General features: G+C 37.1%; 2 protein-coding genes across 2 annotated transcripts in view; both read left to right on the top strand.

Annotated features, from left to right (window-relative positions):
* Nucleotides 1–14,978: 14,978 nt before the first annotated feature.
* On the top strand, nt 14,979–105,326 carry LOC142354299 (piwi-like protein 1). The gene is made up of 16 exons (XM_075406562.1): nt 14,979–15,313; nt 17,404–17,610; nt 20,319–20,523; nt 20,829–21,036; nt 34,533–34,769; nt 41,835–41,915; nt 42,213–42,326; nt 43,602–43,869; nt 44,553–44,633; nt 59,910–60,059; nt 71,824–71,992; nt 73,028–73,164; nt 80,562–80,780; nt 83,628–83,825; nt 102,300–102,688; nt 104,799–105,326. The coding sequence occupies exons 1-16, from the start codon at nt 15,263–15,265 to the stop codon at nt 104,953–104,955; spliced, it is 2,871 nt and encodes a 956-aa protein (XP_075262677.1). The 5' UTR covers nt 14,979–15,262; the 3' UTR covers nt 104,956–105,326.
* A 15,812-nt stretch (nt 105,327–121,138) lies between these two features.
* Nucleotides 121,139–136,649, top strand: part of LOC142354164 (serine protease SSP1-like) — a 17,658-nt gene continuing 2,147 nt past the window's right edge. Inside the window, exons 1-2 of the mRNA XM_075406427.1 lie at nt 121,139–121,453; nt 133,835–133,931. Coding sequence (XP_075262542.1) covers nt 121,174–121,453; nt 133,835–133,931 — 377 coding nt within the window. The 5' untranslated portion in view covers nt 121,139–121,173. The remainder of the gene's footprint in view (nt 121,454–133,834; nt 133,932–136,649) is intronic.

The following is a 136,649-nucleotide window of genomic DNA, read 5'->3' as shown; positions in this document are numbered from 1 at the left end:
TAAGAGTTGGGCTGCCAAGGGGGGTAAAATGGTGAAAGAGTGAGGGGTTAATTTGTCCAGAGGGCGTAAAATGTTGTAAGAATTCGGCTGCCAAGGGGGGTAAAATGGTGTAGGAGTGAGGGGTTAATTTGTCCAGAGGGGTTAAAATGATGTAAGAATTGGGCTGCCAAGGGGGGTAAAATGGTGTAAGAGTGAGGGGGTAATTTGTCCAGAGGGGTAAAATGATGTAAGTGTTGGGCTGCCAAGGGGGGTAAAATGGTGTAAGAGTGAGGGGGTAATTTGATCAGAGGGGGTAAAATGATGTAAGAATTGGGCTGCCCAGGGGGGTAAAATGGTGTCAGAGTGAGGGGGTAATTTGTCCAGAGGGGGTAAAATGATGTAAGAGTTGGGCTGCCAAGGGGGGTAAAATGGTGTAAGAGTGAGGGGGTAAATTTTCCAGAGGGGGTAAAATGATGTAAGAGTTGGGCTGCCAAGGGGGGTAAAATGATGTAAGAGTGAGGGGGTAATTTGATCAGAGGGGGTAAAATGATGTAAGAGTTGGGCTGCAAAGGGGGGTAAAATGGTGTAAGAGTGAGGGGGTAATTTGATCAGAGGGGGTAAAATGATGTAAGAATTGGGCTGCCAAGGGGGGTAAAATGGTGTAAGAGTGAGGGGGGTAATTTGTCCAGAGGGGGTAAAATGATGTAAGAATTGGGCTGCCAAGGGGGGGTAAAATGGTGTAAGAGTGAGGGGGTAATTTGTCCAGAGAGGGTAAAATGATGTAAGAATTGGGCTGCCAAGGGGGGTAAAATGGTGTAAGAGTGAGGGGTTAATTTGTCCAGAGGGGGTGAAATGATGTAAGAATTGGGCTGCCAAGGGTGGTAAAATGGTGTAATAGTGAGGGGGTTATTTGTCCAGAGGGGGTAAAATGATGTAAGAGTTGGGCTGCCAAGGGGGGAAAATGGTGTAAGAGTGAGGGGGTAATTTGATCAGAGGGGGTAAAATGATGTAAGAATTGGGCTGCCAAGGGGGGTAAAATGGTGTAAGAGTGAGGGGGTAATTTGTCCAGAGGGGGTAAAATGATGTAAGAGTTGGGCTGCCAAGGGGGGTAAAATGGTGTAAGAGTGAGGGGGTAATTTGATCAGAGGGGGTAAAATGATGTAAGAGTTGGGCTGCCAAGGGGGGAAAATGGTGTAAGAGTGAGGGGGTAATTTGATCAGAGGGGGTAAAATGATGTAAGAATTGGGCTGCCAAGGGGGGTAAAATGGTGTAAGAGTGAGGGGGTAATTTGTCCAGAGGGGGTAAAATGATGTAAGAGTTGGGCTGCCAAGGGGGGAAAATGGTGTAAGAGTGAGGGGGTAATTTGATCAGAGGGGGTAAAATGATGTAAGAATTGGGCTGCCAAGGGGGGTAAAATGGTGTAAGAGTGAGGGGGTAATTTGTCCAGAGGGGGTAAAATGATGTAAGAGTTGGGCTGCCAAGGGGGTAAAATGGTGTAAGAGTGAGGGGGTAATTTGATCAGAGGTGGTAAAATGATGTAAGAGTTGGGCTGCCAAGGGGGGTAAAATGGTGTAAGAGTGAGGGGGTAATTTGATAAGAGGAGGTAAAATGATGTAAGAATTGGGCTGCCAAGGGGGGTAAAATGGTGTGGGAGTGAGGGGGTAATTTGTCCAGAGGGGGTAAAATGATGTAAGAATTGGGCTGCCAAGGGGGGTAAAATGGTGTAAGAGTGAGGGGTTAATTTGTCCAGAGGGCGTAAAATGTTGTAAGAATTGGGCTGCCAAGGGGGGTAAAATGGTGTAGGAGTGAGGGGTTAATTTGTCCAGAGGGGTTAAAATGATGTAAGAATTGGGCTGCCAAGGGGGGTAAAATGGTGTAAGAGTGAGGGGGTAATTTGTCCAGAGGGGTAAAATGATGTAAGAGTTGGGCTGCCAAGGGGGGTAAAATGGTGTAAGAGTGAGGGGGTAATTTGATCAGAGGAGGTAAAATGATGTAAGAATTGGGCTGCCAAGGGGGGTAAAATGGTGTGGGAGTGAGGGGGTAATTTGTCCAGAGGGGGTAAAATGATGTAAGAATTGGGCTGCCAAGGGGGGTAAAATGGTGTAAGAGTGAGGGGTTAATTTGTCCAGAGGGCGTAAAATGATGTAAGAATTGGGCTGCCAAGGGGGGTAAAATGGTGTAAGAGTGAGGGGTTAATTTGTCCAGAGGGGGTGAAATGATGTAAGAATTGGGCTGCCAAGGGGGGTAAAATGGTGTAAGAGTGAGGGGGTTATTTGTCCAGAGGGGGTAAAATGATGTAAGAGTTGGGCTGCCAAGGGGGGAAAATGGTGTAAGAGTGAGGGGGTAATTTGATCAGAGGGGGTAAAATGATGTAAGAATTGGGCTGCCAAGGGGGGTAAAATGGTGTAAGAGTGAGGGGGTAATTTGTCCAGAGGGGGTAAAACGATGTAAGAGTTGGGCTGCCAAGGGGGGTAAAATGGTGTAAGAGTGAGGGGGTAATTTGTCCAGAGGGGGTAAAATGATGTAAGAGTTGGGCTGCCAAGGGGGTAAAATGGTGTAAGAGTGAGGGGGTAATTTGATCAGAGGTGGTAAAATGATGTAAGAATTGGGCTGCCAAGGGGGGTAAAATGGTGTAAGAGTGAGGGGTTAATTTGTCCAGAGGGGGTGAAATGATGTAAGAATTGGGCTGCCAAGGGGGGTAAAATGGTGTAAGAGTGAGGGGGTTATTTGTCCAGAGGGGGTAAAATGATGTAAGAGTTGGGCTGCCAAGGGGGGAAAATGGTGTAAGAGTGAGGGGGTAATTTGATCAGAGGGGGTAAAATGATGTAAGAATTGGGCTGCCAAGGGGGGTAAAATGGTGTAAGAGTGAGGGGGTAATTTGATCAGAGGGGGTAAAATGATGTAAGAATTGGGCTGCCAAGGGGGGTAAAATGGTGTAAGAGTGAGGGGGTAATTTGTCCAGAGGGGGTAAAATGATGTAAGAGTTGGGCTGCCAAGGGGGGTAAAATGGTGTAAGAGTGAGGGGGTAATTTGTCCAGAGGGGGTAAAATGATGTAAGAGTTGGGCTGCCAAGGGGGTAAAATGGTGTAAGAGTGAGGGGGTAATTTGATCAGAGGTGGTAAAATGATGTAAGAGTTGGGCTGCCAAGGGGGGTAAAATGGTGTAAGAGTGAGGGGGTAATTTGATCAGAGGAGGTAAAATGATGTAAGAATTGGGCTGCCAAGGGGGGTAAAATGGTGTAAGAGTGAGGGGGTAATTTGATCAGAGGGGGTAAAATGATGTAAGAATTGGGCTGCCAAGGGGGGTAAAATGGTGTAAGAGTGAGGGGGTTATTTGTCCAGAGGGGGTAAAATGATGTAAGAGTTGGGCTGCCAAGGGGGGAAAATGGTGTAAGAGTGAGGGGGTAATTTGATCAGAGGGGGTAAAATGATGTAAGAATTGGGCTGCCAAGGGGGGTAAAATGGTGTAAGAGTGAGGGGGTAATTTGTCCAGATGGGGTAAAATGATGTAAGAGTTGGGCTGCCAAGGGGGGTAAAATGGTGTAAGAGTGAGGGGGTAATTTGTCCAGAGGGGGTAAAATGATGTAAGAGTTGGGCTGCCAAGGGGGTAAAATGGTGTAAGAGTGAGGGGGTAATTTGATCAGAGGTGGTAAAATGATGTAAGAGTTGGGCTGCCAAGGGGGGTAAAATGGTGTAAGAGTGAGGGGGTAATTTGATCAGAGGAGGTAAAATGATGTAAGAATTGGGCTGCCAAGGGGGGTAAAATGGTGTAAGAGTGAGGGGGTAATTTGTCCAGAGGGGGTAAAATGATGTAAGAATTGGGCTGCCAAGGGGGGTAAAATGGTGTAAGAGTGAGGGGGTAATTTGTGCAGAGAGGGTAAAATGAGTTAAGAGTCGGGCTGCAAGGGGGTTAAGATGATGTGAGTGTGCGGCTGCAATGGGAGGACTTTTTAGGAAAATGCAGCTCAAAACTCTTACGTCTTTTTTGGCTGCCTTGGGCTTCCAAGGGGGGTAAAATGGTGTAAGAGTGAGGGGGTAAAAGACAAATTAACCCCCCACTCTTACATCTTTTTGGGCTTCCAAGGGGGGTAAAATTGTGTAAGAGTGAGGGGGTAAAAGACAAATTACCCCCCAACTCTTTCATCGTTTTACCCCCCTTGGCAGACCAAAAAAGATGTAAGAATGGGGGTTTAATTTGTCTTTTACCCCCTCACTCTTACACCATTTTACCCCCCTTTGAAGCCCAATGCAGCCCAAAAAGACGTAAGAGTTTTGAGCTGCATTTTTCTAAAAAGTCCTCCCATTGCAGCCGAGCGCGTGTATACAGGAGTCTTAGGTGCCTCAAAGCTATTTGAAATCATTGAAAACCTCCCCCTCAGTAGTCCCTTGGACACTATGCATCAAAGCTTGAAAGGAGTTGCCAAGGACATGTTAGAGTTCATCTGTTCTGTTGTAGGAGACACGACTTTTATTGATATCTCAACAAGTCGTCTTCGTCTGCCAGATGTTTTCAAAAGAAGTGTGCGGTCTCTTAGGCTTTTACATCTTTTCAAGGCAAACGAACTGAAATTTTTCCTGCCCTATTTGTCTCCAATTGTGTGTTCTAGCCGCCTACTCGAAGATTCGAATGGTGCTTTTATTTTGCGAAACCTCCAATACCCTGTATTCTCGCTCAGATGTCTCGACGACTCAAGTCGTTACCCAGAAATATGTGGACTGCTGTTGGAGTCGTTTTGTCTAAATATGTCAAAAAAAAACGCTTTGAGAAAATTTGATTCAATAAACTTTCACTTATTGCGTCACCTGTCATGGTAAACCGAGTTCTTTGGCCCTCTGTGGTGTACGTCAGCTTCGATGTTTGAATCTGCAAATCACCATTTTGTTCAACCGGTTACAGGCACTGTCAATACATGCAAGCTATTAGCACAAAGATACGTACGTAATAAAGAAATTTTGGCAAGCAAAATTGTAGATAATCCTCTTCTTGAAATGATAGAGGAAACGAAATTGAATTCAATGCCTAAAAATTTCGATTACAGTGCCAGGTGTAATAATGAGTATTCGAGGCTGATTTTGGAATCGTATCCAGGATCTCATGTATACGCGCACTCGGCTGAACATTTTTTTCTGCAATCAGCCTCTTACGGTTGATCACAGGCCAACAGTTTTGTTCAGCTGAATGACGAAGATAACTTTTTAGTGGGCCAAATTATGATGTTCTTTGAAACTGAAGAAACAAAGTATTGTCTTCTGCAATTGTACGAAATCCTTGAGAAAGTAGAGTTGGACTTAAGTAATACTCCTTTTTCTGATTATCAAACTTGTTTTGAGCCAATTGGATACATTGTGGAACAAAGTTCCCAATTTTTGTTCAAGCGTCTTGATACTATAAGTGCTAAACTCATCTATTTTGAATTTGGTGACTTGATCTACCTATTGACACTGATGGTCCATTTCGAACATGGTTAAAGGGGCATGTTTGTTGTTTTTGTTTCAGTCCTTAAATTTAGAACTTAAATTTACCATTTAATGTCTTTTCTTGCAACTGAATGAATTTTTATACTCCAAATGGGGGTAAACTCATCTATTTTGAATTTGGTGACTTGATCTACCTATTGACACTGATGGTGCATTTCGAACATGATTAAAGGGTTATGTTTGTTGTTTTTGTTTCAGTCCTTAAATTTAGAACTTAAATTTACCATTTAACGTCTTTTCTTGCAACTGAATGAATTTTTATACTCCAAATGGGGGTAAACTCATCTATTTTGAATTTGGTGACTTGATCTACCTATTGACACTGATGGTCCATTTCGAACATGATTAAAGGGTCATGTTTGTTGTTTTTGTTTCACTCCCTAAATTTAAAACTTAAATTTACAATTTAATGTCTTTTCTTGCAACTGAATGAATTTTTATACTCCAAATGGGGGTAAACTCATCTATTTTGAATTTGGTGACTTGATCTACCTTTTGACACTGATGGTTCATTTCGAACATGATTAAAGGGGCATGTTTGTTGTTTTTGTTTCAGTCCCTAAATTTAGAACTTAAATTTACCATTTAATGTCTTTTCTTGCAACTGAATGAATTTTTATACTCCAAATGGGGCTAAACTCATCTATTTTGAATTTGGTGACTTGATCTACCTATTGACACTGATGGTCCATTTCGAACATGATTAAAGGGTCATGTTTGTTGTTTTTGTTTCACTCCCTAAATTTAGAACTTAAATTTACCATTTAATGTCTTTTCTTGCAACTGAATGAATTTTTATACTCCAAATGGGGGTAAACTCATCTATTTTGAATTTGGTGACTTGATCTACCTTTTGACACTGATGGTCCATTTCGAACATGGTTAAAGGGGCATGTTTGTTGTTTTTGTTTCAGTCCTTAAATTTAGAACTTAAATTTACCATTTAATGTCTTTTCTTGCAACTGAATGAATTTTTATACTCCAAATGGGGGTAAACTCATCTATTTTGAAATTGGTGACTTGATCTACCTTTTGACACTGATGGTCCATTTCGAACATGGTTAAAGGGGCATGTTTGTTGTTTTTGTTTCAGTCCTTAAATTTAGAACTTAAATTTACCATTTAATGTCTTTTCTTGCAACTGAATGAATTTTTATACTCCAAGAACGAGAAAAGCCTATGAATTGATACATTCGTGGTACTTTCAGGTGTTTGATTTATTTAAAAATATTCAAGCAACAATACTATCTAAACCTCAGTTTGAAAATGTTCCAGTCAACACTTGTTTTGAACGGTCGTCGGTTGATTTGTAAACTTGTGAAACCTGAACCTACAGATCAGGTGAAACCCTCAGACGATTATTCAAAGCTGAAAAATGAAATTGATCTTCTCAAAGCGGAAATTGCGGCATTGCGCGCTCGCGTGAACACACTTGAACAAACTGGGGCGTTCACCATTGAAGAGAATCCTTTCAATGACGATTCATTTACGACGACGGCGTCAATAAGTTCCTCTGAGCAGAGTGATGGATTGTTGACTGATCCGCTTATTCTATATGGGATAAAAAATGGCCATTAAGAGCTATGCTACGTTGAGGTCACAGCAGTTTATTTACAACAATGGAACTGCACTGAGAACATAGTATATGGTGATTTGTTAAAGTTGTAGAACAAAGTTAGATATTTTCTTTGCTGTGATTTACACTTGTTTGCCGTTTTTTTCAAATGGCATTTTTATTTTGGAAACTTGTTCTCTGACAGAAGCATTTATACACTATCAGATTCTTATTCTTAGAAGCATTTATACACTATCAGATAGAGATAATTTAGACTTTCTTTTATAACCTTTCTTTTGCGTTTTGCAGCTTGTTTTTGTCTTTAAGAAAACTTTTTGATGCTTTCAACCAAAATAGAACTTTGAAATATTAAAACTTAAACCCGCAAATATAAAATTTGCAGGCTAAAAATGATCTTCTAGTTTTGTCTTATATTTTTTTTTATTTTTTAAAATTAAATGTCGGATTTGCGGGTTGATTGCCTGCATCGCATAGGGATCATTTTTAGTAAAATAAGGTAGGGCAAATCTAAAAAAAATCATTTTTTAGTCTGCAAAAATTAAATTTATAAATTGTAGATTGTTTTAATTAGGTTTTTTCCGAAGTTTGCAGGCTAATACCAACTTTAAGATTTGTCTTATCTTATTTTATTCCAGTGAGGGGGCAATTTGTGCAGAGGGGGTAAAATGAGGTAAGAGTTGGGCTGCTAAGGGGGGTGAACTGGTGTAAGACTGAGGGGGTAATTTGTTCAGAGGGGGTAAAATGATGTAAGAGTTGGGCTGCCAAGGGGGGTAAAATGGTGTAAGAGTGAGGGGGTAATTTGTTCAGAGGGGGTAAAATGATGTAAGAATTGGGCTGCCAAGGGGGGGGGGGGTAAAATGGTGTAAGAGTGAGGGGGTAATTTGTCCAGAGGGGGTAAAATGATGTAAGAGTCGGGCTGCCAAGGGGGGTAAAATGGTGTAAGAGTGAGGGGGTAATTTGTCCAGAGGGGGTAAAATGATGTAAGAATTGGGCTGCCAAGGGGGTAAAATGGTGTAAGAGTGAGGGGTTAATTTGTCCAGAGGGGGTAAAATGATGTAAGAATTGGGCTGCCAAGGGGTGTAAAATGTTGTAAGAGTGAGGGGTTAATTTGTCCAGAGGGGGTAAAATGATGTAAGAATTGGGCTGCCAAGGGGGGTAAAATGGTGTATGAGTGAGGGGGTAATTTGTACAGAGGGGGTAAAATGATGTAAGAATTGGGCTGCCAAGGGGGGTAAAATGGTGTAAGAGTGAGGGGTTAATTTGTCCAGAGGGGGTAAAATGATGTAAGAATTGGGCTGCCAAGGGGGGTAAAATGGTGTAAGAGTGAGGGGGTAATTTGTCCAGAAGGGGTAAAAGGATGTAAGAGTTGGGCTGCCAAGGGGGGTAAAATGGTGTAAGAGTGAGGGGGTAATTTGATCAGAGGGGGTAAAATGATGTGAGAATTGGGCTGCCAAGGGGGGTAAAATGGTGTAAGAGTGAGGGGGTAATTTGTCCAGAGGGGGTAAAATGATGTAAGAGTTGGGCTGCCAAGGGGGGTAAAATGGTGTAAGAGTGAGGGGGTAATTTGTCCAGAGGGGGTAAAATGATAAAAGAGTTGGGCTGACAAGGGGGGTAAAATGGTGTAAGAGTGAGGGGGTAATTTGATCAGAGGTGGTAAAATGATGTAAGAGTTGGGCTGCCAAGGGGGGTAAAATGGTGTAAGAGTGAGGGGGTAATTTGATCAGAGGGGGTAAAATGATGTAAGAATTGGGCTGCCAAGGGGGGTAAAATGGTGTAAGAGTGAGGGGGTAATTTGTCCAGAGGGGGTAATATGATAAAAGAGTTGGGCTGCCAGGGGGGGTAAAATGGTGTAAGAGTGAGGGGGTAATTTGATCAGAGGGGGTAAAATGATGTAAGAATTGGGCTGCCAAGGGGGGTAAAATGGTGTAAGAGTGAGGGGGTAATTTGTCCAGAGGGGGTAAAATGATGTAAGAGTTGGGCTGCCAAGGGGGGTAAAACTGTGTAAGAGTGAGGGGGTAATTTGTGCAGAGGGGGTAAAATGAGGTAAGAGTCGGGCTGCAAGGGGGGTAAAATGATGTAAGAGTGGGGCTGCATTGGGAGGACTTTTTAGGTAAATGCAGCTCAAAACTCTTACGTCTTTTTGGGCTGCATTGGGCTTCCAAGGGGGGTAAAATGGTGTAAGAGTGAGGGGGTAAAAGACAAATTAACCCCCCACTCTTACATCTTTTTGGGCTTCCAAGGGGGGTAAAATGGTGTAAGAGTGAGGGGGTAAAAGACAAATTACCCCCCAACTCTTACATCGTTTTACCCCCCTTGGCAGACCAAAAAAGATGTAAGAGTGGGGGTTTAATTTGTCTTTTACCCCCTCACTCTTACACCATTTTACCCCCCTTGGAAGCCCAATGCAGCCCAAAAAGACGTAAGAGTTTTGAGCTGCATTTTCCTAAAAAGTCCTCCCATTGCAGCCCCACTCTTACATCATTTTGGGCGGAAAAATTCAACCCGGGAAGTGCTATGTTTCATTTTCTTTTAGAATATTCCACTGTGAATGAGTACATCGATGAACTGCAGTCGCGTTTTGTCAACTTGTAGTTCAATCTAATCCCTGAATTGAAATTAGTGATCACATCAGTGTCACTCTCATCTTCGCAAAACGTAATTCAGCACCACTGGATGCACCTTCATCCTTGAACATAAACTTTCAGCTCTCTACAATATTCATTTTTACAATAAATTTTAAAACAGCACTCAGATTTTACAATAAACATTTCAATGCACTCTATTCCAATATATTACTTCTTATAGCAACTCGCTTGTCACAGGGCCACTGTTTTTGCTATGTTTCAACTCTGCTTTTTAAAAATCAATTCTGAGATTCATTTAATTCTGATTTTCTAATGATTTTTCTTACAGCTTTAGAGTTACAGCTTAGAGTACAACCTTCAAGTTCTTGTTTTTTTCTTTTCCTTCTCTGACCAGATGAGGCTCTTCCGATTCTTTGATCTGAATGGCTATCTTGCCGTAAACTGTTATCAAAAATCTCTGTCCAGTTAATGCAAGTTTTGATTCAAATGTGTTTGAAATCTGGACCTCAAATCTGAACATTACGTTGCTTCAAATCGAAATGCCAAGTTGCTTACAATTGATTACCATATCAGAACGTCAAGTTGCTTATATCGAAAACTATTTGAGGCTGAATAAGGCTCGTGGTTTCTAAGAGAGCTTTCGTCAATGAAGACACTCCTCTTTGCTTAGTAAGTATCAAAGGCAGCCTCTCTTGAATCCATATCAAAAATTGTTGGAATGAAAAAGTTCAATTGTTTCACGTTAGATTTGTATGTTTTGTATTATCTTGAATTCGTGGTCGCATCAACAGAAATTGCTTTTATTGAACAGAAATTGCATCTTCTCTCAGAGAATGGTTCCGCATTAATCTACAATCTGCTTTCTAATCAATTGCTCTTTGCTTCGCAGTAGTTCAAGAGTTGGGGTAATGTATACTGAAGCATGGAACAAGCGCAGCATTGAAGAATTTTTGGTTGAATAGCGGAACAACCAGAAAATCTGCCCAACCGAGGCACTTCACTTAGGAAGTGCCTCGGTTGGAGAAATTTTCCGGTTGCTCCGCTTTTCAACCAAAGGTTCTTCAATGCTGCGTTTGTTCCATGCTTCAGTATAAATTACCAACTCTTGAACTATTTATAGTAAAACGGAAACACTGTCACATATACTTTGCCTCCTCGAGCTATAAGCCCCTTGATTGACAGTCAGAAAACTCTCAAGGCTCTTGATTTCAAAATTAATTCGATATGAACTAATTTTGAAATCATTATAGCTCGAGCCAAATATGAGGTTCAGAGATTGAACTTCTGGTACAGAACGGGGTTCCGAGTGAACGTCATCCAGAAAGTGATGGACTTCTTCTGTGAGCAGCAACTGAAGAGGAAACTCATGGAATACATGTGGAGCTATTTGGAAAGGAACTGGAATGAGCAGAATCCTTGCACATGGACATTCATTTGTATCTGTGAAAACTGTCGTGCACATCCTAGAACCTAACAGAGCCCAACCCAGTGGCATATCCACGAAGTCATAATAATAATAATAATAATGAACTACTGGCTTTAAGGGATATATGACCAGTGGTACAGCAATTTTTGGGCTTGGCACGTCGTTCACAAGTCATCAATAACATAAGCGGATGCTTGGCAATGCTCCTTACATTTCATTAGATATAACTTTTTTATTGTGGGACTTTTCCCAATTTCCATGGCCGCCATCAGCTAGAGAACTGCAATCACATTGCATGTTTTTTGTTTGAACTTGCCTAATTTAGAAAAAAAACTATTTCTTTGATCGACTTGAACTCTGTAGCAAACAGTTCAATTTGCAATATCTTGGAAACGCATTTCTTAAAAGTTTTCTGTTTGTCGAGGACAACAATGCTCGGTTCACATACTCCGTTGTTTTAAATACTTCTTAGAGGTTGCGAAAGCATTCCCAATGAAAACATTTATCCTTCTACAGCTTGCAATTTGTTCACTGAAAAAGGAATGTTTGCTTCGTCTAAGACAAATATTACTTTGGTTTGCTCAGGTGCTTTATTTTGTTTGTATTTTAAACGAGTTTGTCAGTTTGAATTTAGTTCTGATATTTAAAAGAAACGTTTTCGATTTTTATTTTCATCATTGAGCTAAAATTTATTTACAAATTGTTAAAGGATAAAATGAATTTGTATTTACATTTTTCTGAGATTACAATTTGAACATTTCTAGGAACTATCTTGGAAGTTGAATCAAAAAATTTTCAATCTTACAATATTTAGCCATTTAAAACACATTTACTGTTGTTATGAATTTTTTTTATTTTTCCTAATCCAGTTTTTTTTATTGAGGCCATGCTTTTAGAGTTTTGTAGGTTCGTTTCAATTTTGCACTAACCCTGAGTATCCCTCTAATGGAGGTTTTGCAAATTTCCTTTTGTCAGGCACAAATTATTTTTGTCCTTCCACGTTTTAAATATCAGAATTTAATTCTGATATTTAAAACAAACGTTTTCGATTTTTATTTTCAGCATTGGGCTAAAATTTATTCACAAATTGTTAAAGGATAAAATGAATTTGTTTATACATTTTTCTGAGATCACAATCTAAACATTTCTAGGAACTATCTTGAAAGTTAAATAAAAATTTTTCAATCTTACAATGTTTAGCCTATTTAAAACACATTTACTGTTGTTATCAATTTCTTTTAAAACTTTCCTAATCCAGTTTCTTTATTGAAGCCATGCTCTTAGAGTTTTGTAGGTTAGTTTCAATTTTTCCCTAACCCTAAGTATCCCTCTAATGGAGGTTTTGCAAATTTCGTTTTGTCAGGCACAATATTTTTGCCCTATTCTTTCCGAAGTCAAAATAATGATTTGAAATATTTTAGCCTGAGTTCCCGTACCCTGTATTCATCGCGTGTTTAGTCGCGGCTTCAACTTGCTGTCGTATATAGCTTCGATGGTAATGCGTTTCTCTACTGTTGGACCAACATCCAGAATGTTGTTCGTGGAGCCACTACATTCAACAATATGTCGACCCACCTGTGAATCCTCCTTTTGATGTTCTGTTATCCTTGTGATGACATGCCGGCTTGTCTGTACAACATAGATGGATCCGCATCCATTACTTTTTATCTCAATTAACACGTAGGATTTAAGGTCTCTATCGAAAGTTGATATTAGGGTGGGGAGGCATGAGTTTAATTTTCGCGTTATGAATACCACTTGCAAGTCGCATAGTATCTTTAATTTGCTTGCGAAGTTTTGATTGGGTGTTTTAATTTGGTGCCAATGCTCACTAGTTGATTGATAGTTCTCACTTGATTTAAATTTGAAACGTCGGTGTTTTCCGGTATCCTTTAAAAACTGTTGTTGTTTGCTTTGAGTGCTATGTTTCGTTCCTCATAATATTCTACTCTTAATGAGTTCGTCGATGAACTGAAGCCGCTTTTTGTCAAGTTGTAGCTCAATCTATTCAGGGAATTGAAACTTGTTGTCACATCGATGTCACTCTCATTTTCGCAAAAGGTAAACCAGCACCGCTGGATGCACCATCAGCCGTGAAAATAAACAGGAAGCTCTTTAAACTTTTTTCAAATAAAACGACATTCACCTTCAAGATAAGTTCAAATAAAGCGACATGCAACTTCAAGCGCACTTCATCTTTGGATGTAGACCTTCGTTTTATGACATCTTTTCTGTAGTCGGATCTGTCCTTGCCTGTATTTCAACTAAGTTTAGCGTAACAGTGGTACTCTTAAGTTTACATTTTCTTATTCAAGCTTTGATGAATAAAAAAGATTGTGGATTGACTATAATTTCAGTTTGTTATCAACTGTCTTAATTCAGAGAAGAACTTGCTTAAAAAAAGATTGAAACCTATTCTTAATATGTATGCGTGAGTACCCTCTTCGACTTGTTGATATTAGTAAAACAATTGTGTGATAACTGGTATTTGCATTGGTACCGCAATCTTGAACCTTGCACGTCATTCAAAAGCGAGAATTAACAAAACTAACGATAACTTTTTAGGAGATCGAAATTGCTCTTCAACTACGTTTCTAGAGTTGCGAATGATTATGGAAAGACCCTAAACAAAATTACCTTACAGAAAATATAGTGGAATTTTTTCACAAATCATCATGTGGAAGAGAATAAATGCACATGGAGAGTGATTTGCAGATGTGGAAACTGCAACATACTAAAGAAGATAAAACTGATCTGAACTGTAAATTGGGTGGAAACCCAAGAGTCTTACTCTAAATCCTGCACTAGTACTACTACTACTACAAGACATCAATAACATAAGCGGATGCTTGGCACTGCTGCTTACCTTTCACTGGATCCCACTTTTTTAATTATGGATTTTTCAGAATACTATGACTGCCATCATCCAGTGGACAGCAATCACGTTTCGTTTCAATCGCGTTCAGCAATGTTTCGTTTCTTTTTGTTTGAACTTGCACTAACTACAAATATTGACAATTGTTTATCTATGTGCGTTTGACTTATTCGTAGCGTTCACACTTGAAAGCTTGGAACTCCTATTACAACTTAAATTTCAAATATTTTAGAGAGATCATTCTTCATCCCTAATGTCAACATATAAACGCTATTTCATTTTGAGAACTTTCTGCAAAATTCTATCAAGGCCTTTTACAAATTTGAACATGACTGGAGACTACCAACATGCTTTTCACTTTTTAAGAACGTACTTTTAAAATGATATAATAAGTAAACAAATACGCAAGCTTCACGAATTGTGTGGGTCATCTTGACTTGCCATTGGAAGTTTTCATTTGCACATCTAAAATAAGATGAGTTATACTGAACATTTTTTCCTATAATGTTCCAGGCAGAACGTTAAAAGTGTCAAGAAACCGCATTCCTAATGTAGCAGGTTTTGCGGTGCCTGTTTTTATGTGCTTCAAATTGCTCATTTTTGTTGAATCGAGAATCAGACGTTTATCCACTATTACAACGAACATGCCATTCACGAAGATGTAGCAGATTTCCTTCAAAATTGTTCAACATCAACTTCGTAAACTGCTGTTGCTTTGGTGTCCAGTTTTAAAGTGCATACAACCTCTAGGAGAATGAGCTAGGTTTTCAAATCTCGTTGAATCATCGCAAGTGGTTTGGTACAATGATTAATGAATATATAATTCCCTTCGAAGCTGACGTCGAAGCAATGTTTCGGTTGAGTTGTTTGTGTTACTTAAAGCTGTTGGCGCTTTCCGGCTCATGTTGTTTTTGGGGATTCATTTTAAAAAAAGGGTTATTTTAGAGAAAGATGAAATAAAATCTCTATAATGAAGCCGAATAATAAAAAGGTTGCTTGCGCCAAGGCGACGGGGTCTTCAATAAGAGTTTCTGATTATCGATTCACAATTTGGCAGTTTCTCTTCCCATTTCAAATACGATGATGTTTGAAGCGGAAATTTTTCTTTCGTTTCTAATATGTGACCTGTTAAAATTACACAAAAGCAGTTTGCGTGTCTGCACTAATCCTTTGCATACGTTGTGAACTTTGCTCCAGCTATCCCTATAAAAAAACGTAGCCTTTCTCGTGTTGACAAATGGGGTCTCATTTTTGTGTCGTTCTAGTCCTTTAAATAGATTTGAACGTAAATCGTAGTTCCCCCGAGTCTAACCCCACCACCTGTATTTTTTCAGATGATTTGTAATGCTTTCAAGAACGGAGAAGTTAAAACAAAGATTAGCGGAAAATGCAAGTGTAAGTGTCTTTGTGATCTCGTTAGTCTGAGACAATGACAGCTGAATAGCGATGCGAAGTATCAGGATGATTGAGAAACCAAAAGATGAAATATAACAGTTGATGAATGTAAAGTGACAGGAAACATGGAAAAATAAAATTAAATGGATGGTACGAGCATTAAACCAGTACATGATTTTTGATTTTATACTGATTAGCGATGCGAAGTATCAGGATGATTGCGAAACCAAAAGATGAAATATAACAGTTGATGAATGTAAAGTGACAGGAAACATGGAAACATAAAATTTAAGGGATGGTACGAGCATTAACCAAGTACATGATTTTTGATTTTATAGCGATGCGAAGTATCAGGATGATTGAGAAACCAAAAGATGAAATGTAACAGTTGATGAATGTAAAGTGACAGGAAAAATGGAAAAATAAAATTAAATGGATGGTACGAGCATTAACCAAGTACATGGTTTTTGATTTTATGGCGATGCGAAGTATCAGGATGATTGCGAAACCAAAAGATGAAATATAACAGTTGATGACTGTAAAGTGACAGGAAACATGGAAAAATGAAATAAATGGATGGTACGAGCATTAACCAAGTACATGATTTTTGATTTTATAGCGATGCGAAGTATCAGGATGATTGAGAAACCAAAAGATGAAATATAACAGTTGATGAATGTAAAGTGACAGGAAACATGGAAAAATAAAATAAATGGATGGTACGAGCATTAACCAAGTACATGATTTTTGATTTTATAGCGATGCGAAGTATCAGGATGATTGAGAAACCAAAAGATGAATTGTAACAGTTGATGAATGTAAAGTGACAGGAAAAATGGAAAAATAAAATTAAATGGATGGTACGAGCATTAACCCTGTACATGATTTTTGATTTTATACTGATTAGCGATGCGAAGTATCAGGATGATTGCGAAACCAAAAGATGAAATATAACAGTTGACGAATTTCAAGTGACAGGAAACATGGAAAAATAAAATTTAATGGATGGTACGAGCATTAACCAAGTACATGATTTTTGATTTTATAGCGATGCGAAGTATCAGGATGATTGCGAAACCAATAGATGAAATATAACAGTTGATGAATGTAAAGTGACGGGAAACATGGAAAAATAAAATTAAATGGATGGTACGAGCATTAACCAAGTACATGATTTTTGATTTTATACTGATTAGCGATGCGAAGTATCAGGATGATTGCGAAACCAGAAGATGAAATATAACTGTTGATGAATGTAAAATGACAGGAAATATGGAAAAATAAAATTAAATGGATGGTACGAGCATTAACCCTGTACATGATTTTTAATTTTATACTGATTAGTGATGCGAAGTATCAGGATGATTGCGAAACCAAAAGATGAAATATAATAGTTGATGAATGTAAAGTGGCAGGAAACATGGAAAAATAAAATTTAATGAATGGTACGAACATTAACTAAGTACATGATTTTTGATTTAATAGCGATGCGAAGTATCAGGATGATTGAGAAACCTAAAGATGAAATATAACAGTTGATGGATGTAAAGTGACAGGAACCATGGGAAAATATAAAATCAAATGAATGGTACGAACATCAACCCTGTACATGATTTTTGATTTTAACGAGCGGGGAATTAATGTGCAACGTGCCAGAACACTTGGAGCCTACGAAACATGGGGAGAAATCCGTCCAGCTATTGCTGGTAATTCTCAACAACAACAAATATAAGACAACATACTGAAGATTGTTCCAAAAATGTTTTTTTTTCGCCGTCGACTTTATTATTCGCATTGATATTTTTGTGAATGTTAATTTTGCCTGTAAACATAATTTTAAAACTTCGTGATGGCTAAGAGCTGATCCAAATGCGTTTTATTGTCCGGCAAGTGTTATAGTTAGTCCTATAAAATTGCAAGCCAACGTTCGAAATGGACAACAGTATGCTGATATCTGCATGTTTTAAAATTGAACTTCGATCTTTGAAACGAGTGATAGCGTTTCAACTTTATGGCATTAACTGTATCAGGATCTAGAACTTAATGAACTAAGTTAATTGGGAAATGCTAATATCGAGCCTTCATTATAGAGAGTTAATACAGCCGCTCCGGCTGCGGCCGAAGTTTCGCAAGGGGCAACATCCTCAGTAACTCCTTCAGAGGCCGGAAGTGACGTGAAAACTGGCCGAGCTGCAGGCTTACGCGCAAAATTGAAAGCGAGAAAGGAAGCTGGCGTGGGACCAGGCACGGGCAGTGGCTCCGTCACCGAGCATGTCGCACAGGCCGACGCAACTTCAGTAAGTTAAATACGATTCATTGCTCTCAAACGGAACTTTGTTGCAATTATTTGAGCCATGTTGCTAGTTTATTCAGGGGCTTGCATTAATGATGTGAAGGACTACTTTGAGAGGTTATGCTAGGCATTTTCAGAGCTAGTCAGACCAATTTTTTGGTCATACCAGATGATAATGGATTTTAAACACGAAAAAATTGTGAAAGTCCCCACGCTTTTCCAGAATCCTACCCCCCCCCCCTCCCCTCCCCTCCCCGCACAAGCTTAGTAGTGATCAGAAAACCCATAGCCCCCAATATTGGTTATTATACCGTAATTGGGGAGCTTTAATGAAAAAGACCCGCAATTTCCTCCCCAACTGCTTGCGGGTATTTTTCAAAAGCAAATATCAAACAAGTTTAAATATCGTTCAATTTCTTTAACGAGATTTCAATATTTTTCCAACGAAGTTTTTGCAATTATATTAGTCCTGCTGGGCGTTTTAATGCATTTTTTCGTACTAACAAACTTTTTTTTCTGATTGTTTTTTTTCGTCTTTGATTTTGCAGGATTAGAAACAAGTCAACGTGGTAGTAGTAATAGTGTTGTTCTGTTTTCACGATTCTTTTGGAATTTCCCTCCGGATCTTTTACCCGTCAGTTCTCTTCAAATATCTCGAAACCCTTAAGCATTTTAATACAAAAAAACAAAATCTGCTATTTTTGACTTTTGCTATTTTTGCTGTTTTAAATTAATTAATAATGATAGATAATATATTAAAGCAAGCTGATTTCGCATTGTGCCTGCTTAAGTTTGGAACCAGATCGGAATACCTTGGAAAATTTATTGGAAAAAAAAATTAAACGCATACACCGGATACGTTGTCACAATCGCTGTATGCTTCTCAGACTTGGTTACGAAACAAAGGAATTTTTCCACAATTTGAACAGGTGGAACTCCATGCAACAAAATAGATAATCGGTTCGGAATTAGACTATCGAAATTGGTTATAGGCATTACACATCCTACCTTTAAGCATATATGTTGAAATGCATGATCTCTTAATGTTTTTAGCCATTAAAAGAGGAAATTTTGACGTAGAGAATTTAACAGAAATTGGGAGCAATCGCTCAGTGAAACTACTCGACAACACATCTGAAGCGAACTTCAGTTATCGAAACCTTGATTAAATAAAACAAACGAAAACTTCTTTCGAAGAACGAAACTACTGTACAACTATACTCTTCAAGTATATGAAAGTTTTCAAGTTTGAAACTATTCTCAATAAAGCGACTACTCAATGATTTACTGGAGTTTCTTCCTCAAACGTTACTCCGAAGAAAACAAATGTACCTGGAGATTGATAAAGAGATCTTTCAACTGTAACCCTCTGAATAGGATAAAACTGAACTGAAGAACTGCAGGTTGAAAACCCTTGATATCACCTCAAAATCCTTTTTTTAATATAAATAATGTTAGGATTCTATGTTTCAGAGTTTTCTCTAGCTAGCGATTTGTTATGCACGGTTTTTATAATATGGGTTATAATTATTCTCGAAGTAAAAAACAACCATGTTCTAAATTTTTGCTGAAAAACTCAATTAGCGAAAAATTTGGTAATCTTTTCGTTCTGATTTCTTGACATGCTTATAGCTTGGCAACTAGTGGAGTTTTTAGTTTCGTTATATATATATTTACAATTAAGATTTTAAAAGCTATGGTTTTTACACAAAATCTTGCGATTATCAGTTTTGATAAGTTATGACAGACATTTTAGGGGCCCTGCTCTGTATCCACCACACTACGTTTTCTTGTTGTTCTTTGTACGATTAGCCGTAAGGATCTGAAACATAAGACGTTGTGAAGGTTTTCCGGCCGAAAGTTATTGCTCAACGCAGGTGCACCTGGTAAATCTTAGTGGATTATAAACCAAGGTCTCAAGTTTTTTCCGCAGCTATTGTCCAACAATCTGCTTGCTATGCGTGTGTGTTTCAATGAAAAGCACAATTCACTAGAATTAATTGTATTTAAACAAAAGGAATATGATGAACCAATTTTTTAAGATAACGCATAAAATTGCGGATACTAGTGACTGTTTGATGAAAATCGGTCCTTTTCATTACATTATCTGTCAGTTTAGTTCTACTAAATTTCTATTTTTGATTGCTCTTAAACGAGTGTGCATTAATTCAAAAGAGCAATTATATTAGTCCTACTCCTACTGGTCCTTTATGCTATTTTTAGCAATGAGATTTTTCGTCTGACCACTGATTTTTTTTTTCGTGTTGTGAATGGTTTATTTTGGGATTTAAGCACCCCCCCCCCCCCCCCCCCCACTTCCGACTTAATCACCTATCCACTTTTCCTCCCCAGTAAACGATGCCGAATCAGGCCGGTAGTTTAAGTGCAGTCGTATATTGGGATACATAAGTTGAAGCATATAGAGTAAAATCTTCGAGGTCAGTGTGACAATCAGTTTATCGTTGAGGGGCATAGTTATACAAGCGCGTTGTAAAGCAGCGACTACATAACTGAGCAGCTACAGTTAATGACATGAGACTAGACCTTTCAACGTTGATTTACACAAATCGGTTGTTTCCGATAACAATAAACAGCTGAAAACAACTGATTTATGAGAATAAACGATTGTTGCTAATACATTAATTGTACTGGATGAATTATGAACGTATTCAGTGAGAAAACTTTCACACTCCGATCTCCTAACATTATTAGGGAACGCAAGGGCCATCGTCAACAACATCTGCTTCGGCAGGTCCAGATGGGACTCGCGATTCTGCTTTGGGGAGCAGTAGGTATCCCGAGGCCGAGGCATCAAGTTCTAAGGCAGTCAGCAGTCGAAAGATGGACAGAAGTGCATTAGGAAATTCCAGTACCAGTGGAAGTCAGGGCAATCGACCCAGAACGTCACCTGGTGGAGGTAAGCTTATCTCTTAGTCAGTCAATTTTTCTTTTGAAATTATTTTCTTTCCAATAAAAATTAAATATCCCGTCTAGGCCAAAATAAAAGCTTTCAATTGGAGTGATAGCTTCTACTAATTTAGTTTCTTTGTCATCAATTGGAAATAATATTCTGCATTTTTATTGCATATGTAATTGTAATAGCTGGTGCCAGTTCTTTTAGTCTATGCGATGCGTTACTTGTAGAGAAACTCTAAAGAGATTAGAAGTGTCAAAATTTAAAGGTCAATAATTAAAACCCTATTACTGTTAAAAGTTTTGCAGCCTCCACAAGCAAGGACAACCCAACGACCAGTCACTCGCCAGCCAGTTCTGGATCTCCAATTCCAGAAATGGAAACCTTATCTCTCGTTCCCACAGTCCCACCAGAGGAAAAAATGGGAAGAGCCGGTTCAAACATAAACGTAATGGTGAATTATCTGAAGATCGAGACCCAAGCTAACAGCTTCTTTCAATACTCTATCGAATTCAGGTGAGTACAGAAGTAAACAAAAACTGTGATAATGTTTGTCTTCCCGTTTTAACCCTCCTAATTAGTGAGGCTAGTATTTACAGCCCCCCTCCCACCGCCACCCCAATTACATGTGTTGCGGTGAAGCATTTATTTTGTGTGAAATAAATTTGAGTTAAGCGTCTTAAAAAGACTTAAATTCTTTATGCTTAAGAAGAACTCAAGCTCAAAAGGTAACAAGTGTTCGTGATAAAATCAGATGAAATTATGATTTCTTAGTTCAAATCACGTGGTAATTTTTTAATAGCCGCACAGCGATAGCTGGGGCTATTATTGGCCTTCTCTTGGTTTTTTTTACAATTCAAAGAGTTTGAATTGTATTGGGGCGCTGTCTTTTTACGACTCGAAGAGGAGTATTGGAGAAGTCCTTTTTTTAAATCAATTTTATTGGAGTGAATTTTGAAGCGGGAAATGAAACACGTAAAAAAAATTTGGAGTGATTTTGTTGCTGAACAAAACGAAGAGCGGAGCGAAAAGAGAGTGGTTTTTTGTTCAAATCGCTGTTTTCTAGAGAGCGAGAAATCACGTGCGGCATTTTAAGGCAGCTTTTTTCTCAATTTTTTTTGTTTAAGAGGTTTGGTTATGATCTGCTTTTATTTTTAGGCTGGGTTTGGTAGTGGTTTGAAGGTTTCTGGAAATCTATATGAATTTTATGATAATTCGGATGTTTTTCATGTATTTTGCTGATTTTTGGGCTAATTTTTACGATGTTTTTTACTATTCTTTTGTTTTACTGCCTCAAATGGGTATTGAAGATACTCCTATTACTTGAGCAATTTTTAGTTAACACGTGGTTACAGTTTTGTTGACATGAAGCCTTTTTTTGTTGAGAAATATGACGAAAAATGTCAAAATTGGAACTAATGTTCTTAATTTTTTGCAGTTTTTCGTTTTTTTTTCTCTTTTTAGACAAAATTCTTAACCTATTGTGACTTGCCTAATATTTTGCGAGTATTTGGGTACCCTATTGGCTGAAAAGAATTTTTGTTTAGATATATGTGCTTTTGTAGTATTAAAAAATATTAAATTTTTCCAGTTTTTTGTCAAAGTTGTTTGTAAGAGCTTATTTTTTCATGATTTGGCTTCAATTATATTTTTAAAAAATCTTATAAGTGGCTTTATTAGTTACTAGTTGTATTGATGAAGTAATTGTGGCAGTGATAATTTGTTGGGGTATCAATTTATGACCGAATTTTATCAGATTTTCAATCATATTTTAATGGATTTGATCTTTTTTTACTTTTTTGTTTTATGGTTTTATTTCAAGATAAAGGTAAATTATTGGAGGCACGTTTTGTCTGATAAGTAGTTGGAAGGCATTTAAGTGGATTTCCACTTCGAGTCGTTTCCGGAATTCTTCCGGCTATGTTTTAAAGATCTTCACACATTTTCATGATTTTTGAAGTCGAATTGGAGTAGGTGATTTTGGTCACGCCGAAACAGGAAGTGGAGCGCAAAAGCGAGTGGTTTTGCGGCGTGAAATTTTTTCGCTCTAAATTTAAAGTAGAGTGAGAGAACGGTGTTTGAACAAAATTTCGCTTTCTCGCTAGTGGGTTTTTGTTCACATGCGGCAATTTCACTTTGACTTTTACAGTGTTTTCGATTTTATGGATCGGATTTTTTTGAAATGGTTTTTGCAATCCATTCATAGTCCGTTCCAGGTCTAGTTTTTTGTTTAGTCAATGAAAATTCTCTGAATTGTACGTCAGGACTTGTCCTGCTATGTTTTTTTTAATTCGTCGTCATGATTTTTACGACCATATGACGTCACAGCCACTTTTTGTTCAGTCGTTCATGCAATTTCAACTGAATTGCATATGTGACGTCATTTTTCGCTCTTAGTGGAGCGAGTTTTTTTGTTCATGCTCGTGATTAAGTTTTTGGTCACACTTGACTTACCTCACTCTCAAAAAAGACTTCCTCACTTTGAAATTGACTTTTAATTACTTTAATTCAAAGAGATAAGGTCAAATGCGTGGGTACCACTCTCTCTAAATGAAGGTTATTTGAGATCAGCTAATAGAGGCAGCAATAACAGCTTTCCTATTTTAAATCAAAATATAACAGATCAGCTTTCAATGAAAAGACGAATTTTTTTGGTCTGTCTTTTTTGCTGATTTTTTTAGACTGCCGATCTACGAATCTATTGCGGCTATTTTCTGGCAATCTGCTAGCTATGTTTGTTACATTTGTTGAAGACGTCATCTGAAATGGTGGCTGTAAGCTTGTTTACTTCAACACCATAAAAACACCAAGTTAGGATGGAAATAGCTTGTGGGACCCGAGTGAGTCTCATTTTCTTTCATACAGGAGGGCGAAACAAAATATTTAATTACTCTCAAGCAAAGTTTATAGCAATTATATCAGTCCTGTGCTCTTTTTAAACCGGTTTTTGGTCTGACGCACTGACCCCTTCGACGTTTCGTCCTGAAAAAGAGATGAACAGGTAGCATTTGGAGGGCATTAAGTTTTCTAAGAGCCTGTGTCTTACAATATTCTCGGTTCTTAATCTGAAGATGGATCCCCCAGTCACGCCCCGGTCAACCCCCCGTCCACCCTCCTTTCTGGAGATTTGAAGAAGTCATCTGAAATGGTGGCTGGTTAAGCTTATCTACTTCAGCATATCACGGCCTCCTTGAAGGGGTTCAAAAGAAGTCGATGTTTTAGTTGCACTTTCCTTTGGTCATGAATAAAATTTATTGTTGTCCAGAACAAATGAAATGATTGCCATCGTCGTCGTCATCGTCGTGATTGCCATCGACGTCGTGATTGCTCTTGCTGCGGTCATGGAGGTGAAAGTATGAAAAAGCTAAAAATCTTGATTGAGGATGTATTTGCATATCGCGTTCTTTTTCAGGGTGATTTGTGATTCCTTTGATTTCACTTCTTGTCACTCCTCGTCCATGGAGTCATCTGTTATCTTGGATTCCTTCATTTGATTGTCTTGTCCCTCCTTTTGTAATTAAAGAAGTCTGCTATCCGGTCGAATGTAGAGACCTGTTTCGGTCTTGACCTGAACAACTCGTACTATTTGGTCATTTCCGTTAAATATTTTAGTTGTCCTTCCAAGTGGCCGAAGCAATGGTGGCGTTTTGTCATTCATGATGATAACAAGGTCTTTGACGGCATATTGGTCGCTGTTGAAGTGTTGCCAAGTAGTCCACGGACCACTTCCAGAATTGTCTGACAATACTTTTGATAACCTTGAACTTACTGCTGAGTGTCTTGTCGTCCTGCTGAGATGGCTCCGGCAATGCTGTTAAAGGGCGTCCAATGCGGAAATGAGCTGGTGTGAGCGCTGAAGGGTCATTGCAATCGGAAAAAGAAACTGTCATTTGGCGGGAATACAAAATGGCCTCAATCTGGTTGATCACTGTGTTGAGATTCTCAAGAGACATTTTAGTTTTTCCAACGGTCCTATAAAAGTGTCTGTTCTTGGATTTTTTAGCTGCCTCCCAAAGGCCTCCAAAATGAATTGACCGTGGGGGAATGGTCAACCAGTTGGCTTATGTCCCGTAGTGAAGTCTTCTACTAATTACTTGAAGTCCCGATCCATTAACAATCTCTGAAACTCAACTTTTCCTCTAGTTGCAGTGAAAGTTTTTGAGTTGTCACTGTAAATGTTTTGTGGCATTCCACGTCGAGCTGTAAATTGTTTATCACCGTCCAAGCAATCGTCTTTTGTCAATGTTTTCACTGTTCCCTTATCAACAGCCTTTTTGCTGAAGCATATGAAAAGGGCAACCTGGGTCTTTTGCAAGGTTTGCCTGCTGTCCTTTGTGTTCAATGGTGCACAGTAGTCGAAACCAGTCTGGCTGAATGCAAAAGACGGGATCACACATGCTGTGGGAAGATCCCCCATTTGTGGCTGTGGAATCCTGGCGCCGTTTCGAATGTAGGGTTTCCACTTGTAGGTAACCTTTTTCACAACTGAAAGGCCTCCGGGAATCCCAACAGTTTGACGAAGTTGGAACAATGTCAGTTGTGGTCCTCCATTGAAGTTCTTTGAATACGCTTCTCTGGTTAGAAGTTTGGTGATTGGTGAATTTCTCAGAATCAGGATTGGAAACATCTTGTCAATGTTGTATGGGGAATTTGCTAGTCCTCCACCCACGCGAACACCCTTGTTCTCTGTCATAGAAAGGAGAAAGTTTGAAAAGATGTCCCTTTTTTCGTAAAAGTTTCCTTTTGCGTCGATTGTTCTTCACCTTTCCATTTTTACCTAATTTTTGCGATGTTTCGAAGAATTTTTGGGTATCCATCTTATTTACCTTAGCCCTACCAACCTCAACCTTACCTACCTGAACCTTACCTACCTCAAATTTATCAGATTTATCTACCTTAAGTTAACCATCATTATCCATTTCAGCCTTATCAGACCCACCTATCTTAATCCTGCTAACCCTACCTACTTTATCTTCCTTACCAACCATGCTTACCTCATTTTTACCAATTTGTACCTTACAAAGCCGTTCCCTGTCCAGCCGATTGATCCCTGCAACTTCGAGGCGTTCTGTACTTTCCAAATTGCTGTTGTTGTCACTTCCATTTTCTAACGGCACAAACGATTGACTAACAATTTTGTCGAACTCGTCCAGGAAGTGGCGTTGAATCAGACTGTACAAGGCGATTCGTCCTTGATGGAGATCCGTAGATCTGAGCAGATGAGGTAAATGAAGGTTGTTTCCTAATCCGGGCGAAGTATTTGTGATCTTCTGCTGCTGCTCTTTCTTTGATGTGTTATCAGTAGATCCCTTGTAATTTTCTTCCGATTATTTTGGCTGTGTTTTTCTAGTAAACACTATCTGTTTCTTCTTTTGTTGGTCCAAAAAAAAATTCTTACCAGTTTTCCAAATGATGATGTCCATTGAATCAGGTGAACTATTGAATTGTTCTCGTGAGTTATCAAGATTAATAACTTCTCCGTTTCAGCTTGCTCTATTTCCTCTTCTTCGCTAATTGCTGGCTGCTGTTCCTTGGTTGATCTGATTGTTGGCCATTGATCCACAGTTTTCTGTAACAATTGAGGTCCATACCACTAGACTGTTTTCAGGTTTGTGGTTGATATCTCTCGTATCGCGCAGTCGGCTGGGTTCTCCTCTGTCGGCACAAAGTTCCAATTGCTGGCTGGAGTGATATTTTGACTTTTTGCAACACATTTGGCAACAAAAGTTTTCACCTTCGCGGAAGTTCTTGTAGCCAGGCAAGCAGAAATTCTTGTAGCCAGGCAAGTGTTGCTGTTGAATCCATCCAAGCGTACACCTTTGGTTTCCGAAAGCGCTGATCGTTCAGAGCTGATATCACTGCTTCCACTAAGTTATCTCCAAGAAGAGATGCGCATAGCTCGAATCGGGGTAAACACAAGCTCTTTATTGGGGCAACTCTTGTCTTTGCTGTCAGCGTCTTTGTTTGAACGGAGTCGTTTCGACTTTGGCGTAAATAACAACTGCGGCGTAGGCTGTTGTTGATGCGTCGCAAAACACGTGAAGTTCCATGTCAGATAATGCTGGTGAAGCTGATAAAATTTTTCTGGATAATGTATTATCTTCCTTGAGTTCAAGTCTGAGCAGGCTGCACTGCTGCTGACGACTTTGTCCCAACCTAGTCGATCCACCCAAAGCAATTGCTCAAACGATTTAAATTGTACAGTTGCATAAGAAACCCAACCCGATGGGTCAAAAAGACGGGTGACTTCTGACAGTATTTCCCGTTGGGTCGATGGCTTCTTTTCGTCAAATTTTGCTAAAAAGCTAAAGTGATCCTGATTTTGGCTCCACTTGACCCCCAATGTCTTTATGCTGTAGTTCTCGCTTTTAATTGTCACCTCATCGGCTGTTTCTTGATAATTTGCAGACAGTCGTTCCACGAGTTCGGCGTTACTAGACGTCCATTTCCGAACGTTGAATCTGGCCTGTCAAAGAATTAATATGACTTTGCCCTGCAGTTGCAAAGCACGTAATATGTCGGCTGCTGCTGTCAACAAGTCGTCAAAGTACATGTCCGAAAAATTGTTAGCTGCGTTTTTTTGTCATCAACTTCTGCTAAAACTTGTAATGGTCGAATTGAATGACAAGCTGATGATGCTATGCCATAGGTTACGTGTCATTCTATAAGTTTTGACATCTTGTGAATTGGGTTCCCTCCAGTGAATCCGATGGTAGTCTTTGTCTTCGGCATCCAACTCCACTTGTCTGTACATCGTTGCAATGTCTGCTGACAAGGCCACAGGATGAAATCTAAAGCGTATGAAGATGCCGATCAGGTGCTTTTGAAGCTTGGGTCCTACCATCAGGCGATCGTTCAAAGATATTCCGCTCGTAGTGTTCGCTGAACCATCAAAGACAACTCGAAACTTGATGGTTGCAATTGAATCTTTGAACACGCAATGGTGACTAAAATAGTTGCTTGTTTCCACTGTCAATAACATCTCCTTTGCTGGTATCTCTTCCATGTGTCCAAGACTGATAAACTCGTTTATGAAATTGCTATATCTCTTGTATAGTTCTGGATGCTTTTGAAGTCTGTGTAGAAGATTTCGGAGTCTTCGTTGTGCTTTCTGTTGTGAATCTCCCAAGGCTACAACTTCCTCCTTGAATGGTAATTTTTCAACTGAAGAAGTAAAAAAGCTTTGCAAAATGGAGCTACAGGATTGCTGCAAGTTTTCGTGTCAGATTACTAACCAACCAAATACTGATACAGTCGGTAAGTAACAGAGACATTAGGTTCCTTAAGTCGTTCGTTACCAACCATTAAATCCTCTTAGTGTCCAGCTCGTATGATAAGATCAACTTGAGATGGCTTGTTCAAGTCAGGATCTGCTAGCTGTAACTTTAACTGTCTCCCAACTGTCTGTGTTTACATGTCGAGAGGATCAACGTATGCGCGATTAGTTGACACTTCATTTCCTCTCAGACCAAAAACTCGAGTGTTGCTTCTTTCCGCTTTAGCTGATGTCTTTGTACTGCAGCTTCTGTAAAAAGATTCTTCTGTGATTCTGAGTCCAGAATAGCTTGCAGATGTACAGTTTCTCCCTGACATTTAGCGGTACAGTAGCTATCTGAAGGAAGATTTCCCGCGTCTTGTCTTCATGGGTGAGAGCTGCTGTTATCTTGTGATTTGCTGTCAGTTGTTCGGTGTTGTTACTTGAGGTGTCTGCGGATACCTTCTTCTGTTCTTTGATATTGGCTCTGCGGCTGTTTCCAGCCGGCGTGTTAGCTTGGGCGTTGCTTTGATGTTTTGATGTGTCTTTATGTTACAATGTGTGATGCTGTCGTCCACATTGTCGGCATCGAACCATCGCAATTTTCTGATCGGTGTCCTTTGACTTCGATCAGCTGGGCTCGCTCTTTGACACCTAAATTTTTGAACTTTCCAGATTTTAATATGCGGTATTCTCAACATTCGCACTTTTGATCCATGGTTCTCATATGTGGGTGAAGCTGCCTTTGTGGATGATTTTGATGCTGATTTCATCGTTTATCGTTAATTGCTAGTGCGTTGAGCGAGTTCTTGTAGGAAAACCTTTAACTCGTTGTATGTCTGCAGTTCCTTACCTTTAGAAGAAAGCTCCCAGTATTTTCGGGTTTCTAGTTTCTCTGCAAAAGTAGACAAAGAACGGCTGCTGGTGCTCCTCCGGCTGTGCCATGTTGCGAAGAGAACGTAGATGTTCTTCCATCGTGTCGATAATTTTTTCAGTTCTCTCGTATTTTCTGTAGCTCGCGTTCCATGAATATTAGCTCTAAGTATAGTATCAACCTCTTGTTGTCGTATCGGTTCTGCTAAATATCCATTTCAACACTGAAGTTGTCTGTGACAGTAATTGATGTCAACATCTTCGATGCTTCTCTTTTAACGGCTGACTTCAAGTTCTGCAATCTTAAGCTGTCAACTGATCCTTGTCAATTACTACTCCCTTGAAACAATCGTAGGAGATCCAGTGCATGTAGCTTCCAGAAAAACTCGGCAGATCGAGCTTCGGGAGTTTGATGTTCTGCAGGCTTCTCGAAGTCGTGATGCTTCCAGTAGACAGCGGGGTGTCCAGTAATGAGATTCTTGTCTTCCTCTGAACAAAAGGATGAACTAAGTCTATGATTTGGCAGATCTTGTCATCATACTCCTCTGTCTCAACAATTTCTTCATCCAAACAGTTTGTCCTCGAACAGAGACTGAATATTCTGGTTCTGCTCGGATAGGAATGATTGCTTCTTCCTTAAAAGTTCCACTATCTGCTGCAGTCTGATAAGGTTGTTTTCAAAGGGAATCATAGAACTTTCGAAGAAGCTCAAGGTTCTCGGGCATAATGTTAAGCTGCTGTTATACCTTGCTGCTCTTTGTGTTGGTCTTGATTATGTTCTTTGGCTGCTTTGTTGTCTTTATCTGTAGCTGTGTTGTTTCGTGGGTTTCTTGTTGCTAAAAGCTTAAAAACTAGAACGCACGGAAAAGATTGTAATGTAGGGTTTTACTTATCCCCCTGTGAAAAGCGGCCAACTTCACCGCCCGAATTTAGTCTTAGTACTTCAGGTAAAAAACTCTTCGAATAAAAACCAAGTTCTCGATGAGAACTACAGAGAGATTGACTTCCCCTGAAGTTTTTACCTAAAAAATTTTGCGTCTAGTTTCCCCCACTTGATATCCAGTACCTGGTCCCTCGGTTAGGTTAATCAAATTTGTTATTCAATTTGATCAACTTGAATAACATGTGGGGGATGATAGTATCTAGTGGGGGTCGGCTGTAATGTTCCTCTTCTAAGTTTCCCCCTTTTTGATTATTAGCAAAAGTAGCGAGAGAGAATGCTTTGGTGCTTAATGCTTTTACTGTTTTATCCTTAACCTATTTTTCGGCGGACCATTAAATGTTTCGGTGCAGCACTTATTTTGTGTGAAATGAATTGGCTTTAAACGCCGTAAAAAGACTGAATTGCTTTCTGCTAAAGAATAAATCAAGCTCAAAAGGTAACAGGTGTTCGTGATAAACTCAGATGAAATTATGATTTGTTAGTTCAAATCACGTGGTAATTTATTGTAACATTTGTTGATGAAGTCATCTGAAATTGTGGCTGGCTAATCTTGTTTACTTCAACAACATCAAGAACACCAAATTAAGATGGAAATAGTTTGCGGGTCTAGAACCCGAGTGAGTCTTATTTTCTTTCACACAGGAGGGCGAAACAAAATATTTAATTACTCTCAAGCAAAGTTTGTAGCAATTATATCAGTCCTGTGCTCTTTTTAAACCGATTTTTGGTCTGACGTATTGACCCCTTTGACGTTTCGTCCTGAAAAACGAGATGAACAGGTAGCATTTGGAGGGCATTAAGTTTTCTAAGAGCCTGTGTCTTCTTTAAGAATGCGATCCAATGAAACTGTTTTGAGGAGACAATTTTTAGGTACGAAGGGCGGTTTTTAATCTAAAGTTCGATCCCCCAGTCAACCCAACCCCCCCCCCCCGGCAACCTAAAGCGCCCCCATCCACCCTCCTTTCTGGCGATTTGGAACCACCTCTCGTCCAGCTCTCCCTCAACCCTACCCCACCTCGCTTGACCCCCCCCCCCGCACATCGCTCACACCCCCTAATGCTAGCGTCCCTAAACCGTAGCTGGCTACTACAGTCAACGGCTCGCCCATCGTTTGAGAGCAACTCGCCCGCAGATTTTGCATAGATGATGACGGAAAAGAGAGGAACAAAGTGATCTGTTTGGCACATACCAATCAAATACTTTCTTAGTACAGTTCCAATTTTCAAGTTGGACGCCTTGCTATCAACGTGGTAGTTATTACTTGCACTCAAAAGAAGTTTGCACTCGCCATTAAGTTGGTTTTGCGTGATCTGAATTTCTCCCTCATTCACAGGTGTCAGCAGCTTAAATCAAGTGGCGGCAGACCACTACTAAAAGTCGATCATTTGAAGCCCTCTCTTGTAAATATAGTCCCCCCTCCCCGACTTACGCAGGCTGCAATTGGTTAGAGCTCCCACTAGTCGTTCGAGAGCATTTCTTCCGATGATAGTTGTTTATGTTTATGTTTATTAATTTAGCTTTGAAGCTTAGTCAACTTCAAATGCCTGAAGTTTTCCAAAGTTTCTATGTACATAAATAGTTAAAATTCCAAGAACTTCAGGCACTCGAAAACCTTAAAAATGCGTGCTTTAAGCCAGGTTACGTAAATATACAGGTTGCCTATAAAATTCTGGCTGAAGATCTGGAATCGCCACACAGTTCGCGATTAACGCCAAATTTTTATTTTAATTTTTCACAAAATCCTGATTTGGCAATGTTCAATGGAATATTTTAACTTTACTCATTAAATTTTATTACCTACGCAAGTTATGATCTGTAATAACTTACTAAATAGGAACTCAAGTGTTTTTCTCTGACTGGATAAAGACACGTTCAACTTTTAATTTGCCACATCGATGCAGTCCCAGATTTTCTTATATACCGTGCCATTTCAAACACAAGTTAGTTTTCCCTCAAAGCAGGCGAATCAGCTGAAGTTCAAAATTTAGCTTGAACGGCTACCTGATTCACAATTAGTGTTAGATTTTTTTAAGTGTTTTATTTTTCGTTTTATTAATTTCAACGTTTGTAGAACTTATATTAGTCCAGATGGCCTTTTTAATGCTATTCTTCGTTTTCCAGCTCCTGGTCTGATTGTTTTTTTTGTCTGACCATTTGACTCAAATGAAGTTTGTAGCAATCATATTAGTCCTGCTGTTCTCTTTCAATGAATTTGAAAATTTTTATCAACTTTTTCTTGCTGAGCAACGGGATAAACGGATCTATTCTGTTATGGCCCCCAGCTTAGTGGTCTTATATCTTTTACGCCCCCAGGCGCACGTTCTATTTTTTTAACATAAAAATGTGCTATGTAACATAACTTTTCTAACGGGGGGCGTAAAAAACGGGGGGGGGGTACAAAGCAGAATAGATCCGGATAAACAGGTGAAGCCCTAAGGCCAAACTGGTTACCACCGAAGCCAACCGCCCGCCAGTCGTTTGAGAGGATTTCGCCGGAAGTTAGTTGGTTATTAATTGCATTCAAACGCAGCTTTTAGTAATTATATTAGACCTGTTGGTCTGCTTTATGCTATTTTTCGTACTACCAATTTTTTCGTCTGACCCTTCCTACTTTGTCTACAACGAGATAATCAGGTAAAGCCAGGAGTCCTGTCCCCCCCCTTCGCTTGACACAACCCTAATGCTAACATACCTAAGCCCCTGCTGGCTGCTACCGAAGCCAACCACTCGAAAGTCGCCCGAAGTAAGTCTGTTATTAATAGCCGCACAGCGATAGCTGGGTCTTTTATTGGCCTTCTCTTGGTTTTTTTTTATTTCGTCGTTGCGTTTTTTGTTACGACCAACTATGACGTTACAACCACTTCAAATCTGCTTTTTGTTCAAACGTTCATGCAATTTCAACTGAATTGCGTGCGTGACGTCATTTTTCGCTTTTAGTGGAGCGAGTTTTTTGTTCATTCGCGTGATTAAATTTTTGGTTTCATTTGACTTAACTCACTCTCAAAAATGACTTCATCAATTTGAAATTGACTTTTATTTACTTTAATTCGAAGGGATAATGTCAAATGGGTATGTCACTCTAAATGATGGTTATTTGAGAGCAGCTAATAGAGGCAGCAAAAACTTATACAGATTTCAAAATATAACATCAGCCTTCAATGAAAAGACGAATTTTTCGGTCTGTCTTACTGCTTTTTGAGACTGCTGATCTACGAAGTTATTATTGCTGTTTTCTGGCAATATGCCAGCTATTTTCTCGAATATTATCATAAATTATTAATAATATTGTTATCACTGCTTTTTTTATGAATGTAAAGACTCAACATCAGAATCTTAATGACATGAGAATCATAAATCGAATATTCCAAAAAGCTATCAGATCGTCATAAAGACTGGAATCTAAATTTTTTGAACTTTATTTTTACCGGATGCCAACTGTGTCATCAGGTGTTAGTAAAACAAAGTTTTTAAGTTATAAATGGCCTTTTTAAGCTGGCTGACTGTCAACAGATTTGAATTTCTTGAACAGTTTTTGACCATAAGAAAATTTTGCAACCTCTTCTTTAGGGGAAAATTATCCCAATTTTTGAGTGCCGGAAGTTATAATTTTATCTTCTAAATTCAATTACATTCTTCCCTCGAATATTGAAATTACACTTACGAAGTATCTCTCAGAAAACTTTCTAGTACGTAAACATCTAACTGCAGAAGTTTCATTACCTTGTTCTCAATGAAAGTGTCATCAATGTTTGCTCTGTGGTTTGTGTAAAATGAGCCGATCATTTTTTGACAAACCGATATTGCACTTAGGTTGGATATAAAATTGATAGTAATCAGTTAAAACATTTCTTAAACTTCACGCCTCAATTTCCATATTGTTCTTAACGCTTCTAATAACATAGGATTAACATTAGATATATGAGCCTTAAAATTACAGTTTCTATGATTAATAGCCGCCATCAACGGCTATTATTTAGGCGCTCTCCTTTTTTAAAATTCGCTATACCTTTTGATTACGTTCTTCGTTGTACATAAGTCACGATTATCACGTTTGACATCTGACTTACTTCACCCACTGTTTCAACTGAATGGATTTTAAGTTCTTTCATGCATTGAATTACGCAATATAGTGAATACGGTCAAAGTCAAAAGAGCAAAATCAAAAGAGACGGTATACGCCGATAAAGCCCGTTCATTAAGTCATTGATGCTTAGGTCATCAAAGTTCATTAGAGTGTTTTTTTGGCTGCCTTTGGTATTAAGCTTATTAGCTTTCAGTTTAGAAGCTGAGGTAAGTATAGTTTTTGAATTTAACAGAAACTGCACGCCAAATTAGAACGCTTTTTGACACTAAAAAACTCAGTCAATTTGTCTCTTCTTTTTCTGTTTCAGTCCCGATGTGTATCAAGCGCGTCATTGGCGGCTATTTTCCGGCAATCTGTTGGCTATGTTTAACTTTTCCTAAGCATCTGATATTTTGCATTCCGAAATTCTTCGTTCACAAAGATAACATTTGTATTTTTTTGTTGTTCTTCGACGTAAGACATTGTGTTTTATTAGTATTCAAACAGAGACCGTTTAAACTAAGCCATCTTTTTATCCCGTTTATTTGAATTTTTTTAATTAAATTAAGATTGTCGTGATCCAAGTTGATAGTTGATGTACATGATGAAAAGGGACCTAAAATTGACCCTGTGGAACACCTGTCAGAATAATACCTTGAGTTGAGAAAGTATAATTTAGGAGTACACTTGACTTCGATCGCTTAGGTATGGCTGAAACTACTTTAAAGCATTATAAAATATATACAAAAATTTTTATTTCTTCGTTAGAGACGATTATGGTATCAAAATGTAATCAAAAATTTTGGAAATGATTTTCAAATGACTGAAGTGACTTCATATGGTTCACTTGACCTATACTTTGTGTGACTTTATTCCAGGCCAAACATTGACAACCTAAACCTGCGGAAGCGGATGGTGAGAAGCCAAGAAGAATTGAGGTGCTCAAATTACGATGGTGGAACCACACTGTACACGATCAAGTCAATTGGGAAAACGGATTACAGTTATACGCTGCCCAGGGATAACGAGGTGGTCAAATTTCGCATAACACCTGTACGAAAGATTGGTCCTTCTGACAGACAAAGTTGCGTTCTGCTCAATATGATGTTCAACAAGTAAGCTGTTTTTGCCCAAGTTAGCTTTTTCTTTAAAAAAATAGTTTGTCAGGTTTTTAAAACAATCAACACTTAAATTAAATCAACAATCAATACTTAGATTTAAATTTAAGCTGATCTTGGCAGGGTTCTCGAGGCTTAGTCATGCATTGGTGTGTGATTTATCGTGCTGCCTACACTATATTTTGACATTAATCTGCCCTGGAGACTAGAAAGCAATGTGAGTATTAGAACGAACTTATGCAGGCTCCCAGTTCCTCAGGTGTTAATGATCAGTTTTTTTGGAAGCTTTAAGTGAGTGTCAATACTACCTGACAATCCTGTTTAATTGTCAATGCTGGTAAATATAAAGAAATAGTTTGAAATTGAAATGCTGGAAGGATAATTGAGAGCCTTGCCAACCATTTTCCCTCAATCTGTTTTTTTCGCATTTAAATCTTAGCGAAAAGTGATTCAAACGATTTATCATTGGTGAAATAGTGAACCAGTCAGAGAAGTCGTTTCATGTATAAAAAAATTGAGCAATTTTTGGCGAATCTCTTGGAATTAATGAATATTATCACACGGTTGTTATCGCCACCGAGAAGTTATCAAACTCCGAGGCGAAGCCGTGGTGTTATGATAACTTCGAGGGCGATAACAACCGTGTGATAATTTTTTTAATCGACACCTGCTGCGATCATTTCAAAATTGAACAAAGTTTCATTGGTTTCTCATTTTTATTTTTGTGGACAATTACACTTTCAAAGGTAAGTGATATTTCTTTGGATCTGTTATTCGTTTTGCCCTCATGCACTCCACCCCCCCCCCCCCCCCTCTCCCACACACACACACACACGCGCGCGCACAAACACACACACACGCACACACAGAGAGACACACGCACGCTCACGCACGCACACACGTACACATGCACACATGCACCCAAGTACACACAAGCACGCACACACACACACGCACGCACTCACACACACACTTACACACACACACAAACACACACACTTACAAACATAGACACACGCGCACGTTCACGCACGCAAACACGTACAAACGCACACACACACACAGACATACACACACACTTACACTTACACACACACACAGACACACGCACGCTCGCGCACTCACACACGTACGCACGCACCCACACACACACACACACAGACACACACGCACACAAACACACACAAGCACGCACACACACACACCCAAACACACACACACACACTTACACACCACAGATAACACACCACACACTCACCAGCACACCACACTCACAAAACACACACACACCACACAAACACTCCCACTTACACGCACACACGCACGCATACACACACACACCACAGATAACACACTCACCAGCACACACACCACACACACACACCATGCACACCACACACACACACACACACCGCACATACGCCTTCCACGCCACACACACAACACGCACCACATACACCACACACGTTTTTTTAGACTACAAGTTTATCAAACTGTTTCCATCATTAGACTACGAGTTTCTCACACTCTTTTCTCGCCACTGTTTACTTAGTAACAGTGACGAGAAAAGAGTGTAAGAAACTCGTAGTCTAATGCTGAAGTGTTTTTCCAGTGTCGATCGGGCATTAACTTTTATTACACTGGCAGTTTTTTTAACTGCTGTTATCGCAACAGGTGTTGATTAAAAAAATGTAAGCGTCTATGCAAAATTTCTGTTTTATAGGATATTCGTTCACCCGATGGATTGTTTAATGGCATCTTGCCGAAAGAAATGTTATAACCTGATAAGGCCTGAGGGCATTAAGTATCTATGTAACTATCTATGCTCGAACTACGGTTAAACAAAGCTTCGAGGGAACGCCTATGTATGGTTTCCGGCATTCTAGCGGTTTGGTTTTGCATGCAAAATTTTTGGCTTTGCCCCTTTTCTAGAATACTTATTCGCTTGCATGGGCGATTTGACTTTCTGAACAATCAGGATTAAATTGTTAAATCTCGCTTGTATAAAGACATTGTGTAGCTCCAGAGCGCTAGTAGAAAGCGTATCCTCATTGTGTGATCGGCAATCTTTAATTGCTCTCAAACGAAGTTTACCAATTATATTAGTCCTGCGGTCTTGATGCAATGTTTCGCTTGACCGATTTACCGGCTGACCTTTCCGACACTTTTGCTCCTCAAAACGGGATAAAGAGGGAACGCCCCGAGGACATCAATTTCTCTTCGAACCTTTCGGCTTACTGGACGCCAATTATGGGGTTCACGATTCATCAAAACTGTTGTTTGGAGACATAAATTATTGCGACCTCCCCCCCCCCCCCCTCCACACCCCACTCCACTACCCCTCCTCAAATCAACACCCTTTGCGCCATGAAGCTAACCTCCGTAAACGGTAGCTAGCAACTGTTGAAGCCAGCCGTCAATAGTCGCTCATGTTTAATTTTGGTAGGTTTAGAGCCGCCGCCCACTCCTTTCTATCCATTGGGGTTGGCCTCCATAACCTTAAGCTAGCTACAACCGAACGCAACACAGTGGGTTATAATTTTAATAGCTATTTAAGAGTGTTTTTTTACACCAGTGGCTATCTCCAAAAATGCACATGTATTGACTACAATGAAATTGAAAAGATTTTAATAATGGAATAAAGTGTAAAGTTATGATTGTAACAAAATTGTTCAGTTTTTCAGCTCTCAGACACTGTTAGGGCATTGAATGGTTTATTTTTAGTCATTCATCTATTGTTTTTGACTTTGTTGTTCCATTTTTGATGCTGTTGTCTGACCGACCTTGGCCTGATAGAGTAACACTTCATATAACTAAAAGAGCTACGCTGACACTACTTTCCTTAAAACTTGAGAGAAGCAACTTGAGACTTCAGCTCTTCCATTGAAAACTTATTTCAATGCGGATGACAATTTTTAATTGCTCTCAAATCATGGCTTTCTGATGCGATATTTCCCACGACTGATTTTTGGTCTACGAGTTTTTTTTAATCTTACCGTTTGAACATGCTCCTTAACGGTTAGTGTGAGGGCATCCAGTCTTACTGTTGTGTTAAAAAGCAGAGATCAAAAATTGCAGGATAGTCGAAATTAAATGCACAGGAGGCAGTTTTTGAAGTCTCGAGTTCACCCTTTCCGGAACCAACGTTATTGTCTTTGCCAATTCCTTTTTATCAGTTCGGAAGTATGTGACATTGACGTTAGAGAATTTTATATTAGCTGTCTTATTAATAGCCGCCCTCATCTTCTCAGCCGGCTATTATAGCGCTCCTATTTTTTTTTATTACAATTCAAAGAATTTGAATTGTATTGGGGCGCTGTCTTTTTTTTTAAGGTCTGTTCACACATTTTCATGATTTTTGAAGTCAAATTGGAGTAGTGATTTTGGTCACGCCGAAACAGGAAATGGAGCGAAAAAGCGAGTGGTTTTGCGGCGTGAAATTTTTTTGCTCTAATTTTAAAGTAGAGTGAGAATACGGTGTTTGAACAAAAATTCGCTTTATCGGTAGTGGTTTTTTGTTCACATGCGGCAATTTCACTTTGATTTTTACTGTTTTTTCGATTTTTTGGATCGGATTTTTTTCTAAATGGTTTTTCCAAGCCATTCATAGTCCGTTCTAGGTCTAGTTTTCTGTTTAGTCAATGAAAATTCTTTGAATTGTACGTCAGGACTTGTCCTGCTATGTTTTTTTTACTTCGTCGAATAAAAAAATGTTTCGCTTTACCTCATTTTGCCGCCTTTTCAACATTTTGCGTGAAATCTTTTTGACTTCTCTAGGCTAGTTTCTCTCTTCTCTCATTCTGCTAAAAGTGATTTTGAACATCAGTTGCTCAGCAAAGCAATTCAAAATGAACAGTCAGTATAAAAAATTGAAGTCAGAAATAGAAACGGGATAAACCCATAAAGCCCAATTTTAGATGCCCGCTATTTGAACGTCGGTCCTATAAGTATTAGTTACCTCTCTCTAATGCTGATTGTTATTGATAGTAGACCCTGTAGCCTCTCTCTAAGAAACAGAAGTATGTTCAACTACGAAATGCCATCAAAATAAATCGGACTTAAAAAAATGTTTTTGTACGAAAATCTTTTTTTTTCAATATCTTCTGTTATTTCAATCCCAGTCATGCTTATTGGAATCAACGGCGGCTATTTTCCGGCAATCTGCCGGGTATGTTTAAAATGGCATTTTCTGGAATTAGCTCTTGTTTTTCTGCCCTCAAGAGGTTCCAAGTATTACTACAATAAGGTATATGCAACAGAAGGGAAACTATCCATTTTTAATGACTTCTGTTGTGGATATGCAATTTGTTATTCTGTGAGACTTCGTTTTTTAACTTCTGTTGATTGGGGAAACTCAGCCTCAGCGCTCGATCTGATGAACAAATATTGATTGGTTTCTTAGTTGATGACGCTCTCCTGCAACAAATCAATAATAATGGGATGCATAACAGAAATAATATTCTTGATTTAGCCTTCATTTCTAAAGCGGAGGCTTGTGATTACGAGCAGCATGACTTCAATTTTTTCTCATGTTCTCTTTTCCCGCTGACTATTCGTTGACCAGTTTCGATAAGTGTGCTTTCGAGAAGTCTTTGGAAAGTGGTAGTAGGTGACCTGACTGTTCTTGGGACGAAGCGGGTCTCGTCAATAGGGTCTTTCTTTCGGTTTTTCTGGACTACTCGCATTTATCGATTTTAGTAAACACTGAACTTCACCAGACGTTTGCCAATAGAAATTGTTATTAGCGAGCTAGCGATATCTAAGCTACTTCTGGAAATTCAACGTACGCTCTAGCAGCTTGAGATTGTTTTGACATCTAAAGTTTATTTTTCAAATATGACGGCAACTTTTAACAAACGCTAATGTTTCGACTTTAGTAAAGCACTCGAAACCGCAGATCATGCTGTTTTTCTCGATAAGCTATCTATGTTACAACGCTGGTCACAGCGGGTTTGCGGAGATAGATATTCATCTGAGTTTGTTTATAGCTGCAAAGCTGTAAGCTGAGCGAAGCTATATTGCGGTGCTCTTGGTTTTTTACAATTCAAAGAATTTGAATTGTATTGGGGCGCTGTCTTTTTTTTAAGATCTGTTCACACATTTTCATGATTTTTGAAGTCAAATTGGAGTAGTGATTTTGGTCACGCCGAAACAGGAAGTGGAACGAAAAAGCGAGTGGTTTTGCGGCGTGAATTTTTTTCACTCTATTTTTAAAGTGGAGTGAGAAAATTGTGTTTGAACAAAAATTCGGTTTCTCGGTAGTGGTTTTTTGTTCACATGCGGCAATTTCACTCTAATTTTTACTGTTTTTTTTCGATTTTTTGGATTGGATTTTTTTCTAAATGGTTTTCCGAATCCATTCACAGCTCATTAGGCCTAGTTTTTTGTTTGAATTGAATTTTCATTTCTCGCTAGTGGTTTTTTTGTTCACATGCGGCATTTTGACATCGATTTTCTGTTTTTTTTTCTTATTTTTTATCTAATTTTTCTAAAAATGGTTTTCTCAATTCACTCATAGTCCATTCTTGGTCTAGTTTTCTTGTTTAGTCAATGAAAATTCTTTAAATTGTACGTCAGGACATGTCCTGCTATGTTTTTTTTTGCGTCGTCTGACGCTTTTTTTCGTTTTACATTTGTTCACACAGCAAAGCTGAAAAAGTCAAATTTTCTGAATGACTTCTTCCTCTCACTAACGGCTTTTGCGCGCGTGACGTCATTTCTCACTCGCTTTAGCAATAGTTTTTAGGTGATTTGCGTGATTAGATTTTGATCATACGTGACTTACCTTACTCAATAAAATGACTTTTGCACTTTAAAACTTAAGTTTAAATTGATTTTGTTTAAGGTCAAAGGAATTCATTTGTGCAGTAAAGGTCCCTAATAAGAGGCTTCTGTGGAATGAATTATAACAAGCTTTATTATTTTATCGCTGAATGTTTTTTACCCAGTTTTTTGAGCGGCGTCAATTTTTTTAGTTGAGATCTGTATCTGTTTCTATCTCTATTATATGGCACGCAGGTCTATTCTTTCGCAGCTATTCCGGCAATCTGTCGGCTATGTTATTAATTGCTCTTAAACGAAGTTCATAGCAATTATGGTAAACGTGTATGTCTTTTTTATGCAAAATTTTCGCTTGAAAATTTTGACTTTTCGAGGGACTTTTACGCCCTTGACTTTTGCGTTTGGCGTGATCTAAACTTCCCTCTCAATCACAATTTCAAGAAGCTGAACTCCATTGGTGGCAGTTTAATACTAAAAGTCAAATGAAAAGTGCGCCGAAACTGGTGCCATTTTTTACTTTAAATCTTAATAGTGGTATATGTTAACCATATGTTAACCTCTAATGTGGCTATTTGAAGCCCACTATTGAACTTCTTAGTCCCATCCTCCCCGACTGAAGCAGGCCGAAATTCATTAGAGCTTCCGCTAGTCGTTCGAGAGCAATTCTTCCGACGTTTAGTCGGTTATGTTTATACCAAGGGGTGTCTCGCAACGAATTGCACTTGCAGTTGGCGACGTACTCTGTTTTATCTACATCGACAACCTGCTCTCACTTCCGTCCAGTTGTACATGTTGCTGTTTGCGGACTGTCAGAAAGATCTCGATCTACCCTCTTCTAGGTTGAAATGTAACGGCTTGGATTTAGTTTTTTTGAACTTACGCGGTTTTTTAGCTCATTTTTTAAAACCGAGCACTTGAAGTCTAACGGTACATAATAAAATGCTGCAAATTACTCTCTGCTCGTTTCTTGGATTTGAGATGACTAGCAGTCTCAAATAGGATTTTCATATTCGCTCAAAAGTAAACAATGCTACACCGTAATACAAACTTTTAATCCAAATTAGGGCAAGGACAGTTTTTCGGACAGTGCCTGGGCTAGCATTTTCTAGTGCCTTCATTTTTCTGTGCCGTTGAATTGCAGTGAAAATCAGTTGGGTCATTTTTAACTGTTCTTCTTCAACTGAAAATGGTTTAACCAGATTTTTGGTGTTTTGAGGATTCTTTGCAAGGGCATCCTTTATTTTAAATATGATGTTTATGCCTCAATTGCGGCTTTTTCAGGCTAATGCGGATTCTCAACTACAAGGTGGAGAAGAAAGCCTCGTACAATACGTCGAGGACTATTGCGATCCCTCAACACAAGTATGTGGATTATTTTTCATAGAATTACTCTTTTTAAGTTAAAAATTTTATCTCGCCCAGAGATTTTTTGTCGCCCACAAAGGCAATACAATACTAGTTGAAGCCATGTAAACGTGAAGGAGGTCACTCAATTAAATGTTTGTTTTTAATTTTTCTTAAAAACAAACATTTAATTGATTGACCTCCTTCACGTTATACGTGTGTGATAAGCTAATATCTATTCAGGAAGCTGCAAGATTTCTACAGATACGAGTACTGATTGTTTATAGCGTAATGTTTTGTTGGATTATTTATTAGAATGGAGATCTGGCCGGGGTACGTCAATACTGTGACCCAAGTTGATGGAGGATTACTACTCATGTGTGACGTGTCTCACCGGGTGGTGAGGACACAAAATGTATATGACCTCATGTGAGTTGCAACAGTGCGTCTAATTGCTAACTAACCCCCTATCCAGTTTTAGAGCTCAGTTGTATGTGTATACAAACTAATGCGGATATCTTTTTCTCCATTGTAGTTTTTGAAACCTGATTAATTTCCGGCTCTATGAACTATTTAATTTTTTTCAGTACCGTTATAAAGGTGTACAGGTTGTTACACGAGATTTTGTATTCCAATTTCTAAGATCATTAATAGATGCCGTCAGTCTCTCTACGGCAATTTTTTCGGCGTGGAAATTATCTTGTTTTTTTTACATTTCAAGAATTGGGTTGTATTGGTGCTCTGTCTTTTTTTTATAAGTTTTCACACATTTTTCATGACTTTGATCTTTCAAAGTTGGATAAACAGGTTAAGCCCAGTGGGTATTAAGTTTCATTAGAGGCTCAAAGCCGGCTTTAGTAGTCCTTCAGTTGCTAGGATGATGCAGCTGCTGGGAATGCCCTAATTCAACGTTAAAATGTCATTTTTAAGGAGTTTCTGAGCTCAAAATGGTTTTTTGTTCGATCAGTTTTGAATTGACAAAATTGATAAAGGTCTTTTGCAATATAAAATTGCTTTCTTGAGCATTTTATCTATATATTTTGGTACTGGAAACATAATCACGAAAAATTATACTGATTTTTGCAGTTTTTATAAAATTTCCAGTTTTTAAAATAAAATGGTGATTTTTTGAGTTTTTCTAGCGCCAGGGTCTCAGTAGCCTCCCCTAGGTTTTAATAATAGATTACTGCCTAGTTTCTAGTGGCAATGGAATGGTTCTCAAGATTTTAATATCACGATTTTCTTTGAAAATTATTCTCCTCTTCCCACTTTATCGATCTTTATAAACCGGTGAAACTTTTTAGGCTTGAAATTGGGTTGCTGGATAGTTTACTAAAACAATAATCTGGTTCTGAAGATATTAATATCACGATTTTTAACCTCATTTCATTAAAATAGTATAGCATTAGTGTTTTACTTAATAGCCTCCAGTTTAGAGGCTGAATTAAGTGTAATTTTAGAATCTAACCGAATATGCTGAATTTACGCACCAAATAAAAACACTTAAGAAATTTTTGTCAATTTCTGTCTCTTAATTTTCTGTTTTGTTTCAATCCCAATGTCCGTCAAGCGGGCCAACGGCGGATATTTTCCGGCAATTTGCCGGCTTTGTTTGGTATTTTGAGACTACAGGTCTACAACGCTATCGCTTCTATTTTCCGACGATCTACCAGCTATGTTTTATAACAGTAGATTGTTTTCCAGGAAAGAGATTGAGCGAACTACAAGGGGCAACTTTCAAAGAGATCTAACGACCGAAATTTGTGGCCAAGTTGTAATGACACGCTACAATAAGAAAACCTATAGAGTGGACGATATAGACTGGGATATGAATCCGTTGAAGAGCTTTGATCGGGCCGATGGAACCTCAATGACGTTCATTGATTATTACGAGCAAAATTATGATCTGCGAATAGCTGATGGTCGCCAGCCTCTGATTCTACATCGGGCGAAGAATAAGAGAAATCCCGATGTAAGTTTTCAATGATTGTTATTCATTTTCTGGGGAAATTTTCCCATGAACAAACTAGGTTCTCATAAGAATTAATGAACAATTTTTGGATTTTTTGCTCTAATAATGGATAAAAATGCTCAAAAGAGTTAGAGCTGGGAATTAAGAGAAACAATCTCATTAAGGATGTAAATTATCGATTATAGATTATCCATAATCACATGAGGGGAAAGAAATAGAACCATTTTCATGTTTATATCCAGTTTTGGCACTTTCTAAAGGCATATTATTGCCCCCTTGGGACACCACTTAAAACGTCTCCTGATGATCAAAGTACAAGAGACCCCATTCTAATAGTTTTTCTACAAAATATATTTACATGAATTTTAATTTAGTTTCAAAATAGTTGCTGTAAATAAATCAGTTGGCAAATCTATGCTTTGGCAATGACAGAAACATTCTGGCCTTCAAATTGACAAATAAGTAAATAATTTCCATCAAGAAACGCAATAATTGAACAACGGCGATGCATCGAGAAAACAATCACGAGAAACAACCTTGTTTTTTAATCGTAACAGAAGATTAAGTTTACTTAAGGTTCAAAATTCTAAGACGTTTTTTAAATTGATAATATGGGAGAGAGCCCACTAGTTTTTTCTCTCATTATCCTATTATCTAGTAAACTATTTTGTTTTTGGTTTTAGATGCCACCGCAGATGATATACTTGGTGCCGGAGTTATGCTATATGACTGGACTGAGCGAGAACGTGCGAAATAATTATCAAGTAAGAAAAATTGTAGCACTGCAACGCAAAAAAAATCACGTTTAAAAAGTTTAGTACATTGAACTATCGAGAGAATGCTGACAGTATCAATTAGCTTTATAGAAGAATAGCAAAGTTGTCATTCTGTGTATAAATTCAGATTCTAATTAATAGCCACCTCAGCTTCTCAGCCGGCTATTATAGCGCTCCTAATTTTTTTTACAATTAAAGAATTTGAATTGTATTGGGGCGCTGTCTTTTTTTACGACTCGAAGAGGAGTATTGGAGAAGTCCTCTTTTTAAATCACTTTAGTTGGAGCGAATTTTGAAGCAGGAAATGAAATGCGTGAAAAATTTTAGAGTGATTTTGGTCTTAAACAAAATTGAAGAGTGGAGCGAAAAGAGTGGTTTTTTGTTCATTCCGCTGTTTTTGAGAGAGCGAGAATTTGAGGTGTGAAAAGAATTCTTGTAAGCGAGAAAAATTTTGTGTTCACGTGCGGCTTTATAAAACCGTTTTTGTTTATTTTTCGGTTTAACAGTTTGATTATGATATTGTATTGTTTTTGGGGTTGTTTTGACAGTGGTTTGTAAATTTCTGGTCATTAATATGATATTTTTTTTACCATTTTGCAGGTTTTTCAGCTATTTTATTTAATTTTAAGCGCATTTTAGCAATTTTTTGCATTTTGTTTTATGCTGCTTCGTATGGGCTTTGAATAGAGGCATATTAATTATGGAGTCTTTAGACACCAAGTGATTACACTTTCATTCTTTTTAAACAATTGTTTAAAAAGAAAAATTACAAAAAACTGAGGAATTTTTTATTATTTAATTTTTTGCTGTTCGTTTTTTTTTTCAATTCGTAGAAAAGTTTCTATTTACTTGCCTATTTTACTTGCCTTTTGTTTTGGAAGAGTTTTAATACTCGATTTGCTCCAATGAAAGGTTTTTGGCTCTATGTGCTCTCGTGAAATCAAAAAAATGCATTTTAAGATTTTAAATGCTCTTTGTGTTCAAGTTTTTTGCATTTGGGCATACCTATGGTCCAATTTAGTTGATTTTGATGCGCATTGATGGTTTTGATATTAATTTTGAGTCTTTTTGGTAAAGATAATTGAGTGGTTTTTATGAGGATTTCTGCAATGTTTTGTGTTTTTGCTTATTTTTGCTGAAATCTTCTGATTGTGTGCTTTTTGCTACTTACTGTTCTAGCTTTTAATAGGCACATTTCTAGAGATGTTGTTTGAATTTATTGCACTTTTCAATGACAGGTATTACGAATTTCTAAATACCAATAGTATTAAACGTTCTTTAAATCTTTAAATTTATGATTGGGATTCAGAATAATGGCAGTTGATCCATAATTTGTGGCTAAATTTTGTTGCATTTTTTACACAGAATATTTCTGGTTTTATTCTTCATTTCCCTTTTCTTACCTCCGTTTTCTCTACTTGAAAATTTTGTGTTGGGTTTTTCTCAATTTGCAGTTGTTCAACGAAATAAAACTAAATGGGTTTTAGCCATTGGCATGGGTTTTAGCCAAAAGTTGCTGTTTTAAACTCAATGTGAAATTTTGACCACATGCTTTATCGTCTTTTCTGGTCAGATACTTCTTCATTGTTCTTTCTTTTTCTTGTTTCAAGATGCTTAGTGTTATTCAGTAGGATAAGCATTGTTAGTTAGTGTGGTCATTCAGTACAATAAGCTTTATGTTAGTTAGGGGCGTTTGTTTCTTTCGGCATTCTTCCTGCTATGTTTTAAGACCTGGTCACACATTTTCATGATTTTTGAAGTCAAATTGGAGTAGTGATTATGGTCGCGCTTAAACAGTAAAAGAGAGAATAAGCGAGTTGTTTTTGCGTGAATTTTTTCGCCCTAATTTTAAAGTAGAGTGAGAAAACGGTGTTCGAACAAAATTTCGCGCGAGTGATTTTTTGTTCACATGCGGCAATTTCACTTTGATTTTTGCTGTTTTTTTTCAATTTCTCGGATCGGATTTTTTTTCTAAATGGTTTTTCCAATCCATTCCAAGTTCATTATAGGCCTAATGTTTTGTTTGAAGTTTCCTTTTCTCGCTGTTGGTTTTTTGTTCACATGCGGCGTTTTGACATTGATTTTCTAGGTTTTTTTATTTTATTGATCTGATTTTTTTTGGAAATGTCTTTCCCAATTCACTCATAGTCCGTTCTAGGTCTAGCTTCTTGTTTAGTCAATGAAAAGTTCTTTGAATTGTACGTCAGGACTCGTCTTGCTATCTTTTTTTTACTTCGTCGAATAAAATTTTTTTGCTTTACATTAGTTCACAGCTTGTTCAACATTTTGCGTGAAATCTTTGACTTCTCTGGGCTAGTTTAACTCTTCTCTCATTCTGGTAAAAGTGTTTAGGCAGCAGTTGTTTAGTAAAGCAATTCAAAATGAACAGAGTCAGTATCAAAAAACGAAATGAAAAATAGAAACTCGATAAAGCCCAATTTTACTTTGTTCTTAGTTACCATCTGCAATGATTATTATAATTGATAATAGCCGCTGTGTCGTCTCTCTACGAAACAGGAGTATGTTCAGCTCCGAAATGACATCAAAGTAGTTTGCACTGTGAAATATTTCGTACAAAAATTATTTCACCAGTTTTTCTATTCTTTCAATCCCAATCTTGGTTGTGGGAGTCAACGTCGGCTATTTTCCGGCAATCTGCCGGTTATGTTTTTAGTGTTGAAGCTAATTGTAAATGGAAAAAATTTATGGCCTCCAAAAGGTCAAGTGAAGCGCACAGCAACGGACGCTGGATATCATAGCTCGAGGAACTGAAATAGAAAATCAAAAGTAAATAGCAAACAGCATTTCTTGAGCGCAGTTTGTACTATATCCAGTGGTTTTTAATTGATCTCGAACAAAGTTGAAGGCAATTGCTGTAGTTGTGTGTCTTTTTATGCAATTGTTTTGAATGAAAATTTTGAAGTTTTCAAAAAAACGGGTTTAACCGATGAAGCCCGGGGGCATTAAGTTGATGTCAGCAGCTCTTAGAGCCTTAATACGGCTCACCGGAACGCCCGGGGAACACTTGAGTCAAATTCATTGTTCTGCCGCGCTCCTTTTCACAATCCAAATTGAAATCGTATTGGTGCGCTCTTTTTAAGACATATTCACACTTTTCGACTTTTTCATGCCAGTTAGAAATCAAATTAGAGTGGTGATTTTAGTCATTTTTGAGTGGCAAAGGAAGTGAATAGGTTTTTAAGAATAATTATTTTTATAACTTTCCTTTAAAGTGGAGTGCGAAATTGGCATTTTAAAAAACAATTGAAAGCGAATTTCTACGCGCGGTTATTTGACTCCTGTTTTCAGAATTTCTGTTCAGCGCTATTAATAGTTGCATAAGTGTTCTAATTACACTTATTTGCAATTGCTTGATTTAATCAACGAGCAGCTAATGCTTTTTAAGACTTTGACTGTATTTGTCACAAAATTTCAGCGACTATTTGATTTTGTTATTACATTATTTCTGTTGTCCTATCACCTAGTATAATTAATGTCAGGTCCATTGGTCGTTATTGAGGCATAAATAATTACAATTTTTGGTTCGAGTTCTTGGCTAGAGGGTTTCATGACTTTGGCACTATTTGTTCTAAAAAAATTTTTTAGTGTTTTTGAGACTGTTTGCTGAACTTTGCTGTCTCATCAGTTAATCTCATTAGGATTTTATTCACGGGGAAGTTGGACTTCTATTTTTGCCTTTTCCCTCCTGAAATAATGTTGAATTGTCTGACTTCATTGTTATACTTTTTCATGATTTTGACTCGATTTGTTTTCAAAAACTATTAACAGTTTTTTTTAGTTTTGCTTCAATTTTTTGTTTCTGTCAAATCAATCCATTTTATCTTTTTAATCAAGAGGTCAATCCCCGATTGCTCTTGAAGCTAAAATAACTGAATTAATTGCTTCAGTTCATAGATTTTCTTTTCTATGCCATTAAAACAGTTTTTTCTCACTGTTAGTGTTTCTTCTGTTATATTGAAGTCCCAATAGTTACAATTGTTATCAAGTTGCTACTGAGGCATGAATGAATCTCGTTCATTTTAGTTGATTGAAGTAACTTTTATGATTTAAGCTGTTTCTTTCAAGAAATTATAGTGGAATTTTAGTTTTAACTGTTTTTGTTCCTCTTCTTCAGTTCTTAGCGCCTAGAAAAATTACTTATCTTTCGGGTTTGAACGCCGCGTAACTGTCTTCTGGTTTTTAACTTCTACTTTTAACTATGACTACCATTGACTTAGGTGCTATCTTTTATAAAAGGTTTTTGGTGGAATTTGAATCTTAACTTTATTTTGTGTTCTTCGGAACTAGCGAAACTGCCAATTGTTGATATATGACTTCTAATGATGTATGCTTTGCTGTGAATAACGATTCTAGTTCACACTTTAAGACGCCACGTTTTTCCTTCTTTGACTTCACTAATTTTGAAAGGACTCTGATTTTTGCTAAATCTGTTTTCGCCTTCACTTCTAACGACTCGTAGTGTTAGTTTTTATGTAGTGTTGTTTTAATTGCGCTCAAACGAAATTTGTAGCTATCTTTTTAGTCCTGTTTTCTTTTTAATGTGTGTTTTTTGCTTGAATGATTCTTTGTCTGACCCATCTGACTTTTTGTCCTCAAAAACGAGATAAACAGGCAGCGCGAGGAGGGAATTAAGTGGCTGAGCAGCTCTATTAGAGCCTTACACTTTACTGGTCTCTAAGTATGCGATTCACCAAAACTGTATTTGAGGTGACATACGTTTGTGATGTGAAGGGTGGTTCGTAAGAGTTTTTTATTAATAGCCGCCCTCAGCCTATCAGCAGCTATTTTTAGTGGCTCTTCCAGTTTATTTAATTCGCTTTACCTTTCGATGTTATTTTTTGTTTTATATGTCACAACTTTCGCGCTTGACTTCTGATTTAACCCACTCATTGTTTCAACTGAATGGTTTTCAATTCTTTCACTCATTGATTTACGCATTGTAATGAATATGGTCAATGTCAATGAGCAAAATTCGGGAGAAAGCGAGTTCTTTAATTCATGGTGCATTAGGTTATCAATGTTCATTAGAGCAAGTGCTAGCTGGTATTGTTTTTAAACTATTTAGCATTCTGTTTAAGAGCTTAATTAAGTATTGTTTTAGAAGCTGACTGGAACTCTGCACCATATCAGAACATATGGCACTTAGGAATTTTTTGCCAATTTTTATCTCTTCTCTTTCTGTTTCAATCCACATATGCATCAAGCGGGTTAGAGGCGGCTATTTTCCAGCAGTTTGCGCGCTGTTTTGAAGTGGCTATTAGTAGATGCTCTTCACATAAATATTTTTGGTGAGTGGCAGCAACAAAGCAGTGCAAATTTTGCAGAAAAAAATCTTGTCGAGATCTAAGGTCCTCCAAACGTTTTTATCTTTGATATGATATGCAGGTCTTTCGATAGGAAACGAGAAAAAAAACTTTACCTTGAAAATGGTAGAATGCTAACAATGCCTCACCTCTCGCTCCACGGTTTTGCAAATATAATTGCTAACAAAGTTCTGTTTTTTGTTTAATTGACGCGAAGCGATAGCTGAGGCTATTATTGTTTTCATTTTGTCGTCAAGATTTTTGTTACGACCATATGACGTCACAATCTTTTCAAGTCTGCTTTTTGTTCATTCGTTCAGCTGAGTTGCGTGTACGAGGTCATTTATCACTCTCAGTGGAAGGAGTTTTTTATCCTTCTCGTGATTAACTTTTTGGCCACACGTGACTTACCTCACTCACAAAAATTACTTCTTTACTCTGAAATAGACTTTTCTTTACTCTTAATTCAAAGAGATATGGTCACTCTAATTGAATGTGTCTCGCTTTAATTGAAGGTTATTTGGGAGCAGCTAATGGAGGCAGAAATAACTTATACATATTCTTAATCAAAATCTATCTTCTCAGCATTTGAGAAGAAATTTCTTCTTGTTTTTGTTTTTTTTTTGAGACTGCGGATCTACAAAGCTATTGCGGCTATTTTCTGGCAATCTGCCAGCTATATTTGTCTTCTACTCGGCAATAATTTGATGCAATCTCTATTCATCTGAGTTTCTGTTCCTACTGGTATTGAAAAAAATTACCAAAAGGTTGTCTATAAATTTTCATTAATACTGCCAAGCTTATTAATGAAATTTGGTCGTTTTTCTACTTAATATTTAATTTGATATTGTTATATCCCAAATTTTGTAGATTCCTTATTGTAACTCTTTTATCGTAATGTTGTTAACATTACAGTCGTGCAATTGATTTTTGTTTGCAATTGATTTCGTTTGAGATCAAGAAGCTGTTAGAAATAGTTCTGTTTATTTTCTGAAAGCGTCATCAGGCATGTTGTTTTTAATGTGTGTTTTGGATCGCAGACTGCTGAGTATTTCAGACTGGTTATATTGTTTCTATTATGAATCCAGTCAGTTTTATCTTAAAACTTTTGCTCATCTTTAAAGTTTGCGCTACTTTTCAACGTTACCAAATGTTAAATACAAATTTTGCAGGTTTGAAATTTTCAGCTAGTTTTTGCATAATTTTTGGTGTTAAGATCAAAATCTGCTCTTCTTCCTTGTATGCCTTTTTATTGACGTTGTATTGTTTTGGTTTGCTTGCTTCAATGATGTCAATTCTTAAGTTTTTCTCTTTACGAGGTTTAAGTTTTGGCAAATATTTAAGATAACTCTGGTTTGGCAAATATGAATTGTTTTGAGACAAAGGATAATGTTTTGGCGGGAACTACGGTTTTGTTTGGAAAGGTTCAACGCTTTGAGTTGCTTTCGGCATTTTTTGGCCGTTTTTACAATTCAAATAATTTGAATTGTATTGTGTCGCTGTCTATTTTTAAAGATCTGTTTACACATTTTCATGATTTTTGAAGTCAAATTGGAGTAATGATTTTGGTCACGCCGAAACAGGAAGTGGAGCGAAAAAGCGAGCGGGTTTGCGGCGTGAATTTTTTAACTCTAATTTTAAAGTAGAGTGAGAATACGGTGTTTGAACAAAAATTTGCTTTATCGGTAGTGGTTTTTTGTTCACATGCGGCAATTTCACTTGGATTTTTTAATGTCTTTTCGATTTTACGGATCGGATTTTTCCTAAATGGTTTTCCCAATCCATTCATAGTCCGTTCTATGTCTAGTTTTCTGTTTAGTCAATGAAAATTCTTTGAATTGTACGTCAGGACTTGTCCTGCTTTGTTTTTTAATTCGTCGTCTTCCCTATTTTGTTACGACCGTTTGATCATGCACAAACTAGGTGGTGCAAGTTTTTAGATGACTTTTACCATTCTGCAACTGAGTTTGTGTGCGCAAGGTCATTTTTTTGTATAGGTTTTTTGGCCAATAGTGTGATAGATGTCTAATCATACATGACTTACCTCACTCAAAATGACTTGTGCACTCTTTTTATTAAATCTAAATTTAGAATTTTTAACTTTGAATTGAAAGGAGATCACCCAAGCTTGTTAAATATGAAAGGTATATCACTTGAAAGACATCACATCAGTGCTTGAAATTCGATTTGGGAAAAAGGATAATTTGAAATCAAGGTCTTATCAACCGTAGTTTTTTTGGTCGTGGTGATTTTGTTTACGATAGGGGCTCTGCGGTCTACTTTGCAGCTACTGTGAGGCAATATGCCGCCTACGTTTAAACATGCAGCTGTTACCCTCGGTTATAAAATTGAATATCAGCTGGATTGAACTTTTTTGGGCGGACACACATCACCGATCCTCCTTGTTAATAACCGCACAGCGATAGCTGGGGCTATTATTGGCCTTCTCTTGGTTTTTTTACAATTCAAAGAATTTGAATTGTATTGGGGCGCTGTCTTTTTTTAAGATCTGTTCACACATTTTCATGATTTCTGAAGTCAAAGTGGAGTGGTGATTTTGGTCACGCCGAAACAGGAAATGGAGCAAAAAAGCGAGTGGTTTTGCGGCGTGAATTTTTTTCGCTCTAATTTTAAAATAGAGTGAGAAAACGGTGTTTGAACAAAAATTCGGTTTCTCGGTAGTGGTTTTTTGTTCACATGCGGCAATTTCACTCTGATTTTTACTGTTTTTTCGACTTTTTGGATCGGATTTTTTTCTAAATAGTTTTTCCAATCCATTCACAGCTCATCCATTCACAGGACCTAGTTTTTTGTTCGAATCAAAATTACATATCTCACTAGTGGTTTTTTATTCTCCCTAGGAGCATTTTGACATTGATTTTTTGACATTGGTTTCATCAGATTTTTTTTCAGAAATCATTTTCCCAATTCACTCATTGTCCGTTCTAGGTCTAGTTGTTTGTTAAGTCAATGAAAATTCTTTGAATTGTACGTCAGGACTTGTCCTGCTATGTTTTTTATTTCGCCGTCATGATTTTTGTTACGACCATATGACGTCACAGCCACTTTTTCATTCGTTCATGCAATTTCAACTGAATTGCATGTGTGACGTCATTTTTCGCTCTTAGTGGAGCGAGTTTTTTTTGTTCATGCGCGTGATTAAATTTTTGGTCACTCTTGACTTACCTAACTCTCAAAAATGACTTCCTCAATTTGAAATTGACTTTTATTTACTTTAATTCAAAGAGATAAGGTCAAATGGGTGTGTGTCACTCTAAATGAAGGTTATTTGAGATCAGCTAATAGAGGCAGCAATAACTTAAACAGATTTTTAATCAAAATATAACAGATCAGCCTTCAATGAAAAGACGAATTATTTTGGCCTGTCATTTTTACTGTTCTTTTTTAGACTGCCGATCTACGAATCTATTGCGGCTATTTTCTGGCAATCTGCCAGCTATGTCTGAATTTGTGTTACTTTTGTGGAGGAGTTTGTATTACTGTTGTCGGCCTTCAATCCCATATGCAGTAAGAATAAGAGCTGCTGGTTTTATTCGATTTTGAAAGGCCATTGATCTCACCACTCAGCGTGCATATTTTTCTGGAAATCAAGTGCGATTCTCGGAAATCTTACGTTTTGGTTTTCAACAGTTTTGTTTGGAGTAGTCAAAAGCATTCCGCGGCAGGCAAAAGAATAAGAGTCTACTGAATCCTTTCTTCAAGGCCGCTTGGAAATCTTTCAACATTCCATTTTCTAATTTTATAACCAATGTTTGTATTTCAGCGGGACCAGGTAGTTTTTCATTAGATTGGTTGTCGGGGCAGATGCGTTTGCTCTTTCTTATAGACTAGTTAATACTAGACCAAACTATGTTACTGATCGCTTGATGTGTCAACTTGATCATTATTCATTAGAATTGTATTGCATTTTTTGTAGTAATTGAACTGCTGTTCCTATTGATTCTATCAGCGGTAGTGGTCAAGAGTTATCGCGTTATTCGCTTGTTGCTGAAATCGCGATCGTTCATATAAGAAGCCATCAGAGGGTCCAAGCTTATTAGGGCTAATGTTTCCTATTTAGTTTGAGATTTTCTCACGCGTTTGACCTAAAAGAGAAAGCCTATGATTCACAGGGAAAATGCACCTGGTTTCATGGGATATCAATCCATTTAGAAGAACTTTTCGTCATCAAAAATTAGTTGATTAATAGCCGCCCTCATCTTCTCAGCCAGCTATTATAGCGCTCCTATTTTTACGACTCGAAGAGGAGTATTGGAGAAGTCCTTTTTTAAATCAATTTTGGAGTGATTTTTGAAGCGGCAAATGAAACGCGTGAAAAAATTTGGAGTGATTTTGGTGCTGAACAAAAGTGAAGATCGGAGCGAAAAGAGAGTGGTTTTTGTTCATACCGCTGTTTTTGAGAGAGCGAGAAATTGATGTGTGAAAAAGTTTTCTAAGCGAGCAAAATTTTTTTGTTCACGTGCGGCTTTTAAAATCAGTTTTCTGCAACTTTTGATGGTTATGCGGTTTGATTATGATATTGTATTAGCTTTAGGCTTGTTTTGATAGGAATTGAAGGTTTCCAGTAGTTCATTTGAGTTTAATGCTAATTTGGAGGTTTTTGATCAGTTTTGCTGATTTTTTGACGAAGTTTTTTGAGTTTTTGCCTGTTTTTTTTTAATGCTTTAAGTGGGATTTGAATAGAAGCTTGTTACTTAAGGAATATTCAGATACCAATTGACGAAAGTTTTCTTGGTATAAATCATTTTTTCCTGGGAAAATTGACAGAAAAACTGAGAAATTTTAAACCATTTTTCTTTTTTTGCAGTTTTTCTTTTTTTTCAATCTTAGACAAGTTTCTTAGCCTATTATGACTTGTCCATTGTTTTGCGAGCTTTTCATTGCTCTAATTTCTAACTAACTTTATTCGGCTTTATGTTTCCTTGTACTATTAAAAAAACTCATCAAGTTTTTCTAGTTTTTTTTTTTCGTTCAATTTGTTTTTGAATGCAGTTTCTATTCTTCCTTGAATTTTTTATGGCATTTGTGGAGGTTCAAGGTTCACATTAGTTGTTCTAGTTTATTAGTCATAAGTATGAGCAATTTTCTCCTTCGAGTCGTTTCCGGAATTCTTCCGGCTATGTTTTTTTTACTTCGTCGAACTTTTTTTCGCTTTACCCATTTTGCCGCTTTTTCGACATTTTGCGTGAAATCTTTTTGACTTCTCTAGGCTAGTTTCACTCTTCTGTCATTCTGCTCATAGTCCTTTTAAACAGCAGCTGCTCTTAAAACAAAACACTAAAAAAATACTGGGGGGGACAAAACAGAATAGATATAAAATTCGGATCTTTTCCGCTTGTGCCCCTCCCCCAGCTTAGTGAGTGGATCTTATTTGCTCTCACCAGACGCACGTGCCATATATTTACATAATGGTTTAATATTTAATGACACGTACTCCCTAACTGGGGGGTGTGCATAACGTAAAAAGCACTGAGAAACGCTAGAATTCATCCATTCATGGTACGTGGATCTGGCGGCTGCACCAAATAATATCCACCCACTACGCTTGGGGGGGGGGGGGGGGGGGGGGGGGGCACAAACGGAAAAGACCCAGATAATTTTTACTCACCTAAACGTACCCTCCTCCTCTCCATCTCCCTGTATGATTTCCCCGCTCTGTCTGCCCAAACTTCTCTCGCTTAAACCTTGCTTATTAGCGCGCCTTTTTTATTGGAAGTTTGAATGCATTTTCAAAAACTCACTCAAACGAAGTTTGTAACAGAAGTATTAGTTCTACTCCTTTTTATGCAATGTGTTGTGCAACCGAACTTTCGTCTGACAAAAGGCCTAATGGCATTAAGTTGCTAAACAGTACTCTATGTGTGCAAATTACCGAAGCTAGCGTGAAGACGTAAAATTTTGGTGTGAGGCAGTTTTTTTTGGTAGTTTAGACTTAAATAATAGCCGCCACCTCTAAACGGCTGTTATTGAGCTCGCTCCTTCTACAATTCAAAGATTTTGAATTGTATTGGCGCGCTGTCTAATTTTTGATATCTGACAATTTAATGATTTTTGAAGTCAAATTGAAACAATGATATGTTAAGCCGAACCAAGAAGTGGAGCGAAAAAGTGCGAGTGCTTTTGGGACGTGATTTTTTTCACGGCAATCTGACACGCAATCGTTTTGCGGCAATCTGACTTCTCCGGTTTTTTTTTAATTGCTCTCAAACGAAGTAGCAATTATATTCGTCCTGTCGGTCTTTTTTATGCGATTTTTCGCTTGACTGATTTTTTCGTCTGACCCATTTGACTTTTCGTCCTCAAAAACGGGATAAACAGGTACCGCCCAGCGGGCATTAAGTGCTCTTAGAGCCTTTCAGCTCTGTTTCAGCTCAAACTGTTTTGGAGACTTATACTAATGGTGTGAAGGGCGGTTCTTTGAGGTTGAAGACACCCCCACTGTTGACCCCCCGCTGCGCTGTTGCCCCCCCCCGTGGCTAGCTACTGACGAACAACCGCTCGCTAAAAACACGCAAATATATACAAATCTTCACAATTTTTTTCAAGCTTCGAAAATTTTTGTCATTTTTATCAGCCCTAGGTGTCAAGGAACCTCCTCTAGGGTTTGATAATAAGTTACTGCATAGTTTCTAGTGGTAGTGGAATGGTTTCAAAATTTTAGCATCACGATTTTTAGCATATTTGCAACAAAACGTGCAGTTTTCAATTTTTTTGATTATATGTCATTCACGTATTTCCAGACGCAGGGGCCAGAAAACTTCCTTAAGGTTACTGAAAAATTTTGCCATGGAAGTTTTGCAACTTCCTATTATCGCAAATTTTAGCAATTTTTTGAAAATTTTGTAGTTTTTTAGGTTTTTCCTGCGTCACGAGCCAAAGAGTCGCCTCAAGGGTTTTACAATAGGTTACTGTATAGTTTCTAGATGTAATGGCATCTTTCACAAGATATTAACATCACATTTTTTAGCTTTTTACAAATGTTGAAATTTTTGCAATTTTTCATTATTCAGTTTTTTCAGCCTCCGTGTCAGAAAACCTCCGTTAGGCTTTGATAGTAAGTTACTGGAATTTTTTTGGCCATCGATTAATTTTGAATTTCTTTTATCACAAGTTTTGCCATTTTATAAAACTTGCAATTTTTCTCAGGTTTTTGAAATTTTGAATTTTTTTGTCGTTTTTTAGGTTTCTTCAACCCCAAGAGCCACATAATCTCTTCTAGAGTTTGATAATAGCTTACTACATACTATTATCAAAAAAACATATGTTGGAATGTTTTTTTAACATGTTTTTTGCATCTGTTTGATTTTTCATTTTTTTTGGCACCAGGGTCCTAGGGACCCCCTCCAAGGTTTGATAATAAGCTGTTGCAGAGTTTGTAGAGGTATTGGATTGGTTTTCAATATTTTAATGATTCCAGCTTTAGCAATTTGAAAAAATTTGTTTTTTTTTCAATTTTTCGGAAAGCTAGCTTCACTAAACCGTGGCTAGCTACTGAAGAAGCCAACCGCTCTCCGGTCGTTTGAGAGCAGTCCGCCTGAGTTAGTCGGTTATATTTTTGTTTTTAATAGCCGCCCTCATCTTCTCAGCCGGCTATTATTGCGCTCGTATTTTTTTTTTACTTCGTCAAAATTTTTTTCGCTTTACCATTTTGCCGCTTTTTCGACATTTTGCGTGAAATCTTTTTGACTTCTCTAGGCTAGTTTCTCTCTTCTCTCATTCTGCTAAAAGTGGATTTGAACATCAGTTGCTAAGCAAAGCAATTCAAAATGAACAGAGTCGGTATAAAAAATTGAAGTCAGAAATAGAAACGGGATAAACCCATAAAGCCCAATTTTAGATGCCCGCTATTTGAACGTCGTTCCTATAAGTCTTAGTTACCACCTCTAATGCTTATTGGTGTTGATAGTAGCCCCTGTAGTCTCTCTCTAAGAAACAGAAGTATGTTCAACTACGAAATGCGATCAAAATAAATCGGACTTAAAAAATATTTTTGTACAAAAATTTTTTTTTCAATATTCTATTCGTTCAATCCCAATCATGCTTATTGGAATCAACGGCGGCTATTTTCCGGCAATCTGCCGGGTATGTTTTATGATCTGTTTTTTTCTAAATGGCTTTGCAAGCTCACTCCGAGTCCTTTCTATAATCAGTTTTTTGTTTAGTCATTAAAACTTCATTGAATTGTAGGCCAGGACTTGTCCTGTTATGTTTTTTTTTGAAATCGCGCTACCTATCGATCACGTTTTTAGTTTTACTTAAGTCACAACTTTCTTGTTAATTGCGCTTGAACGAAGTTCATAGCAATCATTGTAAACGAGTGGGCAGTGCTTCTGGTGAGGGATTGGGAGGTCCATGGTTCGAATCCCGGTGCGGTCATGTTTTTGCACCCATAAAGAAAAATTGATCTAAGTTACAACTCCCGAATTAAATTTCCTGGCCTGTCGTTCAAGAGCAATTCTTCCGGCATCAGTCGGTTGATGTTTTGTCTTCTGACTTACCTCAATCACAGTTCCAACTGAATTGAAATGAGGGTTTTCAGTAAATTTACTCGAGTACGTTCAGGGTCAAAAAGCAGAATCGAATAGCGGGATGAAACAAGAAGCCCGGGCACCAAAACTTTATTTAAAGACTTGCTGCGTTAATTTATCAAAGTTTCTTAGTGTATACTGAGAACCATTTTTAGTATTAAGTTGATTTTTCTCTATTATTCAGGCTGACTTAACAGTGTTTATCGAATCTAATGAACATACAGAAAAATTAGAAAACTTTTTGTCACTCAGAAGAATAATAGATTGTCATCAATTTTTTCCAAACTGTTTCAATCTGTAGTTCATTTGGAAGAGTAAAAACGAAATTCAGATGCTCAATCCAATTAAGACTTATTTCAAGGCTGCTTTTAAAAAGAATGCATGTTTAAATATAGTTAGAGTCAGGGAAACCTCAGATTTTTCAAATTTTTAGCTCTTCTTTATTGGTGTTTTGAGATTACAGGTACATAAAACAATCACAGCTATATTCTTGCAATTGAAGAAAGAAAGTTTTCTCAAATTCTATCTTTTGTTAATGGTTACCGAGTATTCGCCAGCTAAAAGAATTTTTTTGCTGAGTATCTTAATTTTTTTGTCTCAGAGCAAGGTCTGAGTTTAAAAAAGATAGTAGTTGATATTTGCTTGTTGAGAAGATTCAGTATTGCGAAAACTGGCGAAAACTTTTTTTATTTATTTGGTATCCCATTTCTTATAAGAGTAAACGAAAATTTATTTTTAGACGCGAAGTGTAAAAGCTTTGAAAAAATCTTGTTTTTTTTTCTGGTGGCGTTTTCAATAGGTAGTATGCTGAGCTGGAGAGATTTAAAAATTTTGTACTCTGCAAAATATTGGAATTTCTTTGATCTGGTTATCGTTTTCATAGCTGCGGTTTTGTGCATCTTTTTGGCCGTTCTTCAATTAAAGCTAGTTAAAACTTTGCATTCAAGTTTTGCTTATTGAGTCAAATGGAACTGCGGTGATTTAAATCACTCAAATGGTCCAAAGAATGAATCGAAAAAGGCTGATAGTTTTGTCGCGTAAAATTTTTTATCGCGTCAGATGAATTTGGCAATTTGACTTTTTTTCAGTATCAGTTTTTCGGTCAGCGTTCTTGTAAACCTTGACGTATAATTAAAACACTTCTCTCCACTTTTTGTCAAAAGCACTTGGAATTGATATCATCGGACATCTGACAATATCCTGTTCGTGTATGTCTATGCTTCAGATCTTTCAATTGGTAATCTTAGAAGTAATCTGAATTCTGGAACCAAAAGTTTTACGCTCAATCTAGCGATCAAATTTAATAAAATAAGACAATTTGATCGTCACGTATCTGAAATTAAGGTGCTAGTCACTGATAAAAGGGAAAAGTTAAACTTACTGTCTTTTAGATAATGAAAGAAATTTCGGAATATACGAAACCGACGCCTGTGAACCGAGTAGCAGCCTTGGAGAAATTTGTCCAAAGCATATATGCCGACGAAAGAGCACAGCAAGAGATGCACAACTGGGGTGTTGACTTAGCGCGGAACCCTATTATGGTAAGAATTCTTTTAATAATTCTGTTGCATAGGTCAATTTCGCTAAAGCACAAATCAAATAACGCAAAAAGTAACAAAACAGCACCAACGCAACAGAGTAGCCTATGGCGAAGATCCTTCGAAGCATATTTGTTCCAAAATTTTTCCTCGTCTCAATCGAAGTATCACTCATTTCTTGTTCTTTTTTAAATTATTTTGATTAAAGATAAATGAAATAATCAGCTCAACCCTCAGATCCATAGTGCAGAGAAAACTCGTTAGATGTTGCGCTTTTTGTTATTTGGACTAAATATATATGGACCAAGACCCTCTGCTAATTGCAATGTAAAGGTTGTGTTCAGAAATTTTGAGATAATTTATTCATGAAGGAACTTATGAGTTAAATCAATGCTTATCTAATTCTATTTCTGCGAAAGTCGGAAAATTTAATTTTAATGATTTGAGATTTGGCCTTCCTTATGTGTTCTTATTTGTTCCCTTCTAAATAAAGTCCTTTAGTGACGGGAGTAGGGAAATCTTATTCAAGTTTAGCTAATTACGGAAATCCAGAAGTGTTTAATGGTTTTTTTATTAACCAAATGTGAGCTTTTATGATTCTATCTTTTTCTGCAATCTTCCTGTTATGTTTTCTCTTTCGTCCTCGCTTCTCTTGTAGCTCTTTCTATCCTCCTTATTTATCCTTACATTATATTTTCCTGCTTTCTCTCTCTCGCTCGCTCGCGTTCTCTTATTCCCCCTACCTTTCTTAATTTCTTTCGTTCTTGACTTTTTCTTTTAAACTTTTTTCTCTATCCTTTCTCCCTCTTTCCCTTTGTTTTTAATTTGTTTCTCGTTCTTACTCTCTCTCTCTCTCTCTCTCTCTCTCTCTCTCCTATCTCTTTGTTTACTGCATTCCTTTTTCTCTCGCTCGCTCGCGTTCTCTTATTCCCCCTACCTTTCTTAATTTCTTTCGTTCTTGACTTTTTCTTTTAAAACTTTTTTCTCTATCCTTTCTCCCTCTTTCCCTTTGTTTTTAATTTGTTTCTCGTTCTTTCTCTCTCTCCCCCTATCTCTTTGTTTATTGCGTTCCTTTTTATCTGCGTGCTTCTCCTTCTGTTCTGTCTCCTACTTCAACTGTCCATTGAATTGCTCTCTAACGAAGTTTGCAGCAATTATATTAGTTCTATCAGTCTTTTTTAAAAAATCTCCTAAGGTTCTTGATTATAAGTTACTGACTAATTTTTTATTGGGCATGGAATAGTTTCTCAACTTGATGTCACAAATTATAGCGATTTTTTGATAAAACTTGTTTTTTCAAGTTTTTTGAAAATTTTTGATTTTTTAGGTTTTTTAAGCGTCAAAGAAACCTCCTCTAGGGTTTTAAAATAGGTTACTGTATAATTTCTAGATGTGATGGAATGTCTTGCAAGATTTTAATGTCACGAGTTTTAGCATTTTTTTAAATAAAATTTGCAATTTTTTTTAAAAATGTTTTTGAATTTTATTTGCCATTTTTAGGTTTCTCTAGCCTCAACAGGCAAGGAACCTCCTCTAGGGTTTGATAATATGTTGCTGCATATTTTTTTACTTAATGTTTTTCAAGATTTTGTTATCACGATTTCAATCAATTTTTTTCATGTTTTTGAATTTTTTTATTGAATTTTTTCCGGCACCAGGGGCCGTGGGACCTCCTTCAAGGTTTGATTATAAGCTGCTGCATAGTTTCTAGAGTTAATGGGATTGTGATCAATATTTTTTATTACTCCAGTTTTAGTAGTTTTTCGACAAAGTTTAAAGTTTCAAATTTTCGGAAAACTTTCATATTCCAAGTGTATGGAATTTTATAAGCCAGTGAAACTATTTCATGCTTGAAATAAAGATACTGGAGAGTCTCTTGAGAAAATGAAATGGTTCTTAAGAATTTAATATCGGGAATTAAAGCAATATTTATTAAAATTTGCAGTTAATTCCAAAATTTTTGGTTTATCCCTTTCTGGGTTTAACAACCGTTACTGGCCAACCAAACTTTTTAATTCTTGGAGATGGGTTACTTGACAGAAATTTTGAGACAAAAATTGGTTTTGAATTTTTTTACTGCGAAGTTTTTAATTTTACTTTTTTCAGTTTTTATATGATTTATTTACTAACAAGGCTAGAAAACTGAAAGAGTCGAATAACATCATCGAAAATATTCCTATCTCTTTCTCTCTATCGGTTAGGGTTTCTTTTATTCTGTTTCTCGCTCATGTTTTCTCTCTCACTCCATCTCTCTCTTTTTGTTGATGCCGCACTTAAGCTGCTGTAATGTGACGTAAGGTCATCATCTCTGATCCCCATTAATAATGAGTTATAGAGGAAATGTTTTTTATCATAATTGACTCAACAGGCACTCTTTAGAAAATCATTGTTAATTGCTCTCAAAAGCAATTTTTAGCAAATTTCTCCTGTATTTCTCTTTTATGCAGTTTTTCGCTTGGCCGATTTTTCGTCTGACCCATTTGACTTTCGTCTTCAGAAGCGGGATAAAGAGGTAGCTCCCAGTTTGCATAAAATTCTTAGAGCTGTTCAGCCCACTAGACTTCAAGTATCCATTAACAGAAACTGTTTTGGAGACCTATACTTTGGTGTGAAGGGAGGTTTTTAGAAATTGTTCCCGCACCCACCCACCGCTCCTACATCAACCCCACCCAATCCACTTTTGCACCCCCTCTGCGCTCATCTTACACCTCTTCCATTAACCTTAAACTAGCCTCACTAAGCCGTGGCTAGCTATGACAAAGCCAACCGCTCGCCGATTGTTTGAGAGCAATTCTCCCGAGGTTAGTCGGTTACGTTTCATTCTTTCAGTACTATCTACGTCTGATTTATCTTTCATGCAGTTTTTGTCTGATTTATCTTTCATGCAGTTTTTGACTGCCGATTTTTTTTTTAACTGACGGTTTTTTTTTACAAAATTTCTTCATTTTGGTTTCTTATTGGTTTCTTGTTTTTCCTTTCTCAATCTTTGTATCTTTTTGTATCTCCTTTTCTTTCAATTTTCTCCCACTCTCTATTGCTTCAACTCTTTTTTTTTTCGTCTTATATTCTTTTTCCCCTTCCGATTCTTATTTTTCTCTTAATGTCAACTGAGTTTAACAATAATTGAGAGTAATTTGTTCTTTTTTCGAACTAGAGGTCTTTTGGGCTAAGGCAGCTTTTTCGAACAATTTACCGGCTTTATTAAATATGTTCTCTCCATTTACATTTACATACGCAAATTAAAAATATCTATGCTATGTGACTTCTCCGTCGATGCGAGCTTTTTAATCACGTAAGATCTTACTCGGATTAAAGCGCGTGAGATCAACAAATTTTTTTGGTAAGCTGATTTTTTCCTTTCTTTTTTCCTCGTTCTTTTGCTTTCGAATCTTGATTCTCTGCCTTTTTGACCGTTTCTTCACTTCTATTTTTTCGTTGCTTAGTTCTCGCTGCTAGGCTAGGTAACTTTTCTCCGATTTTCATTTTTCCCTTTCGTATCCTCCCTCTCTCGCCCTCATATAATCATCATCTATCGTTTTTGTCTCGCCTTTTTCTGTCGGTATGTTGATTGCTTTCGTTCCGTTTGTGTCTCGTTCCCTCAACTCTATCTCTCTCTCTCTCTCTCTCTCTCTCTCTGCAATTGGTGCCTTTTCATTCTTTGTTAGTTGCCGCCGTCATCCTCAACGGCTATTTTCATTTTCAACGGCGCTCGTCTTTTTCATTTGCATTTCGTTTCAATCCCGTTTTTTGTTTTACATAAGTCACGATCTTAACGGTTGCCTTCTGCCCTAGCTCACTCACTGTTTCAACTCAATGGAATAGATTTTAATTTTTCAAGCATTGAATTACGCAATGTAGTGAATACGGTCAAATCGAAAGAGCAAAATCAAAAATTGGATAAGCATATCTACGTTTTTCTATCTTTCTCCGATTTTTTCTATCAGTCATCCTAACCACATTTTTTCTATTCATCTTTTAATGGCTCTCAAACAAAGTTTTGCCAATTTATTGTCTGGTTTATCTTTCATGCAGTTTTTGACTACGGATTTTTTTAACTGACGGTTTTTTCATTTTAGTTTCTTGTTGGTTTCTCGTTTTTCCTTTCTCAATCTTTGTATCTTTTTGTATCTCCTTTTCTTTCACTTTTCTCTCCCTCTCTCTGTCACTCTCTATTGTCTCAACTTCTTTTTTTACGTCTGATATTCTTATTTATTTCCCGTCCGATTCTTATGTTTTTATTTTTTCTCATTTACTTTTTTCATCCATTTTAGGCGAATTTGGTTTTGTTTTCAATTTTTTCTCTATCTTTTTCTGCTTTTGATCTTTTTTTTTGTTCTATATACTGTTTTTCGATCTTGTTTTACTATTGATCTTGTTTATCACTCTGTGTCTTGCTGTCATTCATTTCCATTCTCCTCTCTCTTTGTCACTATCACTTTCCTCTTCTACGGTTTACATTTTTTCTGTATTTTGTCGCTCTCTTCTTGTTTGCTTTCTTTCTCCTCTCTCTCTCTCTCCTCTGTTCTTTTCTCTCCCTTGTTGTATGGGTTTTTAAAGCCGGCTATCTTTCTTTTACCTCGCTTGTCTCCCTCCCCGTTGCCTATGTCTTCGAAAAAAAAAATCAAAACCACCATAGTGAGATATTGGCCTCCCTTTAGTATTTGTTTGTCAAGGTATGCCCTCATGCGCCAAAAATGCTTTTTTCAATAGTTTATTTAATATCGACTGAATTTCTTGCTTAACGTCCTTATCACTCATTTGTGGAGTAATTTTTTTTCTGTGAAGTGTATTTTTGTAAGCCTGTGAGTAAGTTTTTGGTTGCACGTGATATTCTTCACTCTCACAAATTACTATCCTTACTAATAATTTGCCTTTTGCTTGCTTCAATTGAAAGAAATAATGTCAACTGAGTATGAATAACGATAATTGAGAGTAATTTGTTTTTTTTCGAACTGGAGGTCTGTTGAGCTATGGCAGCTTTTTCGAGATATTTACCGGCTTTATTAAAGATGTTCTCTCCATTTACATTCACATACGCAAATTAAAAATATCTATGCTATGTGACTTCTCCGGCGATGCGAGAACTTTAATCGCGTAAGATCTTATTCGAATTAAAGCGCATGAGATCAACAAATTTTTTTGGTAAGCTGATTTCTTTTCCCTTTTCTTTCGTGTTTTTTTCTCGTCTTTCTCCTGCTTCTGAATCTATTTTTTGCTCTGTCTTTTGTTTCTCTGCCTTTCTTTCTGTTTCTTCTTTTCTGTTTTTTTGTTCTCGCTGCTAGGCTAGGTAAATTTTCTCCGATTTTTATTTTTCCCTCCTTTTGTATCCCCCCTCTCTAACTACCTCTTGTGATCATCATCTCCTATCGTTCTTTTCTCGCCTTTTTCTGTCGATATGTTGACTGCTTTCATTCCGTTTGTGTCTCGATCCCTCGCCTCTATCTATCTCTCTCTCTCTCTCTCTCTCTCTCTCTCTCTCTCTCTCTCTCTGCAATTGGTTTCTTTTCATTCTTTTAATTGCCGCCGTCACCCTCAAGGGCTTTTATGTTCATTCTCAACGGTGCTTGTTTTTCTCATTTGCATTACCTTTCAATCCCGTTTTTGTTTTATATAAGTCACGAACTTCACGTTTGCCTTCTGATTGAGCTCACTCACTCTTTCAATTCAATGGAATAGATTTTAAATTTTTCAAGCATTGAATTAAACATTGTAGATGATACGGTCAAGGCCAAAAACAAAATAAAAAATTGGATAATAATATAACGCCCGGGCATTAAGTAATAGTGCATTAGGGTATCAATTTTCTTTGAAACTGCTGCTAGCTAGCATTAGTATTACGACTATTAGCGTTCGGTTTAAAAGTTGAATTAAGTTTAATTTTTGAGTCTAACCAAATATGCAGAATTTAAGCATGAGATATGAACTATTCGACACTTTGAAAAATTCTGTCAATTTCTATCGGTTAGTCGTTTATTTTCATTCTTTCAGTACTATCTACGTTTTTCTATCTTTCTCCGACTTTCACAATAAGATGATCTTTCAATGGGTCTCATTCAAAAGTTTTGCCAATTTTTTGTCTGGTATATCTTTCATGGAATTTTTGACTACCGATTTTTTTAACTGACGGTTTTTTTCATTTTGGTTTCTTGTTGATTTTTCGTTTTTCCGTTCTCAATCTTTGTATCTTTTTGTATCTCCTTTTCTTTCACTTTTCTCTCCCTCTCTCTGTGTCACCTTCTATTGTCTCAACTACTTTTTTCACGTCTGATATTCCTAATTTTTTTTGTCCGATTCTTATTTTTATTCTTTTTCATTTACTTTTTTCATCCTTTTTCAGGCGAATTTGGTTTTGTTTTCAATTTTTTCTTTATCTTTTTCTGCTTTTGATTTTTTCTATATTCTGTTTTTTGCTTCCATTGATCTTTTATCGTTCTGTCTCTTGTTTTCACTCATTTCCGTTCTCCTATCTTTTTTTCATTATCACTTTCTTCTTCTACCGTTTACATTTTTCTGTCTTTTGTCGCTCTCTTCTTGTTTGCTTTTTCTCTTCTCTCTTTCTCCTTCTCTGTTGTTATTTCCCTCCCTTTTTCTAGTTTTTTAAAGCCGGCTATCCCTCGTTTACCTCGCTTTTCTCCCTCCCCGTTCTGTGTGTTTTTGAAAAAAAAACCGCCATAACGAGATATTGGCCTTCTCTTAGTTCTTTGTTTTGTTGTGAAGGTATGCCCTTATGCGCTTTTCAAAAGTGCTTTTTGTTCAATCATTTATATAATATTTACTGAATTTTTTGCGTAACGTCCTTTATCGCTCTTTTGTGGAGTAAGTTTTTTTCTGTCAAGTGTTTTTTTGTAAGCTTGTAATTAAGTTTTTGGTTGCACCTGATTTTCTTCACTCTCACAAATTACTATCCTTACTAATAATTTGCCTTTTGCTTGCTTCAATCGAAGGAAATAATGTCAACTGAGTTTAACAATAATTGAGAGTAATTTGTTCTTTTTTCGAACTAGAGGTCTTTTGGGCTAAGGCAGCTTTTTCGAACAATTTACCGGCTTTATTAAATATGTTCTCTCCATTTACATTTACATACGCAAATTAAAAATATCTATGCTATGTGACTTCTCCGGCGATGCGAGCTTTTTAATCACGTAAGATCTTACTCGGACTAAAGCGCGTGAGATCAACAATTTTTTTTGGTAAGCTGATTTTTTCCTTTCTTTTTTCCTCGTTCTTTTGCTTTCGAATCTTGATTCTCTGCCTTTTTGACCGTTTCTTGACTTCTATTTTTTAGTTGCTTAGTTCTCGCTGCTAGGCTAGGTAGCTTTTCTCCGATTTTCATTTTTCCTTTTCGTATCCTCCCTCTCTCGCCCTCTTGTGATCATCATCTTCTATCGTTTTTGTCTCGCCTTTTTCTGTCGGTATGTTGATTGCTTTCGTTCCGTTTGTGTCTCGTTCCCTCACCTCTATCTCTCTCTCTCTCTCTCTCTCTCTGCAATTGGTGCCTTTTCATTCTTTGTTAGTTGCCGCCGTCATCCTCAACGGCTATTTTCATTTTCAACGGCGCTCGTCTTTTTCATTTGCATTTCGTTTCAATCCCGTTTTTTGTTTTACATAAGTCAAGATCTTAACGGTTGCCTTCTGCCCTAGCTCACTCACTGTTTCAACTCAATGGAATAGATTTTAATTTTTCAAGCATTGAATTACGCAATGTAGTGAATACGGTCAAACCGAAAGAGCAAAATCAAAAATTGGATAAGCATATCTACGTTTTTCTATCTTTCTCCGATTTTTTCTATCAGTCATCCTAACCACATTTTTTCTATTCATCTTTTAATGGCTCTCAAACAAAGTTTTGCCAATTTATTGTCTGGTTTATCTTTCATGCAGTTTTTGACTACGGATTTTTTTAACTGACGGTTTTTTCATTTTAGTTTCTTGTTGGTTTCTCGTTTTTCCTTTCTCAATCTTTGTATCTTTTTGTATCTCCTTTTCTTTCACTTTTCTCTCCCTCTCTCTGTCACTCTCTATTGTCTCAACTTCTTTTTTTACGTCTGATATTCTTATTTATTTCCCGTCCGATTCTTATGTTTTTATTTTTTCTCATTTACTTTTTTCATCCATTTTAGGCGAATTTGGTTTTGTTTTCAATTTTTTCTCTTCTTTTTCTCTTTTTTCTGTTCTATATTCTGTTTTTCGCTTCTATTGATCTTGTTTATCACACTGTGTCTTGCTGTCATTCATTTCCATTCTCCTCTCTCTTTGTCACTATCACTTTCCTCTTCTACGGTTTACATTTTCTGTATTTTGTCGCTCTCTTCTTGTTTGCTTTCTTTCTCCTCTCTCGCTCTCTCTCCTCTGTTTTCTTTTCTCTCCCTTGTTGTATGGGTTTTTAAAGCCGGCTATCTTTCTTTTACCTCGCTTTTCTCCCTCCCCGTTGTCTATGTCTTCGAAAAAAAATCAAAACCGCCATAGTGAGATATTGGCCTCCCTTTAGTATTTGTTTGTCAAGGTATGCCCTCATGCGCCAAAAATGCTTTTTTTCAATGTCTTATTTAATATCGACTGAATTTCTTGCTTAACGTCCTTATCACTCTTTTGTGGAGTAAGTTTTTTTTTGTGAAGTGTATTTTTGTAAGCCTGGGATTAAGTTTTTGGTTGCACGTGATATTCTTCACTCTCACAAATTACTATCCTTACTAATAATTTGCCTTTTGCTTGCTTCAATTGAAAGAAATAATGTCAACTGAGTATGAATAACGATAATTGAGAGTAATTTGTTTTTTTTTCGAACTGGAGGTCTGTTGAGCTATGGCAGCTTTTTCGGGATATTTACCGGCTTTATTAAGGATGTTCTCTCCATTTACATTCACATACGCAAATTAAAAATATCTATGCTATATGACTTCTCCGGTGATGCGTGAACTTTAATCACGTAAGATCTTATTCGAATTAAAGCGCGTGAGATCAACAAATTTTTTTGGTAAACTGATTTCCTCCTTTTTCGTGTTTTTTTCTCGTCTTTCTCTTGCTTTCGAATCTATTTTTTGCTCCGTCTTTGACTGTTTCTTCACTTCTATTTTTTCGTTGCTTCGTTCTCGCTGCTAGGCTTGGCAACTTTTCTTCGATTTTCATTTTTCCTTTTCGTATACCCCCTCTCTCCCTCTTGTGATCATCATCTTCTATCGTTCTTTTCTCGCCTTTGTTTCTCGCTATGTCGATTGCTTTCATTCCGTTTGTGTCTCGTTCCCTCACCTCTCTCTCTCTCTCTCTCTCTCTCTCTCTGCAATTGGTGCCTTTTCATTCTTTGTTAATTGCCGCCGTCATCCTCGGCTATTTTTTTCATTTTCAACGGCGCTTGTGCATTACGTTTCAATCCCGTTTTTTGTTTTACATAAGTCACGATCTTAACGGTTGCCTTCTGCCCTAGCTCACTCACTGTTTCAACTCAATGGAATAGATTTTAATTTTTCAAGCATTGAATTACGCAATTTTGTGAATTCGGTCACAGCCGAAAGAGCAAAATCAAAAATTGGATAAGCATATAACGCCCGGGCATTAAGTTATAGTGCTTTAGGGTATCAAAGTTCATTGAAAATGCTGCTAGCTAGCATTAGTATTATGACTAATAGCGTTCAGTTTAAAAGGTGAATTAAGTGTAATTTTTGTGTCTAACCCAATATACGGAATTTGAACATCAGATATGAACTATATTCGACACTTTCTGTCAATTTCTGTCTCTTAATTTTTCTCTCTATTTGTGTTTCAACAACAATGTGCGTCAACCGCAGCTATTTTCCGGCAATTTGCCGGCTATGTTGTCGTATTTGTTGTCTTTTTCTGCTCTACTTTCCCCCTTATCGTTGTTTCTCTCTCCTCCTCTATCTGTCTGTTTCCTTATTATTCTTTTATTCCTTTTTTTTCTTTTTCTCTCGCTTCCCTCTCTGTTGCTCCTTATCATTCTGGCTGCAACAAGAGTGATAACACTCAGGATCAAGCTGCACTTTAATGTGGAATGCAATCTTGTTTTTTGCGAAATATCTGCTACTAGCTATTTCCCTTTTTCAGGTTTTGCGAACTAGGTTGTGTTGGGTTAGGGAGTTTTACGATTTTGTATTTAATTTCAAACGGTTTCTCATTCAATAGCTTTCTTACCAATTTCATTCATTAGTTTTAATTGATTGATCTGTGCATTCAATAAACTTGTTTGCCTTTGATTTCTCGATTTTTGCGTGATCTAAATTGCGCTTCCCTTCATTGGGCCAAATTTTTTTGTTCTTATTATTAATAGCCGCGTCAGCAATTCCAGGCGGCTATTATTGCGCTCCTAAGTTTTTTTTATCGTCTAACAGATTTTTGTTTCGTCTTACCCTGACTTCTTGGAATCGACTTTTTCAACGACCTCAGTGACTTCCACTGCTTTGCAGTTAAAATTTGTGTGCGTGACGTCACTTCTGCTTTTAATTCAATTGCGTGACTTACCTCACTCAAAAAAATGACTTCTGAACTCACTTATGGAACTTTAAATTTTATGAACATTTACTAGTAAAAAATCATTAGTGCGCATCTAAGCAGTGCCAAACTTAAATGCCCTAATTCTTGAGTATTAGAGTCTGGTCAATCTGTATCTTATTTCTTTAGTTGTTTCAATGGATCTTTTCCGTTTGTGTCCCCCCCCCCCCCCCCAGCTTAGTGGGAGCATATTATTTGCAACCCCCAGACGCACGTGCCATATTTTCACATAATGATTTACTATGTAATGGCACGTGCTCTGTAACTGGGGGGAGCATAACGTACTGGGGGGGGCACAAACGGAAAAGATCCGTTTCAATTTATGGTTGGCCACAAGCGTCTATCACGGCTATTTTCCGGCAATCTGCCGGCTAAGTTTGGTTTATACAGCTGATATTGTTTCAAGCTGCTTGGTGAAATTTATAGTTTTCCGACAAATTAGGCTGCTACTTCCTTTCGAGAGAATTTCTTCCGAACTAGTCGGTTGCTTCGTTCTATATTGAGATTTAGCAGTTGTGCTTCTTACCATAACAGTATGTCTGGCCATAGCTCTCGTTTTCTTTTTTTGCGGAGAATTTTTAAATGAATTTAGGATTGTTCGCCAAGTCATAGGTTATTGGTGAATGCATCATTGAAAATAATATGAGAATACTTAAACGGGCGTGCTAGTTTTAAGTAGATTGAGTGGGGTGATTTGTGAAATTTTGAGCTGTAATTCAGCGGTAATTTAATATCGAAAAGAGCTGCTTATTTATTATGATTGCGCGACGAGAGCTGTTTATTTGTGAATGGTAGAAAGGTGTGAAGATTGGCTGTGAACATCAGGCAGTAATCATGACAAAGTGCTTCGCGAAAGGCATTTTGTGAAAAACTGTAAGATGAGACCAACAGTTTTTGGCCTAACGTAGTAAAAAAGAGGATATATGTTTCGGCACCCAGTGATTTTATGGCCACCTTTCTACAATTTGTGGTGTTCTATAGCACATTACTATGTAACAAATAGCGAATCACCCCAGTGCCCCCCTCCCCAGTTACAATTTATGTGTTATATAGCACGTTATTATGAAAAAAAGTAGCACGTGAGCCTGTGGGTGTTAAAGTAATATACCCAGTAAACTGTGGAGGTGGGGCACAGATCCAGAGTACGATTTTACTTCTCACTCTTTCGACTGAATGGAATTTAGAATTATTTCAGCAAGTTTACGCAAATGTTTAAAGTTAAAATGAATTCCATTACAAGAGTTCTATAACTTTTTTTGCTTAGATAAACGCTAGGCAGATTCACGCAGACAACTATGTCGTATTTGCTCGCAATCGAGTGTCCATTAATCGTGACGTGGACTTCGGAAGGGAGCTAAGCAATCAGATGTGTGTGGGCCCTGTCAATCTCACCAATTGGATTCTCTGTCACCCCAGAAAGGAGTATGAAAAATGTACGATATGGATTCAATCTTTGAAATTTAGTCGCGGAAAATCAAATTTTTTTCCCTGTAACAGAGTTCTGACTTTCATGAGTCGCATTTTTGGCTGTTTCTCATTTAGTTTCTCACAGTTTAGTGGTTAGATAACGCATACCCCCCTTTACCGTTAACATACCATTATGGCGAACCATAATGAGTGGCTATAATGCTAAGAACCCGAAATTTTTGTTCGTGCTAAAAAGGAATAGTTAGCAGCAAAATGTTCCATATAATCAACAATTTTGCTGCTACGCTTTGATTTCATAACCATTTCATGAAAATTTTTGTCCACGTGTCGTATTGAAATCGAACGTTTCGCTGGTTTGAAGTTCGATGCCTCCGATTCTGTAGGTGTATTAAATGTGTATCTTTTTTACGGTAGTAGTGCACCAGCAGTACTCATACAGAAATAGTATTACGGTTACATAGCAATTTAACCCAATACAATAATACCCAATTTATTAGCTCTGGTGTATTTCATATGGTGATTGTTCCATATCAAGTCGCACGGGGCGCTGAGGCATGGTCTTGGTCCGCGAGGCTGGCCTAATATACTTGTCTAATGTTTACGTTATGACTTATCTCTGAAGCATTATTATGCTAAATTGTTTTTCTGATCAATGATAAATCTAACAACGGGTAAGCTTCTGGATGTTTTGGGTATTTTTGAAGCATTGGGTATTTTTGTCCTGAGTTCCATTTCCCTCCTATTTTATATTGCTAAACCTCTGTTTCAAAAAACTGCACATGTGTGAGGGGGAGTGAAATAAGAGTAGTGAGAAATGGGGGGGGGGTGGTCTACCGCACAGATTTAGGATCCCTACCACCCAGTCTCGAACTCGCGCCAATATTTTCGTAATTCATAGAAGTGGTTTCGAGACTTAGCAGTGGTGGGATCCTTTTTGTGCGGCAGACCCCACCATTTTTCACTACTCCTAAGCAACAGAGGCTGGAACGGAATACACCCAAATTTTGTAAATTGGAAGAAGGAACCTCTGTCGTTTTCAGGTGGTAGTCTCTTCAATCATGTGCGAGAAACATTAAATCGTGTGCGTATTCGCGTGGAAGTACCTGAACAGTTGGAGTTGCAAAATGACAGAGCGTATGACTATGTTAACGCCCTCAGAAACAGACTGAATCCTGATGTAAGTATCCAAGTAGTCTGGTCGCTATTGATGCGGACCCCCCCCCCCGACCACTCATGTGGCTATTATCTCTCTGCCAAAGATTTTGATCGATGGCTCGCCAAAAAAAGTGGGAGCTGTTTTTCAACTTGAATAAAATGTTCATAATCATGCCTGTAGAAACTAAAACCAAATTTGATACTCTAATAATGATATGTATAGTGAAGACACTCTATCGGAACGTTTTGAATTCGATAAGAAAATCCTGTAGGCAAATGTAAGTAACGTAACAGCAAGAGAGGCTTGTTCAGGTTAGCAACTGGATGGTGTGGTAGGTATCACTTACGTTATGAGCGACTTTCAACCGTGTGGGCATCTCTGACCCTAATTTGTAGCCTTTCTCTAAGTCTTTGTTGATGGTATTCGAATACTTTTCCCTTAAATGCTGGTCTTTTTAAGCCACTTTTCCAAAGATTTGAATTGAACCAGAGCTGAGAAATGTTTGAGCAATTGGATGTTATCTTCAGCAAATAGCAATCCGACATCGTACCTTTTTCCATTATGCAATGTGGTGTTTTCAAGAATGCACAATTTCACTTCTTTAAATGTGCCTTTTAAATGCGCCATACGACTCCATACCATGACTTTACCTGAATAGTGAGTTCAAAATCCTGCTACATATTAGCTTGAAACAAGTCGAGACTAAACCTGAAGACGACGGCAAAGAACCACTTAAAACCCAACCTATGGGCAAGCAAACGGCTAATGGCGAGCACTTCTCGTCGGCAGCGAAGTACTCTAACGGGCGGCTGGCATGATACATCCTGACAGAGTATCATCTCGATGTTTGCATAGTAATATACAACCGGGTCTTGTATTGTCAGGTGCCGTTTTGTTTCCTGAATTGCATTAATGTTAACTACGCCGGCGCCTACATTCCAATTTTCCTTCATGTAAGGACTAACTTTAAACGGTTCGAATGCTTGTTTGTCGCGTGGTTTTACAGTTAATTCTACTAACTTGGTGTCAATACCCTTGACTGTTAGTTTCAATGCTCTAACGTGCAAAACAAGTCAACCTGGACACCTACGAGGATACCCACTTGGACACCCACTTAAACACCCACTTGGACAACCCACGAGACTTGGACACCCACGAGTTACTGCAAGCGGTATCGCACAAAACTGAAGCCGTGGTGTCTTTACCCGAAGAATTCGCCAACTGCAATTCGGTTACCTGAAGGAGGCCTTTCACATTACTGACAGTGGTCTAACTCAATGATTGCCTACTAGAAGGTTTATTTTGACGTGCGGCAGCATTGTTATTACCGTTTTTGTTGGTTGAAGGGGATTTTGATGGATAAACTCTCTCAGCTCCATGGAGAAGTGTGTTATGGGAGCTGTTGCAACGATCGCTCTTTCATTTCCTGGGTCTTGGGCACTGTCGAAACATGTGTTTTCCCCTTAAACACGAGAAGCATAGTTTCGTTTCGGCCACTACCTCGGCTCGCTGAGTGGGAGGTTTTTCTTAAAATACCCGACACTCCCAGATGCGGTGGTTTCCTTTACAAACAATGCAGTGAGTAGAGGGTAATGTTTTTCAGTTGCAGCCGGTTTCCATGTGCTTTTTTGCTGTGGGTTCGCAGCGAATGTACTTGAGGCAACTTTGGTGTTGGTTACTTAGTTGGTGTTGTCATCAGTTCTTGCCATTTTTGATATTCGTTTCATCAAGTCATATGCCTCGGCCTTCTGCTTCAACCAATCGCTGAAGTCGAGGAGTTTTAGCTTCACCCAATGCTTTTGGACCGTAAAGAGTGACCACGACTTTTTCATATTGGGCTTTCATTTTTTGCTCTGCTATTAAGTAACGAGGCGCTCTTCAAGTCAGCGTCTTGTGAAAGTGACTTAAAGACCCCGACAAGACTTGAGATGGTTGCAGAATGGTTTATGATATCACTCTTATGCATCTTCACTGGTGGAAAATAGCTGACTTTGCCTAAATGTGCACTGACAACTGCCTGTGGCTGGCCAAATTAGCGTTCAAGTGTCCTAAGTGTACTTTATACATTATTCCGCAGTGTCCAAACTCAGCGATAGCGCTCTTTGTTTTTCCAGTTACTATTTTTTAAGTAAGTCAGCTTGACATCATCAGTGAGTGACTTCGAATCTATGACATTTATGAATTGCCCAAACCATTCATGCTACTGTAGGGGGTTACCATTTTACTGCGACAGTTTCCACTCGAGCTGTGGATCGTTCCTCTTACTAGTCATTGCCCCCCCCAACTGTTTTAACAAATCCCCGGAGTCCAAAGAGGGAGCCGAAGGTGTGGAATGCGGTGGTCCACCCCAAAACAACGGCTTCGGAATGGTAGGTCCATACAATGGAGGAACGATGGGAGCAAAAAAAAGTTCGCGGCGGGTACTAGTGGAAGAACTAAATGGATCATGTTGCTTGAACTCTGATGCTACTCATGTACCAACAAGTGGAATCGAACAAGCTGGGACGGATGACGGGAAGCGCCAGACGTTTGGGTTCGGCAAAGGGAGAGCTGCATTGGTTGAGGGGACAGAAATTATTTGCATGTACCTCTGCTGTGGGGACGGTGGATACTTTACGTGTTTTACAAAAGCGTTTGTAGGAGAATTTTTGTGAGGGCGGTAACTGAATGGCATTGTCTGACATGGGGTTGTTGACCTTTGATGGGAGAGCTGGTGGTGCGGGAGCAAAACAAAAAGCTGGTGGAATTAACTGGAGTTGCGGGGCTATGGAGTTAAGGACCGGGGTTGGAATGGGGTGTGCATTTGTGTGCTTCAGGCTGATTACGTATCGGCGGATCATTAGCACGTGAATTCAATGGTGGTGAGCAGGTTCAACTGTCCCGGCATTCCTGACATGCGTTCGTCCAACTGCAGATTATCGAAATGCGTGATAGCCTGAGACAGCTGTCGGGTTGTGTTCGAGGCGTTTACTTGTGCTGGCATACCAAATTGTTTTGGTGGCGATGGAGTTGTATATTGAGGCTGTTGCTGTTCCTGAATGATGTGAGTTTCAAGACGTGCATTATTAATTGAAATACTCGTATTATTGGTATCCTCCGGTGCAGTGTTCCTGGCCGGCGTTGAATTGGCACAATCTTGAACAAGTTGCTCGCTCTTCACCGTGTTTCTTTCAGTAAACAATTTGCTCAGTTTACCTTTGTCGGAATCGTCTGCTGATGACTTTGTAATCAACTCAATTTCTTTAAGGGCAGGAGCAGCTACCTGCTTACGATGATCCTCCTCTAGCTGCTGAATTTCCAGTTCTCTCAGTTGCGTTTGTTTTTCAATTTCAAGGCGCTGCCTGATAATGCGCAGATCTGCCTCGTGTTGTTCTTCAGTTTCCTCCCTTTTCAGTGTTGATGCTTATTCACGTTGACGATGACTTGATCCCTTTCAGGAAGTCATATGCGATCCTGATTTTTAATGTAAGATGTATATTGCTCCGTGGTATCTTTGTCTTGGACTGAATCAATGTATCCTTGAGCGGCAGCGATATTTTTTTCATAGTTCTTAGTTTCAATCTCTAACCACGGCTCCAGATTTTTACTGGCGGCGTCCGGATCTTCAGTCTAATGCGCAATACCACAGAGCTCCTCATTCTTCTCAATTAATCTAGATAAGGCATCTTTACAATCAGACGTTCGGTCTTAACTTTCCTGTCCTGCTTAATAATATAATTGTTGAGGTCGCTATAAAAGTTACTAATCTCAGCCTCTGATTTTGCCCTCTCAGTGTAAACTTTCTTGACTTTGTGATGCTGCCATGATCTGATAAATACAGGGACCAAGTTTTTAATTTGGTACTACTACAAAAGTACACTCACATACACACAACATACAACTCAAATGCGTTAAAGCGAACCATAGTATGATTTTTTGCCCAGCAAACCACCAAACAGCAAAAGTGTTTGTCAAGTACAGAAATACCCGGCAAAGCAAAAGCAAAGGCGATAAGCACACGAAAGATGCGCACGGTGCAGCCAATGGATTAGTGTCTATAGAATATTTGGCTTACAGAGGGACACGATGAGCCGTTTGGCTCAACCTGGAGGGGGTGCCATGCTCACTTTTAGAACTAGAGACAATTTGACCATCGAAGGTATTGAGTTTGGTGTGTTGAAAATCGGGAGAGCATATTTTTATTAGGGCGCTACTGAAAAAAACAGCCACAAACTAGCCCGTAACTAGTGGGTAAACTACCAGTGAGCGGGTGGACCCCAACAACAACCCAAAACTAGGATAAGTTCAGGTTACCAAAGAGTTCAGTGATTTCCGCCTCCTCAATCGCACGGCGTTTACTAAACGTTTCCGACCACACTTGAGAGTTTATTTTGTTTGGGAGCGTGAGATTAAGGACCGGAAGGTCTTCTTTTTTTGCTAACACTATAGCGAGTGTTTTCATCTCAAGCGCAGGTTTTTGATGTAATGCTCTGTACCCTTTAAACTAGGGTCTTTCTGTTTGCTTAGACACAATGTTTTTCACTATATGGATGGTAACTAGAGTACTACGCTTGAGCTGATCGTAAATGTTCCCTAGCTGGGGCAATACTATCGCTTCTATTCGCTCCTGATACTTTTCAAGCATTGCAGTAAGCTGCGAAGGTGTTAAAGTCTTATTACTGTTGCTGCGATGATGTGAAAGCGAATTCTTCACTATACAAGAGCTAGGCGCTTTTTATCATGAAAGAAATGACTCAACTGGAACTGCGGTGTTTTTTGCATAGCGTTAGAGTTGAAGCTTAAACCCGGTAATGCGTAGACGTTATATTTTTTTTTACAATTTTGTGCCACTGGGGGCGCATTTTTTTGGCGTGATGCAGTGCACTTGCAGTGAGGATGAATACTATTAATCTTTTTTCCGTACATTGTTGACTGAAACTCGTTCAAATCCGAACGTTTTTTTTCAGATTCCCTACTTTCAGATTTTCTTTCCAGTTATGCCAATCTTCTGTAGATAAATCAGAAATCATTCAGGTAAACGAGAAATTATGCACTTAATCCAAAAATGAGCGTAATTTTGGATTAAATCTGAGTTATAATGTATTTTTTTTTGCAAAATTTAAACAATTGACCAAACTGACTTTGTATCAAATCGACAACTTTGTGCATTTAATGAACTTTTTCTAGAAATTGATGGGGATATATATATTTTTAAAAATGGTCAATTTTTTCAAAGTTTTTGCTACGCCTTTGTCAAGAAGAGCAAAAAACAGCAATTTGATTAATTCTGGATTTTGACCGAAAGTTGTCAAAATGATGTTTTTCAGGAAAAAATTCTAAGGGGTGGGTTATCGGAGACCAATGCTACTTGTGCTATCTAAATTTTTTACTACGTGAGAAAGGTTGAAATGTTTGTAAGACGTTAAGGAGGATTACCCTAGAGTTGCCGGTTTACAGTTCACAATATACAGCAAAAAATTAAAAAAACGAGTCTGCTCTATTTTTAAGTTCTGTTTTGAATTGATTGGCTGATGTCTCACATTATTATTGATTGATTGGTTTTTTTCTGATCGTTTCTGTGATCAGCAACAGGTTTTTCGATTGGGGGAGTTGTCTGTAGTCACTGCAGTGTTCGAATGTAGCAACTTTTTTCACTGTCTGCAACAACGTCTACTATGTGTTACATCACTTTCTCTGTCTGTTCGTATTCGCTCTGGCTGAACAATCATCTTGAGCTCTCTGGCATCGGAGAATGGGAGGTAATGCGTAGAGGCATACAAGAATTGCCATTGCAAGGATTTTTAATCTCTGGGAATCTTGCAACAGATAAGCAAAGAACAAACAGAACAGCCCTCCGAAATTGTTGAACATAAACTGTTACAGCCGGCCATTGGGACGATTGGATTCGATCTAGGGTATCTCTTATTGGCCTTCACTTGATTCTCCAACTTAAAGTGGAGAACGATCTTTCTAGTTCTCATATTTGAGGTTTTTTGTCATTGTTTAGTTGCGCTGAAACGTAGGTTTCTAGCAGTTATTAATTGCTCTTGAACAAAGTTTGAAGCAATTATCGTAAACTTGTTGGTCTTAAAATTTTTTGACTGTTCTTTTTTTTGAGTGACTTTCGCGAGACTTTTTTTGTTTTTCGTGATCTAAATTTTTCTTTCGCAATTTTAAGCAGCTGAACTCAAGTTGCGGCAGTTCACTGCTAAAAGTCAACCGAAAAGCGTGCCAAAATTTGCGTCATTTTTTTCACTCTAGGCGCTCTCCTTTTTCACTTTGTAGGCGCTGTTTAGGCGCTCTTCTTTTAAAACAATTCAAAGAATTTGAATTGTGTTGGGGCTCTGTATTTAGATCTAGTAAAACATTTCCATTATTTTTGAAGTCAGATTGAGGGTTTTGTTTGCGCCGAAACAGGAAATGCAGAAAAAAATGCCATTGGTTTTGCAGAGTAAAAATTTTCCACTCTACTTAACCACTCTACTTACTAAAGCAGAGTGAGAAAACGGTGTCTGAACAACAATTAGCTTTCTCACTTGTGGGTTTTTTTTGTTCACTTGTGGCAATATTCCTTCTATTTCTTTACTGTTTTTTTTTTCAATCTTTTATCGGACTTTTTTTGAATGGGTTTTCCAATCCGTTCATAGTCCATTCTAGGTCTAGTTTTTTGTTTAGTCAATGAAAGTTCTCTGAATTGTTTCAGGACTTGTCCTGTCATGCTTTTCCAATTAGCTTTACCTTTTGATTACGTTTTAGTGTTACATAATTAACGATCTTCAAGTTTTATTCGTGACTTACCCCACTCGCAGAATGGATTTGAATTGATTTCACTCAATGAATTACGCAATGTAGTGAATGTAGTCAATGCAAAAGGGCATAATCAAACGGGATAAACATATCAAACCCGGCCATTAGGTTGTTCAAAGTCCATTCTTCATTCTTTATTAATTGCTCTTGAACGAAGTTCATAGCGGTTATTGTAAACGTGTGTGCCTTTTTTAATGCAAAATTTTCGCTTGACAGTTTTGACTTTTTGGAGTGACTTTTACGCCCTTGACTTTTTGCGTTTTGCGTGATCTAAAGTTCTCTCTCAATCACAATTTCAAGCAGCTGAATTCAATTGGCGGCGATTTAATACTAAAACCAAATGAAAAGTGCGCCGAAACTGGTGCCATTTTTTACTTTAAATCTTAATAGTGGTATATGTTAACCTCTAATGTGGTTATTTGAAGCTCACTATTGAACTTTAGAACTTTAGTCACATTTAGCCCCCCCCCCCCCCCGACTGAAGCAGGCTGCAATTGATTAGAGCTCCCACTAGTCGTTCAAGGGCAATTCTTCCGGCGTTTAGTCGGTTGTTTTTCATATATTTTCATACAGGATAGAAGCGAGGCAAATTTTTTTTACTTTATCCACATCCACGTCCTCTACTTGTTTAGGTTCAGTTGGTATTGACAGTGTTTTCATCGCCAAAGGACGAAACTTACAATGCTGTGAAAACACTCTTGTGCAAAGACATGCCAGTTGCATCTCAAGTTGTTCTTGCCAAGACTCTAAATAATCCAAAGAAACTCAATCGAATTGCTCTCAATATTGGCCTCCAGATGGTGGCCAAATTGGGAGGACAGCTGTGGGAGGTGAACCTCCCCAGACAAGTGGTAAGTAAGAGAATTTCGCTAATATTTGGCAGACATGAAAACAAGCTTTGCTTAGATTGCTTACGGATTTCAGAGTACTCGATTCCGATGTTCTTAATTGATCTCGAACGAAGTTGAAGCAATTATTGTAAACGTATGTCTTTTTTATTTCAGAAAAATTTTTGCTGAGCAGTTTTGGCGTTTTTTTTATCTAGAACATACTTTTGCTTGAGGCTTTACATGGCTTGAACCCATTTTAATGTGTCACTAGGTTCTCAGTTGTAGGATCATGTCTAGGGTTCTTCAAAGTTTCTGAGTTAGCAGAACTTAATGGAGCTCGAGAGCAACTCCTCCAACTGTATTCGGTTTATGTTTGTATCTTATGCACAAGAGACAATCTATATCATTTCACTCTACTCGAATGACTTTTGCAAAGTCAGAACTAAGGAAAAGAATATGGATCAGCACATCTTTATTGCTCTAAAGGTGCATTCAAAATTTATTGAGAAACTCTGGTCTCTTGATTCTTTATAGCCGCCTATTATAGCGCTCCTATTTTTACAATTCGAAGAATTTGATTACAATTCAAAGAATTTGAATTGTATTGGGGCGCTGTCTTTTCTCTTCACACATTTTCGTGATTTTTGCAGTCAAATTGAAATAGTGATTTTGGTCACACCGAAACAGGAAGTGGAGCGAAAAAGCGAGTGCTTTTGCGACGTGAATTTTTTTCACTCTAATTTTAAAGTGGCTTGAGAAAACGGTGTTTGAACAATAGTTCGCCTTCTTGCTAGCGGTTTTTCGTTCACATGCGGCAATTTCACTTTGATTTTTGCTGTTTTTTTTCAATTTCTCGGATCGGATTTTTTTTCTAAATGGTGTTCCCAATCCTTCTCTTTTATTTAAATAGCGCATTGCTCTTTTATATACTCAGTAACAATATGTATATCCTAATCATATGTGGGACTTGCATCATATGTGCCATTGCACTACATGCAAATGTATAAATATCAGTTACTGGTGAATATATCCCTATTGGGAAAAGGCAACAGTTTCAAAATTAGTTGTTAGGTCTAGTTGTTGTTTAGTACATGAAAATTCTTTGAATTGTACGTCAAGCTTTGTCCTGTTATGTTTTTTACTTTGTCGTACGAAAGTTTTCTCGCTTTACCTTAGCTCACAGCTTGTTCAACATTTTGCGTGAAATCTTTTTGACTTCTCTTGGTTAGTTTCACTCTTCTCTCATTATGCTAAAAGTGTTTTTGGAGAACAGATGCTGAGCAAAGCAATTCAAAATTAACAGAATCAGTATCGAAAATCGAAATCAGAAGTAGAAACCGGATAAACCCGTAAAGCCCAATTTTAGATGCCCGTTACTTGAACTTTGTTCTTAGTTGCCAACTCTAATGCTCATTGGTATTGACACTAGACCCTGTGTCGTCTCACTACGAAACAGGAGTATGTTCAGCGCCAAAATGACATCCAAAAAGTTCGCACTTTAAAATTGTTTGCGTACCAAAATCATTTTTTTTCATAAGTTTTTTCTCTTGTTTCAATCACAATCTTGGTTATGGGAATCAACGGCGGCTATTTTTTGGCAATCTGTCAGGTATATTTGTAGTCCCTAAATTAGGGTATAATTTAAATGTTTACTTTTCTTGATTATTCAACTCCCAAGGTTATAGTCCTAAAGTGAATTGAATGCCAAGAGGGTTGCGTTTTTTTGATAAATTGGCGTATCTTTATTCTTGGCTAAAGTATAGATAGTAATGTCTTGAATTTGTTTCATTTACGAGCAGTGCGAGACTTTTCTACATGTGCTTAATATGAACATACAGATAGAATACTTGATTTTTCTTAGAACAACAGAAAGCCGGTTTTGGAAAAAAACCACCGAAAATGACGTGTGCATCTAAGTAGTACCAAACATATATGCCCGAATTCTTGATTATTAGAGTCTTGAGTTTTTGATTTCGAATATTAATTTTGAAAAGCCTATTAGGGTTTTCTCCTTATAGAGCTTATGTGTCTCATAAAAATGACAGTCCAAATCTAACCCAAAAAGTCAAGTGGTCTATTAAAGGATTGGTGGTCATAGCCACAAGCATCTATCGCGGCTATTTTCCGGCAATATGCCGGCTATGTTTTCATTGGGGAGTTTATTTCCGATGAGAGTCAGAGAGATTTATTTCGTTATTTTTCGTAGAGGTCTTTTCCTAGACCCCGCGAACTCATGATTGGATAAAAGTTTTTAAAAATGTGATAACTCAAAAACAGATAGCTTGAATGTTTGCACTTTCGTTAAAGGAATACACAGTTTAATGGGTAGTTCCAACTCCTGATAGGTTACTATAAAATTTCTGCTCATCGGAAAACTGTCGGGTTTATGTTCAAACATGCCAATAAAAAGAAAAGTTTTGCTCCAGCTGAAAACGTACCATTCCTAAATTATAGATATACACTCGATAACAATGATTCGTTAGTGAATACGTTAATTTTTTAATTGACTTTCGCTGCTGCATCACCTTCGCTGGTGCTCTTAAGGCGAAGGACAGTGGAGATTTATTCAGGTTGATTGTCCGATCAGATTTAAGAATACACACAACTGTACTGCTTATAACATGATCGGTAGCGTTAATATGTTCGGTTTTGATGTATTCATATCAAGTCTCAAGTGCCGCTGAGGTATGGTCATGGTTCACGAAGCATGATCAAATGCGGTAAGCTCATTTAAGCTCAAATACTGTTTCTGATCCCTTGTCCGGCCACTGTTCAGGCCCACCGACAATGAAGTTGTCATAGAATCAGTCAGTTGTTATAGAATCAATTAATTGTTACAAATTCATTGCAACTTCTGACATGTTTCAGCAACGTGCAATGTTCATTGGAATCGACGTGTACCACCAGGCTCAGGGTAAATCAGCTAGTGTGGTTGGTTTTGTTGCTACTAGAAACCCTGGTGCGTCCAAATTCTGGTCACAATCGTGGCAGCAAAACAACCGTGAAGAGATCATGACCAATAATTTGCGGCCAGCTATGATGAGAGCCATTGAGAAATTCAAAAATGTTAGTTATGTTTTTTAGAGTCAATTGTTGAAATAGAAAGTTCGGGAATGGGAACCGTCAAAATATGAAATAGTAATTTGTGATCAATGGCGGCATCTCAACCGGCTTTTATTGCGCTCCAATTTTCAATTACTCTCAAACGAAGTTCGACATGTACTTTTGGTCTTTGTTTCGCATGCAATTTTTTTTTTGTCTGATAGTTGTTTTTCGGTCGTGACTTTTTGTTCCCCAAAATCAGGACTTCTCGTCTTTAAAAACGGGATGAACAAGTAAAGCCCAAGGGAAATTTTGATGCTTTGCAGTTCTCAGAGCTTCACTGTTCCCCCATTGTACAAATCACTGACGCCGTTGAGAAGATCAATATGTTGTGGGGAAATTTTTGTGGTTTAGACCCCCACCCCGTTTTTGTTAGTCCCCGATCACTCCGCCACCATCCCTTATCCCCCGTCTCCAAGCCCTCTGAGTTCTATAAGCTCGCAAGTACTTTGAAAGTAATTCGCCCTTTGTTAGCGAGTTAGGTTTTTTACTACGTCAACCTACCTTTTGCCTGAATTGTTTTTATAGGTGCGAAGCTGTAAGCTGAGCGGAGCCATATTGCGGTGCTCTTGGTTTTCTTTACAATTCAAAGAAATTGAATTGTATTGGGGCAATGTCTTTTTAATAGCCGCGGAGTGATAGTTGAGGCCATTATCGGCCATCTCTTGGTTTTTTACGACTCGGAGAAGAGTATTGGTTTTCTCAATTTTTTTTTACCGGAAGTACTATTCGTTCAGACGGCGTTTTGACCTAAAAACGAAAGTGAGCAAAATTCCTGTGTGAACTATTGTTTTCTGAGCGAGAGATGTTTTTTGATTATGCGCTGCATTCAGTGACTGACCTTTCGACTATGGCACATATAGATCTCGGTTTTTAGCTTTTTGTGTTTGGCCCAATTTTTTTGGGCTTGTAATTTGTTTTTAATAGCCACCCTCGTCTTCTCAGCCGGCTATTATAGTGCTCCTATTTTTTTTCGTCGCAAAAAAAAATGTTTCGCTTTACCTCTAGTTACTGGTGAATATATCCCTATTGGGAAAAGGCAACAGTTTCAAAATTTGTTGTTAGGTCTAGTTGTTTAGTACATGAAAATGCTTTGAATTGTACGCCAAGCTTTGTCCTGTTATGTTTTTTACTTCGTCGTACGAAAATTTTCTCGCTTTACCTTAGTTCACAGCTTTTTCAACATTTTGCGTGAAATCTTTTTGACTTCTCTAGGCTAGTTTCTATCTTCTCTCATTCTGCTAAAAGTTATTTTGAACATCAGTTGCTCAGCAAAGCAATTCAAAATGAAGAGAGTCAGTATTAATAAAATCAAAGTCAGAAATAGAAACGGGATAAAACCATACAGCCCATTTTTAGATGCCCGCTACCTGAACTTTGTTCTCATAAGTTTTAGTTACTCTCTATAATGCTAATTGGTTTTGGTAATAGACCCCGTAGCCTCTCACTGAGAGACAGTAGTATGTTCAATTACGAAATGACATCAAAATAGATCGCACTTAAAAATCTTTTTTATACAAAAATCAATTTTCGTTGATATTTTCTTTTCAATCCCAATAGAGTTATGGGAATCAACGGCGGCTATTTTCCGGCAATTTGCCGGGTATGTTTTATTTGTAGAAATAGTTTTTCTTCGACGTCATTGAAAAGTAGCCCTCGAAAATTGATACCACAGTGTTTTGCAGAGCCTAATAATGCTTTTGAAGTTCAAAATTTTGCACATATTTCTTGATTTTTAATTAAAGGTCTAGTCTTTAAATTTTTAACTTAGGTCTAGTTTTTTGTTTAGTCAATGAAAGTTCTCTGAATTGTTTCAGGACTTGTCCTGTCATGCTTTTCCAGTTAGCTTTACCTTTTGATTACGTTTTAGTTTTTCATAATTAACGATCTTCACGTTTTATTCGTGACTTACCCCACTCGCAGAATGGATTTGAATTGATTTCACTCAATGAATTACGCAATGTAGTGAATGTAGTCAATGCAAAAGGGCATAATCAAACGGGATAAACATATCAAACCCGGCCATTAGGTTGTTCAAAGTCCATTCTTCATTCTTTATTAGTTGCTCTTGAACGATGTTCATAGCAATTTTTGTAAACGTGTTTGCCTTTTTTTATGCAAAATTTTCGCTTGACAATTTTGACTTTTCGAGTAACTTTTACGCCATTGACTTTTTGCGTGATCTAAAGTTCTCTCTCAATCGCAATTTCAAGCAGCTGAAATCAATTGGCGGCAATTTAATTCTAGAAGTCAAATGAAAAGTGCGCCGAAACTGGTGTCATTTTTTACTTTAAATCATAATAGTGGTATATCTTAACCTCTAATGTGGCTATTTGAAGCCCACTATAGAACTTCTTAGTCACATTTAGGCTCCCCCCCCCGACTGAAGGAAGCTGCAATTGATTAGAGCTCCCACTAGTCGTTCAAGAGCAATTCAAGAGAAAATTAAGTTTTGACTTTTTTCATATAATTTATTTATTTTTGGAGCTTTCAGACGTGTTTTTATCAAAAATCAGTTCATGTGGCAACGTCCCATTGATAATTCATATTCTGAATGCCTCTAACGCGAGGTAGTTTTGTTTCATAAAATTGTGCGCATGCTAATCCGATTTTGCAGTTTTTCATTGTTTCTCAGTTTTTTTATTCTGGTTTAATTTACTAGAAATTGACTTTTTTGCAACATTAGAGATTTTAATATCGGTTTATAGATGAATCAATTATTTTTTTTCGTTAATTTTTTGAAATACAGTTAGTTTTTCCATACAGTTTTAAAAATTTTGTGACCTTTTGTTGCAAATTATTTCAACGTTTCCCATCTTTGAATTTTATTTCGACTTTGTTATCTGTACAGGAAGGTAATTATCAGTTAAAAAATTTGGTGTAACCTAAGTCTAGATTGAGAAATTTTTGAAATTTAATTGTTTTCATTTTTTCTTTTAGTTTTGCTTTTTAACTTTCAAGAAATAGTCTTTTTGTTTCTATGTTTCTTGTATGGTGTCTTTATTCTGTACATTCTAGCATTCTAGCAATCCTAGCACGTATATTTTTGTTCGTTTTGCTTGTTGCAGTTAAAAATTATATCGATTTTCTTTAGCTTTTTGTCACTTTGGTTTGCAAATGATTTCATATAACAGAATGCAGCAGTGAGAATATACTGGAAATTCTTTTGCAAATTTTTTAACTGATAATTACTTTCTGCTGTTTTTAGAGGCTTTTTCTTTTGCTTTTGTTTTTTATCAATTTAATTTTGAAATAGTTTGAATTCGTTCTGTCTATCATATCTCCAACCAGGTCTAAATTTTTGTCTAAATTGAAGTGTATTGAGAATTAAATGTAGTGGTTTTTTTAGTCTGTTTTAGTTTTCTTTTTCTTTTGAAAAATTTAGTTTAGTTAAGATTTTTATCTGGCTTGGGTATTACAGTTAATTGTGGAGTTCTTTTTATCGAGACCAACATCATGAGTTATTTCAAGCCAATCTATAGCGCTGCCAATTTATCGAGCTGATCAGTGTTTTGAGCATCCTAACAATATTCGAAATATCCTAAGTTTTTTTTACGTTACCAAATACTTTTAATAATGAAATTTTGCTTTATCGCGGTGACTTTGGTATGAAACTCTGCAATATTTTAAAATCAAACCAGCAGAGTTGACGGTTAAATACAAAAGGTTATAGTATCAGCTGCATGTATGGTTTTTTGTGAAGCTTTGGCGCTTTGAATCGCCTCTGTAATTCCTCCAGCTATGTTTCGTCAAGTTTTATGTTACGACCATATAGCGTCACTATTACTTCAAATATGCGTTTTGATCATTCGTTTGTGCAATTTCAACTGAATTGCGCGCGTTTTGTTTTATACGTGATTAAGTTTACGGTCACGCGTGACTTACCTCACTCTCACAATGCCTAAATTCAAGGAAATAAGGTCCAATTAGTGTGTCTTTCTTATTGAAGGTTGTTTAACAGCAGCTAACAGAAGCAGCAATAAGTTATACATTCCTGATCAAAATATAACGTTTCAGCATTTAATGAAAAGATTAAATTTCTTTTTTGTCTGTTTTTTTACTATCCTTTTGAGACTGCAGATCTACGAAGCTATTGCGGCTATTTTGTTGCAGTCTACCAGCTCTGTTCACACACTTTGACGATTTTTGAAGTTATATGGAGTAGTAATTTTCGTCACGCTGAAACAGGAAGTGGAGCGAAAAAGCTACTGGTTTTTCGGCGTGAAATTTTTTTGCTGTAATTTCAAATTAGAGTTACAAAACGGTGTTTGAACAAAAAAATTTTTTTTTGCTTGTGGTTTCTGGGTCATTTTCGGCGATCCGACCTTGATTTTAACAATTTTTTTGGTTTTTATGAGCTGATTTTCTGAATAGCTCTCCCAATCTGTTCAAAGTCCATTCTATGTCTCGTATGACGCTTTTTTACATTTGTTCACACAGCAAAGCCGAAATTTACTGAATGACATCTTGCTCTCATTAACGGCGTTTCCGCGCTTGACGTCATTTATCAATCTCCCTAACAAAGATTTTTTAATAATTTGCGCGATTAGATTTTGATCATACGTGACTAAACGTCACTCAATAAAATGACTGTTGCACTTTTGAGCTGAAGTTTAGTTTGAATTGGTTTTAAGTCAAAGGAACTCGTATCTTGATAAGAAGTCCCTTATAAAAAGGCTTCTGTGGAACCAATTTTTGCTAGCTTTAATAATTTACCGTTGATTTTTCTCTACATAGCTGTTTGAGTAATGTCAATGACTTTTTCAATTTATATCGGTATCTGTTTCCATCTATAGTGTTCGGCACGCAAGTCTATTTCGCAGCTATTCCGGCAATATACCGTCTATGTTTTCACTCTTCTAAACTAGTTTCATTCTGCTCAATGTATTTAAAGCCGTTTCTCAACAAATCCATCTAAAATGAACGAAATCAATGTCGAAAATAGAATACAAATAGAAATGGGATCAACCCATGGAGCCTAAATTTACATGACCGTCACTTAGATTGTTTTTAATTGCTCTCAAACGAAGTTTGTAGCAATTGTTTTAGTCCTGTCGGTCTTTTTATGCAATTTTTTGCTTTACCGATTTTTCGACCGACCCATTTGACTTTTCGTCCTCAAAAACGGGATAAACAGGTAGCGCCCTGCAGGCATTAAGTTTCTTATAGCCTTTTGGCTCACTATTCTGCAAGTATGCGGTTCACAGAAACTGTTTTGGAGACTTACTTACACTTATGGTGTGAAGGGCTGTTCTTAGAGGTTGAAACCCACCCCTCCCCGCAACCCCCACAGCCACCCCCATTTCAACCCCCCCCCCCCCCCCCCCCCCACCACCACCACCACCACCACCACCACCACCACCACCACCAGTCCCCACCCCTGCACATCGTTCAGGCCGTAAGGGACCCGTGCATCCAAAGACCCCCCTCCCACCATTGCCCCCATCAAATCCCCCCCACAGTGCACCCCGCTGCCGTCACCTCACGCCCCTTCACCGTGGCTAGCTACTGACGAAGCCAAACGCTTGCTGGTCGTTCGAGAGCAATTCGCCCGACGTTGGTCGTTTATGTTTATTTGATCTAAGTAATCAAATCAAATGCTTGTTGATATGAATAAATTTGCTCACTGCTTAAACTGCAAGGATTTTAAATGCTTTCACTGATTTAATTACGCAACGTGAATGCGGTCAATGTCAAAAGAGCGAGATCAAAAGATACGGGATGAACCGAGAGATGGACCTTTTGATTATTTTTGTATCAATCGTCAAATTGTTAGTTTTTGGAGATATTTTGTTCACTAAATTTTTTTGTTCAATAAATTATTGATGGCCACTCGACGGTTATTTTTTAGGCGCTCTCGTGTTTGCACTCCAAGAATTGGACTGTTTTGGTGCTGTGTCTTTTGTTTTTGTAAGATGTTTTCGCACCTTTTTTCCGGACTTTGAGCCTTCAAGACGGGATAAACAGGTAAATCTGAGCGGGCATCAAGTTTCATTAGAGGCCCTTAGCCGCGTTTAGTAGTCCTTCAACTAATTAGAGTGGTGAAGTTACTGGGAACTTACCTCACTTATAAGAAACGACTTGTGAAATCACTTAATGAACTTTAAATTTTATGACAATTTACTAGTTAAAGATCATTAGTGTGCATCTAAGTATTGCCAAACGTATTTTCCCTAAGTCTTGAGTATTAGAGTCTTGAGTTTATGGTTTATAATATTATTTTTGAAAAAGCTTCCTTAGGGCTTTTTCCTTATAGAGCGTATGTGTCTCATAAAAATGACAGACTGGATCTAACCCAAAAGGTCTAATGGTCTGTTAAAGGACTGGTGGTCAATCTGTCTATCTTTTTTAGTTGCTTGAAATTCATGGAAGGCCTGAAGCGTCTATCGCGGCTTTTTTCCGGCAATCTGCCAGCTATGTTTTCTGTTTCAATGCCAATCTTGGTCATGGAAATCAACCGCAACTATTTTCCGTCAATCTGCCGGGTATGTTTATTATTATTAATAGCCGCCCTCATCTTCTCAGCCGGCTATTATAGCGCTCCTATTACAATTCAAAGAATTTGAATTGTATTGGGGCGCTGTCTTTTTTTAAGATTGTTCACACATTTTCATGATTTTTGAAGTCAAATTGGAGTGGTGATTTTGGTCACGCCGAAACAGGAAATGGAGCGAAAAAGCAATTCGTTTTGCGGCGTGAATTTTTTTCGCTCTAATTTTAAAGTAGAGTGAGAAAACGATGTTTAAACAAAAATTCGGTTTCTCGGTAGTGGTTTTTTGTTCACATGCGGCGATTTCACTCTGATTTTTACCGTTTTTTCGATTTTTTGGATCGGATTTTTTTAAATTGGTTTTGCCAATCCATTCAGAGCTCATTTCATTCTAGACCTAGCTTTTTGTTTGAATTAAATTTTCATTTCTCGCTAGTGGTTTTTTTGTTCACATGCGGCATTTTGACATTGATTTTCTGTTTATTTCTTATTTTTTTTTCTGATTTTTTTTAAAATGGTTTTTTTTTCTGATTTTTTTTAAAATGGTTTTTTCAATTCAATTATAGTCCATTCTAGGTCTAATTTTTCTGTTTAGTCAATGAAAATTCTTTGAATTGTACGTCAGGACTTGTCCTGCTATGTTTTTTTTTTACTTCGTCGAACTTTTTTTCGCTTTACCATTTTGCCGCTTTTTCGACATTTTGCGTGAAATCTTTTTGACTTCTCTAGGCTAGTTTCACTCTTCTCTCATTCTGCTCAAAGTGCTTTTAGACAGCAGCTGGTCAGCAAAGCATTTCAAAAAGAAGAGAGTCAGTATAAAAAAAATCAAATTCAGAAATAGAAACGGGATAAACCCATAAAGCCCATTTTTAGATGCCCGGTACTTGAACTTTGTTCTCATAAGTTTTATTTACTATCTCTAATGCTTATTGGTATTGATACCAGACCCTGTAGCCTCTCACTGAGAGACAGGAGTATGTTCAACTACGAAATGACATCAAAATAAATCGCACTTAAAAATGTTTTTGTACAAAAATCAATTTTTGTTGATATTTTCTTTTCTTTCAATCCCAATAGAGTTATGGGAATCAACGGCGGCTATTTTCCGGCAATCTACCGGGTATGTTTATTTCAGCGGCTATGTTAATTTAGATGGTCAGGAATCTCGAAATGACAGTTGTTATTCCGTAGAAGGTATGACCTAAATAAAGAAAGCAACTTAATTGACCAAAGTTGTCTGTGTAGTTGCTCCTCGATTGTGTCTTGTCACCTGGAGTTATTGGTGATTAGAAAAGGCTTGAGGGTACATAAATACTGAGTTGTCATTGGAAAGTATATTATTTATCTTATTCTGCATTCAGATATAATTCAAGTGCATTAAAATATTTACGTTGAATATAGGAGGAAAATTTAACTAAAGCAACTATTTTTTTTTTTTGAAAAAATGCAGTAACCTGCTGGTGTTATGCATGCGATAGTTTTTGGATCACTGCTTCTGTGAAAGGTTGAAAACGATCAAATTTGTCACTTTAAAATTATATCAGTCAAAAGAAATGAGATAGAATCAACAAAAATAAACATTGGGCAGGTAAAAAGTGTAAACAGATACTAATGTAGTTTGTTCAGCCAGAACTTTAAAAATTAAGAAAGAAGGAAGAGTTCAAAAATTCACTCTCAATAGAGAATATTATGCATTATGTTCAGGGATTCAATAAACGAGTTGTTCTTCTTTCCATCCCGATTCATTCAACCGTGAGAATTTTATCATTTCACCCCATAAACTTTCATCCCAAAATCTTACGTATCCATTATTTTGAGTATTAATAACGAATTTTTTTCACCAAAAACCTTACGTATTCCTAATCATTAATGTTTATAGCAACAATTATATAAAGGGTTAATATTAAGGTGAAATGATCGAGGGGTGAAAAATCGGGGTGACGTGATAGAAGGCGAATTGAAAATACGACTCGAAAATGGTTATGTAAGTCACATGCTGTTTGGCTTTATTTGGTTTAATTTTGTGTTAAGTTTTATCAAAGTTTTGGTTTATCAAAGTTTCATTTCGACCCTCTGTAAACGCTTACGTGAAGGGGTATGTGGTTCATTTTTCACATGGTGAATATGTAGACACCTAAACCAACTAGAAAGATAATTATCACAGGAACTGTGAATCCAATCAGGCAAGAGACACAATCGTCCTTCATGTTCCGATTTCTCGAAAATTCTGGTTGAGCTATAATAGTTCCTATATCGCCTGTATTTAGAATGGCCACTTCAGTTTTTCTTGGACTTTGAACTCCGCCGAGGGCCGTGTTGTGCAAGTAATCATCACTCAAACCAATCTTCTTGCTGTCGTAAATTTTGTTGCTGGTGTCGCTATTCTGGGACAAAATTTTGCCCGTGTTATTGTGGTTTCCCGAATTTGAGGTATCAACGCTTTTCTGATTTTGCATTGCGATGTCTTTGTTATTAGAGTGCGAGTTGTGTTTTGTCAAAATGGAGCTGTTGTTTTCCGCGAGACTCAAGTTAGAAGGTTTTTGCGCTGCTGATTGTATAATTTCATCCTCTGTTTTAATGTCTCTCAAGCATTCATTGCCATTGTGGGGTTCTGTTTTTGCAATAAATTTTTCTGATTTGGTCTGATCTTTAACATTGTTAAAGTTATCATTTTTGCTCTTATCCGTGTTTAACGAATTGTCTCTGGATTCATTTTCCCCACGATGTGATCGAACTGATTGCTTCCTGTTAGTTGTTGAAAGATCGAATTGATCTGTTATGATATCACAATCTGAATCTCTCCAGGCTGCATCTGCTTTCTGATCATAATTGTTCATCATGAATGATTTCTTCGAATGAAAAATTGAAGATGGGTGTCAAAAAATGAAAAGTTCAAGAGAGGTTTGAGCTCAATGTTGTGTAGGTGACTACGTTCTGCAATTTAACTTCTGATAAAATTGTTTGCACTGGAATTAGAAGTAACATTTTTTCTAATCTTTTGAATATCTTAAGGCTGCTATTTGTTCCAGGAACTTACTGCGTTGTTTTTGTCTAGACAAATTTATAATTAATATGATGCAGACTCCCGTAGTCAACTTGCTAGAATGCTTCGATGTGTACTTTTCTACCTACCGTTTGGCTGGTATCTGTAGAATTTTTTGAAAGGAGCTGATTAAAAATTACTCGTTTTTACCCTTTCCCAACCCTTGAGGAGAATTCGGTACTAAATCAGAGAAAAAGTTTGGATCGATGTCTGTGCTAATCCAGCAGCTAAATTTGTTTAACTGATACCCTGCTTTTCACTGAATGGACCTCTTATTTTTCTCTGAACTAAATAATATTGATGAGATTTTACTCTCGGGTTGTCATAATTATTCGCAGGTTCTTTAATTTAAAATTATACTATATCTCTGGAAGTTGACGATATCAAATTACCAAAATGATTTTCGGAAATTTTCTCAAGCTCCTTTAGAAGCCAGCAATTCAGACATGAGCATGTGCGCTTTAAAATTAGGACTAGAAATCCCTCCAAGAACAACGCAAAAAATATATGAGTAGTAGCGTAACTGTTGTTGGAAATTTTTCTTAGTTGGTTTAGATAACCAACTAACTAATAAACTGTTCCGGTATAATCTGTTGTGATTTTAGTCACCGTCCTACTTTTTTGTTCGAAAAGATTATGAGTGAGGGAGTACATCATACTTCATTTTTTTTTGTAAATTCGGATGTTAGTTTTTCATTGGATCAGAATCCAGTATCAGACGCAGCTATGAGGACAATAATGAACCATTATCTCTTTGAGAAACCAAAGTTTTATCGGTTTAATTGCTCTTTGACGAAATTTGAAGCAAGTATATAAATCTTTTGATTTTTTTTGCGAAATTTTTTCTTGGCTGTTTTGAATTTTTGAGTGACTTTTTGGCCCTTTACTTTTTTTGTTTACTGGGAAGTAACTTTCTATCATTCACAAGTGTCAGCAGTTGAACTCAAGTGGTGGCAGTTCGCTACTAAAAGTCAAATGAAAAGTATAGCAGGCTGCAATAGATTCGAGCTCCCATTAGTCGTTTGAGAGCAATTCTGCCAACGTTAGTCGGTTATGTTTTCGAGTTGTCCATTAAAGCGAAGTATCCGAAATTTAAAGCAAGTTTCAGCAGATATATTAGCATACAGCAAGTAGCATTCTTACCACAGAAACGTATCAAACAGCCTTTTCATTCTGCTTCATTAAGTTTTTTCGCCTTTTGGCTTGATAGTGGACGCTGTCATATGTTCTACTTGGTTGTCCTTTCAATGATGTTTAACCAATATTTTTCAGTTTATCTAATCAGATTCAAAGTTTGTTCTTATTTTCGTAATTTCGTAGTCTGTAAAGGTAACCTCTTTGTTGAAATATTTATGGATTAAGTATGTTTTCATTATGCGTTTTCCCCATGAAATAATGATTTGTGTGTTTAACCATACTAAAAGAAGACATTTTCGCAGGAGCGATTTTCCGAACTGCGGACTAGCTAGTGAACCTTAATTAGTAATCGTTCTGATCTTCTTCTCGAGATGACCGGGCTCTCATTGTTCTAAGGAGAGAAAGTAATAAGTTTTTATTAGTCAGCTAGTCTTATGAAGGCATCAATAATTTTCAATGACGATGGACATCGCAAGAGTCACAAGCGGTTGAAGTTTGGTTTATAAAATGACGGCGAACATAATAAAGGCTTTTCGCTGCTCACTTATTTTTTGCAAAATTATAACCTATAATTTTTTTTGTGAGATTATGGATACCAAATCTTGTTTGCGTTGTGTTCGTTTATTTGAATTTTAATTGCTCGCGAACGCAGTTTGTTGAAGCCAAATGTTTTTTTTTCATGCAAAATTGCCGCTTTTCCGTCTTGTTCTCGAACATTCGTTCGCTCGTAAGATAAGCCAGCACAAGGCCGATATCAAATTTGTAAATATTTTAGTCTACAAAGGGGTTCCTAGGAATTTTTTGCGCCCTTAAAAAATTATCTAGCCTACAGCTAAATAAAGTAGTTACTGATTTCAGTTCATAGCTCGTGGTTTTCATGGCTCTGAAAAAATATTTGAGTAATAGCTGCGAAGAGATAGCGGCTATTATTGGGGACATCATGGTTTTTTTTACAATTCAAAGAATTTAAATTGTATTGAGGCGCTGTTTTTTTATAGATCTGTTCACAAATTTTTATGATTTTTGAAGTCAAATTGGAGTAGTGATTTTGGTCACGCCGAAACTGGAAGTGGAGCGAAACAGCGAGTGGCTTTGCGGCGTGAAATTTTTAGCTCTAATTTTCAAGTAGATTGCGAACACGGTGTTTGAACAAAAATTCGCTTTCTTGCTATTGGTTTTTCGTTCACATGCGGCGATGTAACTTTGATTGTACTGGTTTTTTTGGATCGGATTTCTTTCTTAATGGTTTCCCCAATCCATTGTAGTTCATTGTAGGCCCAGTTTTTTGTTTGAACCAAATTTCCATATCTCGCTATTAGTTTTTTTGTTCACATGTGGCATTTTGATATTGATTTTGGTTATTTTTTAAATTTTTTAATCTGATTTTTTTAGAAATGGTTTTCCCAATTCACTCATAGTCCGTTCTAGGTCTAGTCTTTTGTTTAGTCAATGATAATTTTTTGAATTGTACGTCAGGACTTGTCCTGCTATGTTTTTTTAATTCTTCGTCTCCATCGATGATACGACCTGACTTCTTTGAATTTACTTTTTTAATTACTTCAGTGACATCTACTGCTTTGCAGTTAAAATTTGTGTGCGTGACGTCATTTCAGTTTTTCGGTCAATTGCGTGACTTCTGTACTCACGAATAATTGACTTCTGTACTCACTTTTTGAACTTATATTTTATGAACATATACTAATTAAAGATCAATAGTGTGCATCTAAGTAGTGCCAAACTTATTTGCGCTAATTCTTGAATATTAGTCTTGAGTTTTTGATTTCGAACATCAATTTTGAAAAAGCTCTTATAGGGCTTTTTCCATATAGACCGTATGTGTCATGAAATTGACAGTCCGAATCTAACCCAAAAAGTCTAGTGGTCTATTAAAGGACTGGGGTCGATCTGTCTATCTAATTTCTTCAGTTGTTTCAATTCATAGAAGGTCGGAAGCGTCTATCGCGGCTATTTTCCGGCAATCTGCCGGCTATGTTTTTTTATCCAGTTTTTCTAATTGTCCATTTTGTTCTGTTACTTAATATCATCAAGTCTTAATGGCTATCTGATCGTATTGATTGTTTTTCTTGATTTTTTGTTGACAGGACTTGAAGTGACAGGTCTGATCAGCTTTGGAGTGTGGCCTAAGTGAAGTTTATTAAATGTTTCAGTTGATAGCTACTGACATTTTTCACCTTGCGTTTATTTAATTTCAAATGTTTAGTGAATTTCTTTGCTGTTTTGATGTTTTTTTCACTGGGTCAATGATGAAAAATCTCTTTGCCTTTCTATACTAATAAGCGGGTTATTTTTGTTCCGACCCTCTTGAGGGGGGGAGGAACTATATACTCAAATGGGGTTTTTTTTCCGTGAATTTTCGCCGCTCGATATATTCATCGTTGAGAGTTGAGACTGGTATCATTAGAAAGCTCGTCCAGCGTAGAATATGGAATTGAAAAGATTTTTTTAATTTTCGTTTTCTACAGGGAGTTATCGAGGTTTAAACTTCTGAGAAAAGAAGAGTGAATTCACGTTGTTTTTATTCACATTTTCCGGAATTTTTGCCTAAATTTTCGTCAATTTTGCTAAAATTTGTTATAATTTTTAAGAATAGTGTCGTTGATTTTATTTTTGAAGACGAACAAGCATTGCTGATTGTTTTGATTTAATTTTTTTGGTCAAAAAATCTGGATAAACATTTCAAAATTTAGCCTTTTTCATCAAAAACAGCACGAAATAAGCTACTTTAGTCCACTTTGATTAAATTTGCCGACAGTACACCCCCAAACAACACTCATACAATCTTTGTAGACTCAGATGGGGGCTGTTTCTACTTCAGAGTCCGCTGAGAGTGCACTGTAGTTAAAACTTTGCCTTTTTTTGCTAACTTTACTCGTTGATTATCAAAAATGCAGAATTTATTTTGAGTTTTCAACTAACAAATTATCTATATCTACAACATTCGAAAAATCAATTGTTCCTAACGGACAATAAGTATTAGCACGGCTAGTTTTGGGCCATTCTTGGACTGTTACAATCCAAAAAAAATCGGGTTGTAATCAGTCGATCTTTTTTTTTTAAAAAATGACTTTTTTTTAATAATAAAGAACGGAACATATCAAATCAAAGCTCAGGAGTGATAGGTCCAACCAATTCGCTTGCTAAGCAGCTCCAAGTTAATGCATTTAGTTTTTTAATTGAAATTTATGGTCGTTTCTTTTTTAAAAATAATTGACTTTTCAATAAATAATGGCTTAATTAACTTTTCCTCTATTTTTTTCTTAATTTGTTCAACTTCCAGCTTAGTGTCAGCAAAGAAAGACTGCTTCTTCTTTCTACTGATTTAACATTTATTCTTGGTTGCAGTTTTAAGCCTGAAGTTATTGTTTTCTGGCTTTGATACTACAAGATTTCAGATTTTTGTTTGTTTTGATATTTGCCAGTTTTTCACGTTTTCTAATTTTGTCACATTATCACATTATTGACAGTTCTCATGTCACCTTATTAGAATTCAGAATAAGGCACAATTGAACATATTAAAATCCTGAAAGATATACATCATCGTTTTAACCGCCTCGACGTCTCTTGAAGAAATCAATTGAATTTTTTTAATTTTGTCTCTAACTGTCATTTATACTTTGTCGTTTCGGTCGTACGAAATTTCCTGTATAGTGATAGCTTTCATTGGCTTTTCATGGAAGAATAGAAGAACCGATATTCTGATATTAGTAGATAGCTGATGGCTTTCATGACTTTGAAAACAATCGTTTTCAAAAATTAAAAAAAAAACTTTGTTTCTTTTTGTTCTTTTTGTTCTTTTTATTTTGTTCTTTTTGTTCTTTTTATGTTTCTTTTTGTTTCCTAATCTCGTTAGTTAATTACAGGTCAAATATGACATTATGGGTGTCAAGGGAATAAAAGGGATTGGTGTCCCAAAATCTTTTTTTAAAAGAATTTGTTATGACCTTACTGGCTTCGACACCGGTTTTTCACAAAAAAAAAGTAAATTAATTTGATTTTTGTCATATTTGACGTTCTTTTTGTAGATGCAAGAAATATTCTGGATAATTACAGGTCTCGAGGGCTTTCTTTTCATGAATAAACGACCCTATTCAAATAGCTCTTTTTGTAATTAATGCCTTTCATGACATTGAATGTAATTTTGTTTCGAAAAAAAAATTAAAAGTATTACATACTTTAGCACTTCGCTTTTTTGTCTACTTGTTACCTAGTCTTACTAATGAATGGCCACGTACTACATTATAGCTGTTTGAAGAAGGCGCAATCAAATAAATTTTGAGTGCCAAAATTTGGCATGACGGTTTTGACAGCGTTTTCTGGCAAGTTTCAATTGAAATTTTGTTTGTTCTTTGTTGTTCTTTTTAGCCGCTTTAAAAAATGAACAAGGACGGGTCCTAATGACCTTCTATAGAAGCAGTGGTAATCGTAAATTTGTGGTAATATTAATTGATTCCTAATGGTATTTATTACTTTGAAGTTAACTGTTTCAAAAAAATAAGTTTATTTTTTTACTTTACTGTTTTTGTTCTTTTTTGTATAGTTGCTACCAAACCTTTTTATGGACTGGTCGTATATGTTTTCTGGTGATTTATAAGTTATTTTTGTGTAGTTTTAGGTTTATCTGACGGTATGTTGACTTTGTTATTAAATTTAGTTTTTAAGAGGGACATAATTTTTTTGATGTAATTAATGTTTGTTGTTGTTGTTTGATTTTGCTGTTCGTCTTGACTTAATATTGACATATTACGTTCGTCTTGTTCTTAATATTGACATATTACAGCAATCTAATGCATCAATTTTTACTCCACTTGGTTCTTTGCTTTGGAGGCTATCTTATCGTTCATACAGAATTTTTTGAAAAAGACTTGGGCTTTTTTGGGATTCGCAAAAAATAATTTTTGGGTTTTTCTATCTGTTCCTCATTTGGTAGAAAATTATGCCAAAATTGTGGATGGGCGGGGTCGGAACCTTATGTGCCATCGCACATTACCGAGCCGCTTTGTTATAATTTGTTTTTTGATGCCTTTTCTCACCTGTTGATTTTTTGTTATGCAATTGTTTTCCCGTTTTCTTGACAGATCTCATTTGACAAAGTTTTACTATTACGCTTGATTATTTATGGTTAATGGTTTCATTTTACAGTTAAAAGGTTTTAAAGACTTACTTTTTTCTTAAAATATGGGTTTTTGATTTTTTCCCCGCGTTTGTTTGCTTTTCGTGTTTTCATTTAGTCTCAACAATGAGAGATCTCATTGGCTATAAATAAGCACTTTTAAATGTCCGATAGTTTGATTTGGATAAAGGTTTTAATTTTTTGTACTTGGGTTTTTGTTTTATTGGCTCTAGGGCATAAAGGAAATCTAATTTCAAATGAAATTATAAGTGAAGCCTATTAAAATCCTGTAATTGGTTTTCTTTGTTTGTGTATGTATTTTGGAAAAGCGTATTGTAAACGGTATTTTAGATGTTGCTATTGTATGTAATGACTGTGTCACTGCTGATTTTCTACATGAAGAGAAATTTTTTTAATGAAGAGAAAAAAGTTGCTTCTTTCCTGTACATTTTTGTCCTGTTTGCGTTCTGTATGCGCTGTTTCACACTCGAGACATTTAATCTGATATGATTAATATGTTTTTACAATCTGAAGATGGTATTGTTTCTTTTTTGTGTTTGAGATATGTCACACGTTTTCCATGACTTTGAGTTTGTAAAACAGGATTAACAGGTAAAACACAGTGATCCTTAAGTTTCTTTTGAGAGCCTAAGCTAGTCTTAGTAGCATTTTAGGTGAATACTGTGCTAAAGTTGCTGAAAACCCTGAAAAGGTTAAAAGGTCTCTTCTTGAACTTTTTGAGTTTTGCAGTTTTGTTGCGGGAGATTTTTGCCAATTTAAAAACCTGAAGCTGGAGTGAATTTTGCTAATATTTCGGCATTAAGGGTATTTGTGGCTTTTTTAAAGCTTTTGCGTGGGTTAAAGGGTAGATGTGAGCAGCATCTATTTAGTCGTTAGGACATTAGTTTCAAGAATTTTAGAAGATTTTCACTAATTTTCGGCTAATTTTTCCAAATTTTAGAATTTTCTTTTTTGCTTTCTTCTGTTATTTCCAACCATTTTTTTGCTAGCTTGCAACATAGTTGACCTGTAGTTTTTAGCAACACGTCTTTTGTTTTTGAAGACACAAGCTGGACAAATTCGCAATGAAATTTGGATTCAAGTTTTTGTCATTTTCATACCTCTTGAACTGAAGTTGTCAAAAAAACATTTTTGAAGGCGGGTTTTATGCCTCAATTTTGGTCTTGGCAATTTTCGCTTCGAACAGAAAAGAGCTTGCGAAATTGCACTACTGTCTTTTACCTGTATCTAGTTTTGCTCAATTATTTTTGATTGCTCTTAAACGAAGTTTGCAGCAATTATAGTCCTGTTGGATTTTTTACGCGATTTTTCGCTTGACCGATTTTTCGTCTGACCCATTTGACTTCTCGTCCTCATAAACGGAATAAACCGGTAGCTCCCGGCGGGTATTAATTTTCTTAGAGCCTTTTGGCTCACTAGTCTCCAAGTAAGCGATTCACAAGAACTGTTTTCGAGACGTATACTTATGATGTGAAGGGCAGTTCTTGGCAACCCCCACCCCCACATTAGCCCCCTCACTTCAACCCCCACTCGCCACCCCTGCAAATCGTTGAGGCCGTAAGGTCCCCGTGCAGCCAAAGACCCCCTACCACTGTTCACTCCCAACCCCCCCCCCCCCCCCCCCAGCCACCACCCGCATCAGCCCCCCTGTGACCCCCCGCTGCGCTCACCTCACGCCCCTTCAATTAAGCTAAAGCTAGCCTCACGCTAACTACTGACAAAGCTGTAAGCTGAGCGGAGCTATTTTTGTTCGAGGTTTTTTTTATAATTTAAGAATTTGAATTGAATTGGAGTGTTCGAAGAATTTGAATTGTATTGGGGCACTGTCTTTTTTTTATAACGACTCGAATAGGAGTATTGGAAAAATCGTTTTTTAAATCAATTTTTTCTGAATCAATTTTACAGCACGAAATGAAACGCGTAAAAAAAATTTGGGGTGCTGAACTAAATTTTTGAGTGCCCCATTACAATTCACCCCAATAAAGAGTCCTGGACGTTTTTAAACGTTTTAAACTTTGTTTAGAAAACGTGTCCTGGACGTTTTTAAAACTTTGTCAAGCAACAATTTCTTTCGTTACCCAATCTTGCGTAGAAGTTTTTGAACTCCCGTCTCTAAACTAGTTTAATTTTTTACTCCTGCTCTAATTGCTCAGTACCACATCTAAAACTGATTCTTAATATTACCAGTTCTGATCCCCCCTCAATTGTTGCCCCCACCCCACTGTTGCCTCTATCAACCAGCCAGTCCCCCCGCGGCTAGCTACTGAGCTAACCAACCGCTCGCCGGTCGTTTGAGATCAATTCGCCCAATGTTAGTTGGTTATGTTTTCTATATGCCGGATTTTGGGTTACTAACTTGTTGATACCTTTCATTTAGAGTTTTAACTTTGGGTCTGAACGTCTTCAAATTGTAAAGGTATGATTTTTTGGAAATGTTTTTTTAGAGGTAGCAACCAGCTGTTCCAAGTGCGCTTGTTTTCTGTTATGTTCGTGTTTCTTTCAGGGGAATTTACAAATTGTTAATTTCAATTTCATATTGTATTGTGTTCGTAAGCTATAAATTTCAAGATAGTGTTGTGAGATGTACAATAATGCCAATTTATGCTCATTGTTTAGGAAAGTGGGTTCTTGCCTGATTCAGTTGTCATCTTCAGAGATGGCGTGGGCGACCACCAAATGGACATTGTAAAGAACAGTGAGATAGCTCTGATGAAGAGAGCATTTGCAGAGATTTCACCTCAATACAGCCCTCATTTTGCGGTAATTGTTGTGCAGAAACGAATTTCCACTCGTATATTTTCTGTTGACAACCGAGGAGGGGTGGGTAATGCCCCACCGGGTACTGTTGTTGACCACACAGTGACTAAAAGGGGCGTTAGGGATTTCTATTTGGTCTCCCAGAGTGTGAGGCAAGGAACAGTGACGCCCACGCGGTATGTCGTCCTGGAGAACACGCCAGGAGGTGTACAGGAGAGGGTAGCTTTGGATGTCGACACGATTCAAAGGTATGTTATGATGAACAACTTTGAACAATGTTTATAGTTTTTAATAGAATAGAAAAACAAATAGAAAAAATTACGTTTAAACGATTCGTGTTTCATTTTTTCAAGTCTGTAAAGCAAATGCCTGCAGGATCTGTCAAAAATAATTTTTTATTGTATTGTTTTGTATTATTTCGAATTGTGTTTCTTTGTAGGTTTTCTGAAGCCGTTTTTACAGCTTCGAAGCTGTAAGCCGAGCTGAGCTATTTTTCGGTGTTCGAGGTTTTTTCTTACAATTAGAAGAATTTGAATTATTGAGGCACTGTCTTTTTTATAACGACTCGAAGAGGAGTATTGGAGAGGTCCTTCTTGAAATCAATTTTATTAGAATGAATTTTGAAGCACAAAATGAAATGGTGAAAAAATTTGGGGTGCTGAACTAAATTGTTGAGTGCCCCATTACAATTCACCCCAATAAAGAGTCCTGGACGTTTTTAAACGTTTTAAACTTTGTTTAGAAAACGTGTCCTGGACGTTTTTTAAACTTTGCCAAGCAACAATTTCTTTCGTTACCCAATCTTGCGTAGAAGTTTTTGAACTCCCGACTCTAAACTAGTTTATTTTTTTTACTCCTTCTGCTCTAATTGCTCAGTACCACATCTAAAACATATAATACCAGTTCTGATTTCTAATAAAAGCGAGCGAAATGAGTCGTTTTTTGTTCATACAGCTGTTTTCGAGAGAGCAAAAAATTGAGATTTAAAAAAAATTTTCTATCAGCGAGCAAAATTTTTGGTTCACGTGCGGCTTTTTCAAGCAGTTTCTCATTTTTTTTTTCAGAGGTTTGATTATGATGTTTTCATGATTTTAGGTTTGTTTTGATAGTGGTTTGAAGGTTTCTGGTAATTACTATGGGGGTTATGATAATTTGCTATGTTTTTTACAGAAAGTACTTCTGATCATGTGGAATTTGGACCTAAAAGAGAGTAATAAAAATGCCGTTTTCAAAACAATTTTGCTCGGCGATAGAAGTTTTTTTGTTCATGCGCCTCATTGATTAAGCTGTCTTTTTTTACTTGGAATTTTTTTTACTATTTTTGAGCCCTTTTTAGCAGCTTTTCGCACATTTAACCTTCATTCCTTTTGGCTGGTTTTTTAAATAGTAATTGTTATTTGATTGAGTAGTTAATTTTGTATTACAGGCAACGATCGATAATGGCGATTTCACGTGCCCATTACTGACGTCTTACCAATTAAATTTTTTTGCATAGTCATTATTGTAAACGTGTTTCTTTTTTAGGAAAATTTTTAGGAAAATTTTAGGAAAGATTTTTTGATTGACTTTTACGCCCTTGACTTTTTATGTTTTGCGTGATCTAAAATTCTCTTTCATTCACAAATTCAAGCAGCTGAACTCATTTGGCGGAAATGTAATATTAAAAGTGCGCCGAAATTGGTGTCTTTTTTTCACTACAAATCTTAGTTGTATATATTGACCTCTAGTGACGTTAATTTAAGCCCCCTTGTGGATTTTTTTAGTTCCATTCAGGCTCCCCCCCCCCGCTGAAACAGGCTGCAATTGATTACACTCCCACTAGTCCTTCGAGAGCTATTCTTTCGACGTTAGTCGGTTGTTTGCTTACTTAAATTGGAGAAGTGGGGGTCAATTATCTCGGACTCATTGTTTCCATTTGTATATCGAGGTCTAAGAAGCTATCGCAGTTTTTTCTGGCAATTTTTCAGCTATGTTTTGAGATCTGTTCACGCATTTTGATTATTTTTTAAGACAACGCAAATTCCAGTTGGAGTGGTGATTTTAGTCACCCCGAAACAGTAAAAGAGTGAACACATTTGCTGTTAAACGAAGTTTTTTTGCAAATATAATTTTTCGATTGACCCACAAACTTTGGCAACTGTTTTCGACATCAGTAACTGGATATACTGCTAAGGCCCGAGGGCATCAAGTTGCTTCGCAGACCTGTCAGAGACCTACGAGTCGCTAGGTATACACAAAATGTTGAGAAGGCATTAGATAATGGTGTGTAAAAGCAATTCTTGGAGCTCTCAATTCAATACTAGAATCAATTTGTTCAATATTTAGAACTTAGTATTACTAAATGCTTTCTTGTTCTAGTTTGGCCTTCAAGTTGACGTTCCTATATTACAATTGGCCGGGAAGTGTGCGAGTTCCGGCACCATGCCAGTACGCCCATAAACTTGCTCAGTTAGTCGGCATGAATATCGGGCGACCCGCCCATGAAAACCTCGCTGATAAATTATTTTACCTATAACTCTTAGGTTTCATAAAGTCAACGATTCAGGAACTACAATTTTGCAACAATTGGACTTCCCGAATTTGATTCCCGAAACTTCAGTTGTATCTTTATATCAGTCAAATATTCTGTAATTATGGTGCAACCTTAGTAAAACTCGCTTCATCAATTATGTAAACTGTCGCCTTGAAATGAGCTCTTGCGCCTATAGATGTTTGTTTATTTATTACAGTTAGGTGTTTACCTTTTGCTGAAGTAGAAAACTTATCTAGATAGATTTATTGATGTGATTTTACATACATGAGATTGCCTAAATTTGCAGTCTGTAAGTTATCTGATATTTTACAATCAATAAACTGATAGTTTTCAATTTGAACCGATTTCGACTATATTCATTTTGTGTTGTAACAATTATTTAGGTGTTTTTTTATCACTGGTCTTTTATTAGTCATAAAAATTCCCGACATCGCATTTTTAATAAATTTGAGCCAAAAATTATTATTTTAGAATAAGTATCACACAAATGAACTCTCATAGTGGCTAGTTGCTGGAATGCTCTCGTCTCTTATTGAACTTTGATTACGCGATTTATTAAAGAATTATGCTTTCGAAACCGAAAGAATATCAAAAGAGCAAACGAACTACGTTCTAACATTGCAACTTGAAAGTCTTTAATAGAGTTAATTAATAGTCGCCGTCAGCTTCTCAGCGGCTATTATTTAGACGCTATCCTTTATAGTAGCCGCGAAGCGATAGCTGAGGCTATGATTGGCCTTCTCTTGGTTTTTTAATAGCCGCCCTCATCTTCTCAGCCGGCTATTATAGCGCTCCTATTTTTCTTTTACTTCGTCGAACTTTTTTTCGCTGTACCATTTTGCCGCTTTTTCGACATTTTGCGTGAAATCTTTTTGACTTCTCTAGGCTAGTTTCTCTCTTCTCTCATTCTGCTAAAGGTGAATTTGAACATCAGTTGCTCGGCAAAGCAATTCAAAATGAACAGAGTCAGTATAAAAAATTGAAGTCAGAAATAGAAACGGGATAAACTCATAAAGCCCACTTTTAGATGCCTGCTATTTGAACGTCGTTCCTTTAAGTCTTAGTTACCATCTCATGCTTATTGGTGTTGATAGTAGCCCCTGTAGCCTCTCTCTAAGAAACAGAAGTATGTTCAACTACGAAATGCCATCAAAATAAATCGGTCTTAAAAAATATTTTTGTACAAAATTTTTTTTTTTCAATATATTCTATTCGTTCAATCCCAATCATGCTTATTGGAATCAACGGCGGCTCTTTTCCGGCAATCTGCCGAGTATGTTTTATTTATTTCGTCGTCATGATTTTTGTTACGACCATATGACGTCACAACCAAATCTGCTTTTTGTTCATTCGTTCATGTAATTTCAACTGAAGTGCGTGTGTGACGTCATTTTTCGCTCTTAGTGGAGCGAGTTTTTTGTTCATTTGTGTGATCAAATTTTTGGTCACACATGACATACCTCACTCTTAAAAATGAATTCCTCAATCTGAAATTGACTTTTCTGTGCTTTAATTCAAAGATATAAGATCAAATGAGTGCTTGTCACTCTAATTGAAGGTAATTTAATAGCAGCAAATAGAAACTGCATTAAGTTATACAGATTCTTACTCAAAATTTAACATCTCAGCCCTTGATGAAAGAATTAAGTTTTTTTAGTCTGTCTTTTTTAACTTCTTCCTGAGACTACAGATCTATAAAGCTATTGTGGCTAATTTCTTGCAATTTTCCAGCTATATTTTGTATTCGCTTTGCTTTTTGACCACGTTTTTCGTTTTACAAAGTCACGGTTTTCACTCTTGACTTCTGACTTACTTCACTCACTGTTTCAACTGAATGGTTTTTAAATTCTTTCACGCATTGAATTATGCGATGCATGACAGTTTATTAATAGCCTCCTCAGCTCAGCCGGCTGTTATAGCGCTCCTATTTTTTACAATTCAAAGAATTTGAATTATATTGGGGCGCTTTTTTAAAGATCTGTTCACACATTTTCATGATTTTTGAAGTCAAATTGGAGTAGTGATTTTGGTCACGCCGAAACAGGAAGAGGAGCGAAAAAGCGAATGGTTTTATGGCGTGAATTTTTTAAACTCTAATTTTAAAGTAGAGTGAGAAAACGGTGTTTGAACAAAAATTCGCTTTCTCGTTTATGATTTTTTGTTCACATTCGGCAATTTCACTTTGATTTTTACTGTTTTTTTTTTAATTTTTTATGGATCGGATTTTTTTCCTAATATTTTCCCTACTCATAGTTAAATCTAGGCCTAGTCTTTTGTTTAAACCAGATTTCACTTTTTCGCCAGTGGTTTTTCGTTCACATGCTGCATTTTAACCGTTATTTTCTGTTTTTTCAATGCTTTTGATCTGATTTTTTTAGAAATAGTTTTCCCGGTTCACTACTAGGTCTAATCTTTTATTTAGTCATTGAAAATTCTTTGAATTGTACGTCAGGACTTGTCCTGCTACGTTTTTTTGCTTTGTCGATTAAAAATTTTTCGCTGTTCCTCATTTTGCCTAATTTTCGACATTTTGCGTGAAATCTTTTTGACTTCTTTAGACTAGTTTCACTCTTCTCTTTCTGCTAAAAGTGTTTTTAGACAGCAGTTGCTCAGCAAAGCAATTCAAAATGAATAGAGTCAGTATACAAATAATGAAACCAGAAATAGAAACGGGGATAAACCCATAAAGCCCGATTTTAGATGCCCGTTACTCGAACTTTGTTTTTAGTTACCATCTCTCATGCTTATTGAAATTATACTAGCCCATGTGTCGTCTCACTACGAAACAGGAGTTTGTTTGGCTCCAAAATTACTTCCAAAAAGTTTGCACTTTTAAATTGTTTGTGTACAAAAATCATTTTATCAGTTTTTTCTCTTCTTTCAATCCCAATCTTGGTTATGGGAATCAACGGCGGCTATTTTCCGGCAATCTGCCGTGTATGTTTTATATATTTCGTCGTCATGATTCTTGTTACGACCATATGGCGTCACAACCAAATCTGTTTTTTGTTCATTCGTTCATGGAATTTCAACTGAGGTGCGTGTGACGTCATTTTTCGCTCTTAATGGAGCGAGTTTTTTGTTCATTCGTGTGATCAAATTTTTGGTCACACATGACATACCTCACTCTTAAAAATGAATTCCTCAATCTGAAATTGACTTTTCTTTGCTTTAATTCAAAGAGATAAGATCAAATGATTGCTTGTCACTCTAATTGAAGGTAATTTAAGAGCAGCAAATAGAAACCGCATTAAGTTATACAGATTCTTACTCAAAATTTAACATCTCAGCCCTTTATGAAAGAAATAAGTTTTTTTAGTCTGTCTTTTTTAATTTCTTCAGACTACAGATCTATGAAGCTATTATAACTATTTTCTGGCAATTTGCCAGCTATGTTTTGTATTCGCTTTGCCTTTTGACTACGTTTTTCGTTTTACAAAGTCACGGTTTTCACGCTTGACTTCTGACGTACTTCACTCACTGTTTCAACTGAATGGATTTTCCATTATTTACGCATTGAATTACGCAACGTAGTGAATACGGTCAAAGTCAAAAGAGCAAACTCAAAAGAAACGGGATAAACCGATAAAGCCAGGTCATTAAGTCTAATGATGTTTTGTTCACATTCGATAATTTCACTTTGATTTTTACTGTTTTTTTTAATTTTTTATGGATCGGATTTTTTTCTTAATATTTTCCCTATTCATAGTTAAATCTAGGCCTAGTCTTTTGTTTAAACCAGATTTCACTTTTTCGCCAGTGGTTTTTCGTTCACATGCTGCATTTTAACCCTTATTTTCTGTTTTTTCAATGCTTTTGATCTGATTTTTTTAGAAATAGTTTTCCCGGTTCACTACTAGGTCTAATCTTTTATTTAGTCATTGAAAATTCGTTGAATTGTACGTCAGGACTTGTCCTGCTACGTTTTTTTGCTTTGTCGAATAAAAATTTTTCGCTTTACCTCATTTTGCCTACTTTTCGACATTTTGCGTGAAATCTTTTTGACTTCTTTAGACTAGTTTCACTCTTCTCTTCCTGCTAAAAGATTTTTTAGACAGCAGTTGCTCAGCAAAGCAATTCAAAATGAATAGAGTCAGTATAAAAAACAACGAAATCAGAAATAGAAACGAGGATAAACCCATAAAGCCCGATTTTAGATGCCCGTTATTCGAACTTTGTTTTTAGTTACCATCTCTCATGCTTATTGAAATTATACTAGCCCATGTGTCGTCTCACTACGAAACAGGAGTTTGTTCGGCTCCAAAATTACTTCCAAAAAGTTTGCACTTTTAAATTGTTTGTGTACAAAAATCATTTTATCAGTTTTTTCTCTTCTTTCAATCCCAATCTTGGTTATGGGAATCAACGGCGGCTATTTTCCGGCAATCTGCCGTGTATGTTTTATATATTTCGTCGTCATGATTCTTGTTACGACCATATGGCGTCACAACCAAATCTGTTTTTTGTTCATTCGTTCATGGAATTTCAACTGAGGTGCGTGTGACGTCATTTTTCGCTCTTAATGGAGCGAGTTTTTTGTTCATTCGTGTGATCAAATTTTTGGTCACACATGACATACCTCACTCTTAAAAATGAATTCCTCAATCTGAAATTGACTTTTCTTTGCTTTAATTCAAAGAGATAAGATCAAATGATTGCTTGTCACTCTAATTGAAGGTAATTTAAGAGCAGCAAATAGAAACCGCATTAAGTTATACAGATTCTTACTCAAAATTTAACATCTCAGCCCTTTATGAAAGAAATAAGTTTTTTTAGTCTGTCTTTTTTAATTTCTTCAGACTACAGATCTATGAAGCTATTATAACTATTTTCTGGCAATTTGCCAGCTATGTTTTGTATTCGCTTTGCCTTTTGACTACGTTTTTCGTTTTACAAAGTCACGGTTTTCACGCGTGACTTCTGACTTACTTCACTCACTGTTTCAACTGATTGGATTTTCCATTATTTACGCATTGAATTACGCAACGTAGTGAATACGGTCAAAGTCAAAAGAGCAAACTCAAAAGAAACGGGATAAACCGATAAAGCCAGGTCATTAAGTCTAATGATGTTTTGTTCACATTCGGCAATTTCACTTTGATTTTTACTGTTTTTTTTTTAATTTTTTATGGATCGGATTTTTTTCTTAATATTTTCCCTATTCATAGTTAAATCTAGGCCTAGTCTTTTGTTTAAACCAGATTTCACTTTTTCGCCAGTGGTTTTTCGTTCACATGCTGCATTTTAACCCTTATTTTCTGTTTTTTCAATGCTTTTGATCTGATTTTTTTAGAAATAGTTTTCCCGGTTCACTACTAGGTCTAATCTTTTATTTAGTCATTGAAAATTCGTTTAATTGTACGTCAGGACTTGTCCTGCTACGTTTTTTTGCTTTGTCGAATAAAAATTTTTCGCTTTACCTCATTTTGCCTACTTTTCGACATTTTGCGTGAAATCTTTTTGACTTCTTTAGACTAGTTTCAATCTTCTCTTTCTGCTAAAAGATTTTTTAGACAGCAGTTGCTCAGCAAAGCAATTCAAAATGAATAGAGTCAGTATAAAAAACAACGAAATCAGAAATAGAAACGAGGATAAACCCATAAAGCCCGATTTTAGATGCCCGTTACTCGAACTTTGTTTTTAGTTACCATCTCTCATGCTTATTGAAATTATACTAGCCCATGTGTCGTCTCACTATGAAACAGGAGTATGTTCGGCTCCAAAATGGCTTCCAAAAAGTTTGCACTTTTAAATTGTTTGTGTACAAAAATCATTTTTTTATCAGTTTTTTCTCTTTCAATCCCAATCTTGGTTATGGGAATCAACAGCGGCTATTTTCCGGCAATATGCCAGGTATGTTTGTAATCCCTGAATTGGGTATAATTTAAATGTTTACTTTTCTCGAATTTTCATCTCCCATTGTGATGGTCCTAAAGTGAATTGAACGCCAAGAGGGTTGCGTCTTCTGATAAATTGTTATCTTTATTCTTTGATAGTAATGCCTCGATTTTGTTTCGTATGCGCAGTGCGAGACTTTTCTACATGTGATTAATATGAACATACACATAGATTACTTGATTTTTCTTAGAACAATTGAAAGCTGGTTTCGGGAAAAACCACGGAAAATGATTTTACTCAATTTCATATAGCAAAAAAACTCAACAAACTTGACCGTCAAAGAGGTGCGCATTTGTGGCGTCTTTAAGAGCTTAGCTGCCTGCGGGACCACCGGATGATTTATCACGAGCGAGTTTGAATTCTAGCATAAGTATTTTTCATTGGGGAGTTTATTTTTGACCGAGAGTTATTTCGTTATTTTAATCCCAATGTGTGTCAAGCGGGTCAACGGCGGCTATTTTCCGGTATTTTGACGGTTATGTTTATACGGATTGCTTTGTGTAGAAAACTTAAATCTCACATATTCCAGTTTATTTTAGCTATGAAGTACAAGCCTTTTTTTGACAATGTTGCCGAGAGAAATGTTAAACAACTTTTAGCATCTTTAATCAAAGTAATTGAGAGACAAAAAGCGAACGCAAATTGAGCTGAAGGTAAATAATTTGAAATTGCGTGTTTCGGATTAAGATAAAAATACTGTGAAGGATAACGTAATCAAAACTGCTATTCTTGCGATTACTTAGGTTATCAAACTACACCCTCATACTTTTAAAGCATGCCACTAACTTGGTAGACTTGTATCAACCACTGAGAATAATTGTTAAATTTAATTACTTTGGAGAATAAAGCTCTCCAACTGAAGATCGCGTCCTTCGGGTCAGATAATCCCTATTAACGGCGGAAAATTCTTTGAAAGTGACTCCAGCGATTCAATTATACTTTAGAATATATGCTGAAAGTTTCAGTCCAATAACATCGACAACAACCATCAAATTTATCACGAAAACAGATCAAGGTACTTTCGACTCGTTCAAAATTATTTATAAAGTCAAACTTAACGAGAAACGGCGATATTGTAGTTCAAGAAATGAAAATGTTAGAATATTGCAATGAAAGAGTAACCATTTCCCAACAAATATGACGCCAAAAAAGTCCCCAGTCTCCAGCTAACAATGTTTTTCTTTCGATACTGAAATAAATTGTCAAACTCCAAAAGCAGGAATTCCAGTTAATATTCAGCAACATTTTACTGATTGATTGAATGTATTCTTGTCTCAGATCCAGCTGTATGCGTTCACAAAGAAACCGACAGACACTGCGGTGCAAACACTGCGGTTAACTGATGTAAACAAACTTTCTTATTAGATGAATACATAAACGAGGACCATATTAAAAGGCAGTTCAAAAATGGAACACTTTACCTTAAAAATTAGGTCATCACGACCAATCATCAACCATCTCCAAATTCATCATAGGGGCTTTTCAGAAGCAATAGTAATTGCTGTCACGTGAACATGACTAACTGGAAATGATCCAATTGAATGTCATAATCTCTCATTAGCAGCAAACAATAACACAATGAAGAAAGCAATAAAGGAGGGAATTGTGCATTTTTAGTTCGTTGGTTACATTAAGGCGGCCCGTTAATGTGCGTTCGCACATGATGTTCCTGAAGTAACTACTTCAAAATGCAGTCATAGAACCTTAACGTCACAAATTTTCTTTTTCCTAACTATACACCAGATGGAAGTTTTTCCTAATGAGACTAAGTAAAAAGTCAACAAAGAGAACCAATATTGTGGCGAAATTCAAAATTATTATTTTTTAAACCAAGAAAATTCAAAAACCTTAAATATCATTAGCTTTTAACGAAATGATCCGTGATAAGTTACTGAAAAGTCATTACGAAATCAAAAGGACCTGTCTTTGGTTAGACTAAGCCATAGAAACGGACAAAAGGTGCAAAAAAACTCAAAAAATTACAATCGATTTGCGAAAACACAAACTATTGATATCATTAAAATAATTAGCTATTACCAGAATATTGAGTTTTTTAAATTCAATTGTTGTTTATACTTATTCTGCTGAAGCAATTGGTACTGAGAGATTAAATACGTTTACTTGGACCAAATTTGAAAACCATTGGGATCCGTTATTACGCCATTGTGCTGAAAGAAGAGAAAAAGAATGACAAAGATTGACCACGCAAAAAAACGTTCATGAAACCGCATATTGTACAAAACGTCAGTGACGACATAAGATCAGTAGATGTGTGTTTTTTTTTAAAAAAAAAAACAAGAAATTTGATTGGACCTCTCAATGATGAAAATAAGCTACAAATTGACGAAAAGAACAACAAAAACTGAAAAGTTTAAATTTGAAAAATCTTTGAAAATGTGTATCATAAACTTTTCGCTATAAAGCGGCTGCTTGACACTGATACATTTCTAATTTCTAATTTCTTTGACAGCAGTGGAATTCTTCTTTAACAATATGACTTCAAAAAATCAACTAATATGAACAAATACATTAGAATCACAAAAATTTTTTTTAGAAAACTCGTAGTATGAAGGCCTCGATGGGACGACAAGCAGGTTTGCCAATCATATGTCAACAATAAGACATTAGGACAAGTCATCGACTATGAAAACAGCCACAAAAGGGAAAAATTATAAGTTCAGGAGAAAACTGTGAGAAGCAAGTGTCGAAGCTATTTAAACCATAAGGTTTTCTTTTGAAACCATCTGTGATCCATTACACGTCTCCGCCAATGAAGCTATCAATATCAGGAGATTGTGATAAGATTTCAAAAGTACCAAAGAATACAAAAATAAGAAAAAAAATTGAAATCTTGTGGCTTTGAAGTCATATAATCAGTACATAGAAGATAAAACCGCTAATCAGATTAATTTTAATTGCAGTAGAAAGCAAGTGGGTGCTGTCAATACTGAGAGTGACAAACAGTTCACGAAAATTTTTTGATTGGTTAATGTTCAAACAAATTTTCGAAAAATTATTTTTGAAGTCTTAGCTGTCCACTCAAAGCACAAGATATGTTCACTTAATGCTCATTACGGAACTTATTGCACTTAGTCAATGAGTCCATGACATAGGACTCCAACAAATTTTGAAAAACCTCAAAAAAATTTCAAATTTTCATTTAAAATTACGAAAACTCAGAGTCAATAGAAACGAAGAGGGTTTTGTCAATACTGAGATTGACTAACAGTTCATGAAATAGAGTTTTAATTGGTTAATGTAAACAAAAAATTTTTTCGATTTCTTAAAAGTCTTGGCAGCCGTTAAATTCAATAGTTTTCAACAGAAATCAGTAAATACGCTCAATTATGCCTCGATGGGAACACAGTGATGTTTGTCATGCATAGGTAAACAAACAGACATCACAATAAGTCTAATGACTATAAAAACAACAACAAAAACAGAAAAAAAACCAAAAATTCAGTAGTAATGTGATAAGAGACTGTCAAAGCCATTTAAAACATAATCTTTTCTCTTGAATTTTGATCTATGATCCATTGAACGTCTTCTCTATGCCAATGGCAGCTATCAATATAAGGATAATGTGATAAGATGTCTAAAGTAACCAATAATACGAAAATATCCTTGTGGCGATGAAACCATATAACCAATAGTTAGAAGATAAAACCTTTAACCAGATTAAATTTGGCTGTAGTAGGAAAAAGGAGGGTCTTGTCATCATTGAAACTGACTTACAGTTTTCGAAAATAAGTTTATGATTTGTTAATACAAAAAAAAAAATTCTCAAAAACTTATTTTTAAAGTCTTAACAGCAATAGATAGGTTCAAAGCACTAGATAGGTTCACTAAATGCTCATTACGGAAATTTTTGCACTTTCAGTTAATAAGTATGCCATAGGACTCGAGTCGAAGTCAAAAGTCCAAGCCAAAAAAACCTGAGTGATTCCTTGAAAACGAGTTTTCTGTTCATTGGACTTCACTTGACCGTAAATGAGGTTTCTGATTAACAGAACCTCTATATGGAAAGTGACTAGTCTCTAGGTGCCTTAAACAAACGGAAAAATTTGAGTAAAGTTTTCTAAAAAAGAAAGAGCTCCCAAATAGAATTCGAGATTTTTTTTTGATAGTGAACTTCCCTATGAGACCAGAACTGGTCCTTTGTATCGTCTTTAATTTATTAGGAATACAAAATTGATTCATTTCGTGACTTGAAATGTAATTTTGAAAAACTATTTTTATAGAAAATGTCCTAATTTAAAGAAAAATTACACTAAAAGTGAACAAAATCATGACAAATATCCCGTTTTCACACAAAACTTCAATCCTCGATACCTCCTCGAAAAAAACGAATTTCTATCAAAATCATTTTGACTTTGAATTCTACGCTGGACGAGCTTTTTAATGATACCACTCAAATTTCTCCACGATGAATATATCCATCGGACGAAATTGTCTGAACAAAAACAAACCCATTTGAGTATATAACTCCTCCGCCCCCCCCCCCCCCACAAGTGGGGTGGGAACAATTATAAAATTGAAGTCAAAATCTTATCAATAAAACGAATAATATGCAAAAATTTCATTCTAAATGTGCTACATGAAGATAATAAATCGCTTCAGTATAGAAATTTACTGCAATTCTATGACATTAATTAATAGAATGTTGTGCCTAGAAGACTAGAAAATTATTCACAGACTTGCTTTGATCGAGTAATGATCAGAGATTTCTTAAATTTTCACTAATTTTGCAGATATTAGCAAAAAAATGTCCCCTCTTTGTCGTAAAATCCTTCGCACTAATGTTTAAAACACCGCAGCCTTCCAAAGTAAATTTTGTTAGTTTTAATAAAGGAGAAACCCTTAATCTCTTGGTTCTATTGGTTTAGGTGAAAGTGAGGGCCTTGATTTGAAATTGGAACCTATCTCGAGTCTTATTCTCAAGGCACTAGGCCGTTTTGCTGCAATCTGATTATGTGATGAAAATACAATTTTTTGCGATTCAAAATTGTTGATTGAAAAACAGTTCGGCTTTCAGATAACAAAAATGTTGCGTGCTTACATTAGTTGAACTCTTGGAGTCCATAAGAATGTTGACTGAAAACAAAAAAAATGACTTAGATTACTATATAGAACTCCAAAATTTCTTCGACACATTTGATTACAGCATCCCACTTCATAAACTAGGTTGCTAGGGCTTAGGACCGTCTCATTCTGCCTATTATTCGTAGTGTACATAAATGATTCCCGCAGATTGTCAAATTCGACATGCAAATGTTCGCTTTTATAAAGATATCAATGGGCCCGCAAAAATTCTCGGAGATTGCAAAAATGTTTTTATGGCTCGATTGAAATAAAACAGATCAATTAATATCAGTAAATGCAACTTCTTAAATTACAGTAGAACAATAGTTTACAAATTGAGGGCAATCATTCCGAGCACAATCTCAAATAAAATTAGGTAAATTATTTCATAAAAGGTTAACGTTTGAAAAGCATATCTTGTCGATGGTTACCAAGAGTCAACCAGACTTGGGGTATAATGTTTTCAATAAGAATTTTTTTGGCACAAAACAATTTTTTCAATTCAGTTTCCAAATCAACCATTAAACAGTTCTATCCTTTACAAATCAGAACAAAGCTTGAAAAAAATTATTACGTGCAGAACAGAATTATTCGTGCCTTTTTCGTCAGAAAAAATATGAATCCAGTGAACACCGTTTTGTGAAAATTTATTTTTTTTCTGTGTATGAGATTATTATTTCGGCCTTTTGTACAAAACTTTTTTCACAGCTCAAAAACATGGCACCATTCTATGGAATGCCCCCAATAGCAACAGCCGGAAATGATATAATTTTAACCCGGAATATGTAATTTTTTTTCAATTAACCCAGAACTGGACAAAACTTGGTTAACTGCTTTAAGTATCTGAGTAGAATTTTTGCTCTTTCAGTTTAATTCGTGCATTTTGTCATCAGCTTAGGATAACTTTTAGAAGAAGCAAATTAGGCAATTTTTGCTCGAAAGCAAAAAAGGCATGAACCTAAAATTGATTGAGAATAAACCAGTTAGACAATGATTCGAGTCCGAGTATTTTAATATATATATATATATATATATATATATATATATATATTTATATATATATATATATATATATATATATATATATATGTATATATATATATATATATATATATATATATATATATTAAAATACTCGGACTCGGATCATTGTCTAACTGGTTTATTCTCAATCAATTTTAGGTTCATGCATTTTTTGCTTTCGAGCAAAAATTGCCTAATTTGCTAAAAATATATTTATATATATATATCTCGATGAACGAAATCGAAGAATAAGAATTTCGGAGGGTGTTTTTGAAGAGCGAGTGTTTTTCATTTTCGATAAAAATAAGAATTAAATATACCCGAACAGAGAATTCGAGCTCACAAAAATTATGTTTTTTAAAAGGTAATTCTCTCATTTTGCCGATTAACCCCAGACGCCGGAGGGCAAACCTTTGTTAACGATGGTTTTGAATAACAGTCAATTGAACATGCGGACAAAGTGCTAACTTTCACTCTTAGTTTAAAATTTCTCTTAGTTTTCAGATTCGATATGAAATATCATTAAAATGTATTTTGTTTTTCAATACAATTTTAACAATTAACCATTAACGGACAGATCTCAAATGAATTTCTCCCGTTTTATCAAATTTAAACAATGATTTAAAACAAATTGAACGTTTAATAAAAAGTTAGGTTACCACAGGTGATTAGGGGATCAAATATTTATAAAAATGTTTAAAAACTGGCTAAAAAATTGTTGCAATTTTTTCTCAAAAAACGCAATATTCGTATTTATGTACTATTTAAAAACATTTACAAAACGATAGAAAGCTTTTTTTGCAAAGATGCTCTCAAAAAAACCGCTTTTTCTTGTAAATGATTGAATTTTAAGCAAAATTCTACCTAAATGTGATCAGAAATTAGGCTAAATTGCCTAAAAGTATGAGTAGAAAATGTTTGAGCAGAAAAGCAGAAGACCTAAAATTTTTCTTTCTGGTGAAATTTTAGATGCACAGAATTTCAAATTGATACCCCATATGTTAGCTTGGGAATCCCTGAAGAAATCAAAAATTTTCTGAAGAAAAAAAGGGGCTAGCATAATAGTTCTCCCATTTTTTAAAGAAACAATTGAGGTACTAACATTTTTTAATTGACAAAACTGTCAACAACAGCCAGGAAAACAGAAAATAATGGAGAAAAATACATGTCAACAAAATTTAAAACGTAAAATGTTCTATTTAAAAAACGCATCGTTTCAATACTTATAGTCATCATTATTGGTATTAGAAAATCCACCGAAAAGGACTACGAATACGAAAATGGAGTTAGAATTGTCGATATTTGTTTCAAAACAATTTTTTCGAGTCACTTGTTGCTTTTTAATAACAGTCGATTCGTGAAGAAGTCAAATGTTGAAAACGGGACAACACTAAAAGCAGCAGACAAAGCACGGCAAGTCAACAAGAACTCGCGAAAATCTGATTTCTCTCTTATCTCGGAATTAGCCGTCCTCGCCCTGAAAGCTTAATTTTTTGTAAGCTGTGAGTGAGATTATGCGTTCTGCTACTTGATATTTGGACTTCCCTATCACCTCAAAGTTATTGAAAATTATGGAGACTTTTTTAAACAAAGACTGCACCCGAAAACAATGTATTTTATACAAAATAGGAACTCAATATTAACTCACTGAGTACTTGGATTTGCTCCTAACAAAAACTTTGCTGCTCTTCTACTGAACAACTCAATTTTGAATAGAAAAAGTTATCAGGGAATAAAAATTGATCAAAATTTGAAAAAGGGCAAAAAGATTATCTGATTTTTTTTTCATTTCTCATTGTAGTGAAGAAAAGCAGAATGAGTCATTGTTGATTGGTATCCAGTGATTTTTACATACTGACAAAGTGCATGCTATCACTTAAACGTAAAAGTTCAAATAGTTTTCTCCCTCTTAAACAAAACTTGAACAAAATTTGAACTGAACGTTGAATGAAAAATTAGGTTAACACGTCTGAGGAGCGGGCTAAAAATCCATAAAAAATTCTTAAAATTGGCTAAAAATTTTTCGCAATTTTTTCTCTCTGAAAAAAAATTTTTTTGCTGTACTCTTTGGAGACATTAACAAAACGACAATATACTTGTTTTTCAAATATACCCTCGAAAAAGTCACTAGTTGTCCTGAATGATTGATTTGTGACCCAAAATTTAATTTAAATTTGATCAAAAATTAGGCTAAGTTGCGTGAAATTTCGGGTAGAAAAATTTTAAATTTTTTTCCAAAAAATTATTCTCTTTGTGTTGAAGCTCTGGACGCAGAGAACTTCAAATTGATACTACATATGTCAGACTGGGCTGCCCTAAAAAATACCGATCTTGTCTGAACAAGAAAAGTGGGGCTAGTATAATATGTTTCCCCATTTTTTCCAAATGATCTGGGAACAATTCCTAACTAATTGACATAATTAAGCTGCCTCGAGGTTTTAGCGATTGGCCACTTTTACCCTTGATTCTCTAAATAAGTAAAAACTTAATCTACCGTGGGCCTTGTGCTAAGTACTCAGATACATTTCGTACTTTTTAGAGTCAACCCCATCCTTCGTTGAGGTGGTAGCTCCAAACAATTACAAATTGTTATCTTGCAAGATCTTGCAAAACCTAGCAAGATCTTGCAAAACCTAGCAAGATCTTGCAAAATCTTGCAAGATGCTGCAAGATAATCATTCGTCTTGCGATATTCTTAGAAAATAGCCATTCGACCTGCTAGAATCTCACAAGATAACCAATTTTTGAGAAAAAAACCGTCAACATCCTAGTGATCTAGTCCTAGGCTGAAAATCTCTTATAAAATTGTAATATTTGAACGTACATATATTTTGAGCATCGACAAAACTGATGGGAAAAAGCAGCAGAAAATAACTAATTTAAGGCAACAAGAAAAAGTTCCTTCCACCTTCAATATTTCTTTTCTCATTTTTTTCTTGATTTTTCTCGATTTTCGTTCTCTGAATTTTGTTTCCAGTTGGCCAGATGTCCTCGTTGAGCTCCATATCTTCTCTTCCTTTGGCTAGGACTAAGGAATACTCAAAATGCAGATACATACCTGGCAACAAGATTTGAAATTGTTTGACCACCCTTGTGATGAGTGAGTTTAAAACTTGCAAGAATCTTGCAAGCTGGTTCAAAACTGTCAAGATTCTTTCAAGAATCTTACAAGATATCAATCAAGGCAAAAGAATAAGTCAGGGTACAATTTTTTTTAGAAAACATCATTGAAGCAAATTATTGTTTATTAAACAAATTACAAAACTGAATAGCTAAAACTAACTGAAAACCAAATGAAATGACATACCAGAATTTTTGATCAGCAGAACTGAAACTAATGGACTTTTTTCGTAAACGCCTTTTGAATGCGAAATCTTGCAATATTCTTGCAAGTTTCATGCAAGCTTTTGAATTCAAATACAACTTTCCGATAAATAACTAGAGACATCTCGAGCCAACCAAATCCGTCTTTTCTAAAGTTCAACTTACCTAATAAACGACGAAAACAAACACTTTCAATCATTCTCTTATTTTTTAATCAAACGAATTATTTATAGAGAAACAAACTGCAGTACCATATTTGTTATTACTAGCATATTGGTTAGTATTAGTAGATTTTTATTCTTTTTTCTATAAACTTTGTTAAGGAGGAGTCTTGCAAGATACCCATTTGTCCAGTTTGTGCAAGAATCTTGCAAGATAGTCATCCGGTCTCAACTAGGAAGGAATGATAGACAATTCATTGTCTGAGATGAGGTGTAGTTCCAGCCCAGACGTTAAGCACACGGCCTGGACCATACTTTTCCTCGGTCTGTTTCTGATCATGCATGATCAGAAACAGACCGAGGAAAAGTATGGTCCAGGCCGTGTGCTTAACGTCTGGGCTGGAACTACACCTCATCTCAGACAATGAATTATCGATCACTACTTCCTAGTTGAGACCGGATGACTATCTTGCCATGGCCAACACCTGGATCAAATGGATCATATTCGTACAAGCTCACCCCGGGACCTCGACTAGGAAATTTCATTAGTATCTTAAGAACGCTGACTATCACTGTAAACAATCTGCCTGAGGTCAAAATTTTACAAGGTGTTTGCAATATGTTTGACTGCCTTTGTTTATTATTTACTCTATTTGCGCAACATTTACCAAGATAAATGGTACTGCAAACATCATTAAACTCATTTGGAAAAATGACATCAAATCTCTTTACATTTTCATTTCTATTTTATCTTGGATTGATGTGTGAGATCTTTGCTCAGCCTTACCTTAGAAGCCCGCTTCCAAGATTACAACGTGTTCCAGTTACTAACTTAATTATAAATGGGTTTCGAAGTGGTCCTCGACCCTTTTTTGCCAGAGTGACGTCACGTGAGACTGATGAAGAGAATAAAAGACTCTGGGTCTGCAGTGCAACAATCATCCATTCATACTGGGTGTTGTCAGTAGCCCACTGTTTAAGGAAGTTCAAGGGTAAAAAAATCTACAATGAATCTAACTTTCGATCCATCACTTCGAAATCTATGATCAAAGTTACCTCTGATGAAGCCCACTCGGAACAACTTTTTTCCCTGAGATTCTAGATAGAGTTCGTCAATGATCAGAACATGGCTCGTTAATGATCAGACTTCAGGCCTTCTTAAAACAGGGAGTTGTGCCATGTAATCAAAAACGCACTTCACCCAAATCAACAAATTAGTACTCTTATAGATCCAAACATCCGACTTTTTTAGTTCTTTTTCATGCCTACTTCGACTTTAATTATTTTTTTTCAACTGTTCTATATAAGCTTTTATTTGAAATAAAATTTTTCCTAGTGTTTCTGATTGTAGATTGAATCGGCTGAAAACCCAGGTTGACCAAAAGTTTCAACCTTTCATACTATGGAGCATTGACCTCATAAATCCAAAGTTTTAAAGTATTGGTAAGACTGCAACTTTTACATAAATGGGATTTCTACGACCACAATAGTATCATAAATGAAAGTTCTGCGGTTACTACTTCTCCATAACAACAAACAAGGGGTATTTAAAGAGCCTTGGTTATTTCCTGAGACCTCAAGAGCTTCTTCAACTAAAAAGGGAAACAGTTGGAATAATTTTCTTGTAGAATGATGAGTACAAACAGAGGCTTTTTTCCTAAACATAAAACTAAAATTTAAAACCAAATCCCTGATAAGCCAGGAATTATAACGCATCACAAAAAAAGAAACGAAGCACAATTAATATACATCTAATGGGAGAAGGTCCCTGTGAAGGCAAAAGAAAAAAACATTTTTAGTTCACGCTAATAAAAGCATATTCATGAAGCAGTAATTTTTATTGGTGACTTTGTGTGAAGAGTACGTTCCCGGTTTTGATTTAGTATAAAACCCGTACTGCATTATTACCCAAAATTTACATAAAATAAAACGAAAACGCTGCTATTTATCGCTGTTACTGAGTAAATAAAAGAGCAGCGAGAAAACAAAGCGAGAAACGAACAATCTATTTAAAGCGCTATTTAAATTGAAAGCGAGAAAAGATTGTGTGCATTTAAAATGTTAAGAAATATGGCGTAATCTTTTCTCGCTTTCAATTTAAATAGCGCTTTAAATAGATTGTTCATTTCCCAATTTGTTTTCCCGATGCTCTTTTATTTACTCAGTTCGATCCTCCGGCCCGGAAGGAAATGTGGGGAGGATTGGTACAAGCTTAACAAGTGGGCGGATTAGCGACCCGCACGACGTGCGTACGACGGAGGAGCGGGTGACGCTGTCGGAGCCGTAACGGAGTTCTTCAATCCGAGGAGTTGGATAGTAACCCCTAGTGTTACTTTGTTCAACGATCCAAACTAAATCACAGATCTTGAGGTGCTGCTCGGCAGGCGTCTGCCACTTGGATCTACGGTTCATTGCAGGTACATACTCCTTAACCCAACGTGCCCAAATTGCATTGGCGTAGCACTGTGCTCGGGCGTACCGCTTACGATGATCGAACTCGTCGACGCCAACGATGGACGGAATTCCGGTTGCTTGGTTACCGAGTAGAAAATGATTAGGTGTTATTGCGCCTAAGTCGGACGGGTCGGCGCTTAAGGGCGTTAACGGACGTGCGTTTAGTGCGTGTTCAACAAGACAAAAAATAGTGTTCAACATCTCATCTGTGAGGCGGCGTGTACCGAGGATGGTGTACAGTACCCTCCTAAAACTACGGACCAACCTCTCCCAGATGCCACCTTGGTGTGGCGCAATGGGTGGATTGAACCTCCACTTAATGCCCTTATGTGCAAGTTCGGTGGCAATGTTAAGCGTATTACATTTTCCACACATTCACGGAGCTCTTTCTCCGCTCCAATGAAGTTCGTACCATTGTCCAACAAAATCATAGCAGGAGTACCCCGACGGGAGACGAACCGCTCCACTCCCATTAAACATGAACTAGCTTCCATGGACGGGACAACTTCAACATGGACAGCACGAGTAGTGAGACAAGTGAAGAGAAATCCCCACCTCTTCTCGGTAGTCCGACGAACTGTGACGTAGAATGGGCCGAAGTAATCAACTCTGGTGTTGGTAAAGGGAGGAGTCTGGTATGCGAGTCTCTCCTTCGGTAGTTCTGCCATGATAGGTTGATCGGTTGCTTCACGGAACTTTCTACACAAGACGCAGTTTGATTTGCTGGAACGCAGTGTGGAACGTAGTTTTAGGATCGCATAATGTTCCTGTACCTTTGACCTTAAGTAATCGATGCCCTGATGATGGTTCTTCAAATGAGTATGGCGCAGACACAGTTTAACAAAAGTATGATGCGCATCCAGCACGATAGGATGCTTAGTGTCAAAATCAATTTCCGCTAGCCGTCGGAGTCGACCAGAAGAACGGATGAGACCATGAGGCCCAATAAACGGAGTAAACTGAGCGGCTGCTCTTCTTAACGGATTTGTTGTCAAAAAGATCCTTTCTTTCAGTTTTAAAAGACTCTCCCTGAACCAAGTACTGGTGATGACGCTCGACTTCGTCAAGCTCAACAGGGTCGGCTATGCTGCCGTCTACGGTACGGTAACTTTCATGAGATGGTAAAAGTCGGAGCACATATGCAAAACTTCAGCGGACATGCTACGCGTGCCAGCATCTGCCGGATTATCACAAGTGGCGACGTGGTTCCATTGGTCAACGCTGGTGTTCTCCAGGATTTCACTAACACGATTTGCAACGAAGATGGGGTGTTTGTTTGGTGAGTTTATCCACTGCAATACGATGGTACTATCTGTCCACATAAAGACTTTATCCACAGTAACCGTTAATACTCGACAGATTTCCCTTTTAAAACGGGCTGCAAGGAAAACGGCTTTTAATTCCAACTTAGGAACTGTCATTACCTTCATAGGTGCAACACGGGCCTTGCCCAAGACAAACGCCAGCTCTGTTATAATCTCCCCTCAGGTTCAAGTTACTTGAGCCCTAGGTAAATCTACTGCACTGAATACGTCTTGCAAGCTATCACCAAACATGTGGAGTTCAAGATTTTGGAATGGTCCTGAAAAGTAACTTCTTGGTATAGTGATCTCAGCTAACAGCGGCAGTTCAACACACCAGGCAAGGAATCTGTCAACTGTGTCTTTAGGTAACTCATTATCCCAACTATGTCCATTGACAAGCCAAATGTCTTTCAAGATTAACCGAGCACCAACAGTAAACGGTGCGACAAGACCAATTGGGTCGTAGACCTTTGACACAAGACTTAGGACCAAGCGCTGTGTTAAACTTTTCGTGATGGTGCTGTTAGTAACCCTGCTCACAACCAGATTATTGTTGTTGTGATCCCACTTAAGCCCAAGCACGTGCATTGATTCCTCCTTGGATGAAACGATGATCTTCGGTTCAGTGGATTGAGCAGACCCATCAATTCGGTCACCCAGATCTGGTACATTGCTTACAAACTTATTAAGCTTGAACCCACATAGATGGAGAAGATGTACCAATTCTTTCGACCTATTGAGGGCCCACTCGGTGGATTCCACTGAGTCTAAGTAATCGTCCATGTAGAAGTTCTCAAGGACAGCGTTCGCAGCTTCTGGGTACTCCCTAGCATTATCACTTGCCGTGCGTTGAAGTGCGTAGTTGGCACAGGTGGGCGAATCTTTTGCTCCAAAGATGTGGCGTGTATACTTGTGTACCACAACATTTGATATGGGGTCCTCCCACCACAAAAAGCGCAATGATGGCTGATCACATGGTAACACTCCAACTTGAAGGAACATTCCCTCGATGTCGGCGGATACGGCGAATGGATGTTGTCTGAACCGTAGGAGTACATAGATTAGGTTTTGTAGTACGTCAGGTCTGGTGAGTAATGACTTATTAAGAGATGCGCCATGGAATTTTGCTGCTCCGCTTACTACCCTACGAACCGTGCCCGGCTTGTTCGGGTTAACAACCGGATGGTGTGCTAGGTACCACTCTTGTTCCGAGCGACTTTCCACCTTATGAGCATCTTTGACCCTTACTACGTAGCCCCTGTCTAAGTCCTCTTTGATGGTATTCGAATACTTTTCCCTTAAAGTCTGGTCTTTCGTAAGCCGCTTTTCCAAAGATTTCAATTGAACCAGCGCTGAGAAGTAATTGTTGGGCAGTTCGATGTTTTCTTCAGCCCATAGCATTCCGACATCGTACCTTTTTCCATTATGCAAGGTGGTGTTTTCAAGAATATCATGCACACGTGCATCCGAGGCGGATCGTGGATCTAGTTGCTTAAGTGCGCCGTACGACTCCATGTCGTACCAAGATTTTACCTGACTAGCGAGTTCAAAATCCTGCTCCATATTAGCTTAGCGAGACTAAACCTGAAGACGACGGCAGCGAAGTACTCTAACGGTCAGATGGCGTGATACACATCCTGTCCAAGTATGATCTCAATGTTTCCATAGCAATATGTAACCGGATCTAGAACTGCTAGTTGCGGGTGTATTTCTTGAGGTGCTTTAATGTTGATGGCATCGTCGCCTACATTCAAATTTTTGTTTACGTAAGGGCTGACTGTAAATGGTTCAAATGCTTGGTTGTCGCGTGGTGTTACAATTAGTTCAACTAACTTAGTGTCTACAGCCTCCTCGGTATTTATACCCTTGACTGTTAGTTTCAATGGTGTACCGTGCAGACCAAGTATATTTGCAAGATCATTGGACACCCAAGAGTTACTGCCAGCGGTATCGCACAAAACTAAAGCCGTGGTATTTTTACCAGAAGAGCTCTACTACAACTGTAATTCAATCAATTGAAGGAGGCCTTTCACATTACTCACAGATGACAAAGTGGTTGTCTTACTCGATGATTGGACACTAGGAATCTTACTTTGATTTGCTCCAGCATTAGAATTACTGTTGTTGTTGTTGTTTGAAGGGGATTTTGATGGATAAATCCTCTCAGCTCCATGGAGAAGTGTATTATGGAAGCTGTTACAACCGTCCTTCCTGCATTTCCTGGGATTTGGGAAACCTGAGAAACACAGTTTTGTTTCCGCCACTACCTTTGCTCGCTGAGTGCGAGACTTTTTTAAATACTCTACACTCCCAGATGCGGTGGTTACCTTTACACACAATGCAGCGAGGGGTTGAAGGTGTTGCCGATGTTGAGGCTGGTCTCTGTGTGCCCTTAGATGGCGTATTAGCAGCAAAAGTTCTTGAGGCAACTTTGGTCTTTACTACTGAGTTGGTGTTATCCTCAGTTCTTGCCTTTGATGAAGTTTGTTTCATTGAGTTGTGTGCCTCAGCCTTCTCCTTCGACCAATCGTTGAAGTCAAGGAGCGTTGGCTTAACTCAATGTTTCTTCACTGTAAAGAGTGACCAAGACTCTTTTAGATTGGGCGGCAACATTTGCTCAGCCGTGTTAAGAAGTGAGGCGCTCTTAAGGCCCGAGTCATATGAAAGTGATTTAAAGTCCCCAACATGACTTGAAATTGTTGCTGAATAGTTTATGATGTTATAACTATTGTGCATCTTTAGTGGAGGAAAAGAGTTGAGTTTGTCTAAGTGTGCACTGACTACTGCCTGTGGTTGGTCAAATTTACGTTCGAGTGTCTTAAGAGCGTCCTTATACATTACACCGCAGTATGCGAACTCAGCGATGGCTGTTTTAGCTTTTCCAGTTTTAAGAGTTTTTAAGTATGTTAACTTGACATCATCAGTCAAGGACTGTGCGTCTATGGCGCTTTTAAATTGTCCGAAACATTCGTGCCACTGCAGGGGATCACCATTGTTCTGTGACAACTTCCACTAGGGCAGTGGATCGTTCTTCTTACAAGTATTTGCGTCCGCCGACTGCTTTATCAAATCCACAGAGTCCAAAGAAGGAGCCCAAGGTGTGGGATACGGCGGGCCACCCCCACACAATGGGTTCGGAACGATAGCTCCATGCGTTGGTGGAATGATCGAAGTGACAAAGGTGGGGGCGGTACCTGTGGAAGAACTAAATGGATTCGCTTGCATGAAGTCTGATGTTACGTAATTTTGAGCGCCTGCTGCTGCTTGTACATGAGAGGAGCGGAGCGATGTAGTGATATGAGGGTTGATTAACGGGGCCGGTTGTACGTTGTATAAGTTTGCAGATGTACGTATAAGTGGTACTGCATTAGATGGGACTGCTGCCGGAAAACGCCAGACATTTGGATCTGGAGGAGCAGGAGGTGCGTGGTTTATAGGGACAAAAATTTGGGAATGAAAGCTCTTTTGTGGGGGTGGTGGATGAATTAATTGAGGTATAAGAACTTTTGCGGAGGAAATGAATGGTGCAGGTGGCGAATGGGTTAACAGATTGACATTATTCGCTACGGGGTTAGTGGCGTGTAGTCGGAGTGCTTGTGGCGGCGAAGGAGGAAAACGGAATGCTGGTGGGATTAACGGAAAATTTGGTGGTGCGGGGTATAGAACGGGGGATAGAGGGGCTGGTACATTTATGTGTGCTTGTTGCGAATTAAGTGCTAGCGGAGCATTAACGAGTGTATTTAAAGATGGTGAAGGCTGAGGGCTGACTAAATTCGACTTTCCCGGCATGCTCGACCTTCGAGGGAATTGATGATCTAACTGTAAACCATCGAAGTGCATTGTTGCTTGAGACAGTTGTCGGGCTGTGTTTGGGGCGTTTAGTTGAATTGGCATACCAAAGTTTATTGGTGGTGATGGAGGCGTATATTGAGGCTGTCGCTGCTCTTGCATGATTTTGTTAGCAACATGTGCATCATTGGTTACATTGGTTCTACTACTTGGTTCTTGCGGCTCATCGACAGGGAGGTTGATGTTGGCCTCAACTTGACCATGTGTATTGAGATTGAAGTGTGAGTTTGGAAGTTGAGCTGAAGAAGGTCGTTGGACAATTGCTTGGTTGGATTGGGCGATGGAACCAGAAAAGTGCAAACTCGGTTCGTTTGCAACATTAGCCATGTTCCCGGCCTGTGACGAATTAACCCAATCTTGAACAGGTTTCTTGCTCTTGACTGAACTTCTTTCCTTAAAGAGCCCACTCATTTTGCCTGTACCAGACCCGTCTGCTGACGATTATGTTATCAACTCAATTTTCTCAAGGGCTGCAGCAGCTACTTCCTTGCGATGATCCTCCTCAAGCTGCTCAATTTCCAATTCCCGCAATTTCGTTTGTTTTTCAATTTCAAGACGCTGTCTAGCAATGCGAAGTTTTTCCTCACGTTGTTTCTCAAGTTCCTCTCTTTTGAGTCTTGATAATTCTAAGTCTCGTTGACGCTAACTTGATCTCTTTGAGGAAGTCATATGTGAACCTGATCTTGAATGGTGAGAGATATACAGCTCTGTTGTCTCTTTGTTTTGGACCGAATTGATATACCCTCGAGCAGCAGCAATGAACTCATCAGTTTTCTTTGTTACAGTCTCTAACCATTTTTCAAGGTTCTTACAGGCAGCTACTGGATCTTCAGTCGTTTGTGCCAGATCAGAGAGCTCATCATTTTTTATCAACTACTCTAGTAAAAGCATCCTTGCACTTCACAATCAGGCGTTCGATCTTAACTTTCCTGTCTTGCTTATCAACAGCATTGTTAATTTCACCATAGATGTTATTAAGTTCAGCCTCTAATTTTGCCCTCGCACAATAAAATTTTGTTCAGTTTGTCCTGCAATGCTGTCATGATCTAATCAAAACAGGAACCAAAAATTTAATTTGGTACTATTACAAAGTACACATACACATACAACAGCTCAACACAAATGGGTTGAACCGAACCCTAGTGTGACGGTTGGCCTAGCAAACCGCCAAAGAGCAAAGTTGTTCGTCGAGTACAATAGTACCCGGCGAAAAAAAGAAAGAAACAAGAGCGCTGAAGGCGTGACACGGGAAAAAACGGGGGACGGGACGAACGGGAAGAGACGCTGAACGGCTAACGCACGACGCAAAGGGAAACCAGACGGACGAACGGGAGCGTCGGGCGAACAGCGCGTGAAAGCCGGAAAATGGCACGGGCGTGGTGGAAACATCGGGTGGACGGCGCGCGACGAAACGGGAAAACGATACGGACTATAAAGAAACGTCGAGCGGGTAGCGTGCGACGGGACGGAAAACCGGGATAGCACGGGAGGGAGACGGTAAGCCACAAGCGAGGAGGCGGGAAGATCAATGCTAGCAGAACACAGCAACAAACTCAACCAAACAAACTAGCAAACTAGCCGTAACTCCCGAATAAACTTAAGTCACACCCTACAAAGAGGGAGAGAAACTACTGCCAAGTAAACTAGCACAAAACATTATGGGACTTTATCTACGGCATCAAAACATCAAAACATTAGAATAAATTACGGCAACGAAGTAGTATAACCAAACGTCGAAAAATTCAGGAAATTCACTAGCCGTAACTCCAGAACAAACTTAAGTCACACCCTAGCAAACCACCAAACCCAGACAACAAAAGTGCTTACTACCAAAATTAATAAAGCTACAACAAAAATTGCTAGCAAACAAGTGTGGTGAAACCAGCCGTAACTCCAGAATGAACTTAAGTCACACCCTAGCGAGGAACGAGACTAAACAACCAATCAGCATACTAGCTGAAAGTAAATTTACTACAGCAAAAACTCAACATACTACATCATACAAGATATAAACGGGGGATAGAAAGAAACACGGCAACACGGAAACAAAAGGGACGGAAACGGAAAAATCAAACCAGATAACCAGCGGAAAACGGACCGTAGTGAAAAACTCAATGAATGGGGAGAGCGAAACGTTTAGTAAAGCGCTATCGGAGAGAACCAACCATAAACTAACCCGTAAGTCGTGAGTTAACTGAGTCACACCGCCAGCCAGCGGGTAGACTCCCAAAACAACGCAAGACTAAGTGACATTCTGGTTATCAAAGGCTTGAGTTAGTTTCGCCTCCTCGAACGCATGATGGGTGCGAAGCGTTTTACGACGGCGCCTAGAAAGTTTCTTTGGTCCGGAGCGTGTTATCACGGACCGGAGGTTGCTCTCATGGGCTAACACTATAGTGAGTGTTTTCAGCTCAAGCGCAGGCCTTTGGTGTAATGCTCTGTACTCTTTAAGTAAACTAGGGTCTTTCTGTTCTGTTTACATCTAGACACTATGTCTTTCACTATATGGATGGTAACTAGAGTACTACGCTTGAGCTGATCGTAGATATCAGGAGTTCCCTCTCTGGGGCAATACAATACAGCTTCTATGCGCTCCTGATACTTTTCAAGCATCGAAGATGTTAAACACTTATTGTTTTTACTGCGATGACGGGACAATGAATTGTTCACCACATCATGCCATATAACTAGCCTCTTTTTATCACGGAAGAAGTGACTCAATTGAAACTGCGCGGTTTTTCGGACTTTCAAAGCGTTAGGATTAAAACTCAGACACGGTAATGCGTAAAATTCTTTTTTTATAATGGTCTTGTAACGCTTGAGGCAAAGTTTTTATGGCATGATGCAGTGAGCTAGCAGCTAACATAAAAACCATATAATGTTTTTACAACATAACTGATGTGGGCTTTGCTCAAACTCCGAACCTTGATGTTAAATGTACAATTTTCACCAGTTACCAAGAATAAGCGCTTATTTGCAAAAAAAATCAGTTAACTGATTTTTTTTCAAAATTTGAAAATCTTGACCAAACTCTTAGTTTTTTATAATGGTCTTGTAAAGCTTGAGGCAAAGTTTTTATGGCGTGATGCAGTGAGCTAGCAGCTAACATAAAAACAATATAATGTTTTTACAACATAACTGATGTGAGCTTTGCTCAAACTCCGAACCTTGATGTTAAATGTACAATTTTCACCAGTTACCAAGAATAAGCGCTTATTTGCAAAAAAAATCAGTTATCTGATTTTTTTTCAAAATTTGAAAATCTTGACCAAACTCTTAATTTTTTATAATGGTCTTGTAACGCTTGAGGCAAAGTTTTTATGGCGTGATGCAGTGAGCTAGCAGCTAACATAAAAACTATATAATGTTTTTACAACATAACTGATGTGAGCTTTGCTCAAACTCCGAACCTTGATGTTAAATGTACAATTTTCACCAGTTATCAAGAATAAGCGCTTATTTGCAAAAAAAATCAGTTATATGATTCTTTTTTTTTCAAAAATTGAAAATCTTGACCAAACTCTTAATTTTTTATAATGGTCTTGTAACGCTTGAGGCAAAGTTTTTATGGCGTGATGCAGTGAGCTAGCAGCTAACATAAAAACCATATAATGTTTTTACAACATAACTGATGTGGGCTTTGCTAAAACTCCGAACCTTGATGTTAAATGTACAATTTTCCCCAGTTACCAAGAATAAGCGCTTATTTGGAAAAAAAAATCTGTTATCTGATTTTTTTTTCAAAATTTGAAAATCTTGACCAAACTCTTAATTTTTTATAATGGTCTTGTAACGCTTGAGGCAAAGTTTTTATGGCGTGATGCAGTGAGCTAGCAGCTAACATAAAAACAATATAATGTTTTTACAACATAACTGATGTGAGCTTTGCTCAAACTCCGAACCTTGATGTTAAATGTACAATTTTCACCAATTACCAAGAATAAGCGCTTATTTGCAAAAAAATCAGTTATCTGATTCTTTTTTTTTCAAAATTTGAAAATCTTGACCAAACTCTTAATTCTACCCTTTTTTATATACAAATGTTCGACCCGCCATCTTCCAACGCATTATAAAATTTTTTTTGCAAAATTTTATCAAGTTTGGTCAATTTGGTCAAACTTTTTTTGCTTCGCTGAGTTTATTTCGTATAAGACTTCACCCCTTCCGATTACTAGTATTTAGACCGATTTGGTCAATTCCACAATTTTGACCGAAAATTTTCAAATTTGATGTTTTTCAACAAAAAAGTTTATGGGGTGGGTTATCGGTGACCGTTATTCAAAAAAAATCAGCCTCCTGGGGCAATGGGGGGCACTAGATTTGCCGGATAAATAATCAATTTAATGCGTCAAAACCAAGTTTTTGGTCGAGTCTTACAGTTTTTTTGGAGTATTTATTTTGTTTCGTCACCTCCAGCACGCCACTAGCTGAGTCACCGCCCGAAGTGTTGACATCAGTGCATAAAAGGCTTGGCCCATCTTGAGAAGTGTGTTTGTTATCTCATTCACGTTCTCATAGAGTTGAAAAAACCAAGATCCTTATCGTCCAATTTTGGCAGTCAAGATTTGTTCCAGATCAAGTTATACAACTGCCCAGAGTCGATTTGGTAATGGAAATTAACCAAAGAGTAGAACCAAATGTCAGCTTTGCTCGCGCGCACCTTCATGAAAGGGAGCGCACAATAACCCGTAACTCTACTCTACCTTGACTGTATCTCTGTTCCCAGCAAGGAACTTTATCTTAAAATTGAACTGACGAATTCGGTAAATGTTAAAATTAACGAATGGGTCAAACAAAACGTATAACGGAAGTTTGTTTACACAATTCCAAGAGTTGTTAAGTGTTATGTGAGTGAACCTTGTGTGTAATTCAGTTTCTATACAAAACAAAATGGAGTTTTCACCGCGCTTTACAGTGTAGTCCCTTGATTCATTGTCTAACAATTAGGCTAAGTTCAATTTCTCAAACCGGTTGCGGGACCAACCATTTTTAGTTTTTTATTGGTGACTTTGTGTAAAGAGTACGTTCCCGGTTTTTATTTAGTATAAAATCCGTACTGCGTAAATACCCAAAGTTTGCATAAAATAAAACGAAAACGCTGCTATTTATCGCTGATTATATTTTCAATATTGCTTAAACAAAGACCTAGCGAAACTCCATTAGAGTTCTTTCGCAATAATAATATAAGAATTAACAGATATACCAGACTTGTGGAGTATAGCGAATTAACCGAGTTTTTGAAAAGTCCTTTTCAGAATTACGGTAAGCATTTTTTGTTGCTAATTGGTGGGTTCTCTTTCTCCTAATTCAATTGGCGAGATACAAATCTCTTTTTACTATGCGCTGAAAAGAAGTTAGTTACAATTATTTGATTAATCAACTCTTGCGTACCATATTTTGCACATATATTGCAAAAATTGGATTCAGTTGAGAATTTTGTTATGAAACCTGTTTGATTATAGTTTTGCAGTCGGAACAAATTTCCGAAAAACAGAACTTCTCAAGAAGTAGAAAACAACTACTTGTTTTACAATCTCGTTAAGCGAAAACACGCATCAAAAAAATTCCAATCTCTCTCATAAACTTAATTTTAAATTGTTCCTGTCATCTTGGATGAATATTTTAACGCTTATTAAGGACTAAAAATTGAGAAAGAAGATTTGAACCCCGGAAATCGCAACAACTGTTGATCTTACTGCAGAATACAGTTTCGAGTGGATGAGAATTGATTTCCTAGTACAAAGTAACAATATGATGTTTGTTAAGCTAACCAATTGGCAGTGCAGGTGGGAGAATTCCACTCAGACATTGACACCCGTCTCATCCAGACAGTCCCGGTTGAAAAGCTCATCATTTCTCAAGGGTAAGAAAGCATAAACTTTTACTTTACTTTATCAAACTCCTAATAAAAATTTTAACAGAATTTTGAATATTAGAGTTTCCCTAAGATTGTATAGTGCGGAAGTGCTCATTACGGCAAGCGCGCAATTTTTATAATCAGAGGCCCAAAATAATGCTTTTTTTTTCTGGTTTTGATCTCTTTTAATTCCAAAAATTTTTGTAACAAAAACACAAACCATGTTCAATAACTAATGTTTGTTTAACTGCAAGATAATTCCAGTTCACTTATATTGAGTGGCAAAAAAAAATTCAAAAAATCATCTTTTCCTGAAAAAAAAAACGCTCAACTCATTTTTTCAAAACACCTTTTTCGACAAACTATGTCAATTCTCAGTTTGGAAGAATTTTTTATCAATGATTTAATCTTCAAGCATCTAGTTTTATCTTCTAGCATCTGCCAAATTGGCCGAAGTTTTTGTTAAGGATATAAGTCTTCGTAAATGTCCTCATTGAACAATTGCTGATACTACACAATGGGAGAACTCCTCTGATCAGATCATACACGGTAGAAGAAGTTCTTTCTTCTCAGACCTAACACAATAAAAACTTAGTTTCAGAATTTGTCCTATCAGATTTTCTCAAAAAGAAAATTCCATGTATATTGTATAACTTTAATAATTGAACTAAAGACGCGTCTGATTCAATTCTCCTAAAAATTAGCTTCAGGAAGTCAACAATTCACCTTATAACATGACTAATCTAATCATAAACAACTAAGAAATTCTTGTCATCAGCTTGATTCGCTGTTCCGTGGGGCAAAATTAAAAGGATTTATGTATGATCCAATACCAAAGCAATCGGCTCATGAAAACCGAAAAAATAAAAGTTACGCAAAATTTTGCTCTCGTTGAAAACAACTTATCAGCTGCAAGTAATTTAAATGAGTACCTTCGGGTTCACACAAAAGTTTTCTTCTTTTGAAAACCTAAGAGAAGATTTGTGGTTCAATAATTTTCTGCTCACTTGTTTTAAAATTCTAAATCTCTAAGCAAAACCAATAATCAGTTTTTGTCAAAGAAAACGCCACTTAGACAAAATTAAATGAATCCGAGACGGTTACGATATTGTTCATATACTTAGAAGACAAAAATGTAAGAACAGAGATTGCGATCCAAAAAATTCCAAATTTTCTTATCTGAAAACGGCCAACTTTTGAACTTTTGAGCATTTTTTTAACATTTGAACTATCGGTTGCAACATTAAAGCAAAGAAATAGTCATTTTTGATTCTGAAATCTATTTTGAAAGAAACAAAGAGTAAATTTGTCCAATCAAAAAAATTGGTTCAAACTTCAGCACAAAATCAAATTGCATTGGAAAGGCCAGACAACAAGGCTGTAGAAACTCCTTTTTCAGGCTAGTCCAGAGTTGGATATCATAGACAAAAAACAATAATTGCTACAATTTCAGAAAAAGATATTCACAACTGAACAACTGTTTGAGAAAATTGCAAACTTAAAAGAACCCATCAGCCTTAGACAAAAGGTAGTTGCACGAAATTTGATTGAACACTAATCTATTTTTCATCTGCATAGAGGTTGCTTGAGTAACCTACTTACCAATGCTCTTGTTTCGCTCTCTCTGCTATACGGTACAAAGAAGTCCTAAAATTTTTTGTCACAAATAACTTTGAATAATTCGTATACGTGCAGATCATAAACAGTCATTATGGAGTACTTTCGGAAAAGGCCCTCACAGTACTTAATTCTATTTTTAAAGTAAATGAGTTATTAAATTTTTTGACGAAAAAAACCGGAAGAAGTAAAGATTAACTACAGCAGCCCTAGATCATTAATTCATTTTGAATATTTGGTCTGAAAATTAATTTTTAGTATAGTATCAACAACATCCTAGGCACAAATGATTTTTTCAGATTCTAGTTTTTCAGATATTAGTTTAGATACAATATCGCCTTGCTTGCTTGACTTTTTTTTAACCAACTCATTATGGCTTAAAAAAATAAATTTGAATCAACAGTTTTCAGCGATACTTAAGAATTGGTTCTTCTTTAATTTCCGTGCAGTCAAAATAGTCGGAGCATTAGCTGCTGTATGAAAACCATTTGTAATGTGTGATCTAAAATGAGTACTTATTAATTTGATTTATGCCGTTTCCTCATTTTCTGCTTTTTTCCATCTTCAATTGCCTGCACTTCTGCAATAAACAGATTTGTATTGTCTGCAGTTGGAATAACATTCGGTTTTTTCACGAACTAAAGTAAATTTCATAATGTAGATAGTGACTAAAAGAAGGCCAAAAACAGATTTTTTTAATTCAAGTTATTTAAGTTTTTCACAGCCCGACATTACTCTATTTCAATTAACCCATTGTACTCTATCTCGCAGGTAACATTCAATTGAATTTAACGGTTTCATCTAATACTGGAACGTTCTAACTTCATAGTTATTGTATAATGATCAATTGTGTCAAAGTTTTTCCTCAAGTCCAAAGAAAAACTGAAATTGCTTCCACTTTCAGTGTCACATCTATTTTCATGTACATTCAACAAGTGGATCAATTGTACTGTTCTCTGCTCTTTTTCGAAACTCGAATTGTCAACGATAAAGAAACTAAAATTTTTCAAGTAAGATCGTACCCGATTAAATACTCCTTAATCAAAAATTTTGCTTCAAACTAAATGTAATGGAAAAAGGACTCTATTTGTTTTCATCTAAAGTTGA

Source organism: Convolutriloba macropyga, chromosome 15 (genome assembly GCF_964194025.1).
Source record: "Convolutriloba macropyga chromosome 15, txConMacr16.3, whole genome shotgun sequence".
Lineage (NCBI taxonomy): Eukaryota > Metazoa > Xenacoelomorpha > Acoela > Convolutidae > Convolutriloba > Convolutriloba macropyga.
The sequence above is the reverse complement of the archived record's forward strand: the minus strand, read 5'-3'. Positions and strand labels throughout refer to the sequence as shown.

Bases quoted from the DNA above. Each gene is read 5' to 3' on its own strand.
- LOC142354299 (XM_075406562.1), top strand. From the start codon at position 15,263: ATGCTTTCAAGAACGGAGAAGTTAAAACAAAGATTAGCGGAAAATGCA. The intron at 71,993-73,027 runs GTACGATATGGA...TGTCGTTTTCAG, and splicing joins CAGAAAGGAGTATGAAAAAT to GTGGTAGTCTCTTCAATCAT. The intron at 80,781-83,627 runs GTAAGTAAGAGA...GACATGTTTCAG, and splicing joins TGAACCTCCCCAGACAAGTG to CAACGTGCAATGTTCATTGG.